The following is a 144,179-nucleotide window of genomic DNA, read 5'->3' on the forward strand; positions in this document are numbered from 1 at the left end:
CCCAGGCCTCCTTACCTCACCAACAGACTTGTGGTTGAATGAGCACAAATCTCCACTCCAAAATCTGGTGGAACTTCTTCCCAGAAGAGTGGAGGATATTATAAGAGCAAATAGGGACTAAATATTGAAATTATATAATTACTTTGTCGCTTGTGAGCAGGTTTAAAGGACTATTGCATTATTGGTGTCTGTGTATATTAATAATATTAGAATTAATGTTTGGTCATTCGGTGCAACTCAGCTGGAATAAACAATCAGACATTTAAATTTTCTTCATTAAACACGAATGATTCTAATATGGATTATTAAAGAAATAATACAGATTCCCATTTCACATAGGAACCTATCAGTAGAACCAAAGTATGAGAGAAACAAAGAAAGACAGAAAGAAAAAAAGAAGAAAGAAAACCAAGTAAGAATAAAAAAAAAAATGATGCAAGAAAGAAAATCAACAGGAAAAAAGTCCAAAAAATAGAAAGTAACAAAGAAAGAAAACCAACAAGGATTCAATAATAATAATAATAATAATAAAAATGGATGCAAAAAAGAGAGCAAGAAAAAAAGTAGAAAAAAAAAGAAAAGAAAAGAAAAAAAAGCCTAAATGAAATGAGGAAAAGAAATATGGAATAGCACAAATGCATGAATGATAGAAAGCAAGAAATGAAGAAAGAAATCATGAATGTAAGCAAGAACAAAGGCAAAAGAAAGACTAAATGGACGAAATCCTTTGAATCAAATCAAGTGATTATACAGTAAAAATCAAATCTACCAATTGCTCTTTTTTTAAACGAAACACACATGTGCACACACACACACACACACACACACACACACACACACACACACACACACACACACATATGTGTATATATATATATATATATATATATATATATATATATATATATATATATATATATATATATAAAATCCTATAACATAAAATGTCCCTTGCACTTTCCTACACTGCATTTCACTTGTCCAGGGTACACCCTCTCTCCTCCTCTCCCTCCTCCTTACACGTCCATTCCATCAGTAATCTGATTTGAACTGGGCCACAAATCAGCTGCGCTGGTTCTCAGCAGCCGTGTCACCGCTGCACCGGGTTGCTAATTAATCTGTTTGTGCAGAAGTGTTCCTCGTTTATCAGCTGTGATTATTTCGCCGCTCTGTGATGATGTTCCCTGGCTCCTGTGGGAACCCGATGTGACACGTTTCACCTGGAAGCCGAGCTCTGGGAACAACAGCACCATTGTGACTGCTGTGTGGCTCTCATGGCTCAGGGCATCAATGATTACACCGTGTAGCTGACCGCTGGACATGAGAAATGAGGGAGGAGAAAAAACACAAAACTCGTTCCTCTCTCTCCTTCTGTTCTATGCAAACAGCATCTTATCAAGAGTGTCAACGGAAAATAGTTTGCTTCTGATACTCACCTGTTGGCATTTGAAGTGAACTGCATAGAAAAAAAAGGGGGGAAAAGTCCAAAAGTCCTTTATATTTTCCATGCAAAGAATACATTTATTTCATTTATCTTCTTTGCCTTGAGAGGCGTCATCAGCCTCAGCACCTCCTGCTGGCTTATTTTGTCTACAATTTTTCCTCAAGTCATAACAAGCTGAAAAAGACGGCTGATAAGACAAACTTTCCAAAACGCTACATCATTGAATACAAAGTGCTCAGCACGTGCTTCAGAACAAGGCTGATTCATTCAACACTACTGCACATGTATCATACATTTATGGAAAACTCCAACAAGAACAAAACCTCCAAAGCATTTCCTGTCTCCAGCGCTTCAGACAGATCACTATAGTGCACAATGCTGTCGAAGACATCAAGCATCACAAAGAAGACATGTCTTAAAACAGGGGAAAGATTTGTCCCCTTCAGTCTCCTGCATGAGCCTGTCTTTTTGTAAATGCCATGAATCCATGAACGAAAGCAAATGCAAGAAATGATGAGAAGACAAGAAAGAAAGAAAAAAGGAAAAAAGGAAGAAAGAAAGAAAGAAAGAAAGAAAGAAAGAAAGAAAGAAAGAAAGAAAGAAAGAAAGAAAGAAAGAAAGAAAGAAAGAAAGAAAGAAAACCCACAAGAAAATAATTAATAGGAATGCAAGAAAGAAAGCAGTTAAAATGGCAAAAAGAAAAAGAAAGAAAGAAAGAAAGAAGAAAGAAAAAAGAAAGAAAGAAAGAAAGAAAGAAAGAAAGAAAGAAAGAAAGAAAGAAAGAAAGAAAGAAAGAAAGAAAGAAAGAAAGAGACTGCATGAATGAAAATAAAATAAAATAGCAGGAATGCATTAATAAAAGAAAATAAATTAATTAAAAAAAGAAAGAAAGAAAGCGACTACGTGAATAAAAAGAAAATAGAATAGCAGAAATGCATGAATGAAAGAAAAGAAGTAAGAAACAAATAAAAAGAAAGAAAGAAAGAAAGAAAGAAAGAAAGAAAGAAAGAAAGAAAGAAAGAAAGAAAGAAAGAAAGAAAGAAAAAGACTGTATGAAATTAAAAGAAAATAGAATAGCAGGAATTCATACATGAAAGAACATCAGTACAAATTAAATGAAAGCCCAAAATAATTTTTTAAAAAAGAATGCAAGAAAGAAACAGCTAAAAAGGCAAAATAACCTGGCAAGGAATGAATAAAGAAATAACAGAAGGAAGTATTATTATAGCACCTCCAAACCTGAATAAAAGGCTGGTTTTATTTAAACAACTCTTTTCCAACATTTGAAAATCCCCAGTGCTTCTACAAACAAGTTCATTCTTTCGGTACATAAGAAGAACCTCATTGTCCTCAGTAAAATCCATTCTAGTGATTCAGGCACTGAAATAACAATGTCGTGATCAGCTGATTAGTTACACTATAATATACTATACTACACTACACTATACTATACTTCACCCGTATACTGGTCCTGTATTTGCAAATGTAAATGAAGTCCTGGATGATGATAATGGATCGTACACCAAATTTCCCTGCCTTCAAAAAAAAAAAACAAAAAAAAAAAACCCTGTCTATCTTTTTCCGCTCTTCATGTTTTTGGTAGCGTGCCACAAGTATTGTTAAGCGAGAATAACGAGGGTACACAGCTGGAACTGCTCTTAATAAGTACCTTTTTTTTGTATTTGAAGTGCCTTAATGACCAGATTAATGGAATCACAAAAGACTATCCCAAAATGACATTTACATAAAGACGTGGAAAGGAAAAAGGGGGAGAGTTGGGTGTGGGGGGGGGGGTGCAAAAGAAATGGCGCATGAATCCTTTTGACTTCTTGGATGTGGATTAGTGTGGCTGCTGGAGAAACCTACGGGTGGGGTTTGAAGTCACTTCAATGAGCCTGTAGGACAGCGTGGCAGCTTTCGTGTCATCTCTGGCGGACATCTGTTCGTCTGCCCGGCACGTACGCTTCCAAATTAACGTTTTCATGGCGAGTGGATCCTGAGTATGGATTGCGCTATTTACGTTTATACCTTATACAAATCGAATGCAGATTTAGTTTATTCATACAGCTGAGCAGTTAGTTGGAACCCTAAGATTGAGATTATATGCCCAAAAGTATCGTTACCAAATTGTTACCAAGAAAGTCGGATGTACACAATGTCTTTGGATGTGGTAGCAATAAATCTCCTTTTCACTTGAACTGTGGAGGATCTTGAGCTATAAAGTTCTGAACAAGACCCCCTATTGAACACCTTTGGGATGAAATGGAACTGGGCTTCCTCACCTTACCTACATCAGTACTACAGTACTACAACTTTTAAAGATGGATGAGGCAAATCCCCACAAGCTCACCTGAACTGCATAAAGTATATATATTCATCTTCCCAGAAGAGTGAGGGTTATTATAATTATGGAATGGAATGCTTAAAAAGCACAACTTTTGCTCATATAGTGTAGCAATGCCATGAACGGTTTTGTACTTGAGTCTGTATCTTCTAAATGAGGACGAGAGTCCAAATTGAGTTTCCTGACAAGATTCCTTTCTTCCTTCCTAACGCTTTAGGATTTTTTCCCTCACCACCATCACCTCTGGCTCACTTATTAGGGAAAAAACCTAAAATTCATGCATTGTTAAAAGAGCTATTCAAATGAATCTGAATTGAAAGTACTTGATTTCAGTCTCATACTTGGTAATGCAGAAATCAACAAGGCTTTTTGGTATAACAGTGCAGATGCACATGACTAAAGGCTTGTTCGGCTTTATGTTTCTCTGATCCCGTGGAAATCTCCCCTCATGTTTATCATGGCAAGGCCTCTCTGTTTGCTCCCTCGCAAGCACAGAAGTGATAAGCTGGGACTTTGAGCAGCAGGTGGACACCGTCCCTTTGCCCACATTTCTCTATAGAGACTAGCCAGAGTTTAAGCTTTTTTTTTGGTTTCTAGTTAGATTCACTTATTACGCTTCATATTCAGGTTCTGATCGACCTGACGTTAAAGTAAAAAAAAAAAAAAGGATTTCGACCATCCCTTTGTGAGTACTATATATATATATATATATATATATATATATATATATATATATATATATATATATATATATATATATATATATATATATATATATATAGTATGGATTTAGAACCTTGTCTGGTCCATTATTTAACTGATGCTCCTGATTGGCTCCAGAAAAAGGATTGATCAGTTCCCACGCCGACCACATTAACCGACTCGTCAGGCCGACCTTTAACCTGTAGAAAAACCCAGAGCGTTCGATAGTAGCCTCCAGCGACTGCCTTCATGTTCTAGCAGCCCGAAAAACAATAAACACTGCTGGTAACCTTTGCTGGACCAGGAGCTGACCCGAGAGCACTTGTGTGTTCTCACCTAGAACAGCTGAGATAAGGCTTTACGGAAGGCTGATCTGTGACCTGTGACCTGTGTGTAAACCGGCTTATTCATGCGGAGGAATACGCTGGTGTAGTACCAAAAAAATCTAAATAAAAAAACAGCTGCAAGAGCCATACCATGCTGGAATGTATGTACGGATTAAACACTAAGGATTTGCAACTAGTAAAACATTAAAATTCATTTCGAGTTTTGATTCCTGGAACATGGAATTCTTTATATGTAATTACTGTATAAAATTCCATTGAATTCAAATGGTTTTAATAAACCCATATTCACTTGTATGAACTTTAATGCCAGCATAAAAGAAAGGGTGATAAGATCATTAGAAATACATTATATGGACAAAAGTTTGTGGACACATGAGCATAAAATTGTTCTGTGCTTTTTGAATATCCCATTCCACACTTAGTCCCAATCTGCTGTTGTAATAACCTCCACTCTTCTGGGAAAACTAGATTTTTGGAGTGTGCTTTTGGAAATTTGTGCTAAATTTGTGAAATTAGATACTAGGGTGTTAAAGTAGTCAGATGCTGATGTAGGTGATGTGAGGAGGCCTGGGGTGGGCATTCAGTGTATCAATTCATTCCAAAGAGCTCTATATGAATCCATTCAAGATCTTACTTTCCATATGTCTATATGTTCATGGCTTTGTGCACAGGTGCATCATCATGCTGGAACAGGTTTGGGTCTATATGTAAAGATATCAGTTGTCCCAATACTTTTGGATTAACATCAAGAGTTGCATTCGCAGACCTCAGGTTTGATAGACAGACAGACAGACAGAGACAGAGAGAGAGAGAGAGAGAGAGAGAGAGAGAGAGAGAGAGAGAGAGAGAGATAGCGAGAGAGAGAGAGAGAATAAATGGCTGGAAGAAGGTTATGAGAAGTACATCTGAGGTATTAAGCATTGTTCCTCAATGCATTACATGTTTTGTGAGGGGAAAAAAAAAATAATAATCAACCAAACAACAAAGGAGAAAAGAAAACAGTTAGAGGCTCTCACTGGAAGTCTCTTATTGTGGAGCACTACGAAGCTTAAAGCTAAGAAACTATCAACTAATTATCAAAAAAAACCAAAAAAAAAACAGAGCAGAGTCTAATCAATTATTCAGCTGAACATTAGTCTCCTAATATACATGAAGTCAAGGGAGCACGATTTCCCTGAAGTACAAACCCCACACACTAATACACACACATACACACACACACACACACACACACACACACACCCTCTCCACCTCCCCCCACCCCCTCCCCATTCCACCTCCTGCCAAAGCAAGGCGCAGTGAGAAAATAATGCTCTCCAAATTCAAAATGAGTTCTGTGCAGTGCATCGACTGGCTATCGATCCACCGCTGGCGCTCAATCTACAAACACACGAACACACGAACACACACGCGCTCCCACACTTCCACTGACCGCCACATTTTCATTTGATTTTATTTCCACTGTTGTGTTTTCCCCTCCATTTATTTATTTATTTTTTTTTTTTATTTATGGTCGGCCTTTATTGGCTATCGATATTTATTACTTTCGTGTGACACCTTGATGGACAAAAGGAAATGACTGCTGATTGGCTGGGGGGAGGGGGGGGAGCAGGGGTGGGTGGGTGGGGGGGGGGGGTTGAAGGACCTGTCGACTGACCGGGACTTCTGTATTATTCAGCCGGACAGTCTGTCTCAGACCGGGATGATGGCTTTATGCACAGGGCACAGGCTTTTCTCCAGTGGAAGCTATCCAACATGGCGTTTCTTCTTGTGATAGCACCTCCTTGAGGCGGTAGAGGCAGTTTAACTGTTGCTGTATGAATTTTGATATTGGTCATATTTCAAATTCGAATTTTTGCACATTTGCATGATATTAATTAGAAGTGAAAGTTCAAATCCAACAGCTTGTGTGTATATATATATATATTAAAAAAAATCCATTACATGGTATATATTTCGCTTTATTGTTAATGCTTTTCGTTTTTATATTCACTGTGGTCATACTAAGCGATGGACTTTGATACTTAAAACTCCAACTTAAAAAACTACAATAGAGAAAAACACACGTGCACCTCTTTGTATATAATCAGCAATAAATCTACACTTGTCTCGGAATACAAATCCGTACGTGAAAACCATTGCATCATGCGCAACTCTTTTCCTATCTATCGGTAAATATTTCACTCGCATGTTGCTTCAGCGATCGCCAACCCCCTCTTACACACCCACCCACCCCTTTCATCATCCCTGAATATATGCCATAAAGCAAGAATGGCGGTTTAATAACTTGAAAAAAAAAAAATGTCCTTGCACGTAATGTGTATGGAAACATTTAAGAAAGTGCCGTCCCTGCCAACTTCCCAACTTCAACCCCCATCACGGCAAAACTACACAGTGATTTAAATCTCTATAATAAACAGGTGGCTTCGACGCTCTCCTTTCGTAGTGACTCGGAATAACACTGCACAGCTGAGAGTCACAAAGCATTCGCGCGCAACACAAATCCGAGCTCCGCACGCCGGTTTAAATATAAGTGTAAACCTAAACCGCATGCCGGTCTTTACCGACCGGCGCACTTATCTATTGTCTTTGGGTCCCTTTCAGCACGTCCAGAATAGATAGCAGCGAAAAAAGGTGGCAAAAAATAGACATTCGAAGACAACTGCTGACAGAAAGAGGCGGTGGACAGAGGCTGTCAGCCTCGGACCTGCACCTATTACAAGCTGAAAATTAATCAGTGAGGGAAAGAAAGTAGATGTTTTAAGATTTTCATTTGTAAAACAAAAACTCTGATTGGAACCCAAAAAGTGTGTTTTTTCGTGTAAAAAAAAAAAAGGAAGAAAAATGGGAACGACCGCATAAAGCAAGCCGTCTCGGTAGTAAAAGCTTTTTTTTTAATTCTTTTAATATTTTTATAGCTTTATTTCGAAAGCCGTCAGTAAGAACAGGTGTAAAACTATAGGGGCTTTGTGAATGAGGTAGCGCGCATTAGTGAGCCATATGTCAGCTGATATTTGGGTAGTCGGAGAAGGGACGAATTATGGAGGCATTTGAGTGGTGTTTTTATTACCGCGCGTTGAACTTTAGTCCAAAATAGCGAGAGGTGCAGCGAGTGACGTAGCGACCTTTGAACTGCAAAGAAAAGAAGACATGAATTTCAGGATTCACACACCACCACCACCACCACCACCAACACCACCAAGTTCTCGTGTCCTCTTTATCCAGCCTTAAGGTGACTGTAGAGAAATTGTATAGTATGTATTCTACCTACACCTGCTTCAGAATCCGAAACTAGATCTAGACCCTGAACCGTGTTAAATGATGTGTCACCAAAAGTTGCACTGGACAACTGTCGGCTCTTTGGCAAGAACCTGGAGTTCGTGAAAAGCTTTTATCTCTCACAATAAGCAACAAGCGGAGGAGCAGACCCGTGTCCAGCCATTGCGGGGTCATCTCTCGAGTCTCTCTTACGACCCTGCAGGGAGTTCGGACCCTAAATCTTTTCTTTTAACAAGTGTGTGCACTTCCTTCCTCCCTACTCAGGCATGTCTCTGAGGTTCTGGAGATGAAGCGCCAGACACCCGAGGACGACGCAGTCCTACTTCACAGCTGACCGCAACAATCAATCGTTTATGACAAAAAGGAACTAAGACGTTTTGTGTAACAATTATAGACATCACTCTAACGTTTTACACCACATCGTAGCTAGTGAAATCTAATTTGTTGTACCGCTCAAGAATTCATACGCTGAAAAAAAAGGAAATCGGCCTCATTTATGATTTGCAGAGTTCGACGCCTTGCTTTTGTTCTCCTGATGTAATATTTAAAAAGACATAGGAGCCACTAATCCATAAGCGTGTAGATGAGACAGGAGACAGTTTCGGCTGACAACGTGAAGGCAAGAGGTCTACGGATAAAAAAAAAGAAGAAAAAAAAACAACAGATAGAGAAATATGTACAGGAGCATGCCTTAGAAAAACTCACACACCATCTCAGATTGTGGCTGCTGGTGAACATGGGGATATCATCTATCAGTGGACAAATGTGGGATATGAGAACGCTGCTCCTCAAATGAAATAATATATCTTTGAAAGCTTACGCCCGGCGACCAGGCCCAAAGCCCATATATCAAGTCTGAATGCTCGGTGGATCCGGTCCAGGGGCCATTAACCTTCCACCTGTTTCCCCCCCTGTCCTTCAGCATGCACCCCTGCCCTTGGTGCCTTGTTCATCCACTCTCCAGCCCCCCAAACCGCACCGTAATGTAAAGCAAGACAGCGCCCTGCTGGGATAATTCAAATGCAATGGTGCGGGGACGCGATTACAAATCTGCGGCCTCATGCGCCGGGGCTGTTTGTCAGCGAGTACTGACCTGCACCAAAAAACACTGTTGTGTGTGTGTGTGTGTGTGTGTGTGTGTGTGTGTATCATGAGAAGGGGGTGGGTTGATATAAATTGCCTTCAAGTTCACAGATCGCATCCGCAACGCCTTATTAATTCCTGTAGATACGGGCTCTGTTGGAAATGATAGTCTCTGAGCCACACTCCTAAAATTGGACTGTCAGGCATTTGCGGGGAGGAAGGAGGAAAATAAAAAGGTGTTTGAGTGTTTACTAAAGTAAATTCATGCAATATTAATGGACAGTGAAATCTATCCAGCGAGCCGCCAACGTGCATTATTCAAACCAAATACCAAAAGAAAAAAACAAAAAAAAAACACAGTGTGTTTACTTCGCTGTGCTGATCAACACATCCTGCTCGTGGTTCGACATTCACCTTCCATTTAGTTAAGTGATTTAATACCGTGTGTATCAGATCAGTAGACTAATTAGACCTAATTAAATTCCTTTCAAACAGGCCAGGGAGGAAGAATATCCACTCTATTAAAGCTTATACATATTAGAGAGCTCTCAGCAGGTGAAAAAAAAAAAAGACTTAACGACCGAGCCACACTGAACCCAGTGCTCGCTCCATGCTCTTTGCTCGCCAGCTGCTTTTCCAATAAGCGCAATCGTTGCGGCTGGATACAAATCAGAGAACATGGCCTTAATACACTCCTGCATGGCTTAACGGCAGGCCTGGTATTGTCATTCGTTTGACTGTGAAGTAAAAAAAAAAAATTTGGACTGTCCCCAAGCAGCCGTGAACAGGTAAAAAATAAATATGTGCACCACATGTCGAGGAGCTGTAAGCTTTGCATGGGTGACTTTTATCAGCTCGGAGGACTAAATATACACCGAACGGGTTCATTGGCGACGTGATGAAGTTTACCTTTAACACCCGGCGGCGTATTGGCGAAGCGCGAGCATAACGAAGCGCGCGGCGAATCCGTGTATTTTTGTTCCCATTGTGTGGCGAGGAAAAAGTGCAGCGCATGCATCCTATCTATTAAACAATGGCAGGGAGAACGCAATGAAAAGGCCGATCTCTCTGTGGACGTGAATCACTCCCCACATGTCAAACGCTAACAGCAGGGGCCGGGAGAAGACAGGCACGCACGGGTCTGACAACAAGGGGAAAAAAAAGTGCATCTGTTTCCCCCCTTCTCTTCTCCTCTCTGTGCCCAGCTCACGCATTCAGCACACACACTTGCACACACTTTCGGTGAAGGAAAAAAAAAGTGCACTCAATGTACACCAATGCATGTGCAAACCCAATATATAACTCAATATATAGGAAACAGATTTGCAAAAATTTGTCAAATAAATTGTGCTAAATGTATAATAAATGTCAAATCTCAAATGCAGAATCAGTGGTTTAATATGCCCAGAATGTCCACCAAAAAAAAATCTCAACCCTCATCATTTATTCATTTAAAAGCATATTATTGCTTTGCCATGATGGTGACGCAAGTAAGAAAGGCATGTACGGTGTGAACGACTAAACTGGACTAATAAGCTCACAGCACATCTCCAGTCTACCATTATTAGTAGTATTATCATCAGAGTTGAACTTTTTCCCTCTAAAACGTGTATGAAGTAACCCCCGGAATATGTGGCTCTCTCCCTCTCTTTTCCCCTCTCTCTCTCCCTCTCTCTTTATTCATTTGAACACAATAGGGAGCTCTATTTAGAGGGCCATTTCGCGACACGATATTTACGAGTGTTGTAACCAAGTCCACCTTATGGAAAAGGCGGCGTTTAAAAAACTCTTCGGAGGACGTCTCGCGGCCCGACTCGATTACCAGGGAATTTCTTTTGTTCTTAGGAGGCTAATAATAGTGACGCACATGAAGGTGTATTTATAGTGGCCTTGCAGTTCCCCAGCTCCTCTGTTACAAGCCTTATATTCGCGTCGCCTTTCCTCTGTTTATTAAACACTACCCGCGGCTTTTGTCATTAGCCCGCTCGAGAGGACGTTAAGCATCGAGTACAAACAAAAGTCAGTGACAGACCATTTTCCCCTGAACGCTTCAGATGAAACACCTACTGTTCCATTGCGTGTATGTATGAGTGTGTGTGTGTGTGTGTGTGTGTGTGTGTGTGTGTGTGTAAGTATGAGTGACTGCCTTTTAACCTGTTTTTGACAATGTTGTTTTTTTTTTTTTTTGTGAGTTTGGTATTTCTGTTATTGTTTTCTCGGCTCTCAACACATTATGTTTACATCTTTACTGACATTCACAGGCTCTGACATTTTGATATTTACATGCTAAAAACTTTCTAAATGAGTATTATAAGACATATAGACACTTGTCTATCTATCTATCTATCTATCTATCTATCTATCTATCTATCTATCTATCTATCTATCTATCTGTCTGTCTGTCTGTCTGTCTGTCTGTCTGTCTGTCTGTCTGTCTGTCTTAACGTTAATATATTTTAATAACGCGTTAACGCAAATCCATTTTAACGGCACCGATTTTATTAAGCGCGATTAATGCCACCATTCTTATAAATAAATTTAACAAATTAATATAAAAGAAACCTTCAACGCAACACGCATTTATTCACAACTTACTTTCTTTACTCAGATATAAAAAAAAGAAAATAACTAAATTTTTTTGGTCACTAAACATTCGTTTTGCACCGAGTTTCAAATCAAGCACCAAAATCCGCCGTCCGGCAATTAAAACTGTCCGTGTGGAAACGTGGCAAAAGTTCCTGATGATTTACGTAATTTAAAACACCATCATTACTTTAAAACATTTACAAGAATATTTTGTCTCCATGCACTATGTTGAGTTTTGTTTCACTAATAATAATAAACATACATTTGCATAAAGCATCCATATTTGTCTATTTGCATGTTGATGAGCGTATTAAAGATTTAAAAAGTATTCATTTAAGGTACATTTAGAACTGATAAAAGTGTGCGATTAATCACGAGTTAACTCATGACAATCATGCGATTAATCACTATTTAATATTTTAAATATTTATATATATATATGCCTATACGCTGAAAAAAATAAAAAAAGGGAAAAAAAATATATGCAAATATAGAGTTGATAACCTCAACAATGATGGAACTTTAATGAATGTCACCTTTTTGATTCTGGTTCCTCTCAAGGTTTCTTCCTCATACCATCTCAGATTTTTTTCCTTCACCACTGTGGCCTCAGTCATTAGGGATAAACTCATAGGGAGGAGATGATGAGGTAAAAATTTATATTCGTAACCTTTTTTTTTTTTTGTAAAAGCTCGTTTGGAACAATGTGCATTTGAGGAAAAAGTAAAAAAATAAATAAATATATATATATATATTCTCTCTCTTTTCATGAAATCAGTCATTTATAATCTTTAAATCCTAAATGACACAGCATTGTTTGGAAAAAACACCTGGGGCTACAATATTTGCCCTTTTATTTGCTCTGTGCTGTATCTCCTGCTAGGGAAAGCGTATTGAAAGAGGGCAGAACCCTCTCGTGGACCCTCTCGTAGTGTCTACAAGTCTTTGTGCTTCACAATAACTGCACAAGTATCCATCCATATCATTAGTGTCAGGAGTAGGCTTTGAGAGACAAGCAGGCTAGCGCTTGTTTGCGTTTTTGTTTGTGTGATTCAGAAAAGGCTACATCACTAGAGCTTTGCTAATTACACCTCCTAATGTCAAATTTAACACCTACACCCTAGGACCTTTTTCCAAGGGCTGTCTGAAGTAATCATCCACAGTACGAGTGTACGAGAAAAAAAAACCCACAAGGGTTATCCAACACAGGGAAAGCCAAAGTTCAAACACAATTATCGGTATAATAGCACGAGATAGCAACGAGCTGAACACAATGCTAATCCATTGCTGAATTAGCTGCATCGAGTCTCTCCCATTCTAGCGACAGGAAAGGAACGGGCACTAGAGCTCTAGTGCTAATAGCATTATAAAGAGGCTGACTATTACATATCATTACAATAAAAAGGCTTCAACCTGGAAAAAATGGCAGTGAGGCCCAAAGTATAGCTGCTTGAGCTAATGAACAGTGGCATATAAAAATATTAAAAAAAAGAAATAAAAACTATATGAGGGAACGTTTTGCATAAATATGGTTGGTAGGGAGCTACAAAATAGTAACAAACAATGAGCAAAGTGACGTCAAAGAAAAAAAAATGGAAAACAGGTGTGCGAAGAATTGTTTCCCACGAGCATAAAAGGAATTGTCTTATTTTCACAGCTTTTTTTTTTTTTGGCCGATTTGGCCTTCAAAAAGACAACAATTGAGGACGAGGCTCAATTTAGACTCAAGCAAACTCACGCAAAAAAATGAAGCCTACTGACATCTCTGCTTGGGTATACTATACATATATAAGTGAACATATATTGCACTGAATAGTTGAACCTCTATCTTCATTATATTAGTTATGCCATGCTATCCGCCTCGCAACGCTCAGAACACCTTGAATTCGGTCCTTACGCTCTACCCAGTCAGCACTTTCTGGAAAAATATTATGACTAACCGTTTAAGCGTGACTGCTCGATAATTATAGCTGGCAAAAGGACAATGAAAGCGTTAAAACCACTACAAAATAAACCTTCAACGTCCTGAGCGCCTCAGGAAATAACTATAAATATTAATCCGGACATTTTTAAATATACATTTGATATAAAATAACCAGTGTAACTAAAAACTTTGTGGTATAGCGTATAAATGCATGCTAATAATACTTAGGGAATGGAGAAAAGAGCTTCGCCCACCTTTAGTTCGCGGAAGAAGATGCTGCTGCGCGCCCATTCGACGATCGAGAAGAGCGTCTGGTCGGCCATCTTGCACATGAGGCCGAATGTGTTGAGCTTGTCGTGCTTGCTGCGGCCGGCCTGTTCCTGCTGCAGGTAAGCCAGGATCTTGGCTTGCACTTGCGGCTCGTCGGGTTCACACTTGAGCAGCTCGGCTACCAAGCGCGGGAAACCGGGCGCCTCGCTATACGCGTAGCCCATCAGCGATTCAGGCGAGCTGCCGTACGGCTCGGGGTACTCGCACTTGATGGCCCGGCTCTGGAAGTGCCCGTAGGCCTGGTAGCCCTGCGGTGGCATAGCCATGCTGACGGGCGAAGGGACAAATGGGCTGCGGTCATAGTCGGAGCTGGACTGGTGATGCTGGTGATGCTGGTGATGTTGGTGATGATGGTGGTGGTGGTGGTGGTGGTGACTCAGTGCCAGACCTTTGGAAGCTGAGTGAATGGTCTGGATGGCGGAGGAAATGGTGAGGTCAGCCGGTGCGCTCTGCATGGTGTGGTTCATTGCTTCCAGCTTGAGGCCGCTGGCCCGGATTAGCGCTTTCTTCTGTTGCTTGAGCGCACGGTCGCGCTTGTACATGGGGCCGAACTTGTTGCGACCGCCTCGCATGCGGTCCGCTCGCACAGCTTGGGCATGCGGAGAGAAAAGAGAGAAGTCTTTAAGTCATGAGTTAAACCAAATATCAAACAGGAATTGATGGGTATAGACAACATCTACATTTGGACCACTTTCCATCAGTGTCATTATGATACTTTTACAATGCTGGGCCTGTTCATTCAATTTATGTCAATTATTTAGGCTTCGTTATTTCCCTTTGAGGTTCCACACGTTCAGCAGGTGGAATGCTGGAAAAGCTGGAGGATCCACCATCCCCTTTTCCACTCAGACACAGACATACAAGACACGCACAAACACACACCGAGTCCTAACCAGTGTGCGCTCACTTGTCAGAACGTCCCTCTAATAACTGCAGAACACACAGTGCACGAGAAGCTGAAATTAATAAATTAATTAAAAATGAAAAGCCAGCTGCCAGCTGATTTTAATGGGGCCCCGTCAAAGCGATGTGTGTGTGTGTGTGTGTGTGTGTGTGTGTGTGTGTGTGTGTGTGTGGGCGCACCATATCATGCGTCTGATCTGAGAAAGCCGCTAACAGTCACCACGATGCCCTTACTACAACTATATCCACAGCTTGAATATTTTTTCAACATTTTAAGGTTTCGAACGTAAAAAAAAAAATTTTTATAAATCAAATGAATAAATAAACAAATAAATAAATCGATACGATTGTGGCAACTTTAAGTATTAATGACTCTGCATTACATTATGGGGGGGAAATTAATGAGCTGGAGACGAACGCCCGGGCCCATTTGGGAAATCACAATTAGACGTGATTGTAGCTCTCGCGCCCCCGAAAAACCTCCAGGAACCCAATTAAATGAGGTCCATTGACATGCAGGACGCACGCATGTCTTCGCTCGAAAGCCGAAAGCCACGGGGGTGTGTCGCGGAGCTTTGTGCGTTTCGCGGCGGGCGTTTAATCTATTTAATGCGTATAAATTCCAAGCAAACCTGCCCCCTGCGAGCGCAATGTGGGAGTCCGGATGCTGCTGTGTGTGTGAGGGTGTGTGGGTATGGGTGAGTGGGCAGATTAATGTAGTGCTTACTGTCTGATTTATTTGTGCTTAATATCCAGGAATGTATATTCAACGTAGCTTGGCCGAGGCTCATTGTTGTACGGGTGTATGAACGCCCCCTCTGGCTTGATCCTGACACGCTGTTTATCATGGTCAGTCCGTGCGCTTTTTTCTCCATGCACATACATGAATACCTATGATACCAATGCATACGTAATGGGACAGCAAGCTACCTGACCCTAGACATAGTGTTTTTTCTTGCTTTTTTTCCCTCCTTTCGCTCGAGGGCCTCGTTCCATGTATCCACCCTCCCTGTTTTTTTTTTTTTTTTGTGAGGCGTTTTGATTCATGACGGTGCTTACCACGGATAACGCACGCCGATGAAACTAAAATCATTTTACGCTCAGCCGTGCGTGGCATCGCTCGCCAGAGTGAATGAATAAACACTTTTCTTTTTATTCGACTTTTTCCGGCTTGCGTTAACTTTCGCTGATGAGACGCGGATATCTGAAAAAAACGATGCACAACGACACACAAACTGTGTCGACGTAAATGCAACGAATTTCCCGATGCCTGGAATGGGACTATCAGGCTTTAACCTTGTAGCTCGAAACACGTGGAGAGTGTATCTCCTCGCTGTAATCTTGCAAAGTTCTATCATGAAATAACTCCATACAATAAAATTCTTACTCAATGCAGAAGTAAATGAAGGACAAAAGAAAAAACAAAAAAAACAAACTAAAATTACTACAGTTGTAACTTGAAAAAAATTTTGGGAAGCATTGCAGAGCGTGATAGAACATCCCGGGTTCTCTCACACACACACAATCACATTACTATTTTTAATGAATGCTAAAAAAAAGTTTAAAAGATGAACCAACACCTTTGTAGATTTGACAGTACATTTCTAAGTAGCCTTTTGTCATGATCTGAAAATCAAAAAAATGTGGCCTAGCTCTCATTCCCCTGGCTCAGGACTGCTGCTCGAGCTCGCATATCGAATATCAGTTGCTTTTAAAGCTGTGAAGCGCCATACTACTACACATTCAACACACACACACACACAAAATGATTACAAGTCAGCTGGTAACATGTAGAGTTAAGGATTGTGGTACTTGATGATGGAAAAGATTTTGGGTCATGCACAGCGAATTTTTTAAAATTTTATTTCCCTTACCTTCCAGCTTCATGCCGACGTTGAGGCACTTCTGGAAGCGGCAGTACGGGCAGCGCTTACGCTGAGTCTTGTCGATCTGACAGCTCTGGTTCTCGATACACGTGTAGCGCTTGTTGTTCTGCACAGTGCGCTTGAAGAAACCCTGCCGAGCAGGATGAATGAAGATGTCAAAAATCTGACCCCGCTGAATTCGTTAATGTGCTATTCAGGCCAAAGACAAATGGCTCACACATACACACATGCTCTCACACACACACACACACACACACACACACACACACACACACACACACACACACACACACTGGTTGCAGTCAAGGCCACACAAGTTGAAACATGAAAAGCAAGTGAGGGGGCCAGCGAACGATCACCATCCAGGGCTTACTTGTGTAAACACAGATCGGTTCATGTGCTCTCACATGCTTGGTGACATGCGAGCTCACATGGGCATAAATTAACAGCAACAATGTCAAAGGATCAAATGGAATGTATGCCCCAGATAACACTTACAGCACAACAGATAATGTAGCAAATACGGAGTATTAATAATGAGCCATCGATTCAATTTGAGCTCGATTTACTGCAGTGATTTGTTTCCCGTTAAAAATATTTCCAGATGTAGGCCACCATATAACCAATCCACGGCTCAGCATGGTCACATACACTAAATAAAACTACATGATTTATATTATAATTAAAAAATATTTTATATATATATAAAAAAAAAAAATTTAAATAAATAAATGTATATATATAAATATAAATATATATAAATTATTTCTTTATATAAATATATACATGCTCACCATAAGAAGCAGTATAATTTACATTACTTTCACATATTATATAAATAAACATTCCACTAGCTTATAGGAAGTTGTGAAATCTGCACCATTTTCAACTAGCACAGTCAATACACACACACACACACACACACACACACACACACACACACACACACACACACACACACACTTTCACAAACACACACCTCAAGTATGCTGCTGCACTTCTTCTTTCTGAAGTCTTTTGGACCTAGCTAAAAATAATGTTGGCAACACAGTGAAAGCCACTGGCCCTCGTTTACTGATCCGACCTGCCGCTCTATCGATATCGAATATATTTTTTTTACAGAAACGTGTAGAAAAAGTGCAATGAGTGTACTAACAGAATGATGGACAAATCTGTAATATGGCTTCTGTCATCATTTTTGTGCATTTTATTACAGCACATTTATGATCCAAGCTCTGGTAAATCATTGATTACTTGTAGCCCAGGCAAGAAAAAATAAATAAATAAATACATTTTATATATATATATATATATATATATATATATATATATATATATATATATATATATATATATATATATATATATATATATAAAGGAAAACAGGAGTAATTAAAATGAGTCATGAGCAAAGTTAATATTGACTGTATTAGTATATGTGTGTGTTACAAAAACAAATTAAATGAGGGCTATGATTCATTGCTGTTTGTCAGGACGAGGAAAGAAAAATGGACTTGGGTATATAGTGTGTAGAGAAGAAAAAAAATTTTGTTATGATGTAGAAAGCTGGAAAATCGTCCATATGTGGACGCATAGTTTGGGCTTCTGAATAATAAAAAATTTTGCAAAAAAAGACAAATAGAAAATAGTCCTATTTTTTAGCCAATGCACTGTATATATATATATATATATATATATATATATATATATATATATATGTGTGTGTGTGTGTGTGTGTGTGTGTGTGTGTGTGTGTGTGTGTGTGTGTGTGTGTGTGTGTGTGTGTCTTTTTCCCCACAACAGATCCCTGTTAGAACGCTGTTTGATGACGGTGCAGTAGATAATAATCAAGCACACTTTGACACCGTGTCAGTCTCAGAGCTAAATTAACAACCAGCGTTTACACTGAAACGATGTTACGCATCGAGACGTAACGCGGTAAGTGATGATTTAATGATGTCCGAGTTAACCGGATTGCTAGAGACTGCAGAATTAGCACCCGGAGCGGTTTAAGTGATCCAGCAGTGAAGGGAAGTGTAGTGTTAATCCAGCATAGGAGGTGAGAATTCACCACAGATTAAATTCAGTTGATTCTTCACACACATTCACATATACACACACACACTCACACACTCTTTCTCTCTGTCTAGGTATGCACAAGTGTATCCCAGCCCACCTTGCAGCTCTCACAGGTGAGCAGGCCGTAGTGATATCCGGACACCTTGTCTCCACACACAGGACACATCTCATCCAGGTCTTCGTCATAGGAGTAGTCCATCATTTTAAACTGAGGGGCTGCAAAAGCACACACACACAGTTTAGACCTATTCCTATTAACTCTTGTGAATTTATATGCTTCTTGGAGCTGAAAAGTTCTTCATAGCACCAAGAGCTTCAATACCCTACAGATGTGTGCAGAAAAATAAATCAGTACCATGGAGAAGCAAAAAAAAAAAAAAAAGAGTTTGAGGGAGAGAAAAATAAAATAAAACGTGTTGAAGAATGTGGAGGATGGTGGCACACAGGGCAGCCATCAACTTTGAGTCTTATTAATATTCATGAGCGCTCGTAAATTGGTCGGAGAAAGCGCGCGCGTTGGAGTGTCGGGTTCTAGCCGTCGGCCGAGCCAAAGCTCAACTGGCTCAACTCCGGGCTCATGTGTGCAAACTAATTAATCCGTTTACTCCAACATTTATCTCTTCACTGTGTGTGCATGTGTGTGTGTGTGTGTGTGTGTGTGTGTGTGTTTTCGTTTTCTTTATTTCTCCGAGATAACATTTTCCGTGTTTGCGCGCGATAATGATTTTTTCCCCCTGCGTTATAACTTGTAAATCAAAACGCATTAAAAAACATTTTTTATTTATTAAATTATATTATGTAAGTATATTTTTGTTAGAAAAAAAATCTGACTAATTTCCGGCTTTTGAATGAGTAGCAGACATGATTTTGTTTAGACACAATAAATAAAAGAAAACATTTTAAATAATCGACTAAAAAAAAATCAACAATAGCTGCTTCATCGCTCGAGCTGAATTGCTTTACAATCGACAATGAATGTTTACTAACCAGGGTGGGTTTTTATTGCTTTTACTTTTGGTTAATGTTTTTTTATGCATTTTTTTATGCATTCTCTACAGAATCGTACTCAATTAAAGAAAAATAAATGTGCGTCCTGCAACTGTAAAGCAGCGAAGCAAAAGAATAAATGCACGTGCACACGAGACAACAACGTTCATTAAACACAACCGGCCTCGTTATTTGTAACGTGATTTCAGGGTGACAGAAATACTCCCGAAAATTGTTTAGCTGCCATTTATAGCTCGTGCATATTATAAAGACACGTCCGATCTGATTATACAATAAGAAAAAAAGCAAGAATTAATAAAGAATTAAAGTAAAGTAGATTCGCTGCATTACAATAAAAAAAACGCGCGATTTAATTTTTGCGTCCCGTTAATTAAAATAATACAAAGAATACAAATAAAAATGCATGATTTTAACATCTGATTGGTTTGTTTATGTTTAAAAAAAGTTATAAAATCCAACCCAAAACGCGTGAAGAAGTTATTTTTAAAAAACACCTTTTTCCTCAACGTTTTTCGGGACATTAAAAATATATATTTTTTTCCCTATAATGATGCACGTTTACATGCATCTCTTTTGCACTAAATAAGTTCTTGAAGACGATGAATGCATGCATGTGCATGTATGGATTTTGGAGCCAGCCCGTGATTTTGTGGATAAAAAAATAAAAAATGTAAGTAATGCTATTTTTTTTTTTTTGTCGGAAATGTAAGAAGTGTCACGCATCTTACGCGTGCATGCATTTACAAAGTCTGACTGCGAGCCACGTGTCTGGCAGGTTGTGTTGCGCAACAAAATAATAATTTGAAGTAATCAAATCGACACCGCGTTTCAGCGCGAGCGCTTTCTTACCTTGCATGTTTGCAGGAAGGTGTCCCTGCTCCCCATGCGACCGAGCGAGTCCCAGACACTCCGACTCGACTTTGGGCAGCATGACAGCTCCGCTGAAAGGGAGAAGAGACGCCGCGGTGTCCGGCGATCCACCTGGACCAAGAACAACACCAGAGATGCTTCACTCATACACTCGCACACATGCACTCACACACTCATTCACACACTCATTCACAGTGGAAATCCGGAGTCACTACAGATGCCCGGTGTAGAACTTCATGATTGTCGTTTGCGCGAGCTGCTCCGGTACAAGGCCTTTGCAGCGCGCGACACCACCGATTGCACTGGGACTTCTTTCTCTTTCTCTTTCTTTCTTTTGAGACAAACGCCTTGGTCAAGTCTCATCAGCAAAACACTTGTGCACCTAAAACATTCCTTTTTCCTTCCTCCCTCTTTCTCTCTCTCTCTCTATCAGTGAACTGTCAAACTTGCGGTGTGGCGCAGTGCTCTGTGCGTGCGTATGCGTGCGCGCGCGCGTTTGAGCGTGTTTGTGTGTGCGTGTGTGTGTATATGCACTCGCGCGCAGTCCTACGCGGACACAGTGGTGGAGTTCGGACCTGTCCTCGCCGCTTTGTTGACGCCGCAAAAACACACCGCGTCCGCCAATCGGAGGCGCGCTCCCGGCGTGACGTCACGGGCCGCCGGTCCAATTACCTGGCGGGATACTTTCCTCCCTCTCTCTCTCTCTCTCTCTCTTTCTATTCCTCCCTCTCTCCGACCCTCTCCCTGGATTTCAGCTGTTTAACGCCGCTAATGACGGACCTGTAAAGTTCTGTAGCGCAATCAGATGAAACTCCTGTACAGTCTTTTCCTTCTCCAGGGGCTCCGCCACACAAGAGCTGCTTATTCTTTTCTTATTATACTTCATATCCGTGTAATAAAAGGTCCCCTGGCACGACGCATTTATTTATTACACGTTTATTTATCCACGCCGGAAAAAAAAAACCGCATCAATGATTCACGTGGAGAAAAATCCTACAGACTAACCATCATTTAGTCAACAATAATTATTCATTTTATTCATTGAATTGTCCAAACGTTCCATATTTATTCTTAGGAAAACAAAATAACTATTTTTTTTATATTTTATATTTAAAACACGCTCGTCTTCTTAACAAACTGAACGATCCCTAAATTCTGGTTTGAAAACTAAAATAAAAATCTGATCTGTGCTTTAAAAATATCAGACAACATTTGAAAAAAATTCTAATTAGTGTATTAAAAATAAAACGAGTTGATATGAGAAAAAAAAATTATTAATCTTGTTTTTAGGGTCACTGTAGAGTAGATACGGACAGTATATCCACTCTTGTAGACATTTAATTTTATACACACACACACACACACACACACACACACACACACACACACACACACACACACACACACACACACACACCTCCGACTCAAATAAAACTAAAAATATAAAATATCAAAATATAATAGAAAATATCAAACTCACGTGATTCACTCAAAAACAACGAATTTACTCATGAAAATGTAAAAAAAAATATTTTTACGGCTACTTTTTGAAAGAAAAAAGTTCAATTCACTTGAACCCCAATTATAAATATAATAATAATAATAATAATTATTAAATAATAATAGCAACAAATACAAATAAAAAATAAATAATAATGGGTATTATTATTATTAGTAGTAGTATTATAGCGAGCCTGTCATAGGCCAATGCACAAATAAATAAATAAATAAATAAACGCTCTCTCTCTCTCTCTCTCTCTCTCTCTCACACACACACACACACACACACACACACATACACACACACACAAATGTTGTGAATATTTTAAAAGTATATATTTTTTTAAGTATGCGCGACTTCACTGCGTGTCGATTCCAATTCAATGGATAGTTTTCTTTTCTTTCCTTTTTTATAATTTGTATTTATTTGTTTGTTTGTTTATTTGAAATGATCTCGAGGTGTTGAGTGTGTTCGCTGCTGGTTGATGAGGTTTGCATGCTGAACCTGAGGCCTGGGTCGCACGTGCAGGTGTCATTCAGGAATGACGAGAAGAAAACATTCCGTCAATTAGCGGCGTTGTCTTTTTCTTTTTCTTATTTTGGGGGGGTGTTTAATTTTATTTTTTCTTCTCCCGCTCTGGATCAACCTACTCACCTAAACATGGCACATCTTCACAGGAGTCACTCAGTCCTATTTCACCCTCAGGACTCGAAGACATTGCAAACTGGTGCAGTTAATCTTGGAAAGTAAGCCGAGCTGAGAACTCTTGTGCATGATATTTCTCTCTCTCGGCCCGCTCGTGCTCGGGGCTTCCGCTCGCATCTCCGTCCGCCTGCGCCACGCGCCGCGCGCTCTCGCCTGTCGGTGACCCGCCGTCGTACCGCGTCCCCCTACCCCGAGGCTCCATTGGGCCGGTCGGGTCACGTGACCTCGCCCGGGCGTAATAGCAGCCAGTTATAAAGTGACACACTGGTAGATAAGAGCGAGCTGTCGGATTGTACTGAAGAAATGATTAACAGGAAAGAGAGAGAAAGAGAGAGGGTGAGGGGTGAGATCACTATGCAGGGTGAGAATCAGAAGAACGCATCTTCAGCTTGATGAAGCATGTCAACTGTCTCACTTTGAACTTTTTCCGCAAAGGAATCGTACTTTCGCAATACTCTGCGTTCTCAGTTTTACTGAAATGTGTCCATGCTTCGCCCTCAAAGCCATACGTCCTCGTTCCTATTCCTAATTCTTTGGAGGTCCTCCCACCAGATCTAGAACGGAGGTTGAGGAGATCATGGGGCTCTTCGCATTACACTCGAGTTCCTCTATTCCACCCTCAACAGACCATGTCTTCATGAAGCTTGCTTTGGGTTCACCCTGGTTTGTAATGCTACAATGTCCAGATCCATTCTATACAATTCTCCGCAGTTTTGTTCATACAGAAGAGATCTGTCCTTGGACGTTTGATCTGCAGCTTGGATCGATCATATTAAGACATTTACAAGACACCGGACCTTTTCATACATCAACAAACTTCTGCTGTCCTTTACAAATCCATACAACACGCTCAAATTTGGGGCCAAGATGAAATGAGTGGCTCTGTAAACACGCAGCCTGTTGACCGAGGCGAGAGAACCTAATGACTCCGGCGTCTCCAACGCCAACCGAGCGTGACCATCCTGACCGCCAGAAGTGGATGTGAACTGATAACACGAGAGCTCCTGAGAGCTCTTTGCTTACCGAGAGGATTTATCAACTTAGCCCTGTCTTTTTTTTTTTTCCTCTCCCTTTATTCTTTTCTTTTTTTATGACACCGGAGTGGAGTCCAACGCTGAAGACAAAGCTCTTTATAGCAGAATAAACCATTGCTAGGCCTAACATGTAGGGGTCAAGGTTTCAATCTCAGGCAGTGAGGGCTTCGTGAGGTGACGAAACGAGAGTCGTGTACACGGGGTGATACATTTTCATGTATTCATTTACAGAAGCATGTCTTACCTTTTCCTTTACACGTTTCAAGGTAAGATATAGAGAAGACCATGGGATCATGTGAAGGAGGCTTCTTAGATTTCTGTCATATAAGAATTATATGGTTCATAAATAATGAAAGAAAAAAAAGTAAACACACACACACACACACACACACACACACACACACACACACACACTCACACTATATTAGGGGTGACCCTAAATAGTCGAAGATTCGATGCTTCAATAGGAAGAGTATGATTTGACTAGCAACCTTACAGTCGAATCTTATGAAATGAGGATTGTACCATTTTGGTTATAAGGGGGTGCTCAGTGTCTGATTTCCCATGGAACTAACAATCTTCTCTCAATAAGTTAATATACAGCATATTGTTAATGTAAATAAAAATGTAAAAAGAAAGAAGCTTTAATTCCCTTTTTTTTTTTTTTATCCAACCACCCATGTGACAGATTTAAGTTTTACTTTCCACGATCCGTGACAGACACAGAAGCATCTTGGCAGCAGGGATTTAAATATTTGACAATGTCTGGGGGATTCTGTCCCCCCATATATATATATAGTTATCCTTACCACCCATGGCTTGTCAATTTAAATGTGTAAAGGCCATGTTATCCTGACCTTCTCTGTAAAGCCAGGAGATGAGTGAGACAGTGTAGGGAAAGCAGGGTGTGCATGATTATATATATGTGTGTGTGTGTGTGTGTGTGTGTGTGTGTGTGTGTGTGTGTGTGTGTGTGTGTGTGTGTGAGTGAATGTGTGTGTCACAGAGTACCGCCGGCCGAGTAAACAGCACTCCAAGCCTGGGAAAGGGCCGGGATGTGTGCCATGGCACATCTGACTCATACCCCCTCGGTTATCAGGTTTGTTTCTACCTGCGACGTGTTTATTTTAGCATTCTTCTCCTTGTCGCTTTTTCTCTGGTGTGCCACTGGCAGACATGTTCCCAGAGAACGGAATGTCTAATCGGATCCCTGGTTTAATTAAACCCCATATGTTTTCCTCGGCTTTTTCCTACTTTTTTTTTGCTCTCTGGGTACATGTGAGAGACAGTTAGGAAGGGAGGAGGGGCTGGGGGGGGATTTCGAGAGGGAGAGAGAGAGAGAGAGAGAGAGAGAGAGGGAGAAGAGACAGAACATGTCCTAGCACTGTTAAAACCATTAGTAGGTCAAGCAACAGTCATTGTGCATTGCTTCCTATATGCTTCTATTTTCAAGAGCTTCCACGAACAATTGTGGTTGCACAGCAGGCCATCAGCTGCTCGCGTGGAAAATCCAAACACGGCTGGGTGAAGGTCTGGAGAGAGCGCCAGCAAGAGATACGGAAGGACTTGAGATCATGTATTCTTATCCAATAAAACGACAGCTTTGGGCATTTGTTTTGTCGCACAATCGTACGGGTCGAGTGTGAAGTACGAGTTTTATCTGCGTTCGCTTGTAGAGTAAATATGAAAACAGCTGTGTTTGGAATGTCAGGTGGATCCCGTATATTATGTGGCCGTGTGGATGCCGCAGATAATTCTTTACAAAATGTGAATAATATGGAATCATGTTTATTGTCTTGTTGAAGGAAACACGTAAGCATCTGGACGTTCATTAAAAAAAATTTGCATCGAAGATATATATATATATAATGTTTAATTATAAATTACACAAACTCATTCATTTATTCAGTCCCTCACAAGCAAATGTATGTGTGTTTTCATAGCCACAAATAAAACCCGCCAGCGATCGGCCCCGGATCTCCTCCAGTTCATCTTCGAGCTGAACGATGTGTCCTAAATCACAGGTGATGGAGCGATGCTGACACGCTGGCCTCTCTCCCCTTCACCTGACCCCTACGAGGCCCATTCTCCCTCCTTCCTCGCGCTCATCCCCGAGCACCCGCGTGGAACAGAAGACCTGAACGAGCCGAGCCTGAGTGCCCTTACTCCCCTATTCTCTACAGCAATAGCCCAATCCACTACTACGCTAACGACTCAGAACTGATAAGAGCCTACTGGGTGACCCTTAAGTATCTCTCGGCCTGCATCACAGAAGCATAAAGATATTCTTTTTCTTGCCTCTCAAGGTCTCACACCACACACCTCTGGCAGGGCAATTATCACTCTGTCAATACAGCGAAGCCATTTTGCCCTCTCTTGATGATATCTGCCTGAGTCAACTGTAACACATAATAAAAGCTAATTGCACATAACAACCGTAGATCAATAAATTAGGATGGACCATGGAACGGCTTTTAAAGCTTGAAGGAGGTCCAGATATTTTCACTTCTTCCGTTTCTTTATTACACTATATGGAAAAAAGGTTGTGGACACCTAAGCATAAGATTAGTATGTGCCATTCGAACATCCCATTCCAGATTTAGTCCCCATTTGCTGCCTATAATAGACTCCATTCTTCTGGGAAGATGTTCTGCTAGATTTTGGAGTGTGTTACGGGAGATTTGTACGCTTTCAGTCACAAGGGCATTAGCAAAGACAGGTACTCATGTCGGTAAGTTGAGGAGGCCTGGGGTGCATTCTAGTTCATCCTATAGGGTTAAAGTCAGAGCTCTAGAGCAGGCCATGTAAGATGTTCCAGATCTTCTAACCCATGCAAATTATATCTTCATAAATCTGTCTTTGCGCACATGGGCATCGTCATGCTAGAGCAGGTTTGGGTCTCCTAGTACAAGTGAAGGGAAAATTCCATGCAGCTTATACAATTGTGTGTCTCGTACTTTGTGGTATCAGTTTGGAGGAAGATGATGATCCAGTCCAAATCCAAGTCTAAATAATAAGCTACTTGTAGCATTTTTCTTCTTTACTGATGCTGCTTTAGGGTAATGTACAAATCTAGACAATATGAACGACAGCTGAAGATAGGAAGAGGTTTGTCTTCCTTAGACTCACTGTTTGCTTCATGCACTCAGTCTGCATTAACTCGGCCTCTCTCTTTGTCTGCGTCTTCTGTCATCAAGAGTAGGCATTGTCCTGGCGTCCACCACTGGCTAATGCCGAGCAAATACTCTGCCTTAACCATTAACACAGGACTACTGTTTGAACAAGCTAACACACAGGAATGGCATTTATGGTGGGAGGCCAATTCTGATAGAGAGCAATCTCAATCAATTAGTCCCATCACACCGTGTGTGTGTGTGTGTGTGTGTGTGTGTGTGTGTGTGTGTAAAAAAGGGAGAGATAGATAGATAGACAGAGAGGAAGAGGGAGACAGAGAGATACAGTTTGCCCAGCATTTAATGGCACTCTAACCTGAGAGCGGATCATTAACCCATTAGACTAACATGTTTCCACTGCTTTCCCATAGGAGACGCTTTCAGAAGAGTGGCCTTCTCTCAGCGCTTCCTACCTTACTGTAAACCCGAGACTCGGAGGAGACGCTTCGAGACATCATTACGCTCGCTAAGGCTCTCGTTTATCACGCAACATGTTAACAGCTTTTCGAAGTTCAGGTGTTTATGACTTGCGAGTTTTTAAAGTTAGTTAGGTTACTGTATAGGTTGCGTTTCGCATGTTCTTCCGGTATCCAATGGGTTTCCTCTACGGGTCTCTGTTTTTTCCATTGGATGTGGTACTTCCCTGGTTAAGATGTAGGCTTCTGATTGGATCTTGAGTTTCAATCTCCAAGCTGCCACTGTTGGGGCCCTTGAGCAAGGCCCTTAACCGTCAACTGCTCATTTGTTTAAATGTAATAACTGTGAGGCCCCTTACGAGGGAAATATCAAGGTCCGTGACGTGGGGCCGCGTTTTTTTTTTTTTCCACGCACAGGATTTAATGGACTCGGCACACACTTAGAACTACATTGATGAGCGTAGAAAACGAGCAACGTTCATAGAAAACATTTCTAAAGAGCCTCGATATCGACATCATGTCGTTAAGGTCTGCGGGGTTGTGTTTGTTTTGGCTTGAGCAGGCCAGAATTGTATCGAGGAGTACTCTGTATATTTCTTCCTTTTCTCTGTGGCCTGCTCTTCCTGTTTGGCAGCAGCCCCATCCTCATAGACGTGGAGCGCTGTATAAATGAAGCATGAGTCTTCAATTCGGGTTTACAGGCAAAACAATCACATGCCTGGGTGACAAATGAGAGAAACCTAAAGGAAATCGTAGACTGACGGAAGTGCAAATCTGAAAAATGTTTTGGTGGGGGGGATCTGGAGGTAAATTGGGTTTAATGGCAGATTCTTGCTGAGGTCAGGGATTACGTGATTCGAGAGCTGAGGAAAAGAGTTGTATATGGCGGCTAGTGGAAACAGGTTGGGCTGCTCTGAGGAGGACCACCCATGTCCTTTCTTCTCAGGAAATCTCCACTGGCATTCATTAGAGCCATTTTTCTGAGGTGGGACTCTGTGGCTGAAACACCTGTGAGCTAGTGGGATTAATTTTTTTTTTACAAGTGGCCGGGGGAAAAATATTACTCCCGTCTTCTGCAAAAAATCATTCATTCATTCTATTTCATTCCATATGTTTCTCAAAAGAAGAAAATCTCACACAGGCTCTCTGTTAACATGCGGCATATGAACCGAATGGGACGAAAGAAAAAATATTCTTTTCAGAGCTACTCACAAGCTATTATGTGAGAAAATAAATGTCGTTTGAGATGGAATCCGGGCTTCTCGCGCAATCTGGGGTGAAGCGTTGAAATATTTTACAAGAAATTGCTTGGATATAAAAGTGGGTGTGGGGGAGGGGGGGTGTTTCAATCTATCCCCTCACAGTGATCCAGGGACTTCATAGGGACTTTGGGGTGTTTTACCTCGTCGAGACACCGATAAATCTGTCACCTCCAGAGATTCGTCTCCCGACCCGCAGAAGGGAACAAATTGTGGCTTTCGATGGAGGGCAAAAGAAGTGACCTGTCAGACCGCGTCATTTATCACGGGGACAAAATGCTTCTGCTCCTTTCTGCTGACCTCCTACCATCTCCCTGCAGAGTGCGTTCGGTAATTGCGAGGCTTTGAATATTTTCGAATCAATATTCGCTTATTCATTTGCAAGCCACACAAGAACCCACGAATTGGATTCAAGCTTTACAAGTAGGAAATAAGAGAAAGAAAAAAAAAAAAAAAAACAGGCCTGTAATCCACAACATTTGAAATAACGTAGAAAAACGCGGATTTGATTCGTGCACGGGTCAGCACAAAAAAAACGCGGCTGTAGTATTTATAGAAATGATGTACGATCCAGCAGATTTAACAGACAGTGTAAATGTATGTCACCGGACTATAAAATGTCGGGAGGTGGTGCGTTGTGGTGTCGTATTTAAAGACTTTTCAGGCGATACGGCTCGGGTTGCCAAAAAGCATTTCCAGGACGAGCAGTTTTATTAGTAGCATTATTCGATACTATTGCTTTTTATACAAATGCACACGTTTCAGAGCAAAACCGAGTTAGCCCATTTTGTTTGGCTAGAATCATTTGGTGCATGCCGAATAAATGGGATACTTGATAATGTGCATCACGTACAAATAGATTCATGAATTAATAATCAATATAGTAAATCATACCCATTACTCTTTTTATCAATGTATTTACATTCAACATTTTCAACACCATCTGTTCTCCCTTTACATATTCTGCGGATAAATTTGCATCATAATACGGAAGTACGGTGGTCCATACGATCATACAAGTGATGGATATTTATATTCCGTGTATCGTTTGCCCATATATTGACGCAGGTTTGCATCAATGCCCGTCCCACACACTCATCGGCAGGTCCGTTAGTGTCAGCAGAATCGAACTAATTACCTATTGAAATCACGTTACATCGCAACGATAACTCGCATCAATCTCAGCGCCGAGACGTCTGAAGCTTCTGCGAATGACTTTGTCTGTAGAACTGGGAAAAAAACACACATTGTAAAAATCGAGTGATAACGACTACGAGTATATGTGCTAAGATGCTGTATCATATAAATATATATATAGTCATGCTAATAGGGTCGAATCCGCTGTTTAATATTCAACCCGAACCTTGATTGTTTTGCTGATAAACTTCTGATTGTTCTCATTTTATTGGCAAAATTGTGCGTCTCGCACAGCCAGGGTGTGATGAATGAGCTATCGACCTCTGGATGTCAATAAAAGTGCATATATGGGAAATAAAGCAAAGTTGTTCTCAATGGCTGGTATCTGGGAAGATAAATCAAAGTAACAGCCAATAATAAATGCATCATGCTTCCGTGTTTTTTTTGTTTTGTTTTTTAAGCCCTCTGGCAGGTGTATTGAATAAGGAAGCCTTGTGTGCAAGAAAATAGAGCTTTATTGATCAGAAACAAGTGCACCCGAAAATCTACTGACATCCACGAAAATGATCCTCTTCAAATCTTATGGGGGGGAAATACAACTCGTGTGCATGGTTTTAAGGCCTTTATGCAAAATAGTAACACTCTTAACACTGTAGTTTCCCATTGGATGTGGTCTTTCCCCATATTATCACAAACCTGTGAAATCTTTGTGAATGAGATTGTGGTATCATGAACTTTTCCCTTTACTCGAACGATGAGAACTAAAACCTGTTTGGGATGAATTGGAACATTGACTCCCCCCCAGGACTCCTCCCTTCACCTTACATCAGGACCTGACTTTACTAACCCGGCTGAATAAGCAGAAATGTCAACAACCAAAATCTACACCTTCCTACTTAAGTATCCAAAGTGCTATGATTTATTACGGCTGTAATCTTCCTATTATCATTTTTATCACAAGAATCTTTGCTTAATCAACTCAGTTAATGTGATAAGACTCTGTTAATGTGACTCTCAGCACCGATCTGTTAATCGAATGATATAAATGAGTCAAACACTGATTAATATCTATTACAATGAGCCCAAAATCTTCTTTTCAACTGCTTGTGCGAAAGAGATCACGGGTGTTGTGGCGAGTTCGAGTCTGGAGTTTCTTCCATCATTTATTCCTCTCAAAATGTCCTGCTTGCTGTTGAACTGATGCTGAACTGCATGTTGGTGATGAGTAGATACACCGAGCGCAGATCAAAACAAAACAGAGCGAGAGCTCGACCCTGATTGGTTGCATTTTATCCTCATAAATAATTTTTTTTTTTACTTAAGTACAGTAATGAATTACATTTACTTTGTTACTGTCCAACAAACTTTTATCCATATCGTAGATATTATAGCTTTTGGACTTTACCGTCTGATTTGTTTGAGTCTCGTGGACTGATAAAGATGGTTATCCCGAATTATTTCTGACATCTGTACACATCAACCATGACTTTCTCTGCTCTCGGAGCACATTGCTGCATACCACTAAACTAAACTCAGCCATAAATCTGGTACTGACCCAATTTAAACATCCCGGTCCTGAGTTAAGCACCAACTGCAGTGGTGTGGTCTACGAATATTTTGTCTGTGGCCAGACAATTAAGGACTTAAGGTGTGGCAAAGAAGGAAGAATGTGGAAATTGGGTCCACATCGACGGCCTGGAGCCACACCCTGTAGTCTTGGCTTCCTGTTAAATCCAGTGCTCACCCATACGCAGTATTTCGACTCCTTCTTTATTCTCTTGCGTTCCCTGGCATTGTTACAACCACATCCAGGCATCTCATGAGGTATATGAGGGGGGCCGTCGTTTGCCTTCCCTCTCTGTAACCCGTGGGACCCTAATGGGAACCCATCCATCAAATCAGCAGACACTTGAGACTTCCTGCTCTGGGATTTAGTGTCTATGATCTTGTAGGCCTCGTCCACACTGGATATCCTGGAATACAATTATTTTTCTATCTAATACGTCTTCATGCCCCGAATGTGGATTTTTGATGGAAACGAAGTGCGTGATTAAGTTTAGAAGTAAGTCCAGGAAAAAAAATACCCAATACCCTGAGAACACCATGAATGGTTCCAAACAGGAAGAAGCTCAGTCAAACCTGGTTCCTAGAGGTCACAGGGACATCCTGTCTTCTAACGTTTCTGTAAATTCGCACCTATTTTAAAAACAAAACAGTTTGGACAAGTTGCACATCAACCCTGAAGTCGGTCTTGAAGCAGTTTTATTGTGAAAAACTAGAAGCCAAAGAACTTCTCTGACCTCAAAAGGTTCAGCTTATAGGAGCAACTTGTATCGAATCTCCGCAACGGGAAAATACTACAGATTCGGCTGGCGAGAAACAGAGACAAGACGAAAAGGGAGAGCAAGAGCGAGAGAGGGAGAGAGAGAGAGAGAGAGAGAGAGAGAGACTGAAAAAACAAACAAATAGAGTCATCCCTCAAAATGTATGTAGTCTACTGACGTTCATGAAATAGGTACTGCAGTAATGGAATCCCTTACCTTGACTTCTGCAGGTATTGCCCTTTCTATGTAGAGCTCTTAGGGTAGTTTTGTTCTCATTTTCTGTTTCTCATCAAGCCTGGATTGTCTTTAGTCAGCTGATCGATGGGTCTTATGTCTTTTTGACTCTGCTGGATGAACTCAAGGGAACTTTTTCTCCCCTCTAATTAGCGATAACTACTGAACAAATCATGAGTATAAAAACCTGGACTCAGTGACAAGCTGTCATTATGCTAGCTATCTAATTATTAACTTCATTTGTACCTATGATGCTTCGCATGAAGGATTCCCGAGAGTTTAGTCTTTAAGGACAACCTGAACAAAACCCTTGCTCGTTTGAAGAGAACGTTGAGATTTGCGCCTTTTTTATTTACAAATAGTAACGATTCTCATTTTTCGTCTTCTTTTAGCTAACGGCAAATGTTTCCGAGCTCAGAAAGTTCACAGACGCAGCATTTCTGCCGGAACTAAAGCAGACATACCTTTGTGGGCAATTGAGAGGAAACTAAGGAGGTGGTGGGCCAAGGGATTTCCTGTATCAATATGTTCAGCATGCGCTTTTCCCTTCTTTTTATTATCAGTCTGAGGGCCTCCTCTGGCCAGCCTGTGTCTTCCCACATAAAGCACATCAGCATGTCTGTCCTCTGCAGCTTGAAAAGACTTCAGAGAGCGAGAGAGAAGCCACCAAGGGGGTCCTGTCTCAACCCTTCAGGGAAACAAAAAGAATTTTCGGCAGGTTTCTGTTTTCCTGTGGCATTCGCAATGCTTTAAAACCAAAAGTATACCAGAATCGACCATAAGATTTTAATGTGTTTTTTTTTTTTTTTTTTAGAACACCGCATTCCGCGTTTGCTGTTAGAATAACTTCAATTCTTCTGGGAAGATGTTCCACTAGGTTTGTGGAGCTTGTGGAGATTTGTGTTCATTCAGTCTCTAGGGCATTAATCAGTTCCTGATGTACAGTAGGTGAGCTGAGAAGGCGTGAGCATTCCAATTCATTGTAAAGATGTTCAGCAGGATCGAGGTCAGGCCACTCAAGATCTTCCACATCTTCTGACCATATTTTTAATGGTGCTTCCTCATTCTACCCCATTCTACAAAGTGAGTATGATGCAACCGTTACAATAATGAAATACTCAGCGAAAAAACATAAATTGGTGGCATATGCAGTCCGGACCAGAAAACGTTCTGCAGTTCATTAACGTCCCCCCCCAAAATAGAAAGGAACCAATTAATCCAGATTGTCCTGTAGCTTGAGAAGAACTACACATGCCACGGTTTTGCAGTACTTGGCATGCCTCCTCCTTTTCTCCATCCATCCCTCCCTCCCCAGTTTTCCAACCATGTGGAGGAAGAAAGAAAAACAACAAGTGAGGCCTGGTGCAAAACTCCAGAGTCAGTCGTGTTGCCCACACAGGGATTTGGGGATTACTTTTGGATTACCATATTTCAAACATCCTGCGGTGGAAGAGCACATTAATCAGAAGTGAGAAATGGCACGTTCAAATTACGAACCAGAATTACAAGACGAAAAAAAAAAAAAAACGCTGACACGTGAAACACTCTGTATAAAGAATACATGATGGAAGAAAAAAAAATAAAACATCGTAGCTCAAAGCATTGCATAGCATATATCATTATTCTTCTTGTATTAAATCTGAAAGTATTTAAAGATTCCATTCATGCTTGCGTTTCGGTCGATCGTCTCTCTTCTCTATTTCAGCCCCAACTCAGCTGCCTGCCTCTTGACTGGAACCAGAAGGAGAGATTTACAAGATAAGTCATTCCTAAATTCTCTTTTCAATCACCACCATATAATGAGCTTGTTTGAATTCTTTTTAAGGGGTTTCGCTATTCGCTAAAAAATGGTTCTTTTCGAACCACAAAATGAGAAGAAATCCAGGATATATTCAGGATTTATTCTTCTGAATTTCCTATGCTAAATTCCTAGCACAAAATACACTGACAGCGTTCCAGTATATCCCCAAAGTGTCCAATTGGGATAAAATCAGAGCGCTGTAGAAGGCCACTCAAGATCTTCCGCTTCAACCAATAACTTAATGAAGCCGGCTTGGTGCACAGGGGGAATTGTCATGCTGGAACAGGTTTGAGTCTCCTATGTCAAGTGAGCGTAAAATTTGAGGCTACCACATCCGAAGGCATCCTATACAATTATATTTGGGGAAGAACCACATATACGAGTCCTAAAACTTTTGTCCATATTAAGATGTTTAGAAAGTCTAGATTTTAAACGGCTGATTCACTGCTTGTGTATCTGTAGTGATCTAGTGAAAAGGAAAGACTTCCATAAGCAAATCATTGAAGTGTATAGAGGGGATCTGAAGCTGTAAAAGGTGAAATGTACTTTAAAAGCAGCAGCACCACATTAATAAGGACAGAGTGTAAAAGAATGAATTCTAATGCCTAGTCAAATTGATTTGACCATTTTATTACTATCTATTCTTTTTGACTAACCCTATAATTGAGGCTTGTGAATCAACAACATACAGTCACCAAAGACTTACAGTGTTTTAGCCCAAATAGATCTCAAATACCACGTATGAGCCCCAAGAGAGACATTTCGCACACGTTTTTGAGGACGGACAGCATCCACTCCAGTGTCCACTCCATAATCCCCCCATTTCCCTACTCATAATAGAAACATTTCTGTATATACAGCATAGACACACTTTCTAAAATTACATGTTACCTTGTTCGTGGAAATGTATTCTCTTCCAAATTATTACGTTCGAATATGTGGCTGTAAAAAAAAAAAAAAAATGGAAGCCGCAGAATATTCTTTTAAACTAGCCCAATCTGGCAACCCGGTCACTAATTATCCAGTCCATTCCTCCTTTTGTGTTTAACTATTCATAGAATATGGGGCAGTGGGATCCCTGCCTTTAGCAATATATTGCAGTAGTGTAGTATGGAGTTGTGAAGGAGAAAAAGGAGGAGGATGATGATGTTGGAAAGCAACACATTAGAGACTTAATAATAAAAATAAAATAAAAATGCCTCACCAGAACTACATTTTAAATACTATACGTATAAAGTATATAGAGTATATAGAGTATATAGTATATAGAAATTAAATATTTCATATCAGCCATCACAATTACATGATCTCTTTTTTTGAATCTTCAGTGGTGAAATTTTATTAGTTGTTGCCATGGCAGCAAAGAAGCATCGAGGCCTGGAGGAAAAAAAAATTCTCATCTACACTTACAGAATCCTAGTTTTGAAGGCTAATACGTATGAATATCTTCAGATTTCACTCCCTGCAGGTTCACACGGGTTCACAAGTACTTTGCTTTCACAGCTGATGGAGGATTTTTTATTTTCCGACTCATGTTCTGTTTCTCTTAAAACTTTTCTACTACACTGCATTTTCTTTCTATTTATTAGTTCAATTATGCATCACCGAACTAAATAGCGGGCTGTGCATAGATTTCGGTTTTTACTGTGTTATTTGTATGTTTGTAAAAAAAAAAGGGGTAAAAGAGTTAAAAATATATATTTTGTAAATTTTAATTATATATATTTAAGCTGCATAGACAAAAGTATTGGGACACTTGACTCTTCCAGCATTATGTATTAACAAAACTGTTACTACAAAAACAATTGTTTAGGATGTCTTTGGATGTGGCGCCATTCAATATTCCATTCATTTGAGCTTGAAGATCTTGATCTGCCTGCTATAAAGCGCTGATCTCAACCCTGTTGAGCACCTTTGGGATAAATGTGAACGCTGACTGCATCCCAGGCCTCCTCACCTTTTCACCTACATCAGTACCTGACTTTACTAGCGCCCCTTGTGGCTGAATGAGCACAAATCTCCACAAGCACATTCCAAAATCTAGTGGAACATCTTCCCAAAAGGGTGGGAAATTATAGAATAGGATGTTCAAAAAAAGCATAAAATGCACATGAATCTTCTGGTCAGGTGTCCACAAACTTTATAGACTGTAATTACATACAGTGTAATACAGTATGCAGTATAAAGATCAGCCTCTCTCTAGAAACCGCTCGGAAGCTCTCGTTAATAGGAAGCAAAAAAAAGACGAAAAAATAAATAAATAAAACCTCTCGGCAGACTTTTCTACAGTTTTCTCAGCCTCAGGAAGAGATAGGAAGTCCAGGAACAGGCTTGATCAATGTCATAGTGTGCAAAGAGGAAGAAACAACATGGAAGGGTGCAGAGGGCTTTGGCTATTTTTGCGCCTTCAGACGGAAATGGGACGCGGCCCAGAGAGGAAACAGATAGGCTAAAGCTTGTCGCACGGTAACCTTAAGCAGGAAAGAAGCCTGAGATGTATGTTTTAGATCCTTTGGAATGAACATAGAAATTAACCCTGCGCTTTTTTGATCTGACGACAAGACAATAAATAAGGGGCATATGAAAAAGAAACAAAAAACCCTCGAATTGTAATTTAATTAAATGCAGTGAACAGCATAAAAATCAGTGTTCATATGATATGCCAAATAGTCCGACTGCATCTTTTCCTTTTTCCACAATTGATTCGTGATGATAAAACACGTATTTCTATGTAGGTGGTATTCCTAAGAGCGTATGCTTTATTAAGAGGAAGTAAATCTTCCGTCTGACAGCTCTACAGTGGGGAGCTCCTAAAAATACGGTCGGTGCAGCCCCGACCAGAGGGGGCTGCCCGTGTGGTCTCACCTCAGTCGCTCTTAGTTAATACCTCAGCTGTACGGGCCACTTCAAATCCCGTCATTTAAAAAGGAGGAAATCCATCGCCCATGTTGGCCGTCAGTGAGTCAGTGTAACACTGAAAATATCTCTGCAATAGAGAAGCATAGTAATGGCTGGATGAGATCAAATCCTTGCTGTGCTTTCATTCAATTTCCACATTTTTTTTTCCTCCTGTGTGATATCTCCCACCTTTCCATGCTTACATAAAAAAAAAAAAAAAAAAAATCCAAAAGACTTTATATAGACCGAATGGGTCTCGAGATTTCTCGCTCATAAGTGCTGGTGGACCACAGTGTTTAAATTGGGGGCGGTCAGACACTCTGTCCGTTTGCCCCATTTCACAGACCACAAGCCGACGAAGGCGTTTGCTCAACATGTTTCCCTTAAGACCGGCCAACTCGGCTGTACCTCCCAAGCGTTTCAACGCAAGATGGCAATTTACGAGAGCAGTCGAGCTGATTAAAAATCAGACGTGCTCGAGAGCTTGTGAATATTGTAGGGACAAAAGTTTGTGGACACCTGACCATAAGATTTGTATGTACGTTTTGAACATCTCATTACACATCTAGTTGCGTTTTGCTGGTACAAAAACCTCCAAACTTCTGAGATGTTCCACAAAATTTTGGAATGTGGAGATTTGGACTAACCACCAGAATGTAGGTAAAACTAGGTGCAGATAAAGGTTGAGGAAACTGGGGGGTGCAGGCAGCGTTTCAATCCATCCCTATAGGGTGAAGGTCAGAGCTACTTGAGATCTTCCACATCTTCTAACCCATGTAATTTATATTTTCATAGAGCTGGCTTTGTGCTCAGGGGCACTGTTATTTTGGACCGCTTTTGGGTCTTTTAGTTCAAGTGAAGGGATAATTCCATGCATTCAGCGACTTGTGTGCCTCCAAGATCATGTGTCTTCCTTCATTGAAGACTATTTGAAATGTACATTTGATCATGTTATTATCTATAGCATTATCATGCTACATCGTGTACATGATCAACCCATTGATAATATTGATTAATCCACAATGTCAGTCATGTCAAATCTGTCCCATCTGAAAGCTTCCAGGTTCCTGTTCAGCACCATCTCCACAGCCCTGTCCTGACCAGCCTCCACTGGGTGCCAGTCGATGGATTGTCTATAAGGTCGTGATTATATTATTATGTTTGCTTCTTAAATCTCTACACAGCACGGCTTGGTGCTATATGTCCCGCCTCCTCTGCGTGCATTCCAGCTTAAAAGCTATAAGATCTTCAAACAAGCTGCTTAGAACTACTCCATGAACCTTATTTTTTTTGTAAGAATATGGAACAGTCTAAATTTAAATGAAAACTTTTCCATCATTATATACATTTCTGAATCCAGTTTACTTACGTTACTCTCCGTTCATTTATGAATATGTTTTCGTTCATCTTTGATAAAACTAAGAAATATTTTCATGTTGTACAGTTCAATGATGAGAACTAATTACAAGAATATAAAACCTGAATGGACTTGTTTTTTTCATGATGTGGAAGGCGAGAGGAAGAGCAGTGAGACATGATATGGAAAAGGAAAGGGATATGGTGTAAAGGTGGGGAGTGACATGGTGAGGAAAAGGACATGGATATAATTTGAAAGTGGAGAGGGATTTGATGTAGAAGGGGAGCTAGTGTTGGAATTGGAAAGAGGAGGAAAGGTAGAAGAGGAGAAAGGACATGGTGTGGAAACGGACATGGGCATAATTTGGAAGGGGAGCAGAGCATAGAGTTGGAAGTGAAGATTGAGGAAGGGACATGATGTGGAATGGGTGAGGGATATGATCCGGAAGAGGGGAGGTACATGGTCTGGAATGGAAGAGGTGCATGAATTGGAATGGGAGAGAGAGACATGGTGTGGAATGTGGCAGGGACTTAATGTGAACCGCGAGAAGGACATTATGGTGGTATCAAAAATGGCTAGTTTTGTAAGACGCCAACAGATGGCAGCACGAGGCTGCAAGCACAGTCACAGGGTGCACAGGGTTTCTCGCCAGAAACACCCACCCTACTTGCCAGATTTGACTCCTGCGAACTTCGCCCTCTTCTTAAAGATGAAAATCCAGCTCAAATGTTGCTGTTTTGACACCACTGCAGAGATCCAGCACGTCGGAAAAACAAACATCCAGAACATATTTAAGAAGTGGCAAAAACTGACAGGAACAGGGGACTATTTTGAAATTGAGTCTTCTTTTACAGTCTTCTTTCGGCTGCTCCCACTACCTGCACGTCTTCCCTCATCACATCCATAAACCTCCTATTTGACCCTCCTCTTATCCACCTTCCTGCCGGCTCTGTCCTCAGCGTTATACTCTGAAGGTAAAAGTGTGTAAACGTACAAAAATAAAGTACTTACTTGTAAACAGTGGCAGTCTGGAAACTTTCTGATACCACCTCATATGTGGAAAAGGAGAGAGGGGCATTATTTGGCAGGGGTGAGAGACACGGTGTGGAAGTGGAAAGCGACTGGATGTGGAAGCATAGAGGGAAATGATTTGGAAGTGGAAAGAGACAGTGTTGGAATTTGAGAGGGAAAGAATACGGAAAGGAAGTGAGACATGCTGTGGATTTGAGGACTTTCAAGTTTTTAGAAGTGTAGACTGACGATTTGAAAAGAAAGAGGGACATGATGAAAAAGGCGAGAAGGACACGATAGGTAAAGGAAGTGGGACACGATAGAGAGAGAGAGACAGGACATTTGAACATACTACCATGTCTGACCCAAATCTCTCACAGGTGTTCAGTGTGATTGAGATATGTTGATTTGACTGCGAAGGCCGTAGCATCTGATTTATCCTTTTCATACTCACCAAATCATCCAGAGACCTTGTGCCCTGTGGACGGGGACATTTTCATCCTGCACGAGAGCATGATGCATCCTAAGAAATAAGTGGCCTAATAATATAGAATACATTATAAAAATAACTTTAGCATTGAATTTGCAGTGACGTTTCTCTTTCAAGTTTTGCTTCGGTCTCGATAATGGCACTAAACCTCACCGTCGTTCCACTTGCACTCTCTGATGCTATTACATATTTAAATAGCCGTGAAAGTAAGTACATTTATTCGACCAACACATTCCTCAGAGATGATAGCAGCGCGCTGTGTGGATGCATTACGGCATCCGATTTTAAAAAGGCTATTTATTACTCTTCAAGAGGTGCTGACCTCCAATTCGCAATTTGCCCTTCCAGGTTTTATTTGCCATGCACGAGGCAGTCAATTAATGCATAAATACTTTAGCGTGCTTACAGTAAAAGAAAAGATGGATATTGATCGGCTCCATTATTACAGACACGCTCCCTTGACGCCGATGCAATGAAGCAGAATGAAGATGCTACACGCCATAACCGCAGACTAGAACCGTAAAGATCTTTTATTGCACCGCGATTGATATCTGTTTTAAACAAAGCAGGTCTGGAAGTTTCATTGGCGTTCCTTCTTTACTCACATTATAGGGTTTACTTCGTAAAAAAAATAAGGCATATTATTAACATTACTGTGATCGGAGAGACAGCAAGATGCGTTTCTGCTTTCCATCCAGGATTCCTACGATGCCCTGGATCCACTGTGACCTTAATAATAACCTTCACTCTTTTGGGAAGATGTTTCATTAGATTTGTGCTCAGCCACAAGGGCGTTAGGAAAAGTCAGGTACGCATGTAAGGCGAGGAACCCTGAAATTTATCACCAAAGATTGAAAAAGGGTTGAAGTCATAGCTTTATAGCAGGTCATACAAGATCTTCCACATCTTCTATCCCATGTAAAACATATTTTCATTGAGTTGTTCAATGAAGAGAGAATTCAAAGCTACCACAACATTCAAAGACGTGCTATACAATTGTGTGCCTCCATGTTTGTGGTTACAGAGAACCCCATATGGGTGGAAAAATGTCAGGGGTCTCGGTAGTTTTGTCCATATCATGTATGCATCTACAACGGTGCTGTTGTTCTCCTTAGATATGTTGAAATAGTTTGCCTCTTTTATCCTGTGTACAAATCAAATCAACTATTAGATCAAATCAAGATCGAATGTTGTGATAAATCTACCTATTATATCAAAATGCATGCTCAGGAAGAAGGAGCGTTGTATGTGTAGTCATCTTGACCCTCACAGCAGTATTGTGATGAAGCAGCAGAAAGGTGAGACTCATTTCAGCTCTGCTTAGACGTGCAGTCCTGCAGTGACCCAGCTAGACCTCGGTGGCTTAAAAAAAAAAAGTCAGTATTCTGCACTCAGACCAGGGTTATGCTTGACGCATGGACATGTACACGTGGGGGACGTGGGCAGCTGTGCAAGCAACATGGCTCACATACTTACCTGGGTGCCATTTTTAATCCATTTGGAAGTTTAGACGCTCTGTCCACTAGTGGGCAGGTCAGAGATAAACCATACCTGACCAGCACCTGAAAACCTTCTACTGAAGGTGAAGCTGTGATAGCGTCAGTGGCACCCATTGGAGATGATACAATAATTGGTCCCACTTCATCTCACCATCTAGAGACGTACCAGCGCCAACTGGATCCCACTTCATGTGGAGTTTGGACACTGAACCTCCTGGAGTGTTTAAAGGCTCTGGCATGGAGAAGCTGGTTTTGGATCTGTGATCCAAACAACAAATGTTGAGCTATTTTATGAGTTGCTTAGAAGCTCCTGGTTCTATAACCACAAATGACTGTAAAGGAATGTAGAAAGAACATTACTCATAATCACACACTCCAGTGCTCATGTTAGTTCTCATTCTCCAGTGTTCTGAATTGTTTAAAGACTATAATCACACTCTTGATGTCACTCGAATGAGGATGGGTTCCCCTTTTGAGTCTGGTTCCTCTCAAGGTTTCTTCATGTCATCTAAAGGAGTTTTTCCTTGCCACAGCTGTTTATTGGGGTAATAAATAAAATCTTGTACTTTGTTATTTAGAGAAGGACTTGAAGAGCAGCCAAATGTCCTACAAAATTAAAAAAACACCCAAACTCAACTGTGGGAGTACCACAAGAAGAACAACACCAACAACACCTGCGCTATTAACAATGACAACATAGACGAAAACAACAATCAACAACAAGAAAAACACCAGCAACAACTAAACCAAACAGCAGCAACATCAGTACCAAGTCAAACAAAAACATCAGCAGCAGCAACAGTAGTAACAACAAAACAAGAACGACTGCAACAACAATGACGGCAGAAACAAAAACAGCAGCAGCTGCAGCAACAACAGAAAGAAGTTGGGCTGTTTGAATGACGAAAGCTGAATTGGATTGTTCCATGGCACACTGTAGGACTGGTATAGGAACAGTGTTTTTGCAAAGTACTGTGAAACATTATTCTCAGAGGAATTTCATGTCAAAGCATCAGATTCCTTCATAACTCTGAAAGTATCAAAAGAGATGATTTGAACAAAACCAGGACACCTGGACACCAGCGCAACTTCATGAACATTAGAGCCAAGCTAACAACCCCTTCTTGTAAAACATATATGCCAAGTAATCCACGGTGGTCCACTACGGGACTATTTTCCTAACGTTTTTTTTTCCAACCACAACTTATGAGCTAACTTCATGTGACATGTTCTGGGGAAGAGCGTCCACAGCAATTAGAACTGAGCGGAAGCTACATTGCTCATAAAACTTCTAAACACTACATTTTTCCATGATTATGCAAAAATCGTAATTTAAGTTTCCTTGCATCAAATTACACTCTGAGACGTCTGCATGTGTGTGTGTGTGTGTGTGTGTGTGTGTGTGTGTGTGTGTGTGTGTGTGTATAGCCTTAGCTGGTACTGAAGCTCAACCCTTCACAATCTTTTTTCCAGACACAGCTTTATAAACTCCAGTCAGCTAATCCAATCAAATCCAAAATCTGGAACACTGTGCAACAGCATGTCAAAATAAACTGGAGAGTTATCAGGTCCTAAAACTCTTCATTATCGAGGAGAGCTGATAACTTCCTGTGGCATGAACAACATTGGCAAACCCAGATATGGGTGTGTCAACTATATGCAACTATGAGGCAACTTGGTGGGGCGACTTGGTGCGGCAATTGCTATTGGTAGTGAAGACAATATGTGATCCAACAACCAATGGGAGTGGCGATCATGGAGTGCATGTGATTCAACCAACAAGGAGAGTGATGACAGAATGTGATCCAACAACCAACAGGAGTAAAGACAGTAGAGTGAGCTTGAGTCAACAACCAACTGGAATAAAGACAGAAGAGGACAGGCGATCCAACAACCAATAGGAGTGAAGACAGTAGAGCCTACGTGATCCAACAACAAATGAGGTTGAAGACCATAGAGCACAGGTGATCCAACAATCAATGGGAGTAAAGACATTTGAGCGCAAGTAATCTGAGTACCAATGGGAGTAAAGAAAGTAGAGTGAAAATCATCCAACAACCAATGGAAACGAAGACAGTAGAGTGTATGTGATCCACCAACCAATTGGAGGGAAGACAATAGAGCATACATGATATGACAACTAATGGGGCTGAGGGAAGATGTGAAAGAAACAGAAGGTACAGATTGTCCCCGAGGTACGATGCTTCGGCTTACAATTTTTCAATCTTACAACGTCGATGGCTATATATGAAAATATTACGCAAATATTTACAAGTACAATTATTAATATTACAATTTTTGCGTTGCATTTTAATTTTCTTACGATACAATGGGATACTGCCAGGATGTACGCATCACCCACCTTGCCAGCAGTCAACAAAATTCAGCTGTCTCTGTGTTAAAGTGGGTTTTTTGTGTTTTTGATGTTTCAAAGCCCAAATTGAGCTCATATCTATCCCTTTTTTTGAAAGCGGCGTCACCAGACACTGAATTGCGTGCAGGCACCCCATACAAATATACTGTGAAATTTATACATTACGGTACCGCTTTGCTTTGCTAAACTATGTCCTGTTATTTGTTAATTTATAAACAAATTTTAGTCTTTAAGTCTCCCGGGTGGGCTAGGCCACGTCTTGACTTACGAATGTATCTGTATAAATCAATGCACGTAGTACTTTTAATTCGTCAACAACTTTGCGTCCACGTCTGCATCAGTGAACAACATCGACAATGAGGAAACGATGACGTGCGAGTGTCCGAGTCTTGAGACTTTCTTTATCATAACTTCTCAGGAAGTTTTTCCCTGAATTGAAATGAATTGTGTTTGAGGAAGCATTTGGCTGCTGTCCAGTGAGACGTATATAGAAATCTAGTGATGTATTTAAAAAGAAATATAAATATTATGATTATAATACAGTATAACGCATTTGCGAAAGTAGCAGTACCGACAATAATACCGTAGTCCAGATGTGTGTGTGTGTGTGTGTGTGTGTGTGTGTGTGTGCATATGCTTGGGCGTGTGTGTATGTGTTTGCACGTCTGTGTGTCTATGAATCCATTTGTCCCTTTCAGGGCCCCCAAAGCAATCAGTCCGTCAGTTGGGAATGGGCTAGCTAATTTCCCTCCCTCCTCTCGTCCCACCCCCTGTTCTCCTCCCAAGACGGATGCTTTGGGTAATAAGGATAATCAATAGACTTCCTCACTCTCTGCACTCCTCCCGCATTATTAGCCATTTGTCATTAACCATCAGCCTCTCTTATCCGACATCACTATCTTGTTTACATGGTGCTCCAGGCCTCCCCTGTGTCCGCACCAGTCAAGATTACCCAAGGGCCTCTCTGACACACACACACACACACACACACACACACACACACACACACACACACACACCCATTCAAACTATCCCTGAGGTGATGAATAGATACATCTACACACTGACAGCTTACACATGCACACTCCTGTTGTGATTTACTTCAAGAAAATTAATCAAGCGATGACAAGACAAACAAAGTGGAAGAGACACAGACACGGGAGCGAGAGAAAGAAAGAGAGACAGAGAGGGGACATAAATGAAGTAATCTTCCTTCCTTTGATTTCTCCAGAGGGAAGCGCAAATCACACGTAATCTCTTAATTAATTAATCGGCGACTGGAGACCCGATCATCTCGGCATCTGCATGCTTTCAGCACCATATTCCAGAACTAGCGTATATAACATCTCAGCAAGCAGTCTACATTCTGCCAATTAGTTTTTTCTTATAATGGTTGTATTTTCTGTCCGTCCATGTACATTGTTGATTGGTTCGTACCTCGTTCATTCTTAACGGAACAACAAAATGTGGATCACAATGCCTTGATTTCTTTTCTGATTTTTTAATACGGAAAGCAGGAAAAAAAGGCGGAAAACTGAATTATTGCTTGTGAGTTTTTCTTTTACTTATATTCTCTATTCGTTTCATCATAAAAATAAGCATTTCTGGAAGAAATGTCCACTCTGGAGTCATTTGCATGAATTATACATAATAATAATAATAATAATAATAATAATAATAATAATAAACATATTCAGGAATCGCAGACAATTCTAGTAGAACACCGTGGGGGGCAGGGAAGGGTGTGGTGGGGTTGCTCAGGGTTGTTCTGCAACGAGTGTTCGAGTTTTTTTGCCCTGCATTACAACATTGAAAGAAGAGGACATGTGTGGGACTCCCATTTCCTGTCACTCTTGTTGTTGTTTAAAAGCACATAGTGATCCATATGAACTTTTTGGAGCAAAACCAGAATGTTGAATGAAGCCACTGATGGATTACTTTACGACTTTTTGGACAATTATAGAGATATTTTACAACAAATAGGCACATTTAATATATTTTTCATAATGAGCAAAAAACTACATTCACTGTAATTTCCGGACTATAAGGCGCACCCATATATAAGCCGCACTCACTGAATTTTATAACTATTTTTATTTACAACATAAAAAAACTGCACCTGTCTATAAGCCGCAGGTGTCTACACTAATGTACTTTACACAGGCTTTAACGAAAGACACGTTACACACGGTGTAACGAGTGAAATATGTTGCGCTTCCTTTAGGAGCATAGCGGTATTTTGGGAATAGCATGCCACTGCATTTTTGTCGGTATTACTGCATGTGTTTAAGACGAGGAATATGTTCTTATTATTTTCTGATGCTCATTTCTAAATTTCTTTGAATAACGCTGTTGCCAAGAAAAATTAAAAAGCACGAGTTTTGGAAACCTGTCTGTGCGTATATGATTTCTGTTGTAACTGGAGTTAGCGAGCTCTCCCTTCACCCAGACTCGACGCGCTACAACGGCTTGTATCTAAACAGTAGCCGACCAAGAAAGTCATTGTTCGCTGTCTTCCTCATTCCTTTCACAACTATTTCTCTCGGGAGTTTATCTTTTGGCATCGTCGTGCGTTAAAAAAAAAAACGTTTTTTTCTCCCGAAGCCGTGCAGTTAAAAACAAAGCCGAGGTGCGTTTTTTCGTTTCCGTTCGGAAATTTCATTGGTCTAATGTTATGGGGTTCAGTTTTTTGGCTTGAAGTTTGTGAAACCGGGAAAAACCCAGGAAAAATCCATAAATTAGCCGATTTGTTGTTTAAGCTGCGGGGTTCAAAGCGTAGGAAAAAAGTAGCGGCTTACAGTCCGAAAAATACGGTAAACATAAATTAATGCAATGTACATGGAGTGGACATTGGGCTGATCCTCCTTTTGCTGCCATAACAGTTCTGCCCATGGAGCTTCAACATCATTAACTTTTCCAGCAATTTGAGCTACTGGAGCTCGTCTGTTGGATCGGACCTCACGAACCAGCCTTCGCTTCCTACGTGCTTCCCATGAGCCTCGGCCACGTGACCCCATGGGGCCCATGTCGCCGGTTCACCACTGTTCTTTCCTTGGAGCACTTTTGATAGATACTGACCACTGCAGACCAGAACAGCCTACAAGAGCTGCAGTTTTGGAGATGCTCTGACCCAGTCGTCTAGACCCATGGTCCCCAATCCCAGGGTCAATTTCTGTAAAAATATTGTCCCGGTCCATGGCGCAAAAAAGGTTGGGGGTCGCTGGTCTAGACATCGCAATTTGGCCCTCGTCAGACTCCTCAAATCCTTACGCTTGCCCATTGTTTCTGCTTCTAACACGTCAACTTTGAGGACAAAATGTTCACTTGTTGCCTAATAATATACCCACTAACAGGTGCACGATGAAGAAATAATCAGTGTACTTTTTACTAATCAGTGTTTTGTTGGAAGAATCTAGAAGAATAAGGATAAGTATTGGGACACCTGACTTTGTAATTATATGAAACATTATATATTGATAAGAAACTACACACAGACATGGAGAGAGAGAAAGAGAAAAAGAAAAAGAGAGAGAGAGAGAGAGAGAGAGAGAGAGAGAGAGAGAGAGAGAGAAAGAAAGAAAGAAAGAGAGCAAATACATCACCGGGGGCTCGGAGCGAAGGCAGTAAGTTATCTACACTTGAACACTTAATTTAAATGACAGGTAGGTTAACAGGTACACGCCCTCTTTGATTGGCTTGTCTTTGATTTGCCTCCCAGTCTAGTCCAGAGGGAGCCGGAGTCTCAACCAGGGGCCAACGGTCACTAGCCAGTGCTGTTTGCCTGCAGTGATACAGCTCTAAATGATATGGCCTCTTTTGATGGCTGGCTCATTTATCACCCACTTTGCTTTGAGTTAATAAGAGATAAGGATTGAAGGCTGGTCTGCACATCAGGACAGCTCTAATCGGATCGTCATCCTCGTAGCAGAGATTCAGGCTGGGGCACAGTTCATGCAAGTATTGGCACATTCGCGTGACGTTGGAAAAATGCGGTCAGTGATTACTGGCCGTAATGGATTTCTCAGCAAGGTGATACGCAATGCATGAAATGAATTTGGTATATAGATTATAAATATAGCATATACTATATGGATGAAAGTTTGAAGAAATTCTACATCCTGTTATAATGATCTTCACTCTTCTGGGAAGATGCGCCACTAGATTTTGCTTAGGGAGATTTCAGCTCATTCAATCTCAAGGGCATTAGTAAAGTCAGGTATTGATGTAGGAGGAGGTACAAAGGCCTGGGGTGCAATCAGTATTCTAATTCGTCCCAATAGGGTTGAGGTCAGAGCTCAAAATTGGGGCCACTCAAGATCTTCCCCATCTTCTGCTTTGTGCACAGGGGCATTGTCACTGTTTACTTTTAAGAACCTCATATGGCTGGAAATCTATCGGTCTGTCTGTCTGTCTGTCTGTCTGTCTGTCTGTCTGTCTGTCTGTCTGTCTGTCTGTCTATGACCTTAATGAATAAAAAGACTCTGTACGTCTCCTTCAGCATTTTAAGGGCAGTAACAATAAAAGCTCTTTAAAACTGGGGTTATTTACAAAAAAAGGTTTCTCTTTGAAAGATTCCCTTGATGAAAATGTGGAATATAAATAAAGCAAGGTCCTTTTGGAAGGAGGAAAAAAAATAATAAAACTTCCTTCCTGGAGGTGTCATCCAGGGGGGAAAAGCTCACTCCAAGCCACTCTTAAATTCCCAAAGACCGTTCTGTCATCAAACTCCCAACTGCTTACTTCAAACAGGCAACGGCCAGACTTCTTTTCTCCCGCCATGACCGGTGCCCCCCCTTTTTCCTTTTCATCTGCAGACAGGGACCAGAGTCAACAGTCCGAGCACTCACTCTGCAGGAGCAGGCATAACACGCTAATAAGATCAGGAAATAAGATCAGTGGATTCGGAGTCGCTGATTGATGATGAGCAACAGTGTAGAATTTGCAGCGCGGCGATACGGCGGAGTTGAGGCCACCGTTTTAATTGCTACTTCGCGGAAAGGCGTTTTGTGTAAATGTTTTTCTGGTTCTGGCGGCCGCGCGAATGCTTAGCGTCGTCTCGCCGGCCGATTCCTCGCCACTGTTCGACCTCTGAATTGCTCATTTGGGATAGATTTTAAATCATTTCTGGATAGCTGCTTTGCGACAATGTAAATTGTAAAAAAAATTCATAAATAAAATTAATTCTACAATCTTCAAATTGAATTGAAAAGTCTTCTAAGTACTCGTCTCACATCCTGATGTTTTTTTTATGCTTATTATATATTTAGGGTAACAATACATAAGTATATATAAGTCTCATAACCCAATTAAACTACTAGACATGGTACAGGATTAATTTTTTTAAGCCTGTGTCAAAAGTCTTTGTACATCAACCAAAACGTCTCCGGAAATTTCTTCTCTCTTATATCTTTCTATATCTTGCAGAATGACTATAAAGAGGACATCCACGGACATACACTCAGGATGCAAAACTCGATTGATCGTAGTCCCCCCTGTGCATGCAGAGTTTTTGTGACACCCTGTATTCTGTAGGAAACATTTATTTGGCTTTGAATAAATATAATTATATTTGTCTAGTGATTGACACGCTACAATCCGTCACGCTCCCTGAGACCTCAAAACTCTGGGCTTCTAGTAGTTCCTAGAATAGCAAAGTCCACTAAAGGCGGTAGAGCATTTTCACATTTAGCTCCTAAACTCTGGAATAGTCTTCCTGACAGTGTTCGGGGTTCAGATACACTCTCCCAGTTTAAGTGTAGATTAAAAACATATCTTTTTAGCAAAGCCTACACATAACACACATCACGCACATCACATCACAACCTTGTGCTCCAGAACATCTGATCACATGCACATTATCAACTTGTGCTGTTAATATCATGAACAGCAGCTACGCTAATTCCTCTCCACTGCTTCTCTTTCTCTCCCCATCCCGAGGCTTCCTGAGGTTTGGCCAGCTCCAGTCACGTCCCACCTCGTGAAGATTATGGACCTATGGATGATCATGGAGAAGTAGATGCCGAGTGTTTAAAGGCCCTGGCATGGAGAAGCTGATGCTGGATCTATGATGATCACAAATTGTTCTGTATTGTTGAAAGATTTATGACCAAACTTTTGATGTCACCCATATGAGGATGGGTTCCCCTTTGAGTCTGGTTCCTCTCAAGGTTTCTTCCTCATATCATCTAAGGGAGTTTTTCCTTGCCACTGTCGCCACGGCTGCTCATCAGGGACAAACGCACACCATTCACCTTAACTGTTGTTTTCTGTAAAGCTGCTTTGAGACAATGTCTGTTGTGAAAAGCGCTATACAAATAAACTTGACTTGACTTGACTTGACTTGATTGACAGATTTGCACCCTGCTTCCTTAGGTCATTTCCTGTTTTGGTAAAAACCATAAACAATAATAATTAAATTAATGAATTAATTTCCCCCTGAAACGTGTGCTCACTACGTTCTCGGTGCTCCTCCTGACAAAATAACAACCATCAATTCTGCACAATGCGTGTTAAAGTCCACTTAGAATAAACGGCAAGAGATTAAATGGATGCAACCCGTTTTAATGGCGTGCTTTCTACTCGGCTCTGGCCGATCATCCCCGTAGTGCTCCTGGAAGCCGATTCTGATTTATCTGGCTGCTTTTTCAGCACATCTGCCGGGCTACTTCTGCTTTAGGGTCAAGGCGATGGCTTTGTGTGGCTATAACGGTCAGGCAGTCAGTGGCACACACACCCCAGTAGATTAATGGCCCTTCACTGGAGGTCCTGCTACTGCCTGCCCTTTACCTTTATCATCCCACCTCGCACACTCTGCACACGCTGCTCCCAGAGCTCGTCTCGTCTCGACTCGGCTCAGAGCCCCGCTCGCACCTTATCCTCCTTCATCCACCTACTTTATGATTCTCATGGTTAGTGATGAAGTCTGCAACACAATGCTTGATACCATTCATTCAGTTTTGATCAAACAAAACACATATTAGAACTTGCTAAATAATGAGATGGACAAAAGTATTGGGACAACTGACTTTTTTCAGCCAATATGTGGTTCTTCCCCAATTTGCTCCCACAACGTTGGAGCCACGAACCTGTATAGAACGCCTCTATATGCGTAAATTTTTTTTTTAAACTTTACTGCGACCCGGGTTCGATTCCCGGTCAGGGAACCATCCCCAGCCACTCTTAGTGCCGGTCCCAAGCCCGGATAAATTGGGGAGGGTTGCGTTAGGAAGGGCATCCAGCGTAAAACATGTGCCAAATCAAACGTGCGGAGGATCCGCTGTGGCGACCCCTAACGGGAGAAGCCGAAAAGAAAGTACTAACGCCCTTGTGGGTGAATGAGCACAAATCTCCATAAACACATCTTTCCAGAAGAGTGCAGGATGCTATAACAGGGAATGGAGACTAAAATGTGGACTGGGATGTTCAGATGTCAAATCTTATGGTCGGATGTCCACAAACTTTGGTCCATATAAGGAACAGACTTTATCTACTGTAGTCACATGGACCTGTATGGAGTTATAGTTCATTTAATCAAAACTTTAACGCTGATCGAAATGTCACCGTGTGTCGTGACGCGTTCACAAGGCAGTTATAAATATCGCTATGAAGATTCTTAGGCAATTTTGCATAATATCACATTGTAATGTTTATTACCAAACACACATTTTGAACACATTCTGAGGTTAAATAATTTTTTCTTATAGTTCATTTTACATTAAAAAAACACTCTTGAAATTGCGCCCAAATTAGTTTGTTCTGAATGTGGAATTACAAGCAATGATTAGGCAAAACTGAGCAGTCCATTATCTCGACTATTTAAGATGCATGTAAAGACTTAAAAATATAAAAAAAAGACCCCAAAGAAAGTTTCCCGCCATAACAATGCTTCATCTGCATCCATCATTGTATTACATTGCCAGTTATTAAAGCAACACAATACCTCATAGTGTTTATAAGCCTCATTTCAGACACAATGCAGCCATCTTTTTTGTCTCAGTTGTTTTTGCGCATTTCCTCCTTTTTTTTTTTTTAAACCATATAATCCCTAAATCCAGACCTCATAAGGGCTACAGCGCACTGGCAAACAGTGACAACAGAGATTTTATAGTTTCCTGGCTAAAAGCGTTTTAAAGAGCGACGTATTGTCTTTGCCGGGCCAAATGTGAGTGGAAACAAGAGGGAATTGGAGTGAAGAGAAGCAGGGGGAAAAAAAAAAACGGTTCGTGAGAAACCGAGGTAAATAATAGGCAGGAAATGAAGATCAAAGCCCCCGAGCTGGTCCGTTTGTTTCTCACCCACCTCCCTCATCCAAACTCTTAAAAAACACGCCAAGCAAAAGCGCCTTCTGAGGCCCCGGGCCTGGAGGAAGTGTTGAAAATTGTGACGTTCCCATCCTCAGGGTGTCACTACAGGGAGGAAAAGTGGTGCACTGGGGTTGTGTTTTCCAGGAAAAAGGCTGTATGGCGACGAGTTCAGAGGCAGGGTTGCGTAACCGATCAAAGATGGCGTGCTCGGGGGCAGGTTTTCCAGCCGCGGTTGAGAAAGAGGTCGCGATGGATGTGAGGGAAGATATGCTTGGTGTAATCTTTATGGAACTTTGATCTTCATTCAAAGAGATATTTAAAAGGAAATACAAATAATGTGACAAGTGAGTGAAGATAATCAACGAATCACACACTGCATTATAGAGACAAATGTTTGTGGATATATGATCGTGTGTTTTTTTTTTAAAACTTCCATTCCCCATTTGCTCTTACAATAACCTCCAGTCTTCAGAGAAGTTGTTCCACTAGATTTGGTTGAAGATTTGTGCTCATTCAGGAGGGTGAGGAGGTCTGGGATGCACTCTGATTCATCTCAGAGGTGTTCAACATGATTGAGTTTAGAGATCTATAGCAGGCCACTCAAGATCTTCCAACCCATGGAAGGGAAAATGACATCCTGTATAATTGTGTGCAACAAGTGGAAAAGTCAGGCGTCCCAATACTTTTGTGCATATGATATATTTATAGGTTGTTCAAAATGTAGTTTTTTTCATCGGTGAAAGTTTGTATCAATTACAGGTTTTGTGTCTGTGGGCTTTTGTACTTAGTTCAGATTTCCTTATATCAGTGCCAGAATCACAGAAAGCACTGAAGACTTTGAAAGTGTAGCTAATTAAAAATGCTCGGACTGGATGTGGGCAGAAGGCGATGATGTGTCGAGCGATGTCCCCGGTGTGCTTACATAGCGATAGTCTTAATCTTTTTATCTCGTTTTTTTTTTTTTTTTTTTGTGGGTCTCTTACAGCAGCCCAATGTGAGTAATAGCTGTTTGATTTAACCATTATGTCTGTTTCAGAGAGGGGGGAGAAAAAAAAAAGGAAAAAAAAAAAAGAAGAAGCTTGTTCATTGCTGCGTTTGGCACTCCCCATTAGCTTTCATTCATCGATGAAATAATGGCTGGAATGGTGAAATTTTTACATGCTTGAGTAGGCTTTCCTGCTCATTAAATCTCGCTCTCGCTTTCTCAGTAGGGAAGAAGAAAATGTTTGCCCCTTCTGCCTATTACACTGCACTTCACAAGAGAAACAGGAGCTCGCGTTGGAAAATGTTCCCTGAGGCATCTGCTTCTGTTTGATTGCCTTTTAAAAACAAAGCAAATGGGATTAAGAGTGATTTAATGCTTTTGGAAATGAAGCGCGATCACGTGATTGAAGGAGACAGATTCATTTCTAATAATGATTTCGGACACCGGAAAACATGCACGTGAAAAGGCTGTATCATTTAGTTAAAGAAATATAAATATTTTACATAAACGCAATATATACACATGAAAATATATATTCTAGGGCTGTCAATCAATTAAAATATTTGATCGCAATTTAATCACAAAATTTTTCATATTCTAATCAGCATGGGCATGGGAGAATATGGTTGTTTTATGCAAATTTATGTTTATTATTAGTGAAACAAAGTGAAATTTTTTTTTTTAATGATGTAAATTGTCAGGATTTTGCTGTGTTTCCACACGGACGGTTTTAATTGCCGGATGTGGGCACCGCAGCGCATTTTGGTGCTTGATTAGAGTCTTGGCGCATCAGTAAAATGAATGTTCGGTGATTAAAAAGGATTTTTCGGTGAAGGTATTTTAAAAATGGTTTATATCTGAGTAAAAAAAAGGGCGTCACGAATAATTGTGGGTTTAGTTGAAGGATTTCATTTTGCCTAATATATTTATTTATATTTTGAATGAAAATAGTCAAACAGAAATTTGCGCTGCATTTATCATGTTAATGTAATTAGTGCTGTTAAAATTTATTTGCGTTTATATATATAAACACACACACACACACACACACACACACACACACACACACACACACTATACATATATATTTATGGCACATATATAGAAATTAATTAAAAATTATACACACAAAAAAATATAATAATAATAATAATAATAAATATACAATTAATTTTATTAGATTTTTATTTTACACAAACATAAGAAATACTGATTCTAAGTGTGGACTAGTTTGACTAGTAGAATTAGTTCATTTACTGTGATTTCATTTTCGTTTGCGACACAAAATTGGATTTGCAGTAAAACCCGCCTTAATAAAACAATCAAATCAAAACAAAACATAAAACACCCCATTTTATTAAATGAATGCAGCAATTTCTATTTACGGGTCCCTTTTGAATGCTGTGGTATTTACTACACAACCTTTTTTGTACAGGTAATAGTTTGGATTGTGACCTTTGCCTCATAGATGTGATTAATCCTATCAAAAGTTTTCTCATGTTAAATAGCAATTTTATTATTATTGTAATTGTTATAAAAAAATAGCTATAATTACGATGAAATCTTATAGAATACCCTTCAAAAAAGATACAGTATCAGTATGAGAGACCTGCTTCAGTAAACATATTGTATGCATCTCAGAGGTTACGGAAGCAGCGTACAGGACAACCTTGCACATGCTCAGATTGTCACGAAACCACGAAGATCTAAGCAGATACGAACGAATGAGAAACGCAGTACGCACTGTGTTGATTTTGAGTGTGCTAATGCAAACACTTTCCCTCAGTTTAATAATGATTATTTACTACATCCAGAGAACTCGGCTCTTAGATGGAGTCTATGACAACATCCTGCTACAAAAAAAAAAAAAAGAGAGAGAAAGAGAGAAAGGGGGTAAAAAAGAGTGAGAGAGGAACAGCCGGTCAGTAGACTTCCTCTGATGAAAGACACAGTCGCACCTGTAAATCTATGGGCTCTGGGTGCAGCTGCAGGGACTTCAACAGCTTAGCATCAGGGGACACTAAACTACCCCAAACACACACACGCACATACACGCATACACACATGCGCACATACAGGACAATGATGGAGGTGGATGTACAGGAAAAGAACAGTAAATGGTATCGGAAACACACCCACACAGTCCCACTGGAGTTGTGTGTGTGTGTGTGTGTGTGTGTGTGTGTGTGTGTGTGTGTGTGTGTGTGTGAAAGTCGTTTTGAAAATAGTATTAAATTAAATTCAGAAAATGATATTAAACGGGCACCAGTACTTTAAGTTTCTTGCTGTGACATTTACCTCAACCCACAACACACAGATGCCGTCTTGACGGGGATCAACCCCCCCCAAAAAAAATAAAAATAATAATAAGTCAACAAGCTGGTTTTGTGTACAGGGGCATTGTGATACTAGAACAGGTTTTGATCTTGTAGTTCGAGTGCAGGGAAAATTTTATGTTTCAAAGAAATTGTATAAAATTGGTGGCATCAGTTGATCCACATATGAACCACATATGGCTGGAATAGTTAGTCGTCCCAATACTTTTGTCCACAGAGTGCATTTTAATAGAATAGAGAAACCACAATTTGTGGCAGTTTTGGCAGGTTTCCAGAGAGGCTACACGGGTACGCTACGACTGCATTTCGGTGTCAGTCTGCAAATATGCTCATGTAACACACACGCTGCCCTCTGGGATGTCAACAAATGCTGCTATGAAGGCGGTACTGTAGTGCCACATGCCTCACATAGCATACTTTACATACCCACATTCTTGCTGGATTTCAAAAAAATATCTATTGATTGGAAATATCTTTACTCGATTATGGAAAACCTTTGGAAAATGCGTGGAACTGTGTGGAATTAAACCTAACAATTTTTTTGTACTCGTCTACCAAATACTATACAGAAATCATTGTGAGCTTAGAAGGAAATAAATCCGTCGAAAATACTCGTGAAAAGAAAAAAAAAAAGGTCCTGTTCGATCAAAAAAAATACGTGAGTCCCGTCTTACAAGCGTCAGGCTGGTTTCAACCCGTAACACTACACCCCAAACTCGGGCACATGACAATGTCAGGTGGTGCAGGCCCCCGAGCTCGGCTCTCCAAACAGGTCATAGGAGTCTATTGTTATTTTGGAGAGAGCATGTGTTTATCTTGGAGTGGCTCCGGTTTCTTGCCTCGTGCCCGACTTGTCTATTACGCTGAGCTGCATGATGGATGGATAAATGGATAGACGGATGGATGGATGGATGGCTGGCTGGCTCGCTGGCTGGTTGGGTGGGTGACCCCCATACCACCCCACCTACAATACACCTCCACCACCACTCCCCCCTGCTGTGTGCATTCCCCAGGACCTTATTTATATTCACTCCAAAGAGCAAAGGTGCTCTTTTTTATCCACCAGCATACTTTCTCAATACAACACACATTTTGTTTGGACAAAAGTACTGGGACAGCTGACCTTTCCTGTGGCCAAACTGTTACCACAAACTTAAAGGCACGAAATTGTATCAAATGTCTTTGGATGCTAAAATGTCCCATCTGAAAAGCCAACAAAGTTTTGTTCATATAGTGTTGAGAAGCCACCAGAGGAAAAAGGATGAGGAACGAAGGGCAAAATATTTGGCAACATCAATCTCTGTTTTATGATAGAACAAGAATGCAGTAAGGTATCTAAACAAACAACTGTAAATAAATATGGCCACACTGAAGAAGCTGAAGAACTTCTCTTGTAAATGACATTGTAAAAATCAAGGACAAGAGACTCTCTCTTTCTCCTCTTTCTCAATTCCATTCACTGAGCATGCAGACGTATGCATTAAAAAAAATTATTCCTTCCATCCCTATTAAGACAATTTTCCGTGACACTAATCCTTAATGTTAACAAACAGTTCGGGCAATGATCAGTGTTTAACATTTAGTTCATGAAAAATTGGCATTGAGAGAGAAAAACAAACAACAACAAAAAAAAAAATATTCCCCGGAGTCCAGTGAGCTCACCTTGTGCTCGGCCATGATTACCCAGCTTTCACCTGAGCGCCTCGCACGCCTCTCCATTCTCCACCCCGCCCTCGCAGCGCATGCGCGATGCTCGCGAGGGCTCGTGCCTCGCTCGCCCGAGGAAGTGTTAATTGGCCTCGCGAGTTAGCCGAGCTGTCAGGGTAAAGGTTCTATCCTTGACGTATCAGCACATTTGGCCACTGGTGAGGGATCGCTTTTCAAGTCAGACATGCGCTGTGCGTATTCTATATCTCATTAAAAGCGGAGAGTGGCAATTAAAACGAGGAAAGAGGGGGCTTCGTCCTCCCGGATTAGAGGCTCAAAGCGATTCTGCTAAAAGGTAATTAATAGTTTTGGCATGAGCGTGTTTCCATGAGAAGTTCTCCACCCGACAGAAAACAAGTGTTTGGAGCTCTTGGACACATGACTGTGAACTATTGTATATGATGTCTTGACATTTTCCCATCGCTTGAACTAGGAGACCCAGACCTGTTTCAGCATGACAATGCACCTGTACACAATGTGAGCTCCATGAAAATATGGTTTCTATGGTTGGAATCAATCTTGAGTGGCCTGCTACACTTCGACTTTAACCCTGTTGAACACCAGGTCTCGCAATCTGCATTGGTGACTGACTTTCCAACACCCTTGTGGGTGAATGAGCACAAATCTCAAAAAGCACACACCAAAATTTAGTGGAACATCTAGTGGATTATCAGGGCAAATGGAGAATAAATGCAGAATGGGATGTTCGAAAACCACATGGTGTCGATTGTGGTGGGTTGATTATCCACTGAGACGCATCGCTTGGTCTTACAACTGCATTCGAGGTGAATAAAGTCATAAGAAACAAATGATGTAAGGAAACAAACAATGGTTTACTGGCCAAAACCCCACCAACAAATATGCATTTGTATTTAAAATGCTGCTAGAGTGAAAAAAAAAAAAAAAAAAAAAAAAGGGACATGACTTTGGTCTTAGGCAGGAACTGAATATAGGCTGAAAATTGACACTGGACATGAAGCCAAGTCAGGGGATGAAACAAAACTTGAGCCTGAGGCAAGGCGAGGAAGAAAGCAGCATTTGAGAGGCAAGGAACAGAGGCAGAATCCGAAATCAGCGATTACCACTGGGAGTGCAGATGAATCTCCAAGAGCAAGACAAAGAAATATTACAATATGGCGCTGAATGTGACTTGATAAAAAGGTAACAACAAATATTGATGAATGAATGAATCCTGTCTTTAAAGGAAGATTTGGGACCCGAGACCGGACTGTATTAGTATTCATACCCGAGACGTCTGAGGTACATCGGAACTGCACGTCCGACACGAGCTCGAATGTTTCTGGCCAAAGGTGATGCGCCTGGGATGAAAAATCAGAGCCTGTCCGAGGCCATGGATGTGAAATAAAAATAATAAAACTGAGATCCTCTCTACAGGTGAGGGGAGAGACCTTGCCCCTGGTGGAGGAGCATAATTATCCAGGGATCTTATTTATATGTGATGGAAGAAGAGAGCATGAGAAAAAAATGCATCCGATCGGAGGCAGAGTGGTAAATAAATGAAAAGAGGAAAGAAAAAAAAAAAAAGACTTTGAATGATTGAGGAGAATAAAATCGTGCACTCAGGAGTACATTTGCAGTTTCCGGTGCAGAAAAGAATCTCAAAGTTCACTGCATTAAGTGAAGCTGAATGTGTGTGCAGGCGGATAAAATGTGCAGTGGCCTTTTATGCATGAAGCACAGAATACATTCAGAATATTGTGAACATTTTTAGAATTCTGTCATGCTGTCTATGAGATATGATTCATATCTAGACAATATATATATAAATATATACATGACAAAATGATCTGGCAGAGAATTACTACTCTAATATACACCATGCAAAAAAATTACAAGAGGCACCTTTAGACCTCGATTTAAACACGTGCACGACTTAAAAAAAGGTGGCGGCCATTCAGTAAGTCTCAATAAGGCCAATACAATGGGGGTGAAAACTTTTGAGCGGGATGATCGGTGTCAAATGCTTTTATTTGGTCTTCTGTTGTATCTTTTAAAGGACAATACAAAATAATAATAATAATAATAATAATAATAATAATAAAAAATTCAGGCCATCATTTACATCAAAAACGTGCAAAAGTTTACATCCCTCTTCTTGTCATATGACCCATTTCTTTTTGTTTTTTGCACTGGTACAATTGAGACCTGTGTGTCACCGTCATACAATACATACAATTTACTTACACACACACAATAAAGACAGCGTACTGACATTAGACCACCATCTGAACAGTCACACCAGTAGTCCCACAGGATTCCAGTGGAACTGATTGTTGGAGCTACAACAGACTTTTAATCACATGGTATTCGTGAGCTCTGAGCGCCTCCCTCAACACGTGTGTGTGTACACTATAGTACATAAAGTGCACACTTCCTCACGTATTATACCTTTGTTACAAGTTGTCTGGAAATGAGAAGATCAGTTCTATTCACTGAGCTCTGTGTTTTAACCAACGTGGGTAAACCATCTCTGGCTTCAGGCTCGTCACCAGACCTCTACTGCCATCTACAGGACAACTGGAATAACAAAACTAAGATATTTCAGTCTCTGGGATTAAACCAAATAAACAATCAAAAAATGAAAATAATAATTCCTATAAGTAATACAACTGATCTTTGCTATTGGCTTTTCTTCTTGTTCTTGAGAATTTCTTTCCGATTTGTCAGCGCAAAATGTCAACATGGAGGAACTTTTAGCGAAGAGTTTGAGGAAGTCTTCAAAAGAGAAGAATAACCAATAACAAAACATCATGTTACTCTACACACAGAAACCCAATGCTGTCTGGACTAAAAGGATCTGCTTTGGAGCTCTGAACTCAAACCTATTAAACACCTTTGGGATCAATGTGAACGCTGACTGGACCCCAGGCCTCCTCATGACGTTATTAACACCCTTTGGTCTGAATGAGCACAAATCTCCACAAGTGCACTCCCAAATCTGGTGGAACATCTTCCCAGAAGAGTGGAGGCAAATTGGGACAAATTGTGGAATGCGATGCTCAGAAAGCACATACCAAACCCGGTGTCTGCAAACATTTTTATAAATATAGTGTATTTATCATCATCATCATCATCATCATTATTATATATTTCCTGTGTGTGATGTTTAATGTAACCTGAACAAATGTCCTCAAAAGGATAGTAATGCTGGAAAGATTTTTCATCCATTTTTGTTTACAAAGAGAGAGAGAGAGAGAGAGAGAGAGAGAGAGAGAGAGAGAGAGAGAGAGAGAAAGGTGGAAAGAGTGAGAGAAAGTGGAGAGTGAGAGAGGCATAGGGAGATAGTAGGAGAAGGAGGAAGAGACAGAGAGAGAGACAAAAGGGGCACAAAAGAGAGAAAAGGAAACTTAGAATTGGACAGAGTAAAAGAGAGAACATCTACAGTACAGTACAGTACGTACTACTGTCTCTTACTATATAGCTGTGAATAAATGCGTAATAACATGAAAGATGCATTATAATAATCACTATTATAATTATTATGCATGTGAAGTATCTCAGTTGATTTTGGTGGAAAAAAAAAAAATCACCGCCCAAAGGCTGTGCTGGAGCATGTAATACTGGTGAACTGCCACTAGATGGAAGCACATATCTAATTTCACAGCAGCTCGATATCCAACCCACAGTCTGAACTGATCAACGCAGAAACGCATCAGTTTCATTATTCGGATGAATAACAAATCGAGTTGATTTCTGCCAAGTGATCAAATTTTTATAACCTTCAGAACATCTGCATTTCTCAGGCCCTTTTTTTTTTTGCTGCCTTCACAAACTATATGGACAAAGTTTGTGGACACCTGACCATAACACAATGTTCCTTTTGAACATAACAATCCACTTTTTGATACCGTTTGTTGTTAAAATAACCTCCACTGTTCTGGAAAGATGTTCCACAAGGTTTTGGAGTGTGCTTGTGGAGTTTTTTGCCTAATAAACTACAAAGTCAGGAACTGATGTGGGAGTGAGTGAGGAGGCCTGTGGTGCATTGTTGTAAAATGTGATTAAAACAGAACTGCTGCTTATTTGATGTTTTTTGTTTGTCACACCATTTTGTACAAACCCGTGAAATGTTTGTGTCTGGGGAAAAAAAAAAAAGTGGCCCGACTAGACTAGTAGCAGCATTAACATCATGGTTAAAGTCACACGGGTCATAGAGACGACTTCATTCTGATGCTCTTCAGATACATCCTGCTGCTGCCATGTGATGGACTGACTGGATAATCGTATGAATAAAAAAAAAAAAAAAAAAAAAAAAAAAAAAAAACGGCTGGTGAATTTATGTCTAGTTGTACCTGATAAAATATCCAGCTAAAATTGACTTCATTGGGAAAAACCCTAATGCTGAGAAATTCGTCCTTTTTTTGTGTGAAATGGATGTACAGTAAGATTCAAATCCAGTGCCAGGAGTGTAACTTTAGAACAACACGCCCTCACACTTATGTCTTTTTTTTTTGCGGTGTAGTGTTTCACATCCACACATTACACTGGTGCCAGCGAGTAACCACAGCCATCGCATCCAAGAACACCAAGACATACTTTCTAAAAATACTGCTCGCTTGTGGCTTTTGCAATTTTTTCTTTTCTTTTTCTGTGGAAAACAGTAGAAATAAACAAACTGCGATTCCTAATTAAAGCTGCTTCTTTAAAGCGAACAAAACAGAACACATCAGATTTTTTTATGGTAAAAATTTTTTTTAAATAAAAAATATAATGACTAATATAAGTAATGACACAAGTACTGTATTCTAAAAGTGAGTGAGAGGAGTTTTGCATGTTTTTTTCTTATGTCCATGTGAGTTTCTGTTGGGTTTTTCTACACTAGATGGACACTAGATGGACAAACGTTTGTGGACATCTGGTCATAAGACTCATATGGGTTTTCATACCTCCCATTTCACATTTAGTATCCACTTCTTGTTATAAGAACCTACAAACTTCTGGGAGGATGTTCCCCTAGATTTTGATTCCACTAAATTAAACCATATACACTATAGACAAAAGCCTGACGTTTCCAGCCATATGAGGTTCTTAACCAAAATGTCTTTGGATGCACCAGCAGGAAACGTAGAAGTCTTCGACCCTACTGAACACCTTCGAGATGAATCGGAATGCCGACTGCATCCTTACAACCAGAATTTTTTTAATGTCCTTACGAGCACAAATCTATGTTCAAAAAGCACATTGTCTGGTGTTTACAAATATTTTTCCTTTAAACAAAATCTATTGATCGATCGGCAATAAAATTGGCATCGATTTCATTACAGTTCATTTTTTGTCTTTTTTCAGTTGCTATCTTGTACAGCCGTCCATACCACTGTTATAGTTACACACCTTTTCTTTATTCTGATGATGTGAACATTAGCTGAAGCTCTTGACCAGCAGCTGCATGATTTTTTAATTTTTTTTGCATTGCTGAGACATGATTGGCTGATTGGATAACTGCATGAGAGGAGCAGATGAGTGTGGCTTAACTCCTGGTCAACTCACCAATCTTTCAGCTCTGTGTAGAGATGAAGAGCAGAGAAACAAAAAAGCACTGACATTACATTCATTACACAGGGAACAGATTTGAATAGTTTACCTCTCAACTCTTGAAGAAATCTATATATATATATATTATTGGAACTAAAATCAAACTGCGTGTATGCAGACCTTTTTTGGGGGATCTACTAATCGAAAAAATTTTACATTTTATTTATGATCAAAGGAACGAAATGACTAAAAAAAAAAATGCACCAGGATTAAAGAACCGAGTTACTAAAATGGTCCGATCTTTCTATCACGAGTTAATGGACACTGCTGCCGTTACGGCGTTTGGATTGAACAGTAATCCGGTGTTAATTAATCCAGAGGATTGACTGGCATTCCCCGGCTCTGCACTCCCACCCGAACACTGATACGATAAAGCCAGTTCAGCTGCTCCACCAACTTGGATTACCGTTTCGTGAACGAACGGCAACGAACCGTAATCTGGGTTTAGCCTACAAACTGCAGGGGCGTTTTCTCTGACTCGTGTAAAATGTAGCGGATAAATGATGATGCCACTGAACCTCCTCTGGTCCCTCAGGTTAACCTAAAATAAGAACTAAAAAGTCCCAACAGGGAAATCCTCTGGGCTGCAATCAAAACACTCACGCCTGTGTATTTTTTCCAATGTAGAACGTTTAAAAGTGAAATAAATAATGAACGCAATGGTTCATCGTGTGTAGTAGTTGATAGAAAGCAATGAAAATGCTGAACATAACTGTCCAGTACACTCCGAGGTCAAGCAAAGCGAACAACAAGCCCATCTGTGGTATGGTGATGAAAAATTTAACCAATAAACCGAAAGAAAGGGGTCATAAATATCCTTTATTCTCATGTCCCCCCAAGTATAATTAGAGATTCAGTCAAATTCTCCATTATTCAGATATAAAAGCAATACTATGTGTGAGTTGGTGAAAGATTTCATCATCCTCAGGTTGTGGGATGAGGACGACTGGGACACAGTTGCATTCATTGTTCAGTGAGCTTTCCCTCACAGTCCAACCCACCGACAGCAATGAATGTTGATTGTGACCTTTGATTGGAGTTGTTTCTTTTTCTTCTTTTAAGCCCCAAGGACTCGAGTACTGTTTAGAGGATGAAGGCGACGTCCCAGGACAGCGTCTCGATGATTAATCCCATCTTGAGTAGCGTTGTCAGGGTTTGGCCATGGGGTACAGTCAACGGTCGATGGTTTTGTCAGTTTAGCTCAAACTCACCGACAGCGTTGAATGTTCACCGAGGCGAACGTGGTGCTGAAGCCGTACGAGTTTGACCTCCGAAGGTTGATGTGAGGGAGAGGAAACATCAGCTGAACCATCCAATAAGACCTGTGAGCAGCTAGGAGCCAGTCACCATTAAAACTCATGGAAATACAGAATTCTTTTTTCTTTCTTTTCCAAAAAGCATTCAATGAAATATTAATTTCGGAGGTGTTCATTCTCACCATGTCAGGTCACATTCGACATCACACACACACACACAAACTGTATTTCTGTCTTGGAGCACTGCAGGATGGCCTTAATCCAAGTGACAACAGCCTCTGTAAAAGAGAGAGAGAGAGAGAGAGAGAGAGAGAGAGAGAGAGAGAGAGAGAGAGAGAGAGAGAGAGAGAGAGAGAGAGAGAGAGAGAGAGAGAGAGAGAGAGGATGGTTTTACATTTCGAGATTCTACACATCAGGAAATTTTGCGGTCTTGATCACTGCATAGTTCTATAATTACCACACAACATTTTCAATGCGTGCAGGTGTGGAAACTTCAGCTCCTGGAAAACCGAACGACTTTGTAATGGCGGGGGAAAAAACAAAAGAAAAAAAAAAAAAAAAAAAAAAAAAAAAAACACTTCGTGAAAGAGCAACAATTCTTCACCTGGGGCGCATTCTGCGTTTTGGGTTTAACAGGTTTGGCTTGTCGACTTTTTTTTTGACATGATCGCCATGTTTTTTTTCCGCTCTAGTCAGACTTGTAGACAAATCGACGAGCTCTGACGCTTTCTTATTGAACATAAATAAGATAAGACGACGTCTGTATTGGCTGCGAAGCAAATCTGTCCCGAGTCGCAGCTGGTCTGAGCCTCCGGGAGCAACGAGCTGATAGAAACGACACGATGATAAAAGTGTGGTACAGTTTGTAATCAAAGCGTTGGTGATTTTTTTTTGTCTTTATTTTTTTCAAAAAACTCCGGCATGAAACACCTTTTGATTTGTTGTTATTAAATGTTAAAAAGGTCTCGCTCACCAATTTCATATACTATTTGGAAAATAAGTTTATTTAATAGTATTGATGGATGGTGCAGAGGTGCTTTGTGCTGTGATCTCCTCAGCTGATGCTTTGCTTCCAGGCAACACAAAATGAGGCTTGAATAAATAATAATTAGAAAAAAAATAATTATAATCAGTGTTTTTCACTACTGGAAAAAATGCATTGTGTGCTGGTTCAAGACACAGGACATTAAAAAAAAAGTGCATTTTATTTACTATACACTCCACATCCCATAATGAAAAAGAAAAAAAAAAAGCACCAACTATTGTGATGACTTCGCAAATGTATTCAAAATAATACAACAAACAAAACAAAACAAAACGTAAATATCACATTGGAGTAATATTTTGCTTGGACACTTAAAAAGTATTACAGAAAGCAGTTGTTTTTTTTCTGGATCACCTTCAAGATGTTTCTCCTCTGAGATTGGAGTCCACCTGAGGCATGTTCCCTCTGATTGGACATAATTTGATTCGTACTTTTGTTTGTCGCTCGGCTAAATGCCACAACTAGAACTACATTATATGAACAAAAGTTTTAGAATGTCTTTGGAGGTGGTAGTATGGAATTTTCAATTCACTTTAACTAGGAGACCCAAACCCTGTTCCAGCATGGCAACATCCCTGTGCACAAAGCCGGCTCCATGAAGATCTGCTTTCCATGGCTTGGAAGATGTCGAAGCTCTTGAGTGGCCAGTTCTGAGCTCCCACCTCTGCACCCCACCTACATCAGTACCTGACTTTACTAACATCCCTGTGGCTGAACACAAATCTCCATAAAAACACACCAAAACAGTGTGGAACATCTTCCTGGAAGAGTGGAGGTTATTATAACAGCAAATGGGAACTAAATATGGAATGTTTAAAAAGCTCATGGTGTCCATAAACCGTTGTTGCACACGATGCACTTTATGCGGCGAGGACGCTTATTTTAGTCCTTAGCTTTGAGTTCTGTTATGTGGCTCCATGTTGTGTGATGTGGCTCTCTGTTGTTTTATGTAGCACCAGGGTTCTGGAGAAACGTTGTCTCATTTCACTGTGTACTGCCTCAGCTATATATGGTTGAAAGCATTTTGACTTGTCCATATAGTGTATGCAAAGATGAAAATGATGAGTCCCAGCAACAGCAGCAGCAGCAGCAGCAGCAGCAGCAGCAGAGGACTGCCTGAAGAGCTCAGAGACAGAGATTGTATCAAGACACTCCTGTAAGTGGCCAGATGGAAGTCTCTTCTTAGTAATAATACACATGAAAGAAATTTTTGTTGGTTTTGACCCTCCCCTCTCCCCCTTAAATTCCTAACACTCTCTCGGTCTCTCTCGGTCTCTCTCTCTCTCTCTCTCGACTAATTGCCTCCTTCAGAAAAAAAAGTCTCTACTGTGGCATTCACCAGCCACCAATTTCCTGAACACAGAAGCACAGATGCACATACACCATCCTTGAATCTGAAGTCCGCACCGAATAGCGTGTTCGTATGATACATGAATGTGTGTAGATATTGTCCATCTAAAATTTACAGCTCTATTGATAGATTAGCACAAAAACTTATATATAAATATATAAATAAATAAAAGAGTGAGGGTTACGTACTGCATCTACAAAAGCCGGATTGTTAGGAAACTAACCAGGTGTTTATGACACAATGTGAAAAGATATCGAAAAAAAAAAAAAAAAGGCCTGTACTGTTTTATATTACTGTTACACAAATTGCCATTATTAGACACTGCCTTCTGTTAAAAATCACTTTTCTGGACTACACTGCTCCATACAGCTTCAGGACAATATTAAAATACACCAGATACAAGCATTAATAGCTTCTAATGTTAACTGCTGTAAAAGTTGATGCGAAACTTAAAAATGCAGCCAGTGTTGAGTGATTAGGACTTGGACTATCTGGCCATAGCGACATTTCATCCTAACAAAAAGTTCTACACGTTTGCAGTGGTTCTCACATTCGGTACAATATTTGGCAATTATTATTATTATTGTTAATTATTATTATGTTGATAAATCATTCCAACACTCACAATACCAATAGACCCTTAAAAATTTTTTATATATATATATATATATAAAATTATATATTTTTTAATTACATTATTTTATGCATTTTAAACATTTTTATGATTTTGCATTTTGTCGTTGTTTTTAGCTGTTTTTTTTTATTTTTTAAACAATTATTTGTTGAAATGATTTAAATGAGATTTGTTCTTATTATTAATAACTGCCATAAAGAGACAGAAATCGAAATGACACAAGTGGAGGTGCATCTGTACTGTAATGTATTTGTGCCCTCAGCCATCCTTAACAGCATTTCAGACTCGGCGTGAGCAGAAAGCAGGATCTGAATTGCTTATGACACGGGCCAGTTCATGGTGACCGAGAAGCTTTCTCAAGCAGGTTTTCGGATGGATGGATGAGTGAGTGAGTGAGTGAGTGAGTGAGTGAGTGAGTGAGTGAGTGAGTGAGTGAGTGAGTGAGTGAGTGAGTGAGTGAGTGAGTGAGTGAGTGAGTGTGTGTGTGTGTGTGTGTGTGTGTGTGTGTGTGTGTGTGAGTGAGTGAGTGAGTGAGGTGTGTGTGTGTGTGTGTGTGTGTGTGTGTGAGTGAGTGAGTGAGTGAGTGAGTGAGTGAGTGAGTGTGTGTGTGTGTGTGAGTGAGTGAGTGAGTGAGTGAGAGAGTGAGAGAGTGAGTGAGTGAGAGAGAGAGAGAGGGGAAGACGCATCACAACCTGGAATTAAAGTTTCATTTTAACAAAGACCCATCACGCTCATCAGGTCATGATTACTTTTTTTTTTTTGCTTTGTTTTCACAACCATTTACAATTCTTATTTGCTGACTAAGGGTTTCTTCTTAACTTCACAAAAAATTTAACTTCAACATCAACATTTTAATCAGTGTTTTATCAAGATTTAAAAAGAGGATGATTATGATTAACTTCCAAGTCGATTTTCTTTTTAGATAAAATGAAAGGAAAAGATGAAATGATGAGGGAGAAGAAGAGAGAGGATAAAAATAAAAAGGTTGATCAAATGAATATGATTTGTGTGTGTGTGTGTGTGTGTGTGTGTGTGTGTGTGTGTGTGTGTGTGTGTTTGGGGGGGAATTCAATTTGATTCAGACAATTCAGAACCTTGAAACTGTAAGGTTTCACCTGTACGTTCTGAATTGAAGTATATAATGGTTTGAATTTAATAACCCGAGTTATTATCCTGCACAGAGCCCTGACCTCCTGGACTCCACTGAATACCTTTGGGATGTAGTGGAACAGCGACTGAACCCTAGACGCTCTAAACATCAGTACCTGATCTCACTAATGCTTTTGTAATTGAACGAGCATGACTTGACTTGGGCTGTAGTCAGCGCTCCATTTCATCCAAAAGGTGATTAATAATGTTGAGGTCAGAGCTCTATAGCAGGCCACTCAAGATCTTCCATATCTTCATGGAGCTGGCTTTGTGCACAGGGACAGTGTCATGCTGGAGAAAGTTTGGGTCACCTAGTTTAAGTGAAGGTGAAGTTTCATTCTTCCACAACCAAAGACATTCTATACAATTGTGTGTCTTCACCTTTGAGGCAACAGTTTGACGAAGAACCACAAACGGCTGGAAAAGACCGTACACATTTGTCCTTAGTGCGGTGACATTTGTTTACACCTTTTACCCCCAGACTCTTCCACACACCCTGACCTGTCCCTAGAACGAGACACACGAGCACGTTTGCTATGATTGCCTCTTTCACGCACGACCAGGAGAGTTCTCTGAGAATAACGACTTCAGAGCATGTGGGCCAGGTGGAACCTCGCTAATTGGACATTTTAATTGCAGATGTGAATTAATAGGCCCAACACTGACAATGTAAGCACATTTAAACAAAGCTGTGAGTAAATTAGGAGCAGACGCTGTGTTAAGGAGAAAGGCAGATTTTCCCATGGCAACCCGCAGGTCTGAATCCCGCTAGTTCAGCACTGAGACTGTTATGGGCTTGAGGGCGGTGGATTCCACCTACGTGTAGGTGATTGCACAGGCCCTACGCAACGTTCGGCTACGGCTTGTGACTTTTAATATGACTTTCAGCCAACTATTATTTATTTAAAATAGTTCAAAAGCATTTTAGCGCTTTATGTGGAAATGTGCAGTACTGTTGTCTAATATAAAATCTGTGCGGTCATGGAATTAACAAAATAGTGTTCAACACGGGAAACAAGAGACTACGCCAGTATGCATAGAAGAAACCGCTGTGTATTATGCAATTGTTTTTTGAGGGGTTTCTTTCTTCTGTGACTAGATATTGCAGTTCATAACGACTCTGTAACCGTTATAACACGGCACATGACCATCAAGTGCAGGTGTTTCCCGTTTTGGTAAAAACTCTTCAAAGAACTGAATCTCATGACCCATTTTCTCTCTTTAATTCAACCTTATGTGTATGTGGCACATTAATATCTCCCATTTGTGAAGCATGTGTTTATTTTTTAGTTGTTTTGTTAATAATAACAACAACAACAACAACAACAGGTATCTGTATTTACCATTCAAACATTAAAGACATGCATTATTGCTACTTGATCACATCTATTCTTTAAATTCTAGTTCAACCTTTTGATCTGAAGAAAAAAAAAAAAAAAAAGAGCTAAAATCCACTGCTCTCCTGTTTATACTCTACATCGCCAAAAGTATTGGGACTTTTCCAACTACATGTGGTTCTTCCTCAAACCGTTACCACAAACTTGGAGGCACACAACTGTATAGGATGCATTTGAATATTCCAGCATGAAAATGTCTCTTCACTTGAACCAGGAGACCCAAAACCTGTTCGGGTATGACAATGCCCTTGTGCACAAAGCAAGCTCCATGAAGATATGGTTTACACAGGATGGAGTCGAAGACCTCGAGTGGCTATTGAACAGATTTTGGATATACTGGACCACTGACTGCATGGCTCATGACCTCTCCTTAAAAACCCCCCCAATAAAATGCAGCGATAATGTGAAATCGTAACTCCTACAATGAAGCTGATGTGAAATTACACTCGTCCGAGATGGAAGAAAATGAACATGAGTATTTTCAGTTGGATGAGTCAGTCAGAGAGGTGGACTGAGAAATGCAGAAGAGAACTGAGAATGTGGGGGTGAATTAGGAGTACAGTTCAATGGAGGCATATGGTGCTAATTAAGGTTCCAGTATCTGCTCAATTCCTCTTACTAAATATATAAAAAATTATCAAAATTAAAACACAACCTGGGATTAAAATGTAAATTTCAAAATGCGGTTATAGCATTAGGATGCCAATCCATGTACTGAATTTAATACCGAAAGCAAAAAAGAAAACTGATTTTTATTGTTTCTGAGCACAAACAAAAACAAAAAAAATGGCTTATTTATCAATTTCCTTCATTTGTTTAATCACTAAAAGTGTATAAAAAAATCTCCCAATACTACATATGATCAATGCCCAAAAGTGCACAGTATTTCTAACATGTAATCTGGAGGTGAAAGTGAAAAGGATTTGATAAATAATTGTATAAACAAGAGCAACATATTCAGAGATCACAGACAGTCTAGTAAAACATGAAGCGGGGCAGAGCGAGGCGGCGCCGTTTGGTGCACTGCATAGGAATTTAAGAAAAGGACGTGTTTCGACTCCCATTTCCTTTCCCCTTTTTTTATTTTTATTTTATTTTTTATTTTTTAAACACGTAGTGATCCATACAAACTTCTCGGAGTGAAGCCAGAACCTTGAATGAAGCCACTGAAGGATGATCAGTTTTCTATAATCTGGGTTGAACCGAATAACTCAAAATAAGTAAATAGGATGGAGTGAATTTAAAATATGTGACATATATATATAGTTTTTCCAACAGTGACCTCATCATTAGATTTTAATTTGTAAATGAAAAATGAATGAACGTAGCAAACGCCACTGCACTGCATTTTGAGTTTACATATTAAGTATTAGATCATGTTCTTTACAGTGTGGCTGAAACACCTTTCAGTGATCAAATCCTGGAGCTCCGTTAGGAAGAGTAATTCATTAAACTGAATAGTTCCCTTCAACCAACAACTTACCCTCACACTTCTCTTGGTCCCAGATGTGTTTGTTTGCAGGTGCCAGTGAGGTATGGATGCCTTGATAGCCGTCTGCATCAGGACATGCTAAAAAAAACAGAAGAGACCATTAAAAATGATTAAAAATAATAATAATAATAATAAAAAACAGTAATAACAAGAATAATAACCGCCAATCTTCTGGAAAGATGTTCCTCTAGACTTTGGACTGTGTGTGTGTGTGTGTTTGTAGAAAATTGCTCATTCATATAAATAGGATTTATAAAAAGGCAGGTACTGATGTAGATGAGGTGAAGAGGTATGGGGTGCAGTCAGCATTCCCTTTTATCCCAAAGGCGTTCAATAGGTTTGAGATTACAGACCTATAGCAGGCCATGGAAGATCTTCCAAACCATGAAAACCATTTCTTCATGGTGCACACGGGAATAGCCAGGCTGGACCAGGTTTGGGTCTGATAGTTTTAGTGAAGGGAAAATTTTATGCTCCCACATTTTAAGAAAACTGATACAATTGTGTGCCTCCGAATTTGTGGATCAGTTTGGGAAAGAACCTCATCTCACTGGAAAGTCAGATGTCCCAATATTTTTGACCACAAAGTAAGTGTAGACGTATGTACGTACACATATGTACGTACACACACACACACATACATACATGTATGTACATACGTACGTACTTACACATACATACACACATGTACATACGTTTACATACATACACGCATACATACATACATACATACGTACACACACACACCCACTTAACCATAATGGGCCACATTTATTAAGCTGGATATAAATCGATTTATTCGCAAATTGTCCATACAAGTGTTTTTACACTGGACATGAAAATCCCGTCGTTTCAGGGAGGATAATTAATACTTGTGCTTCTGAAAACTAATAAATATAACCCTCAAATAGCCTTTTGGACTTTAAATCAAATATCTCGCTCAGAATACCTTTATACCTGGAAAACATGGTTCGTTTTAATTTTTTAATAAATTGTTTTTCCCCATTAACAGTTTTGAGTAGAAGCCCTTATATTTACAATATAATGAAATGGTATCGAATTGTTTGTGAAAAAATAAAAGATTTTTTTTTTTATTTTTTTTTTTTATAAAAGAAATTTAAAGGGAAGGAAAAAAACTGATGTAACATTTAATCTTATGAGGAAAGGGATGTTTGCAGAGGGACGATGAAATCGGGCTTATAAAATGATTCAGCACAGCGGTTTTTTTTTTTTTCACGAGCGATTTGTCCTTGTGTTGCAGCTTGTTCATGTCCATGTGCACTTTGCTACCCTGTAAAGCCCCTTATTTTTACTCCCTTGCTTTCATTTCAGACTAATTTCCCTAGATTTTCTTCAGGTGCTGTTACGCACATAACCGTTTTTATGGGAAAAACGGTTATGTGCCGTTTTGGGAGCAGAAGTGAGTCTACGAGAAGAGCACGAACTTGCAAATGCTTTTTTTCTTTCAGATAGTACAATTTTTAAATGTTTTATGTTTTCAGCCCTTTGTGTGCACGCATGGCCTTTAACATACTTTTGTGGGTGTTGCTAAATGCAAATGAGCGCTGTCTGGAAATTTACAGGTGTGACACACACACACACACACACACACACACACACACACACACACACACACACACACACACACACACACACACACACACACACACCTTTTATTAAGTATTCTAAATCTGTTAGGAAATTGTTCAGTTCAGCTCAAGAAAGCATTTACATTCAACTTTAATTTAACAGACACGTTAGTGTGGATTTACAAATTCTTTCCCTCGCTAAACAAAACTAATAAGGGAAAACTCTGAAAGGTGAGGTTTTTGGGGGAACGGTCCACAAAAAACATGTCAGTTCCAGCCGTAAACTTATAGAGCAATACTCTAGGACCTCAAAGTGCCAAACGTGTCCCTTAAGAGGAAATAAATGCACAGCGAGCAAGAGAACGACACGTGTGCGGTGCACGTGTAGGGTAAGAAAGCGTCGTCTCGTTTCTTGGTTTTAAACACGCACCACATTCACTCCCAATTACACGAGATAAAAATGTGATGACTCGTTTAAGTTTAGGGATTTAAAATGCACAATAAATACCATTATTATCTTATTATTACTATCCTCCACAGATGCTGAATTTCATTCCAGGCTGCGGTGTTAGGGATGTATAGGGTTAGGGATGTATAGGGTTAGGGATGTATAGTGTTAGGGATGTATAGTGTTAGGGATGTATAGTGTACATAGGGTTGCAAAGGGGCGGCACATTTCCAGAAACTTTCCACAGGAACTTCATCTGGAGAACTTTGGAAATGTTCAGAAATTTATGGGAATGAATTAGAAATTTGTGGAAATTTATATAAACTGTATCACACATAAATATAAACATTTTGTTTGGTCATAAGCTGACATGCATGTAAATTAAAATAAATAAAAAATAAATTTTTACTTTTCTTTAAGCTTCAGAGATTTATGAAATAATGTGTGTTATGGATTTTTCTTCAACTACATTTAAGTTCCCTGTAATAGGCCAACCTGCAATTCTGTAAATTCCCAGTTTATTCACATGAATTCCTGTCAATTCCCATATATTCCCTTTAATTTCCATTCTTGAATTTTCCAGTGGAACTTTCCAGTTAACTTTCCAGTCTTAAATATTGTGCAACCCTAAGTGTAAGACATCAGGGAGGTGTGAATCTGAAGTTCTGCGCCCCATAATCATTTTAGCAGACGTTCATCACAACGATCTCATTTGTATGTCTGAACTGCTGCGGGTCAAGGGCCTTGCCCAGGGGCCCATTAGTGGCAGCTTGGTGATGCTGGGATTTAACTCAGTCTTTTAATCAGACTCTGTGCATCTTAACCACTGAGCAACTATTTCCAATAGGCTTTCTTCTCTCCTGCTGTCTACACGGTACGAACCTTAATAACCCGCTGTCTGCCGGAAGCAGAGCAACACAACGTCCCTCTCTGATACACATTACTTGTCTGGACTCGCCGAACGCACAAAGCAGTGAATGTCTTCGCTCTCCGAAGATAAATGAAGATTTGAAATGAAGGAAAGGAACATCGCGTGACGTTTATCAGAGCGTCGTCAGGAATTCAGCGAGCACCTACGCCACATGTGGTGGATACTGATGACGGGAAAAACTCATGTACTTTTGGAATTCAGTTTTGCAGAATTACCTTTTACCTCATTATTATTTAATAATAAAAAAATAAATAATTCAAAATGCTTGCAAATGTTGGTAAAAACCAACCAAGGATGTTAATATGTAGAAGACTAAACTTTTCTACACAAATAATGAAGGCTACTAAAGGCTATGCATCATTAGGAAGCTGAATTTAATACAAAATTATAAGCTTAAAATGTACATCATAAATATAGAAAAAAAAACACACACACAGCTACCGATAAGTGAGAATAATCCAACTATATTAAATTTAATATTACACATCTGAAAAGTCTCATTCGAGCAGCTCCTCCTTGCTCTCTGGAAGTCTGATTAGCTGCGGACAGACGTCTGCATGGCATCAGCCAGTCGAAACATGTTTAGACGTCTGATCTGGGTGGTCCAGAGTCAGAGACAAGGCCTTAGATGTTTTAATTGTCTCCATCCTTGGGCGTGTCATCGACTTGAAACGGCTCAGAAATAACAGTGGCTCCTTTTCGCCTGTGTCGTGCTGCTGCTTTTTTTATACTTAAAACAAAACGCACCACAGATGAGCCCAAGCGTTCAGCTCATCAGGGATTCCGCCTTCGCTTGAAAATCGACTGTTAGTGTTACAATTCCATTTCCTGTGACTAAATTACAACCTTGTTTTTTTCCCCATTGACTGAGACTGGATCCACAATAAAGCCTAATACAGGGATCAGAAAGTCCAGAACAAAGAAGAGGCAGCAGAACGTGTCGATCCAGAATCCGCTGCAGATTTATAAATTTTTTAATTTTTTTTACTTTATATTTTTAATGTCACAGTTAATCAGTGGGTGATATTAAACGCTGTTAGACCACAAGTGAGCCGAATACACAAACGTTACAGAGCGCCAATACACAGCAGCAACATCTAGAGGTAGGCATCGAGATGAAAGGGCGTAATAAAGTCACAGACACTAATAAAAGACTGTCGCCTCCGCCAAAGGAAGTCTGTAATTTACAATGACAATATCAGGGACAGTCACGGAACTGGAGATGAAGTGGGGGGCTGCGGCCTTTTCTTTTTCCATTTCCATTTACTCCATGGCCTTTTCCATTTATCAAGTAAATAATAATAATAATAAAACATTCAAATAAACCAATTTTTTTTTTTTTACATTTTCCTGTTGAATCAAAGCTGAGCAAATTTCCTGAGTTTTAGAGAAAACAATACAGTGCAACTCCCACATGTGGCCTGTGGTATTAATCTTTTTGGATCTTTATTTGTCAGTGTGAGTGAGCAAAAAGCCCCTGAGCACACTAGTGAATCTACGCAATCTGAACGCATCCTCACACAGTCTGCTCGAGTACTGGATTCACTGGTTGTGTCATTCATTGTTTAAAAATCCTTGCAGGATCTCAGTATAATGTGTTGAGTTGAAGCACATACAAATACCTTAAATGTTAGCGCAAGTCCGTGTGAGATAGAGAGAAGGAGAAAGAGATGGAAATAGAGTGAGTGAGCGAGTGAGCGAGCGGCTCTAGTACTCATTTTCCCAGCAGCTGCCATTCTCGGGAGAGGAAATGCTTCCAGGCAGCTTTTTAGTTCTTTAATCAACAGTAAGAAAAGAGCCTTTTGTTGTTCTTCTACCACTTTAAAAGAGCTTTCAGTCATCCTGAAGTTCAGAGAAATCCTGAGCATTTACATTTTTTTTTTTTATTTAGTCCACGTAAGTTTAGTCTACATACACTACATGGACACCTGATTATAACCGAAGCGTAGTTGTGGCTATTTATACTACTGTACTGATGTACAAATGTGATAGGGTTAAGATCAGAGCTCTACAGCAGGCCACTCAAGATCTTCCACTCCAACCCATGTCAAGCTCATCTTCAATACATTTACAGCATTTGGGAAAAGCCTTATACGGAGCGATTTACAACTGCACAAGGGCGCATCTTGAGCAAGTCCAAGCAGTCTACTAGTTCAAGTTAATGGGAATTTAGATGGGGTTTGAACTCATAGCCTACCGATTCAAAGTCTAATGCTTAGCCGCTGAGCTACCACCTCACTTCGAGCGCATAGGAATAGGAATCTTGCTCAGGGTTCCAAAAGGCTAGAAACGGCCCTGTTTACGCCGGATGTAACAGGAGAGAGAGAGAGAGAGAGAGAGAGATACCAGGCAGAGCTGACGGCGTGTATGGGGATGTGTGTGGGAAAGCGGCGGTTGCCAGGTGAAAGCGCGCCAATCCGTGAGGTAACCCGCGAGTGGGCGTGTCCCAGCGTGAGTACGAGGAAAAGGAAAGTGAATGAAAAACTAAAAGAAAGCAACGTCTGTTGAACCGCCTCCCTTCGTCTCTTTCTTCCAACTGGGAACCAGTGAGATCTGTTACAGTGATGCAGCAACTTGAATTTAGCAAATCTTGCGCAGTTCCTCTCTCTGATCAGTGTTGGTAAACTTAAAACTAACATATCGCCAAATGACAGAGGAAGCATTTTTTTTTTGGCTACCAGTTTGGCGGTGTTCATCACCTGCTCTCCGCTCACACCGGAAAGTCACGTGACCACACGTGCACTGCCTAAATTGAGATTGCAATACGATTAATCGTGCAGCACTGGTCGGCTCAATAACATTTCCATACTCTTTGGAGCGACAGCAAAGTTTGCAACGTGCGTGCAGCGAGAAGCTTCATATGCAAATATGGAGCGAATTGGTGCAGCGACCACCAACGTTAGAGGAGACAGTGGAGCGCACGTGAACCGTTTCCTGATTTATGGAATGCAAGTTGTGCAACTCAGATAAAGGTTTCTATGGCAACCAGTAGTAGAACACTCCTGACCGGTAACATGGCAATATTTATATATCTTATTTAATCTGGTCTATTCATATTGGAAACAGTTTTTTCATGATTAAATATTTAAAACACAGAACAGTCAATGTTTAATATCTTAAACACTGACTGTTCTATTAACAAGAGTCTCTTAAATAGTGAATATACTATTAAATATTTTCATATTCCAAAGTGTGATATTGATGTTAGCTGCCTGAGATTTAGTTTGAGATTTAATTGTCTAATCTTTCCTACTCAGAATTTCGGCTAAAATGCATACTGCTATTAAATCATAAAGAAAGATAAACCAAATACTAAGATTTTTTTCCCCTCACTTGTAATGAAACATTGCACACACAAAAAAAAGTACTACAGGCTTAAATAAGAATGTAAAATAGGGGCATTAACTTCTCATTCGGACCCAATTGTGTGTGTGTGTGTGTGTGTGTGTGTGTGTGTGTGTGTGTGTGTGTGTGTATATGAAAGACCTTGCTGTACATTAGTTATCGCTCTCAGCACTCTTACCCCCTAGTCTCATTCCAGAGCGGATACAAAGCCAGCTCAAAGACAAAAAAAATAAATAAAAAAAAATCCCACTCTGGGGCTGAATTCACCTGCGGTGCGACTGTAACTGAGGGCTATAAGGTGTGCTGTTAACCCAGCAGGAGAGGACATGCCTAAAGTGCAAGAGAAAAAGGAGGTGAATGAGTCTGTGAATGACTCACAAGAAGACAACAGCTGGAGGGGTCATCGTTAACAGGAAAGAGTAATGGGAAGAAGAAGAAGAAAATGTGTGTGTATATATATATATATAAAAAGAGTGAGTTTGAGCTCTTTCTTTGTAGCAGGTAATATTACCACACTGTAAAATCATGCTCCATGTACACAAGAATTGTGCTTTTTGAACATCTAATTTCATAGTTTAGTACCCATTATAACCTAACTCTAACCCTTATGACCTTCACTCTTCCGGGACCCAGGAATTAGGGTTGCACAAGCCAATGCACTCTTGGTGCCCCGTCCCAAGCCCGGATAAATGGGGAGGGTTGCGTTAAGAAGGGCATCCGGCGTGAAACGTGCCAAATCAAATGCTGATCACGAACCAGAAGGATGATCCACTGTGGAGACCCCAAATGGGAGCAGTCAAAATAAGACGACAAAGAAGAAGAAGACGAAGACGACTCTTCTGGTATATATATATATATACACACTTTTTATTTTATAAAAATTACAGGAAGAAGCAGCTATTACAGGCTCCCGGCCAGCACGTTTTAAAGTCTGCGTTACCTATAATCTGGCAGCTCCAGACTGTCTGACCACTTCAAGGAGCTGAGATGATTTACTTGTGCTTTTAGTGCGGATAAACAACCCTCACTCAGTCTAAGTGGCTGCGAGTTCGTATTGGGAATAACAAGTGGCAGCAAAAGTCGAGCAAAAACACACAGATGTGTACATGATAAATATCGCGGTTTATAATCATCACCAAGACTTCAAGTGCTCTAAAGACTAGAGGATTTATAATGCATATGATTTATAAAAAATGAAGAAGTAAATCATTAACGAATAGCAAATCATTTGTATTAAACTATGGATGTCATGCTATTTAATACATTTTTTTTATCTGAATAATATATTTGAAAAAAATATACCACCCCTTTTTCTACAAGAAATAAATAGTAACTAAACCAGTTTCAATTCTATGCTTTTTTTTTTTAATAGACGTTTTTTTTTTTTTTGCTCTTTTGCTCTATGCTTGGATTTTTTTATTGCAGCCATCTTCCATTTCATTCCACACTGACAAAGTGATAAATGTGAGAGATTTTATGGTAATGCTGTAATGCTCAAGTATTGGGACCCAAGTTTTCCTGCCATATGTGGTTCTTCCCCAAACTATTATAAGAAAGTTAAAGGCACACAATTGAATCAGATGTCTTAGCTGCTGTAACATTAAATTTCCCCTTCACTAGAAGACCCAAACCTGATCCAGCATGGCAATGCCCCTGTGCACAAAGCCAGCTCCATAAACATATGGTTTACATGGGTTGGAAGAATTCGAGTGGCCTGCTATCGAGCTCTAAACAAAACCGTTTTAAACACGTTTAAACACCGACTGCACACCAGGCCTCCTCACCTCACCTACATCAGTTCCCGACTTTACCATCACACTTATTACAAGAGAAAATGTGGACGAAACGTGAATTGTAATGTTTAGAAAATATAACATTCGTCATAAAATGACGATGGGGCACGTCAAAGAATTGGGCAGGCAAGTTATAGAGTTCCTCATAGAGGTGGATATGAACAGGCTGTGGTCAGTTTGTGTTAAAATGAGGTCAGCATGCAGGGTTTATACAGAGATCATTTGTGTTTGAATGCCAATTATAAATAATACAAGACATCCTGGACATGACTGGAAATCTATTCTGGTTTAAAGAATACCACACAGGGTGTATTTAGGCACTAACTTTTATCGGTCTCAGCAGAAGAGATGTGCAAAATCAATGTACTGTATTTTCCGGACTACAAGCCGCTACTTTTTTCTCACGTTTTGAACCCCGCGGCTTAAACGACGAAGCGGCTAATATATGGATTTTTCCGGGGTTTTTCCCAGTTTCACAAACTTCAAGATAAAAAACTGAACCCCATAACATTAGACCAGTGAAATTGCCAAACGGGTTCAGGTGAACCAATGAAACTTTTTATATTAAATCATAAACATGGATGATGTTCCTCTGCGGCTTATAGACAGGTGCGGCGTATTTATGTTCAAAATAAAACATTTTGTAAAATTCAGAGGGTGCGGCTTATATTTGGATGCGCTTAATAGTCCGGAAATTACGGAAATCGATATTGACTTTGGTCACAGAAAATGTGTGTGTGGTTTTTATATGGTGTTTTCCCTCAAATCGTGATAATTTACTCGGAAAATGTCATAATAGGAAAATTCCAAATCATAATTGGATATTTTTAATTTAATATTGGTAATATAAATTGAAAAAAAAAAATTTTTTGTTCTGAGGCCAAAAAAAAATAAAATAAATAAAAACGCCATTCTTATACCCTGAGGCTGAATTTTGTAAAATATATCAACGATAAATAAACAAATGTCTAATTTCTCTGAAGAATCTGACTAAACCAAGGTTAAAGTGATTCCCATTACTTCAGGTGTTGTTTAAAAGCTAACAAAGGGCTTGTTATCAATATAGTTGTGTAATTGTACAATATTTGGATTCGGAAATGCAGATTTGTTCATGAAAGAATGTGAACATGTGACCAGCATGCTCTCCGTATATTTTAACTTGAGGAGAAATGCAAATTAGGACCACTGGTGTTCAAACACAGCATTTGCTTTACATGCACAGTTAACAGGATCTAAAAGTTTATCACACATGTTCATGTTTTCTGTACTGTCATGCATTTTATTTCCTCCAGTAACACAAAGAAGAGTTGTATAATCTGCAGTGGAAACTACAGACCGGGTCTCCAACATACTATACATATTCTATACAGACCAGTTTAGTTGTGAAAATATTCTCACAGGATGGCTGGTGGGGGGTGCGTGTATCCTTGTGCAGTTTCGAGGGCTTTATTGACTCATTAGCTAATGGATCTCCACTTATTATACACATGGGGTTTGGAGAATGTGAACTGGCCATTGAGATTCATTTTAGAAACTAGTCATATTTTCGGTTACAGGTTGCATTCTTTTTTCCCTTTTCTTCTCCAGAAGCTGTCTGTCTCTTTATTATCATTGCTTGTTTTTTATTCTCACCTCCTCCACAAAAAAAAACGTTCAAGGGTTTACTTAACAGGTGAACCTGCTGCAAAAGCGGAAAAAAAAAAAAAGTAAAATCGTGCCTTATGCCTCACAACAGACAAACTATCCTGTGAGGAAAAACATCACTTACCATCATTACAGCTTTAAGAGTCCTGAGTGATGCCAGGAATGGGTCTCTTCATGGAAAAACCTCAGGAACAGCACATACTTTAATTTTGCATGCTCTGGCTCCCTGACCTTTGAAATGCAAAGATAAAGAAGAAGAAGGAGGAGAAAAAAAAAAAGAATGCAAAGAGTTAAAAAGGCATTGAGCTATAAAAAGGGGCATAATTTTGCCTCTATGAATGTACCCCCGCTATGAAACCCCCCTATGAACGTACTGTCCTGTATAAATCACATAGCAAAGGAGAGCTAATGGAAGCACATGTAAACTTCAAGCCAGACCCTTTAGCATGAAATTGCTAGCAGCTGCCTTCTATTCATCTCCATGTGGCTCGTTCACTTATGGTTTTTAGGGAACAGCTGCACAGATAAAAGAAGAGGACTAAACAAACACTGTACAATGAACAGCAAACACCAAACTACACAAGCGAGCCTCCCTGGACGTGTGAACACTCGCTGCTTGTCCCTACTCTTGAAGGTCCCTTTTCTATATTTCATTTGCCATTTTCGGCGTCCCGCATAGACCCCTATACCCCCACCCCCATCATAACCCACCCCGAGCAGCTCAACCACCCTGAAAAGCAGTGACAGTGCTCCTTTGTTCAACCCCTGCCTCTCGGTACCCACAATCCCCCGTTCTACCACCCACCACCATCCGTCGTCCGCCCACTGGCTGAGACGCAGGCCTTGACAGAAAGGTTTGGGTAAGAGACGGAAAGAGAAGGAGAGAGAAACTGAAACACTGGCAGGCAGCAGGAGGAAGAGACAAAGGCATGCTATTTTTTTTTTTTTTTTACTATTCCTGTACTTTTTCTGTAGACTCAGCACAAAAAAAAAAAAAAAAACAGAGGGGGGGGTTCAGAAAAGGGGCAGGAGTCGTACAGACCTGCACATCCAGCTGAGATACACAGACACCAGATTATGAGCTCTCTTCAATCTTCAATGCTGTGAATTTGAAACGGTTATATTTAAACCTTCGCCTTAAATCACTCCATCCATCCAACACCCCCCCATCCACACACACACACACACAAACCTCAGTTTATATACACAAGTGTTGCAGTGTGTGATTTAAAATGTGTTGACATTTGCAAAAAAAAAAATATTTCTGAAACCCTTTGATATCCCTTGTTTTGAAGGCATGATGTTAGAATGATGATTAAAAAAAAAGACATTTGCTTAGCATGAAACAATTATGAAGGGTCACGTTAATATGCAAATAAACAAACACTTGGACTAACGGGCTGTGCTTCATTTTATTATATTTTATTTTTGGCATCTCCAGATTAAAATAAGTAAAAAAAAAAATAAATGCTCAATAATTCAATTCATCAAACCCATTACAATCGAATACAGAGAAATATTCCTTGAATTTACTTCTAGCCCAGATATTTTACTGGCTATGGTGATTTTGTTGCAGAAATGTCACAGATCTCATCCTGAAGCATTCTTCATTCATGTGTTTGATTAATACAGCGCCTTTCATACCCCCAACTTCACTACACAAAGCATGTACCACATAGTAACACACACAGCAGCTGCCAGCAAACCAGTCGCTGATCACCGCCATTTCCAACAACCAGTCAGATTTCACAGTCTTTTCCAACAACCAGTCACAGCTTGTTTACCACAGTTCCCAACAACTAGTTGATCGCTGTTATACCCAGATCACTGCTGTTTCCAACAACCAGTATATAATCGCTGCCATTTCCACCCACGTGTCCCTGATTGCCACCGTTCCCAACAACCAGTCACTGATTACCAGCCACCGTTCCCAACAACTGGTACAATCAGTACCATCGTATGCAATCTGATAAGCCACTGATCATGATTAATAAATGTATATGCAAATTAGTCCATAAAGCCATATGGCAATTTCTTCCTTTAGCTGCTTTCATCTGAAAATGGTTAGTAACACTAAAGTACATCCTTCACCCAAATCTGGTTGTTTGATTCATATTTGCAACTGGAACAAAACACGTTTAAGTTCAATTTTAAGTACGTTTTACAAAGAGGAAGACGATTCAGAAATGTGAGAGGAAATGTTTAATCCGTGTTGGCATCCTTACCTCCATCCATCTCCTAAAACTGAAATCACACAATAAGCAACACTGATTATTTTGCCCCAGATGTATATAAACGGCTTCAATTGATCTAGAACCCTGCAGGTGTATAAAAGCTTAGTTTAAAGTGCACTCGGGTGAAACAAACAGCCTCAAGTTACACATCTGCATTAGATATTCAAAAATCTTTTTCCCCTCCCTGATTACAGACTGACTGCTTTCATACAAAAACTAACCTCAATAAGCCTGAATGAACTCATCCGTTTAAAAAAATTAAGAAAAAAATACACAAAGTGGCATTAGAATAATGTGGAATTCAGCTGACTGAAAGCTTTAGCTCACCAAGGATTTTAATAAAAAAGGTTTTTTACATAAAGATGCATAATTGTGTTGAGTTTTTTTTTTTAAGAAAGAAAAAAACTTTTTTTAAAGAACACATTTTTTTATGTATTATTTATTTAGAATTTTTTGTATATGAATTTGCCTTTTTTATAAATATAATTTTTAAATATTAATATCATTATTATATTTTATAAAACAGAAAATAATAATAATAATAATAATTTGCCACTTTCTCTGTGCTCTTGCAGAGTTCACACACGCAACTTTCTCTTTTCCAAATGTTCTACATATTTTCAAGGCTTGCTGTACCAGTGCTTAGTTGTTTATTTCCAAATCATGTATCACACCTTTAAAGCTGACATAATCTGTACATAATCATAATCAGTTTTATACATATTAATACTACTACTACTGCAACTAATATTATTATTATTATTATCATTATTATTATTAATACACAATTAACCAAAAAATCTAAAATACTCATAATTATAAAAAAAAAAATATATATATATATAACATATATAGTGAAATAATGTTTATAATAAAATTCACATGATGCAACTAAATTTGAGGTACAGTAATAAATGTAGAGTGAAATAATTAAAAATTAAACCATGAACATATTCAATAAAAAACCTCATATTCCAAATGTTGTTATTTATATAGTGTTTCGTTTATTTTGTGAGGGAGATTAAAAAAATTTAATGAAATATATGACATTCAGATGCCACCTTTGACATTATATAAAAATACAAAAATATATATCTTTTTTTTCATTTAGCTATATGCATGATACTGCCTGCCTACTGACTTCCTCTTGAGCAAACAGCATCAAAACATTTTCCAAAATGTCACTACTTTGATCAGACTCTTCCACCACGTGTTCACAGTTATTGATCTATAGAATTGATACCGGCTTACAAAAACACAGCACGGCCACGCAAACTGCGTCAAGGCTACAGATTCTGGGTGCTGGAAATCCCTGGGATAAAGGATAACGAGTGTTTCATGCCGGTCAGTCCGGCTAGTTTATGGGAGCTGGATTCTTTCGTTTGTCCGCTCGGACACAAAGAAAAGTGGTAGTGCTTCAAGCACAGACACTTGTAATGTTCAAAGGCTCTAGAGCACTTCTTTAGTTGGAGTGTAGGAAACCGATCCCACCAGGGGTCAATACGTTTCCTCCTCTGACCAACCTTCCGTTACAGTTCTCTGGATTTCGCTTGAGAGCAAACGCACTCGAAATAAAAGGACTGTTTAACATGAATTAGGAGGTGATCGGGGAAGAAAAAATAAATAAAAAAAAAAGGCTCGGGGGATTTAGGATGCACTCGTCTCCAGAGATTAACCAGTCCAATACCTCCATTCATGACGCCGGAGCTTCATGATGAGGGTTCACGAATCAAGTGGCCTCTTGGGAGCTCGGAGTTTATTGTTCCGACGAAACAAGATTTTTCGGACAAACCGATGTCCGAATCTAAACAAAGAAGTCACGTTAGCCACGCAGACACGCACCAGAGCTGAATAATAAGGGTTATATTTTACACTTCGGGATGCTGAAGGAATGCGTGTACCAATTATGAGGTTAATTCTCGTGATTTGATCTGTGGATGCATTGCAACAAAAAGACAATATATCTTTTTTTCAGTAATAATTTAATACATAATCCATTCAAATGAGATAGAAAATGAATAAATTATGAACACGTCATCAGATTCGATGATTGCAGGAGTTTGGGTTTGAATCGTAACAATGGGGCAGGTGATTTTTCCTCTTTTAAACTTTTGTTCTATTAAATGATCTAAACGATCTCCTGAAAGATCAGAGGCGTCACTATAGTAGTCAACCTCATCAAATAAATGAAATAATCACCTCACCAGCATCTGTTCCGCTTTGATGGAGTCAAAAATCTCATTTGTAAAATCTCAGCCACTTGGTTTGCTCTTTAGTTTTTTTTTTTTTTTTTATGCGAACAACAACGTTTTGACTCGTCATATTTGGTTCGTTTCAAAATCATGGCGATTTTAATCGTCATCTGAGGAGAAGGAAGGAAACTGGGACTCGATCCAACTCATTGGCTTGTGCTGTGTGAAGCACCCCCTCAGGCTTTGGCACTGAAATAAGCTCTTACAAGTAACTTTTTTTTATTCTAGATAAACATCTTTTTAGAACAGATTAGAACGACTACTGATCTGAGTCCAGATGTTTCCAGATGCTTCACGGTAGGTCGGACGTCGCTTATTGATCAGCAACTAACGGAAGACAAAAAAAGATTCAAAGAAATAAAACAAAAAATTTATAATAATAAAAATAATAATAGAAATTCGTATTTCCTGACATAAAGAGATGAAGCAGATGTTCACTGACTGACAGAAGAACTAAAAAATTTATAAAATAAAATTGTTTCTTACAGTAGTTCACTGGTGCCAGAATAATAATTGATGCAGCTTTATATGATATGAAGATGAGTAGATGATCCTTGTCACCAAACGTTTTAAACAAAGATGAATAAATAAAAATCTACACACATTTTTTTTTTAATGATTCATGAAGCAGGGAAGCTTCTCAAACAAAAAAAATAATAAAAATTGACCCTAACAGTGGAAAATAAATCTAAAAAATAAACCCTCCTCATGTTTAGCAGAGACCTGCACACCTCGTCTCTTTTCGGCTCTTCACTCACTTCATCCAGATGGTAGCGGGACGTATATATTAACCGCCTCAGTAACTGTACACCGAGGCTAATGGGCTGCATCATGGTTCAGTCCACACAGACATTTATATTAAACTGCATGAACAGCAGCGAGCGGCTGTCACCACGGCCTGAGGTGGTTTCTCTCTGACATGATCAAATGCTGCAATAATTACACCCTACAAGCTCCTGATTAACACATTCATGAATATTACAACCCATTGTTTCTCCTTGTATGTAGGGTTGTTTTTTCCTTTTTTTGGGGGTTAGCTTGAAATTCTTCCTCTCTTTTTTTTTTTTCCTCTTACACAGAAAAACCTCAGGCTGACATTGAGACATGTTGAGAGCAGGACATTTGGTTTAACCCATCCTTGCTCAGCTATGCAGCCTCCACAGCACACAAACAAAATCACAATAGGACGAGCTAAAAAACGGGAAGGTTTATGTCGTCATGGTGTGTTAGCCTTAGCCCTCTTGAATAAAGGAGAGGGTGGGTGTGTGTGTGTGTGTGTGTGTGTGTGTGTGTGCTAAGCTTACTAGAGGAGAGCCATGCACCTGGAGCAGGGATGGGCATTTCAGGGGTCAAGGCTCACAGCTCACATGGGGTGCCGACTAAACAGGCCTGTGCTCCCAGACAACCCCTGCGGCGAGTATACAGAACCCTTTCACTTTTCTCCCCCCCTTCTCCGCTCCTTCTCCCTCGCCTCCTCTGTCTCTCACTTTCTCTGTTTTTTTTTTTTTTTTCCCCCTCGCCCTCTCTAATCCATAACCACTCAAACGGCCAGCGGGTTGATTATGCTCGTCGTTCCTCCACCCTCTCTAGACGAATAAAGATTCGAAAACAATTAACCTCTTCTGAGCCAGACGGTTTCCCCGAGGGAACAGAAAACAAAAATACGCCAACCCGTGAATAAGAAATAAAAACCTGTAGAAAATCTGTAACTAATCTCTCAATAGGTGAAAGTAAAAAAAAAAAAGAAAAGAAAAAAAAAAGGAAGAGTTGGATGCAGGTGCAGAAGCACACAAATTTGATCTAGGCACAACCTGCTGTATTTTTATATACTTTAGCTGATGGTTTGAGTGAAATTCATTCGGATTGTACTGGTTGTCAAAATCACAGATAGGTAATTATATGACCCCAGTCATGTACGACTTGGTGTCGGTTGTCAGGTCAGGTCGAACCTTTGGCTGTGGATAAACCGTCCTTGTGCGTGAGTGGGCCTCCTATTCGCTGGCAGGCAGAATGCCTCAATGGACGTGCGAAAAAGGAAAAAAAAAAAAAAACCCAGCTGGTTGCTTCTATTGAACCTTTTATGACGTTCCTTCAAAGGATTAAAGTAGAGGAGGGGATAGGGGAGGGTGTTTTTTTTTTGTCTTATGTTGTCTTTCCCAGTGCTCTTACACTCAACAATGACTGCTCAAGCAAATAACACTGCGCACGCTACACCTAGGGCTAAACGTTACGACCGTGCGTGCCTTTAAAAACACAAAAATCTGTTTTATCCCAAAAACACATGCACACAAACACAATATTAAGAAATGAATTAAGAAATCTGCACTATAAAAGGGAGCACACATAAATCATGAGAGACATGGAATAATAAGGGGTCGAGGCAAACACAAGCATGTCAAAATTCCAATAAAGTTCTACTATATTCTATAAAAGCGCAATACAAAACAATACAAAAGTTCCTGATGCATGGCTTGATGACCAGGCGAGCATGGCGAGCATGCTATGATCTTTATTGCAGGACAAATGGAAGCTGCGGCACGTACACCAGACAGACCGGGACTGCTGCCCTGCAATTTTGTATGTGCATGCTAAAACTGGCACGAGAGGAGAAAAAAAAAAGAGAAAAGAAAAAAAAAAAAAAATGAGGTTTTCTCCTTCACTCTCTCATATATGGAGACAATGTTGCCTTTCATGTTTTCATGAGGGTGTTTGCTTGTTCATCGCTCCCTTTCCCGTCACTTACAAGAAGACAGTGTAGTTCAGGTTTCCTGTGCGTGTGTGTGTGAGAGTGAGAGAGAGAGAGAGAGAGAGAGAGAGAGAGAGAGAGAGAGAGAGAGAGAGAGAGAGAGAGAGAGAGACACTACAGCCTAGAAAACTTAGCCCCCAACAAACATTGCGTGCCACTCCTTGATTGTATAGTGGAAGAGATGCAGGAAATAAAGGTGGTGGTGGTGGTGGTGGTGCTGGGGGGCAGCCATGGAGAAGGGAAAAAACGAGAGAGAGAGACAGAGGGGAGGGGGGGGGTAGAAAAAGATAGAGAAAGATAGACAGAAAGTGCAATAGAGAGAAGGGAGGTAGAATGAGAGAGAGAGAGAGAGAGAGAGAGAGAGAGAGAGAGAGAGAGAGAGAGAGAGAGAGAGAGAGAGAGAGAGAGGGAGAGAGCAGGCACTGATCCAGACTGAATGAGACTGTTGATCATTATGTCTAGCCTTCAGGTGTGTGTGTGTGTGTGTGTGTGTGTGTGTGTGTGTGTTAGGGGGAGGTGTGGGAAGCAAAAGAGACAGACAAAGACCGATGCGGTACATTGGCAGCGCGCGCGCACACACACGCGCACACACACACGCACGCACACACACACACACACACATATACATACATACATACATACATACATGCCATGCATCCACGCACGCATGCGCACAAACGCTCACACACTCAGGATGGTTGGCATTAAAGCTACTTTAAATTTTTTTTTTATAAATAATTAAATAAATACAATAAAATAAATGTATGTGTGCGTGTAGATAGATAGATAGATAGATAGATAGATAGATAGATAGATAGATAGATAGATAGATAGATAGATAGATAGATAGATAGATACATTTTTTTCCCTCTCTTTCTTTTTGGTATTTAGTTTTTTTTGTCCTTCAAAAACACGCCAAATTTCACATTTTAATTTTTACACATTTCAGTTCAAAAGTAAATATAAAATATAAAAGTGACGAGGGTCGTTAAAAAACCCATTTAAGCTATTTGTTGTAATAAATAAATAAATAAATAAATAAAATATAGTATATTATAGTTTATATATTTATTGTAATAAAAATGACAATAAACTGACGTAAAAAAGTGGGGTGATGTCGCAAACTAATAATAACCGAAATTAATATGCAAACAGGTGCTGAGTTTAAACGATAGACAACATTTATAGTTATAATAATATGAATTTTATAATATTATAATTACGAGCGGTTAATTTCGAATTGTTTTCTATTTATTTGATTTTATTTGATTGAAACGAGCGCGCGAGCTCGAGTTACCTCAGGAGAGTTTGATTGACAGCGCCGCCGGAGTGACACTTCAGACCAAACAAAAGACTTTGAATAAAATAAAAAATTAAATTAAAATAAAATAAAACGAAATGAAGAATTAAAACCCCGGTCCCGGTGATACTGACCGCTCTGTGTGGACCCCGAGTCGTCGTCCCGAGGCAACGAAAAGTCCGTTTTGGTGAGAATAAACCCTGGTAGAGGATGAGGAGGAGGAGGATGATGATGATGATGATGATGGCGGCGGCGGTGTGAGAGAGTGCGAGTGTGTGTGTGATAGAGAGAAAGAGAGAGAAAGAGAGAGCGAGAAGGGAAAAAAAAAAGTTGCGCGCGCGCCGCCGTCTCTCTGACACTTTGAGCGCTTTCTTGCGCTCGCGGACTGAACGCGGTGGGAAAGAGTGGAGGCAGGCGGTCACGTGACCCGCGTCGTGTGGCCCCCATTGGTTGAGCGCGGGTGCACCGAGAAAACTCGCTTTAGGCTCGATCCCAAACGGCTTCCTATTGGAAACGTGTAGTCTTCTATATAGGGCGCGGAAACCTTTATTTCTTATTCAGGGTAGGGCGCTGAGAGAGGTACCATGACGCCGTTTGGTATTTAGCCTTTCATTTATTGGATAAGCAGACGAGTGGAAAAAGCCAATCCTTCGTGCAATTTATGTGTAGGATGGGTGGGAATTAGATTTCTTCACACAACCCCCATTTTTTTTTGCTTTATTTTTATTTAAATTTTATTAAGAAAAATGTAGAAAATATAGTGATTGTAAATGATTGTAATGTAATATAATGTAATGTTTGTGAGTTGTTTTGGAAAAAAAAATTCAAATAAAATAAAAATAAAAAATCTGCCTGATCATTTCTATCAATAAATTCGACATACTTGACTTTACTAACAACCCACCCAAGAACACTTTAAAAAATACAGAAGAACATCAACCCAGAAAAGTGGAGGTTTTTTTTATTATAACCGCAAATCCAGAGTTCCAATACCACATGGTCAGGTGTCCACAAACTTTTGACTCATACATTGTATATGAAACATATATGGTGTAGTTTATTTCACTCATCGGGTATGTAAAGGGTTAAGTTGCACAAGTGCCACATCTATGATGTCACTTTAGGGAGGAGGGAGTGACACATTCACACATTTCAAAACTACCACCCTGAGAATCTCTTGCAAGTGAAATGACACAGGCACAGGAGGCAAACCGTGTTGAGGTTTAAGCAAGGCAGAAGTTGATATGTAAATGCAGAAAAAAAAGGTGCAAGAAAGCAGTTTGAAATATATTCTTTGCGTGTACAGAAACTATTCGTAATTCCATGAAATTCCAAAAAAAGAGGAAAAAAAAAATCGAATAATGATACAAAATATATATGAATGTTCAAGCATCTCTCCTAAATTAAAAAAAATAAAGAAATGATGTTCCAACGAGTCGATATTGTCATTTTACACGTGTCTGGTAGTCCGAGGTATAATACTCGATTCTATGTTGATGAAATATATTTTTTCATTTCCATGAACCGTTTTGCATTCTAGCGTCCATCAATGAACAGATGCAAATATTATGAATGATGTCACCCAGATAAGTGGGTTCCCTTTGAGTCTGAGACTTCCTCATGAAGTCTCGGGGAGTTTTCCCTTGCCGCTGACGCCACTGGATCGCTCGTTAGAACTGAAGTGCGCAATATTTTAATTTCTGTATATACAAATAAATAAACTGGTCTAGTTCCCTTTCGGGATTAAGAGCTGTGGCGCTGAGGAACCCAGGTGTGAGATTTCTTGCCGTTCGCTTAAAGAATATTGCTGTGTTAAATATTCCTGCTGTCCTTGTGAAGCAGGAAGTCGAGAGGCAGGAGGCAGGAGGCAGGAAGTTGAGAGGCAGGGGGTAGAAGGCGGGCGTGTGTGGTAAATAGAGCGTGTGTAATACACATCTTCAACTCAAAAATCAATAATCTGTAAAGCTTTCTCGTGTTGTGTTGTTGGTTTTACTGCACAGCTGTTTCTTAATTCTTCTGACAATCTTTCAATTCTTTCTCTCTTTTATTCTCCTTCTTTCTCTCCCTCATTCCCACTCATGCTTTTGCTCTCTCGAGCCCTCATTCTCTCTTTGTCATACTCTCTCTCTCTCTCTCTCTCTCTCTCTCTCTCTCTCTCTCTCTCTCTCTCTCTCTCTCTCTCTCTTTTTTTTCTTCTTCTCTCTCATGCACTCGCTCTCTCTTTCTCCATCACTCCTGCTTTCTCTCCCCTTGTTCTCTCTCTCTCTGTCACTGTCTTTCTCTGCTTTCTTTCACTCTATTTCACACTATTTCATGCTCTCGCTCTCGGTCTCTTTTGCTTCTCCATCTCTCACTCAACACTCTCATCTCTATTTCTTTCTCTTTCTCTTCGTTTTCTCGCCCCTCTTTTTCTCGCATACGCTTGCTCTCTCTCGCTTTCTCTATCTCTCCATCGTTCTCTCTCACTCTCCTCCATTCTCTCTTTCAAACTCTTTTCAGTGCTCTCCTTCACACATACACACACACCTCAACACTCTCAGTCCTTTCCTTTCCTCTCTCTCTCTATCTTTCTCTCACACTCTTTCTCTGTCTATTTCTCACCTCTCACCAGATATATACGTATATTTCTCTACTTCTTTCTTCTCTCATGCTCTTGCTCTCTCTATAGATCGTTCTGTTTATCCTTTCATTCTCCCTCTCCCCCCTTTTTTTCTCTCTCTCTCCCTTTCAAATGCAAATAGAATATATAGCAAATAAAAAACGCGTAGTATATGTTAAAAATCCAGAACAATCAAAAGAAACATACAGTTAAGAGCAAACAAATGAGACAAAAACAAGAAGTTGAAAGCAGATGTCTGAGAATCAGTCCCTCTTTTTCTCATTGTGACTAGAAAACATATACTCTCTCACTCTCTCTCTCTCTCTCTCTCTCTCTCTCTCTCTCTCTCTCTCTCTCTCTCTCTCTCTTTCTCTCAGTTTCTCCTCTGTGCCCTATTTAGCTCGCAATGCAACTGCTAACCTCTCTCTGCTTTGATTCGACTGCGGGATGAGAAATGAGAAGATGCTCATGCTCATGACAGGAACTTCTTCACTACATATCTGCTCTTACTCTCAGCTGATTATCCCGTTTGTGTCGACAGCTCTTTCAACGCAGCTGCACCTGTTTACAGCAGGCAGTTTTTTTTTGTTTTTTTTTTGTATTTATATATAAAATCTCTAGTAAGTATTTTCACTCTCAGAATTACGTGGTTCACATTTTGGTTGCTCAGCTACAGACGCGCTCCTGTACCGTGCGGTGTGAAAGAACTCCTGCTAGACGTGCATTTACCAGAAGCCGCTTTCGCATTTCCTTTTCACACACTGCGTCGGCCAGGCACACACATATCGATCCTGTAGGCTAAAAGCCAGCCTGAGAAGCGAAACACTCGCCAATACTTTTTTTTTTTGAGGTGTATACTTATGAAAATACCTCAGTGCCGGAATAGGCCGGACCCTACAGTATATATGTAAAATAAAATGTAGAATAAAAAGAACGAATCAATTAAATCTTGAAATGTTGTATTTTAAGTAATTAATTATCTCTTACTTATGTAATTAGTCATTACGTCCTATAGGTTTGTCATAACATCATAACAGGATGTATATACAAACAAGAATTTTGCAGTACCGGAATATCTCTGTTCCACTTCTATACACAGTACTGATATTTCCAAGGGTTTACATAAGTTCTGACGAGCAAATACAATTTGGAAACTATGATACGAGTCATTTTAGGAACAAGCACCGATGCGAGAGAAAAAAAAATGTGAAAACGAATTTCTGGTTGCACATAAATGGATAAAACCAGCCGTTGAAAGAGGAACAACAGAATAGATGAAATATATGCGTGAGCATATTTATTTATTGGTTGGTTTTTTAAATGATTTATTTGTCCACTATATTGTAGAATTACAGCTTCCCATCATTTGAACGAGGAGAGCCAAACCTGTTCCAGCAATACAATACCTCTGTGCACAAAGCGAGCTTCATGAACATATGGTTTAGAACTGAAAGATGTGGAAGGTCTTGAGTGGCCTGCTATAGAGCTCTGACTTCATCCCTACTAAACACCTTTGGGATTAATTGGAATGCTGACTGCACCCTAGGCCTCCTCATCTCTCCACAAACTTTATCAAAACATCGTCCCACTTTATATACATACATATATGAGATTTATTTGGAATGTATTGGAACACTGACTGCACCCCAGTCCTCCTCACTTCCCTACATCAGCACCTGACTTTGCAAACACCCTTGTGGCTGATTGGGCACTAATCTCCACAAGAACACTCCAAAATCTAGTGGAACATCCTTCCCGACATATGTTTATATGTACATATACACATCATGAAGTAAAAAATACAACAAAGAACACCCAGAACTGTTGAGCAGCTCGAAACCTTTATTAGACACAAATAGGACATTTCTTTCAATAAATCTCAGAAAATGGTCTCCTCAGTTTTCAGATGTATTCGTACAGAAGATGTGATGCTACATAGTGGTAAATCACTTTTTTAAGATGTTTTGCAGCCATCAAATAAAAAATTACCTTATGTTTTCCATTAAATGGTACATTTTACTCAGTTGAAACATTTGATCTGTTTTCTATGTTTTATAGTGAATAAAATGTGGGTTTATAAGATCATTTCATTGGAAGAGGAATTTGACAGCATTCCAGATTCTTTTGAAATATTTCAAACTGATTTTTATTGAAACGTGAAACGTGACAGACGATCCCCTAGCTTGCAATGTGAATAATGGTAGCGCTCGTCAGCAAATTTCTTTTTAAACATTCTTTCAAACCTATGTCTACCTTGTCAGTGTTGTCTTTCAATGCATGTGAAACAAGGCTTCAGTTCATTTGAGCATAACGTTGAAAACAACTCGTTTCCTTATTTTTAAAAAAAATAGGGCGTGTGCGCAGCAGATTCCCAGTCGATCCCGCATACCTCAGTATCTCCATCCAGATAGCTCACACCTCCATTTTTTTTGGCGAGGCCTCACTGTCTGGCACTCTACTGTTACAGACCGGCTATTTCACGCTTGTCTCTTCTTTCTTGAAGCTCCGCAGCCACAGGTTTCATCCAACACACACAGCACACATGCACACATGCCCGAGGGACTTGAATGGCATCTGCCCTGAAGTATGTGCCAAAACGGGAGGAAGCAGCAGCCCGCAGCTTGGCACTAAAGCCCTGGCAGGTTTTGCTTCTCAGCTGAGAGCTGCAGATAATATATCCACATGGGTCTTCCGGCCGACACCTTCAAAGGGTGCCATTTCTATCAAAAAGTCACCTGGCCACTAAAGGGAACGTGTGTATGTCAAATCAAGACCATTGTTATTGCCGTCCTATCCATATGCAGCTACAAAGCGATTAAAGATCGCACCTTCTGGACCATGGTGCGACATATAAGGCAGCGCAGTGGCCTCTGTGAATAGGAGAACATCAATCAGTAACGTGTCTGATAGATAGATGTAGGTGAGGAATGTTCAAAAACTGGAGCTCACATGATGCACATGCTGTAACCAACATTGAGTATAACCTTACTAGCTACTACATAATGTAAAAGAAGGTAATTACTGGTTTTTAACTAATAATCCTACGGGTTGGTCCATAGTCTTATAGAGCACTTTTTAATGTCATATGTTTATAATGAAAAATTATTTTAATAGCCTTTTTGTCTGTAGGCATTATAGGTCTGAAATCAGATAGCGACCAGCACAGTCAGATAATTATCATGTAAAAAAAAAAAACCCAAAAAACCCAGCAGGGGTAAAAAGAGTAATCAGTGCTTTTACAAGACAGACTAATTCATCACTTGTGAAGGGGATGAAGTTAGACATAGTATTAGTGACTTTGCTCTCTTGGCAGGTGTGTATAGAGCATTGATTGACTTTGTTAAATGTACGACTTTACATAATGAAGTAATAATTATTTTCGCCACAGTGAATAAAAAAAACAAACCCAGCCATTAGGGGGACACAAGCCAGTGTACTCTTAGTGCCGGTCCCAAGCCCGGGTAAATGGGGAGGGTTGCGTTAGGAAGGGCATCCAGCGTAAAACATGTGCCAAATCAAATATGCGGATCACAAATGAGAATTTCATACCGGATCGGTCGAGGCCCGGGTTAACAACGACCGCCACAGGTATCGTTAGCCGACAGGGTACCGGTGGAAATTGGGCTACTGTTGGCCGAAGGAGGAGAAGGAGAGGAGGAAGGCGTCTACAGAGACGGCAGAAAAAGGAGCAGTGTAGGAGAGTAGAGGTTCGGGTTGGTACTTTAAATGTTGGAACTATGACGGGTAAAGGGAGAGAGATAGCTGATATGATGGAGAGGAGAAAGGTAGATGTGTTGTGTGTTCAGGAGACCAAGTGGAAAGGGAGTAAGGCCAGGAACATTGGAGGTGGGTTTAAACTGTTTTATCATGGTGTGGATGGGAAGAGAAATGGTGTAGGGGTGATTCTGAAGGAAGCGTACAGTAAGAGTGTAGTGGAGGTGAAGAGAGTTTCTGATAGGGTGATGATCGTGAAGGTGGAAGTTGAAGGGATGATGATAAATGTCATCAGTGCCTATGCTCCACAAGTTGGCTGTGAGATGGAGGAGAAAGAAAGATTCTGGAGTGAATTAGATGAAGTGGTAGATGGTGTACCTAGGAAAGAACGATTGGTGATTGGGGCAGACTTTAATGGGCATGTAGGTGAAGGGAACAGAGGTGATGAGGAGGTGATGGGTAGGTATGGTTTTAAGGAGAGGAATGTGGAAGGGCAGATGGTGGTAGATTTTGCTAAAAGGATGGAAATGGCAGTGGTGAACACGTATTTTAAGAAGAAGGAGGATCATAGGGTGACGTATAAGAGTGGAGGAAGGTGCACACAGGTGGATTATCTTCTGTGTAGGAGATGCAACCTGAAGGAGATTGGAGACTGTAAGGTGTTGGCGGGGGACAGTGTAGCTAGACAGCATCGGATGGTGGTCTGTAGGATGGTTTTGGAGGCGAAGAAGAAGAGGAGGAAAGTAAGGTTTGAAAGAAGAATAAGATGGTGGAAACTGAAGGAGGAAGAGTGTAGTGTGAGGTTCAGGGAAGAGGTCAGACAGGGGCTTGGTGGTGGTGAAGAGGTGCCGGATGATTGGGCAACTACTGCAGGAGTGATGAGGGAGGCAGCTAGAAAAGTACTTGGTGTGACATCTGGAAATAGAAAGCAAGACAAGGAGACGTGGTGGTGGAATGAGGAAGTGCAGGAGAGCATTAGGGGAAAGAGATTGGCAAAACAGAAGTGGGATCGACAGAGTGATGAGAAGAGTAGGCAGGAGTACAAGGAGATGCGGCAGCAGGTTAAAAGGGATGTGGCGAAAGCCAAGGAAAAGGCATATGAGGAACTGTATAAGAGGTTGGACACTAAGGAAGGAGAAAAGGATTTATATCGATTGGCCAAGCAGAGGGACCGAGCTGGGAAGGATGTACTGCAAGTTAGAGCAATAAAGGATGGAGAGGGAAATGTGTTGACTAGTGAGGAGAGTGTGTTGAGAAGATGGAGGGAGTATTTTGAGCAGCTGATGAATGAGGAAAATCAGAGAGCGAGAAGGTTGGAGGATGTGGAGTTGGTGAAGCAGGATGTAGATAGGATTAGTAAGGAGGAAGTGAGAGCAGCGATTAAGAGGATGAAGAATGGAAAGTCGGTTGGACCAGATGACATACCGGTAGAAGCGTGGAGATGTTTAGGAGAGATGGCAGTGGAGTTTTTAACCAGATTGTTTAACAGGATTCTGGAAGGGGAGAGGATGCCTGAGGAATGGAGAAGGAGTGTGCTGGTACCGATCTTTAAGCATAAGGGAGATGTGCAGACCTGCAGTAACTACAGGGGAATTAAGTTGATCAGTCACACCATGAAGTTATGGGAAAGAGTAGTGGAAGCCAGGCTGAGAGAAGAGGTGACCATCTGTGAGCAACAGTATGGTTTCATGCCGAGGAAGAGCACCACAGATGCCTTATTTGCTTTGAGGATGTTGATGGAGAAGTATAGAGAAGGACAGAAGGAGCTGCATTGTGTATTTGTGGATTTAGAGAAAGCGTACGACAGGGTGCCGAGAGAGGAGTTGTGGTATTGTATGAGGAAGTCAGGTGTGTCAGAGAAGTATGTGAGGGTGGTGCAGGACATGTATGAGGACAGTGTGACGGCAGTAAAGTGTGCAGTAGGTACGACAGACTGGTTCAGGGTGAAGGTTGGACTGCATCAAGGATCGGCCCTGAGCCCTTTCCTGTTTGCAGTGGTGATGGACAGGTTGACGGAAGAGGTCAGACAGGAGTCTCCCTGGACTATGATGTTTGCAGATGATATTGTGATTTGTGGTGAGAGTAGAGAGCAGGTTGAGAAGAGCCTGGAGAGGTGGAGATATGCGCTGGAGAGAAGGGGAATGAAAGTCAGTAGGAGTAAGACAGAGTACATGTGTGTGAATGAGAGGGAGGGCAGTGGAGTGATGCGGTTGCAGGGAGAAGAGGTGGAGAAGGTGGAGGAGTTCAGGTACCTGGGGTCAACAGTGCAAAGTAATGGAGAGTGTGTTAGGGAAGTAAAGAAAAGAGTGCAGGCAGGGTGGAGTGGGTGGAGAAGAGTGACAGGAGTGATTTGTGATAGAAGAGTATCTGCAAGAATGAAAGGGAAAGTTTATAGGACTGTGGTGAGACCTGCGATGTTGTATGGATTAGAGACAGTGGCATTGAGTAAAAAACAGGAGGTGGAGCTGGAGGTAGCAGAGCTGAAGATGTTGAGGTTTTCGTTGGGAGTGACGAGGATGGACAAGATTAGAAATGAGTTTATTAGAGGGACAGCACATGTAGGATGTTTTGGTGACAAGGTGAGGGAGGCGAGATTGAGATGGTTTGGACATGTGCAGAGAAGGGACATGAATTATATTGGTAGAAAAATGCTGAAGTTGGAGCCACCAGGTAGGAGGAAAAGAGGAAGGCCAAGGAGGAGGTTCATGGATGTGGTGAGGGAAGACATGCAGGTAGTTGGTGTAAAAGAGGCAGATATAGAGGACAGGGTGGTATGGAGACGGATGATCCGCTGTGGCGACCCCTAATGGGAGCAGCCGAAAGAAGAAGAAGAAGAAGTAGAAGAATAAAAAAACACAACGAAGACACTCGAGACCCTCATAAATCAGTGTGAGTGGGATTGTTAGGACGTTTATAGTGTTATAATGATCTTTTAGCTAGTGATGCTAACAATGCTGGCAGGCCAATACCTTAGAACTAATAAGAACCTTATTTGTGAGGCAAAAATGTAAGTGAAGGCATTCATGGACACCTTGGCTTTCAACCAGCTGAATCTGACTTAAAGGCTATGTAGCTAGGCAAAGTTATGTTGTTTTACCGGTGACCAGTGAAGTGAAGAACAATGTTAGTTGCTGGGATATATTATGCAGCAAGTTAACATTTCATCTTTAAAGTAGATGTGTTTGAAGCAGAAAAAATGGACAGGTGTAAGGATTTGAGCGAGTTTGACAAGGGCCAAATTGTTATGGCTATACGACTGGGTCTGCTCATCTCTAAAACTGTAGCTCTTGTGGGGTGTCCCTGGTCTGCAGTGGTCAGTATTTATCAAAGGTGATCCAAGAAGGGAGCAGTGTTGAACTGGTGAAAGAGTCATGGGTGGCCGAGGCTCATTGATGCACGTGGGGAGTGAAGGCTGGCCCATGTTGTCCGATCCAACAGACGAGCTCCTGTAGCTTAAATTGCTAAAGAAGTTAATGCTGTTAATGCTCAGGACTGGGTCAGGACTGTTTTGGCAGCCAAAGGGGGACCAACACAATATTAGGCAGGTGGTTATAATGTTATGCCTGATCAATGTATGCAATATGATACACAAACCTTTCAAATAAACAAGGCTAATTTGTACCCCAGAGACTGGGGTTATTGGCAAGCTTTGCACACTGAGAGTTCTCTCTAATTCTACCATGTGATGCGTGTTTGAGGTGCTGTACTGCCAGGACGGTGCAGTGGACACATATTGAGGCAGTATGTATGCTGGATAACCATAAATGGTGTCACAGATCCCTGGTTGGCGGGGCACAGGTGGACCGCTTTGCTTACGCAAACTCAATTCCCTGTCAACTGTGGATCTCTGGGGCTGGGCTTAACAGTCATCTAGGTCAGGATGTGCAGACATCACTGTGTGCTGTAAACATTTTTGCCTTTATTGCAAATACATTGCACAGGATTCAATAGTCAGACTATGGAGTTCTTCCTGTAGCCCCAATGTGGCCCCCAATTGGTATGTTTCTTGCTAGTGGTAGAATGTATGCCATCTTCCTTTCATGAACTGATAAGTTGTCCCAAATGGACAATATTATATGGCACTCTTGGTCGGATTACTTACTGGCTTCAAGAACTCCATTGCCCTTAGAGTCTGGCTCAAGATCATTCACTCTTTTAGTGGAGGCCCTGAGGCCAGTTTATAAGCCAGTGCTGGTTTCCTAACCTAAATGGGTCTCTCTAAAGACTACGACTATTACATGCACATATATTTATTGGTGGCAGAATGCATCAATAATATTCTTGTGCTTCAACTTATATCACCTCCTCATATCCCTTGTTTACCAATCTATTGACCTTGCAGTGTTCCAAGATGTAGAACTTGCTGAGTATTCCCTGAGCACCCTAAGGTCGTATTTTGACTGGATGGCAGCGATTCAGTAGTCATTTCAATTGTCCATCTGTCACTGAGGAAAGACACATGTAGCCCCTCTGTCTTAACAGAGACCGTGCCCACTGGGTGGTAGACATCAACAACCTGGCCTCGGGTGTCCAGAGCCTACTATGGCACGCTCTTCTACTTCTTGTGGGTATTAATTTACAGGCGTGCCAATTTAGAGAGCCTGCACTGCTCCCATCTGGGCATCATTGTGTACCTTCTACAGAGTTAACATTGCCTCACAAGCACACTCGGTACCTTTCAGGTCGATCCTTAGGCCATGCAAGCACATAGTCCTTTGGTGTTCATGCTTGATTAATGTAGGGAAGCAAATTCTTATTTTTTCATAGATTATAACTAACTGGTTTGAATAATTGTAATATTTGAATATTTCATATATCAGCTTTGTAGAGGAAGCCAAGAAATGTATGACATTTAGATCTTACAGAGGTTGTAATAGTAATATAATGTAATAATATGTCAGAAGATTCTAATTTAATGGGCCTTTTATACATTTTCAGTTAGCCAGATTTTATATCAGTGGTTTGCTGTGCTTTTCACATCTAGGCCCTCAGTGATGTGTTAGTGTTAGTGAGTCAGTTAGTGTCCTAACTGAATCAATCCACCTCCTGATACCATTATTATGATGCCACAGCTATAGAAACCATCAATATGATAAAAAAAACGCAGTAGAACAGAGCGCTGCATCACAGACAGTGAAAATGAATGTCATTACTAAAGCAAGTAACACAATTTAAATAGTTTCCTTTCACTGTAGCCCCAGAATTTTACAAGTGCTAACTGGTGCTATTCTGACCACGTGCATTACCACGTCTGTGATTTCATCATGGAGAGCAAGTTAGTCCTGCATGAAACTGAGCAAATCTGCCACACAGACATTTGATATGACATACGTTTGACATACAGAGACGCTGCAATGAGTTGTTCAAGGTGCTTTGAGCAACACACGTGTTTCAAGAGCGGTAGAACATCACTAGAAGACAATGAGAGATCAGGAAGACCTTCAATGAGCTCATTCCCAGAAAATGTCCTAAATACACAATGTCACATGACCAAAAACGCTTTTGTATAGTTTGCATCATCAACATCATCGAAAAGCGCCATTAGAGACTTGCATAAGGAGGCAACTGAATTGTATTTTTTTTGCTGTGGCAATTAGTTTTTTTTTCTTCTTCCTCCTCTATGCGTAGACTTCTCTGCTAAGAGTATGGTCGCTCTAATAAGCAGTTTTTTCTTTGCAAAACTTCTTCGGTGTCGTCGGATTTGAGGCGGATTTCTAAAGCAACTCTAAGCTGTTTAAAAGTGTGCTGAGTCTTAGGACATGGAGAGCAGGATTAAAGCTGAAACACCCTCCCAGTGATGATAAAATGAATGCGCTTCAGCTCATAGATGTCATAGTGTTTCCAAGCATGACTGCACTCTACTTTTTAAGGCGGAAGATACAATAAGTGGCTTTTTTGCCCATCTCGTGTCAGAGCAAAGCTTGCGGGGTATGAGATTTGCTTTTCATGTAACCTACTAATATGCGGTCAAGAAGACAGGACTAGTTCCCATAGCTAGGCATTAGTGACAGAATTAGCTGCGTCGTTACAGAACATTTCCGCCGACACGTGACGTATAATTTATCCTAGAGCTCGTCATGATGTCTATGACAAGACGGTGGCTTTTACTTCGCTAATCTGAAACACTAGTAACAATAGGAGGAGTAGCATGACGTCTATAAATTTGGAACAATTCCTAAATGGACGGTTAGTCATTCAAGCCAATATTGTTGAATGGATGAGAATAGGCTATAAACACTCCTATATATATATACTATATTTCCAAAAGTATTGTGTCACCTAGTCATAAGTATGGTATGTGATTTTTTGAGCATTGCATTCCACATTTACATTTGTGACATTTAGCAGACGCCCTTATCCAGAGCGACGTAAAGTGCTTTGAGTTTCTAGCAATGAATAAATCTACACTGGTATGCCAGATTACAAACTTAATATAAATATAACTCGGAAACTTGGAAAGTGCTCATTAAGGAGTTTCAGGAAGAGGTAAGTCTTCAATCGTCGCTTGAAGATAGTCAGAACTCCGCTATACTTCTAGGGTAAGTTCATTCCACCACCTTGGTGCCAGAACAGAGAAGAGCCTTGAAGTATACTTACCTCTCATTCTTGGAGTAGGTGGTACCAGTCGAGCAGTGCTGGAGGATCTCAGAAAGCGTGGTGCAGCTACTGGAAGCCAGTGAAGGAGCAGCAGTGGGGTGGTATGGTAGAACTTGGGCAGATTGAATGGGCACATTTAGTCCCAATTTGCTCTTTTAATTGCCTCCACTTTTCTGGGATACTTGTTAATATTTCCATCAGCCACAAAGGTGTTATGCTGATATTGGTGAGGAGACCTGAGGTGTAGTGAGAATTCCAATTCATCCCAGTAGGGATAAGATCAGAGCTCTATAGCAGGCCACTTAAAATCTTTCTCTCTAAGGCATATAAACCATATCTTCAAGGAGCTCACTTTGTGCACAGGGGCATTGCCATGCTGGAACAGGTTTGGGTTTCCAAGTTCAAGTGAATGCCAAATTTTATTATAGCGCATCTATAGACGTACCGTACAATTGAGTGCTTCCAGCTTTGCGCTAACAGTTTGGAAAAGAAAAGGCCTGGGGTGCAGTCAGCATTCCAATTCAGTAGGCCATTGAAAATCTTCCACGTCTTCGAACTCATGTAAACCATATCTTTATAGAGCTGGCTATGTGCAATGAGGCATTGTTATGCTAGTTTAAATGAATGGAAAATTTCGCGCTAGTGCATGCAAAGCCATCCTATACAATTGTGTGCCTCCAACATTGTGGTAACGGTTTGACGAAGAACCACCTATGGCTGAAAAATTCAATGCATTTGTCCATATCTAGCACTATACAGTGGTGCTGCAGTATTTCATAAAGCAAGTATACTGCATAGAGAAAATGTGTCTTCAATTCAGATGATTTACCTCATCATTAACAGTAAACCTTGAGTATGCATAAAGCAACATGAAAACCCTTCAAGCACAACCCAGAATATTGCTCAAGGTTTCTCCACACAAGTTTTCTCATTGTTTTTTATTAGTTAAACTGAGACATTCTTGGATAAAAAGGCAGTATCGCAGGTGCGAGGGCTTAAAACTTTTTTGCTACACCCTAGCACACACTCTGCACACACAGAGTAATAGCGACATCATCCACTTCAGCTGGAGCTACTTAGCAGCACTCCAGAGATGCGAATGAATAAGACTGATATGTGGCTTTGGTTGTGACCAAGCACACACAGGAGCAGCTTACACAACATTAATTAGTGTAAAAACCAGGTATCAACCTGGTACAATAATCAAGACTATGACACAAAAGCCAAATTGTAACAATGCACACTTTGGGTTTAGCCATTCTTTTCTGTACCTGAATGAGTTTCCTGTGTTACTTTTAAACATCCCATTCATAAAATTTACTCATATAACAACCTCCACTCCTATAGGAAGATGTTCCACAAGACTTTGGAGTGTGCTTGGGGAGATTTGTGCTCATTTAGCCACAAAGGTACTGATGTAGGTGAGGTGTGGAGAGATGGGGTGCACTCATCGTTTCAATTTATTCAACAGGGTTGAGGGTCAAAGTTTGATAGCAAGATCTTCCACTCCAACTTATTTAAACCAGATCTTCACATAGCAGGCTTTGTGCACAATTGTGTTACAATTTTGTGGCTCCAAATTTGTGGGAGGAAAATTGTAGGTGTCCAAATAATGTTGTCCATATTTTCACACTGCATATTAGATTTTTTTTTTCTTAAATTACCGAATATATATTTGCCATTTTTGACCGTTTATTCTATTGCAAATTCGATTTTATTCCCTCTATCTTATTGTTTTTCAACCTTTTAATTTCACTCCGTTTTATTTTTATTCATTTCTTTGTATGTTTTAGATTTTATGGTCCCAGAGCAGTCGTGCGAAACCATTTCACCGCATGACCTATTGTGCGTAATTACATATGTGACTAATTAAATTTAAACCTGAATTGATAGCCAGTGGTTCACTGCCCCAATATAAAAATCGAATCCGTTTAAAGGATCTTTTGTAAAGATGGAACGGATAAACACATATACATTAGACCCCAGATGTACACTATAATCCAAGCTCTCACTCGCAGCCTATCTGCCGTTAGGTTGTGGTGTGTGTTCAATAATACATAAGCATGTACCTGCACACTGATGGGGTCTCCTTCCAAGGCTCCTAACCTGATGTATAATTAAATGCTGAGCCACATGAAAGTGCATAAAAGATCACGACGGTCTGCTTTTAGAAGTTCTCTCCAAAAGCTATAATGAAGCCTAACTCAGGACTTGTCAGGTGATGCTTTCCGTTTTAGATCATTTGGGATTCAAGATAACATTGCTGCTGAGGTTAAAGAAAAGCTTGGTTGTTTAATATGTGTCTATTTGCTTTTCAATTTCTTTTCTTGCCATAGTTACTCCAGCAGTTGAGTGAATAAGAGTCTGAGTTTAAGGACTTAAATTACCTTCAAAATTGGTCCTCATTTATCTTTAATCATCTTTTATTATTGGATTATTTTCAATTGTGCGCAAATGTGTGTAAGCAGAGCTCAAATTTTTACCAGATTTAAGTTTCTGTGTGTGTGTGTGTGTGTGTGTGTAAATAAATATATGCCACCTCGTTTTTGTGTTGGGTTACGGAGATCATGAAGCTGATGAGACAACAGATCGAAACCGACGGTGGTCTCTGGCACTCAAGGCTGAATATACTTAAGCTTTAAGGACATAAGGTAGCTTAGTGGTTAAGATGTTGAAACTCTAATTGGAAGGTTGTGAGTTTGTGAGTTGCCTTTAATTCTAACTGTAAGTACCACAACTGTATGCTGCTCTTGGTAAGAGCTGCTAAATGTCATAAATGTAAGAGAAACAGCTGATTTGCACAAGTTAAAATAAATAGATAGATAGATAGATAGATAGATAGATAGATAGATAGATAGATAGATAGATAGATAGATAGATAGATAGATAGATAGATAGATAGATAGATAGAGATATATGTGAAATATTATTGCAGATAATAAGTAAGGCACAATGATGGGCATATACATTTACAATATGCAATATGAACATACAATGTACATGATGCATACAACATTCTCTACACATATTGTGCCTCACTTACATCTGTATGTAAGACACAATATGTACATTGTACGTACAACTGTACAGAAGTTACACACAATGTTTATACAGTGTTCTAACAGTGTAGTGCAGAGTTCAGTAGGGTGATGGTGGATGGAAAATTACCTTCTTGATGGAAGGAGGTTAAACAGTTTGTCACTGGGATGTGAGGAGTCCTTGATGATGTTGTGAGCTCTGTGCAGACATCTGCTGTGGTGAAAGTGCTCAATAGCTTGAGCGGTTTTGACCACCCTTTGCAGGGCTTTATGTTCACACACAGTGGAGCCTCCATACCATACAGTGATGGTGTAAACACACACACACACACACACACACACATATATATGTATATATATATATATATATATATATATATATATATATATATATATATATATATATATATATATATATATATATATATATATATATATATATATATATATATATATATTGAATATACATAGAAAACACAAGTGAACACAAAATGCTTTTTTTAAATGCAGGTTTTTATTATTGAGGGAAAACAAAATCCAAAACTACATCGCCCTATGTGAAAAAGTGTTTAAAAATACCTTGAAATATCATATGCATCTAAGTATTTATTTCATGAGGTCAAAGAAACTGCCTGAAGAGCTCAGAGTCAGGATTGTTGCAAAGCACAGATACACAGAAGGTACACAGAAAATCTTTGCTGCACTGAAGATTCCCAAGAGCACAGTGACTTCCGAATTCACAATCGAAGAAGTGTGGCACAACCAGGACAACCAGAACTGAAAACTGAGCAATCGAGGGAAAAGGACCTTAGTTAGACTGGTGACAATGAAACTTGATGGTCACTCTGACTGAGCTCTGGAGATCCTGTTTAGAGATGGGACAAATTCCAGAAAGGCAACTATCACTGCAGCCTTCCACTGATTTGCACTTTAAGGCTGAGTGGCTAGATGGAGGCTTCTCCTGAGTGCAGAACCCATGGAAGCCCACTTGTAGTTTGCCAACAGGCATATAAAGGGCTTGCAGGCTGTGCTTTAGATATATATCAATGGTGGGCCGTGCATTTGGTACCTGGGCCTTCACTGGGGACTTACCCGACTTAATCCACCTCTTAATACCACCACTATCACGTTGTAATTATAGAAACCATCAGTACAATACAATACAGTTGTTTAATATGTGTCTATTTGCTTTTCAATTTCTTTTCTTGCCATAGTTACTCCAGCAGTTGAGTGAATAAGAGTCTGAGTTTAAGGACTTAAATTACCTTCAAAATTGGTCCTCATTTATCTTTAATCATCTTTTATTATTGGATTATTTTCAATTGTGCGCAAATGTGTGTAAGCAGAGCTCAAATTTTTACCAGATTTAAGTTTCTGTGTGTGTGTGTGTGTGTGTGTGTGTGTGTGTGTGTGTGTGTGTGTGTGTGTGTGTGTGTATATATATATATATATATATATATATATATATATATATATATATATATATATATATATATATATATAAATATATGCCACCTCGTTTTTGTGTTGGGTTACGGAGATCATGGAGCTGCTGAGACAACAGATCGAAACCGACGGTGGTCTCTGGCACTCAAGGCTGAATATACTTAAGCTTTAAGGACATAAGGTAGCTTAGTGGTTAAGATGTTGAAACTCTAATTGGAAGGTTGTGAGTTTGTGAGTTGCCTTTAATCCTAACTGTAAGTACCACAACTGTATGCTGCTCTTGGTAAGAGCTGCATACCATCAGTACAATACAAAAACACAATACAACAACGCGTGGCATTACAGAGAGAGAGGCATGTCACATATGTAGGGTGAATACCATATTACATATGCAAGCTACAAACGTCTACACTACCGCAACTGTGCCACCTACATCATCTGGAGCAGTTCAGAATCAATATTTGTCTAATAACATGACAAAAACATAAAATATTTAAATACAATACAGCCTACTAACCAGAGATGAATACTCATAATTTGCACTGCTCCTCAGAGGCTGTAAGCCAGTGGTACCGCTTGTATTCACTGGTCTTGAAGTGGTGAACAATCCCTTCCCCGGGCTGAGACAAGCTAGCTAGCTTCGGGGTTAGCCGACCTCCTCACGATGTCTAGCTTTTCTTGAAAATGTATTTTTAAGTATGTCCGAGACCAAATCAATCAAAAAGTCTAACTCAGATGTATTCATGTGTGCAGCACTACACACGTGTTTTGCCAGTCGAACTTGGCTGTAACAGTTTCCCTCTGACCAACCAATCAGAGGACGGAAAATTCCTGATGCTATTCTGGGCCAGCTAGCTAAAATCTGATTGGGTAAAGAAACAGTCCCATTGCTAATATAGTCTAAGGTACATTGGCCCACACTACTGAGTGTGAAGGCTCTGGGCAGATTAGATTGACATGGCAGCACATAGAGGCTGAAATCTGATTGGACAAAAAATCTAACATCCACATACACGTACTGGAAGCAGTGCAGCCAAGAGAAACGCTACGAAATAAAAAGAATTAACTGTTGAAAATGAATTAATACAATTTCATGGAACAAATATTAGAATTAAGGTTGTAAATGTAGGTCAGTGCTTCTGATAGTGTCTAGGCCAGCAGAGAAGGCTTTGCCAGCCCTGACAGCTTGCGACAAAAATTACAATAGGACCATTATAGCCATAATAAATCACAGTACTTTGGATACTTTAGAACATTTGAAGGCAAATACTTTTGAACTTAAGTAAAAAATTTAAAGAAAGCACTTTTACCAGAGTAATGTTTTACTTAGTACAGCTCTACTTTAACTCAAGTACACAGTTTGTGTACTTTATCCAACACTGGTGGCAGATTGTTAGTGTTGAGATTTGAACTCACCACTTTCCAATCAGCAGATCAACATCAACCACTGAGCTATCACTTCCTTGGATGGCTGCCAAATCCTGCAAACGTAGTACTAAAATGATGAGTTCAAGCTGACTACTATTTTGCAACAAATCCTGATCATATAAAATGTTAATATAAAGTGGTTTTCACAAAATGTTAGTCCAAGACCTAGTCGACTGGTATGAGTGTTCTGATTTAAACTCTTGAACAATTTTATATGAGACCTTACAGACCAGGACATTTAGCAGATATAGAGTGTAATTCCACTTATACAACTGAGCAGATGAGGGTTAAGGGCCTTGCTTAAGGGCCCAGCCATGGCAGATCGGTGGTGCTGGGATTTGAACTCACCCCTTTCTAAAGAGCAATCTTTAACCATCTTAACCACTGATCTACCACTTCCTTATCTCTGCTAAACGTTGCAAACATAATAAAAATATCGAGTTCAAACTGGATACTACTTCCTAGTCATTAATGCAAATAATACAATCTGAATCAAGTCAATCAAGTCAAGGTTACATTATTGTGTATATATTTGGTTAATTTGAACACATTCTGGAACATAAGTAGGATATGTATGTCCCCCCAGCACCCCCCCCCCCCCCCCATAATACTAAATTTCTCGTATAAACGATTTAGGAATAAATCTGTTCAGTATCCAGCTTGATAAATGAGTCCCATTATCCTTTGTTTCATGCTAGCATGCTTCATTACTGCATTCTTTCCTAAGTGCCTGTTGGAAAGACACTGCATAAATGAAACATTATTCTTTTTTTTATTATTATTTATTTGGAACTATATATATATTTTTTTGAATTATTATTTTACCGAAACACTCTGAATGGACTGTTTCAGAAAACTTTTTGCAGTACTAAGCAAGAGTCCCCGAAAATATCCAGCCGTCGTGGGCATTTTCTAATGATGCTTATCAGCAACAAGCCTTTGCGGCCCTGAGCTGAACCGAAAATGCCTGCTAGGCCTTGCTGATGATCTTTCTCGTGCCATTAACTCGGAAGTGTGATACAGAACATTTGTGTTTTCTCTCTCTCTCTCTTTTTCTTTTTTTTTTTTTTTTTTACACATGCAAAGCCCACAGCGAACAGCATTAGGATCTTCACATCTGTCCGATGTCGAGCTCTAATGTATACCTTGCAGGCTGCTCAGTGTGCCGCTTCTCCTCTGCGAGCCCGACTGCGAAGTTAAGTCCGTGTTGTCGTTCTTTCTGTTTTTTTTTTTTTTTTTTTGTAAAAGAATGTGTGTAGTTGGTAAGTCTGCGAATTATAGCGGCAACTGGGAGCCACTGATAAGAACCTCAAAGCAGATCTATACAGCCGCACACAGCGAGCGGTCGGCTTGGGAAGAGGGGTGGTGGTGGTGTTGCTGGTGGGGGGTTGATGATGGAATAAGGGGGGGTGTTAAACAAATTGTATGCATTCGGGCTGTAAGGACTTACCTCTAGGATGTTGAATGCAGCCATAGGATCAGAACATTTAAGTCTATGGCACAGCACCGAACAGTAATCCTACTATTTCGGAAATAGTAAAAGAGCAAAGCGAAGAAAAAAATGTTCCCCTCTGCAAGCAACCAGAAGCCTCCGTCACATGAGACAGTTGTAAAAGCGATGCCTCATTTCACCGCCGCATTCGGAAAAATTGGATTGCCGAGCATTCTGTCGACAGAAAAGACTTCATTTCAGTCAATTGGTAATAAACAGCATGTGTTTTAATTGATTCCACCACAAGCTGAGAGAATATCGAGATTGCCTTCACCCCCGCAACCCCCCCAACAAAAGCTTTGCAGCACTTTGTGTTTATATGTGTGTTTATATGTGTGTGTGTGTGTGTGTGTGTGTGTGAGGGGGTGCCTGAATCTGTGAGACTACAGTCTGTCACTGCAATTTTTCCTTCTGCAACACTTAAAGTAGTCCGTCGGAAAAGTGATGATGGAAGAAATAGATCACATTCATCTCAAAAAGGAGCTCTATTGCATTATATGTAATAGCACAGAGATGTAAGCAATGTGCATGTGTGTGTGTGTGTGTGTGTGTGTGTGTGTGTGTATGTGTGTGTGTGTATATACACATATAGAGAATACAGAATGCATATTCACTGACACCTGACCATTCTTTTTGAACATCCCTTTCCACATTGAGTTACTCTTATAATTGCCTTCACTCTTCTGGGAAAACATTCCACTAGATATTGGAGTGGAGATTTGTGCTCAATCAGCCACAAGGGTGATAGTAAAGTACTAGAGGTACTGATGTAGGTGAGGTAAGGAAGCCTGGGGTGTAGTAATCGTTCCAATTCATTCCATCATTTCTATCAGTGTTCATTAGGTTTGCAGATTTATAGCAGACTACTTAAGATCATCCACCACTTCCAACCCTTGTCAACTTCTTTTTGGATCTGCACAGGGTCACTGTTATGCTGGAACAGGTTTGGGTTCAAATGAAGGCGAAATTTCATGCTTCCACATCCTAATTTACATAGGGGGAGTGGTGGCTCCAGTGGTTAAGGCGCTGGATTACTGATCGGAAGGTCGGGGGTTCAAGCCCCGGTATTGCCAAGCTGCCACTCTTGGGCCCTTGAGCAAGGCCCTTAACCCTCTGTGTGCTCCAGGGGCGCCGTATCATGGCCGACCCTGCGCTCTGACCCCAGCTTCCAAGAAAGCTGGGATATGCGAAGAACAACATTTCACTGTGCTGTAATGTATATGTGACAAATAAAGGCTATTCTATTCTGGCTATTCCATTATTAATTATTATTATAAAGATGTCATATACAGTTGTGTGCCTCCAAGTTTGTGGTAATAGTTTGGTGAAGAACCACATATGGTTGGAAAAGTCAGCCATCCAAATGCTTATACAGTACATTAAACCGTTGTGCTTTAACCATTACCCCATTTTTACAATCGTATTCTTTATTTCTATTCATGTACTTTTGTTTGTATGGAATAAAGTCTGACTTCATACATTTTTATCGTGATTTCTCATTATTAGAGTATAGAGTATAGAGTCTGAGCTGGTGTGACACACACACACACACACACACACACACACACACACACACACACACACACACACACACACACACACACACACATATGGGTAAAGAATGAGGGTACTGTGCTTTGGCCTCAGGGCTTAGCAGGGTTGGTTTTTCACAGGGAGGATCTGCGGGTTTCATACATTTGAAATATATGAAAGTAAACAGGAGGTCCAAAATAGAATCCGTGGTCCTCAGGAAACATCCTCTCACACACACACACACACACACACACACACACACACACACACACACACACACACACACACACACACACACACACACACAGAGATTGAGAGAGCTGAATGAGAAAGAGTGAGAGAGTAAAGTGAGCGGTGGGGGGTGGGGGTGATTCAAAGGTTCTTGTATTTATTTTGAACTTTAGCTCACATGCCATTTCAGAAGGATGTGTGTCAAGTGTGTCACAGACGATTACATTCGATCCTAGATCAGATATTTTCAGTCCAATCCACCACTCTGGAGCCATGAGCTTGTTCAGGTCGGGCTAAAAACACACACAAATCTACTACACTTTTAATCTTTATATTCTGTTCATTCCCGTTTCACACACACACACAAAAATCTAATCAAATTATATTAGACAATGCACTGGGAGAAAAAATAAGGATTCACGTGCTAACCACCTGAAAATGAGATAGTACTCATATTGTTGGCTTTGCTTTAGCGAAATCATTTCAGCCCACTTTGGATTTTTGCCTAATAACCAAGACCTGAATGGAAACTTCCTGCACAGCTGTACATTCTCAATCCTCCAGGCTGAGTTAATGATGGGACAGTTATAAATGAATGATTAAGGCATGGCCTTGTTCACCCTTAACAAGATCAGGAGATCAGTGTTCGAACAAACAAAAGGAAAAAAACATATCGTTACTTGTGTTTCTCATCAATATCTTTTTTTTATGCTAACTGTACATATACTATAGTTATTTGACTTAAAATAAGCTCACGTTATTTATTTTTTTTTTTTTAGAACTCTGCACCAGTGTACGTTTGGGAGATTCTCGAAACTGACAGCATAGGATGTAAACAGCACTGCTTTTACAGGTACCAGTAAACGGGCACACATCCTTTCCAGTCCTTTCCTCTCTCCACTGGCTTCTGGTACAGTACAGGATTCACTATAAAATCTTATTATTTGTTTTTAGATCTCTGTCTGGTTTGGTCCCAACCTATTTAAATTAATTTATCCATCCAAGTCAAGTCAAGTCAATTCAAGTCAAGTCAAGTCAAGTCAATTCAAGTCAAGTCAAGTCAAGTCAAGTCAAGTCAAGTCAAGTCTTAGATGTTATGAGGAAGAAACCTTGAGAGGAACCAGACTCAAAAGGGGAACCCATCCTCATTTGGGTGACATCAAGAGTGTGATTATAGTCTTAAAACAACACAGAACACTGGAGAGTGAGAACTAACATGAGCACTGGAGTGTGTGATTACAAGTAATGTTCTTTCTACAGTCTTATACAGTCATTATGGTTAAAAAACTAGGAGCATTTGTGATCATCACAGATCCAGCACCAGCTTCTCCATGCCAGAGCCTTTATATACTCCAGGAGGTCAATGTCAAAACTCCACACATGTAGTGGGATCCAATTGGCACTGGTACGTCCCTAGATGGTATGGGATGTTTGCGAGTTTGGCATCTACTTCTTCAAAGGTCCATAATCTTCATGAGGTGGGACGTGACTGGAGCTGGCCAAACCTCAGGATGCCAAGCTTTTATTGTCATTTCAACCACATATATCTGTACACAGTGAAATGAAACAACGTTCCTCTAGAACCCCGGTGCTACATTTACAACATAAAGCTACATAACAGAAAACCAATGCCTGAACTCTGAGTTCCTTTAATCATGTCTTGCTCAAAGTGCCTAGAACAAGATATAAATCGTGGGGGGATCACGGCACGTTATGTGGCAGCTCCAAAGCTTTGGAATTCCCTCCCTCCTGATGTTACCTCTGAAAGGGAATTCTCTACTTTTAAAGCTAAACTAAAGACCCACTTATTCGCCAAAGCCTTTGTTTTGTAGTAGAGGGTGCACTTAGTCTTCTGGCCAAAACGTTTATTTTCATTTGTTGTGTTTTAATGCTTATTTTTAATAGCTTTTTTCTTGTATAAGATTGCAATATTTTATTACTTTTATGTTAACTCTAATTTTATTTCCATTGTAGGTTCCACCTGGTAGTTGTTAGATGCTATATAAATCACGTTTGAATTGAATTGAATTGAATAGGATATCTCAATTACGATGGAAATCTCAAACGGACTAGCAAAGTCAAAAAACAGCCGAATTTGCTGTATTATACAGACGCTATTATCGAAATACTTTTTCTTATTGGTATTAGTATTAGTATTAATTCTATCCCTATCCCCTATACCCTTCTCGACTAACTTGCATCACTTTTGCATCACCGGGCTTCACATCCTGCATCCGTCCTTATCTCAAGGCTCACATGTTAAGCTTAAAAACCCCATCTGTTTTTCGAGCACAGCTCAGGCCCTGGCAGTGATCATAGCAAGCGCGGCGCTATCAAGCGTGGCAGCTGCGTGGAGCATCCAAAAATGCAGGCGGGGAGGGGCCTGTGCGAGCGCACAGCGGAGGTGGAAGTGGTTAGAAACCGTTAAAGACGTGGTTGAGGAGGTAACGCTGTGTGGCCAGTAATGGGAAACAGTCGTTAAGTGAAGGAAAGAGTCAGCGCTTGAGCTCATAGCAACAAAAAAAAAGTCACAGAGCAAAGAAAGGAGGCATGAAAATGCCAAAATGCTTCTTAATTGGCCAGAAATTCATCCAAACAGACTAATATTTTATGTGAAGGTCTTTATATCCAAAGAAGAAGAAAAAAAAAAGCATGGTCATACGGTAACCCACGCTGAGCAAGGTTATATGAATGGACAGGAAGACAAACAGTATCGAAATGAATCAGAGCGCATATTGTGACTCTGTCGCAATCGAGCGCAGCACCGAGTGCAAGCCGAGCAACGATAACAGGATTGCAAGATTGCAGATTAGGTTTCAAGACGCGCCACCTCTTTTAAACCTCTCGAGTTTAATCATAAGGCAGACGCATGGCTAATATTCTTAAATAAGCTCAGTTGAGGCCAGCCCCCGTGCCTGAGATCTACTCCACGTAGGCTGATAACATAATAATCATAATTAAACCTAAAAGCCCTGAGATGGTACTGTAATTTCCTTTAAAAATATATATATAATGTATTCTCGACAAGGGACGATCAGGCCACCCTTAATCCTGAGCCGTGATAGATCCCCGACTCCTACATGTTTTTTTTTTTTTGTTTTTTGTTTTGCTCAGGATGTCATTTTTTTGTACTGACAAGTTGCAAAAATCGCACTTTTATAATTTCTTGCTTCCTCCTGGGCATATTTGGAGCTACTCCGGTTTGTCGGCTTATTATATCACGCTGCTGGGGTTTGTGATTTATGCTAATAATGCTGGGGAGTAAATCGTGACTGATCCTTAGCAACGATTTTGTACGAGTGATTGGAAGCCATTTAGTTTTTTTCCTGCTTGAACAAATAAAACATACACTGTATGGACACGTGTTGGGAAACCAGACTTTTTCAGCCATATCTGATTCGTCTTCAAACTCTTAATCTTGGAGGAACACAATTGTATAGGATGTCTGTAGAATTTTTCCTTCGCTTGTACAAGAAGACACAAAGCTTGTGTGGCCTTCTAGAGAGCGCTGACCGTTATCCTATTTAATAACTTTGGGATAAACTGGGTGCACCCTAGACCTCACCTACATCAGTACCTAAATCAATACCATTGATGCTAAAATCTCCGCAAGTGCACTACGGAATACTGTGGAACATCTTCCCAGAAGAGTAAAGGGGACTATATGTTCAAAAATCAGATTCCAATCTTATAATCAGGTGTCCACATAGTGTAATTTAAAACCCAAAACCCAATCGATTTTTACTCCACACTTTGATCTATGATGTCGGATTTTGAAATGATTGCGAGCTATGGAACGTCAGGCGAATGTGAACAAAGCTCGCTGGACTTGTGCACGCTAACACAAGCTCTCATCGTTCTCCTCGGGGATGTGTGGTGCATCAGTGCTGTTTGGCCTACATGCTCAGTCAAGCACACTCGAAGCACACTACCACATTTTTCTCCAACAACCCTGCAGCTTTTTACACAATCGGTAGCTGTAGTTTATCATGGCGTATCTGCAGTATCCGCCATTGATGAACTGAAACTTGTGGGGAACACAGCACTTTTAGGTGGTCTGGATGGCATCAGATGGTCTTTTGAAAAACAAAACAAAAAAAAAACCCCGAACAAAAAGCACGTATGCATTATTTTATATCTGAAGCAGTGGTGGACGAAGTACACAAACCATGTACTTGAGTTGAAGTATAGATATACTGGTTAAAATATTACTCCAGCAAAAGTGTTCCATTTAAACTTACAGTAAAAAATACAGTACTTAAATATTCAAAGTACTATGATTTATTATGTCTATAATGTTCCTATTATCATTTTTTGTATTGCTTAATCAACTCAGCTTATGTGAAAAGACTAATGTTACTCATAGCACATCAATCTATTAATAGAATCATATTAATAACTCGAACACTGCTTGATATCTATTAAAAATTCATTTCTATCATGAGCCCTAAATCTTCTTTTCAACTAAAAAAACATCACGCAAATAAGGTCACGTGTGTTGTTTTTTCACGTTCTAGCCAGGAGTTTCTTCCATCATTTACTGTATTACTCTTAAAATGTTCTGAACTGTACGTTGGCGATAATCAAATACCATTAAGCGGCAATCAAAACAAGTTCAAAACAAGCGCTCGACCCTGATTGGTCGCTTGCTGCGTGCTCGATCAGTTACGTTTTTATTCACTCGTAAATAAAAAGACTGATTTCGCAAAATGTTAAGTAAAAAGTACGATATTAGCCTATGAAATGTAGTAAAGTCTCCTCAAATGAAAATACTTGTAAAGATACATAAAAAAAAGCTACTTAAGTACAGTAACGAATTACATTTACTTCATTACTGTCCACCACCACTGATCAGAAGACTGACCACTGGGTCGCAAACCTGGACTGAGCTGTGGAAGAGCTGGAGAAATCACATTGTAATATATATTGTGTGTTTATAATACACAATACACACTATTTTAGGAGCTTCTATACATGTACACTATAGTATATCAATATTTTATACATAGATAACAACCCCAACCCCCTATGGTTAATATGGGGGTGGTTTTTAATGAGGAACCAATTTTTGCTGTAAATGGTATCATGTATTTTAGCAAAATGGGGTGGATTTGGGGTAAAATAAGTATTAAACCCGTCACCATATTTCTCAGAAATTTTCACCAGATGTTGGGAACAACTCATGCAATCCATACATGCAAAGAAATCAAAACCATAGAAGTTCCATCAACTACGTTAAATGTGTAATAATGTGAATATGACACAGAGAAAAACTATTTAAAACACTTACTGAAATGTATTTAATACTTCATACAAAAGCATTTGTTGGTAATGACAGCTTGAGGAGGTTCCGTGGGCCTCTTCTGTGAACTCTGATCTTTAGTTCTTTTCAAAGATTTTCAATTGGATTCATTTCAGGTGATTGGCTGAACCATTCTTGCAGCTTTATTTTCTTTTTTTTGAACACAATTGACTTTCCTTGACTGTGTGATTGGGATCGTTGTCTTGCTGAAATGTTTACCCTCGTTTCATCTTCATCATCCTGGTAGATGGCGGCAGGTTTTTATCAAGAATGTCTCTGTGCATTTTTCCATTTATCCTTCCTTAAATTATATGAATTTTGCCAGTACGTATGCTGAAAAACAGCCCCACACCATGATGGTCCCACCTCCAAACTTCACTGTTGGTATAGTGTTTTTGCGGTGATGTGCAGTGCCATTTGTCCTCCAAAAATGGTGTGTATTATGGAATCCGAAGAGCTCAATTTTGGTCTCATCTGACCAGACTATATTCTCCCAGTATGTCAGAGGCTTGTCCTAATGTTGTGCAGCAAACTTTAAACGAGCTTCAACATGCTTTTTTTCTTCCGCATTGGAGTCTTGCGTGGTGAGCGTGCACACAGGACATGGCGATTGAGTGCATTAGTAATTGTTTTCATTAACACAATTGTACCTGCTAATTCCAGGTCTTTCTGAAGCTCTCCACAAGTGGTCCTTGGCTCTTGTGATAATATCTTGTGACAACTCTTTTCAATTCTTGTCACTTGACGAGGAGCACCTGGTCGTAGTAAAACGCTGTTCTTGCCACTTCCAGATTATAGCCCCAACACTGCTCATTGGAACATTCAGAAGTTTTGAAATCCTTCTCTAACCAATGCCATTAGTTTTGCAACAAAAAGGTTGCAAAGGTCTTGATTTTACCCTTCATTAAATGTTTCTTGTGTGACACCTTGGTAATGGGACACCTTTATACAGGCCATCAGTTGGGACTAAACCAGCAGATATTAATTTACACTGACACGGCTTTCCACTTTTTCCATCTCTCTGTTTTCATGTGTTCAATTCTTTTTCCCTGTGACATTTCACATTATTACACATAATTTAATTAATGAACATCTATGGTTGATTTTTTTGCATGTGTGGATTGCATGAGTTCATACAAACATCTGGTAATAAAATCATGTCAATAGCACTTTTACTGAGAAATACGGTAACGTTTTTAACAGTGTTGTGCTAGTTACTAAGAAATAGTTACTTTTTTAAAGAACCTTCTTTAATGTTCCCATTAATGGCCTTTAATGCGTTATGGTCTATACAAACCCAAAACTGACTTAAAAACAAAGTCATTTTTAAACACTATTTTATTGAAGTCAGACCTGCACAAACTGAATATATCACAAGGATTTCTGAAATAAATAACAAAACATGCTGAATAATATATTCACAATCAATAACTAAACTTTTATGCATCATAAACTTTTAAGCATTGTGTTGAGCTCTTAAAAATGTTCCTTTCACAGCTTAATTATGAAAACTATCAACAATGTAAAACTGAACACCGGGTTAGCTTCTAGCTTCTAGCTTCTAGCATGGCGTTTCTGGAGGAGCTTCGACAGATTAGAGTTGCTGTTTATCGCAGTAGATACGACCTTTGAACCAGAAAGACACAGCTTACATTTGACTAAAAAGTTTTTGTCTTTATGCTCAACTAAAGTGAAATAATGAGCATATTTCCACTTTGAGAAACTCGTCTTGCTCTCGCCTCGACTCGCCATTACTGCCGCACAGACCTGAATAAACGGAGACACGCCCACAGTGCGTCTTCTTCGTGTATACAGTGGTTTATCCACCAATCCTACAATGCGTCTCTGCTGTAAACAGGTTAGACTGTAGGCTACACTTCAGCCGAAATTTATTCATTTAAAAAAAACACGTTACAGTATTAGTTACTGTCAAAGGTAACTGCGTTACAGTAACGCGTTACTACCCAACACTGGCTTTCAATACTTAATTTACCCGCTGTATCTGATGGTAAGGTGTCTACAAACATTTGCTACATAGTGGATCATTTTTTTCCAAGAAGTCTAATGAAAAATTCAACAAAAACGAAGCAACTTTTACGCTTAGAAGGTTAATATGTTGGTTGTTTTTTTCTATGAGGAACTCGCACTGCAGCACTGATTTGCACCTGATTAAGCTACGATCTGTGATTATAACTATGTTGTGCTTGTTGAGGATTGACATTGTGTGATTGAATGAGCACATCATTTCGCCTCTGTCACAGAGATTTAGCGTATTCGAAGATGATTTCTGACAGAACATGACAAGTCTGTGCTTAAGTGCTTTCTAATGTCGGTTTTCGGCTGACTAACCAGGATCTGGGTTACATGCTCAGAATACACGTATTAAATGCTTTGAAAAATGATTGTGTTGGATTGTAGCGATGAATCACAGTAATGACAAACACTGAATGTAGTACAAATGAGTACAATGCCAAATAAGTATGAGTCAGACATTACATTTATATCATTTCCCAGCAACTTTTCATTACAGTTATCTCTTATCTCTTTATATATACTCACACACACACACACACACACACACACACACACACACACACACACACACACACACACACACACACATATATATATATATATATATATATATATACAGTGAGGAAAATAAGTATTTGAACACCCTGCTATTTTGCAAGTTCTCCCACTTAGAAATCATGGAGGGGTCTGAAATTGTCATCGTAGGTGCATGTCCACTGTGAGAGACATAATCTTAAAAAAATAATCCAGAAATCACAATGTATGATTTTTTAACTATTTATTTGTATGATATAGCTGCAAATAAGTATTTGAACACCTGAGAAAGTCAATGTTAATATTTGGTACAGGAGCCTTTGTTTGCAATTACAGAGGTCAAACGTTTCCTGTAGTTTTTCACCAGGTTTGCACACACTGCAGGAGGGATTTTAGCCCACTCCTCCACACAGATCTTCTCTAGATCAGTCAGGTTTCTGGCCTGTCGCTGAGAAACACGGAGTTTGAGCTCCCTCCAAAGATTCTCTATTGGGTTTAGGTCTGGAGACTGGCTAGGCCACGACAGAACCTTGATATGCTTCTTACAGAGCCACTCCTTGGTTATCCTGGCTGTGTGCTTCGGGTCATTGTCATGTTGGAAGACCCAGCCTCGACCCATCTTCAATGCTCTAACTGAGGGAAGGAGGTTGTTCCCCAAAATCTCGCAATACATGGCCCCGGTCATCCTCTCCTTAATACAGTGCAGTCGCCCTGTCCCATGTGCAGAAAAACACCCCCAAAGCATGATGCTACCACCCCCATGCTTCACAGTAGGGATGGTGTTCTTGGGATGGTACTCATCATTTTTCTTCCTCCAAACACGTTTAGAGGAATTATGACCCAAAAGTTCTATTTTGGTCTAATCTGACCACATGACTTTCTCCCATGACTCCTCTGGATCATCCAAATGGTCATTGGCAAACTTAAGACGTGCCTGGACATGTGCTGGTTTAAGCAGGGGAACCTTCCGTGCCATGCATGATTTCAAACCATGACGTCTTAGTGTATTACCAAAAGTAACCTTGTAAACGGTGGTCCCAGCTCTTTTCAGGTCATTGACCAGCTCCTCCTGTGAAGTTCTGGGCTGATTTCTCACCTTCCTTAGGATCATTGAGACCCCACGAGGTGAGATCTTGCATGGAGCCCCAGTCCGAGGGAGATTGACAGTCATGTTTAGCTTCTTCCATTTTCTAATGATTGCTCCAACAGTCGACCTTTTTTCACCAAGCTGCTTGGCAATTTCCCTGTAGCCCTTTCCAGCCTTGTGGAGGTGTACAATTTTGTCTCTAGTGTCTTTGGACAGCTCTTTGGTCTTGGCCATGTTAGTAGTTGGATTCTTACTGATTGTATGGGGTGGACAGGTGTCTTTATGCAGCTAACGACCTCAAACAGGTGCATCTAATTTAGGATAATAAATGTAGTGGAGGTGGACATTTTAAAGGCAGACTAACAGGTCTTTGAGGGTCAGAATTCTAGCTGATAGACAGGTGTTCAAATACTTATTTGCAGCTGTATCATACAAATAAATAGTTTCAAAATCATACATTGTGATTTCTGGATTTTTTTTTTTTAGATAATGTCTCTCACAGTGGACATGCACCTACGATGACAATTTCAGACCCCTCCATGATTTCTAAGTGGGAGAATTTGCAAAATAGCAGGGTGTTCAAATACTTATTTTCCTCACTGTATATATATACAGTGGGTACGGAAAGTATTCAGACCCCCTTAAATTTTTCACTCTTTTTTATTTTGCAGCCATTTGCTAAAATCATTTAAGTTCATTTCTTTTCCTCATGAATGTACACATAGCACCCTATATTGACAGAAAAACACAGAATTGTTGACACTGTTGCAGATTTATTAAAAAAGAAAAACTAAAATATCACATGGTCCTAAGTATTCAGACCCTTTGCTCAGTATTTAGTAGAAGCCCCCTTTTGATCTAATACAGCCATGAGTCTTTTTGGGAAAGATGCAACAAGTCTTTCACACCTGGATTCAGGGATCCTCTGCCATTCCTCCTTGCAGGTCCTCTCCAGTTCTGTCAGGTTGGACGGTAAACGTTAGTGGACAGCTATTTTTAGGTCTCTCCAGAGATGCTCAATTGGGTTTAAGTCATTGCTCTGGCTGGGCCATTCAAGAACAGTCACAGAGTTGTTGTGAAGCCACTCCATCGTTATTTTAGCTGTGTGCTTAGGGTCATTGTCTTGTTGGAAGGTAAACCTTCAGCCCAGTCTGAGGTCCAAAGCACTCTGGAGAAGGTTTTCGTCCAGGATATCCCTGTGCTTGGCCGCATTCATCTTTCCCTTTATTGCAACCAGTCGTCCTGTCCCTGCAGCTGAAAAACACCCCCACAGCATGATGCTGCCACCACCATGCTTCATTGTTGAGACTGTACTGGACAGGTGATGAGCAGTGCCTGGTTTTCTCCACACATACCGCTTAGAATTAAGGCCAAAAAGATCTATCTTGGTCTCATTAGACCAGAGAATCTTATTTCTCACCATCTTGGAGAACTCCATGCGGGTTTTCATGTGTCCTGCACTGAGGAGAGGCTTCCGTCGGGCCACTCTGCTATAAAGCCCCACTGGTGAAGGGCTGCAGTGATGGTTGACTGTGACAACTTTCTCCCATCTTCCGACTGCATCTCTGGAGCTCAGCCACAGTGATCTTTGGGTTCTTCTTTACCTCTCTCACCAAGGCTCTTCTCCCCCGATAGCTCAGTTTGGCCGGTCGGCCAGCTCTAGGAATGGTTCTGGTCGTCCCAAACGTCTTCCATTTGAGGATTATGGAGGCCACTGTGCTCTTAGGAACCTTAAGCGCAGCAAAAAAATTTTTGGAACCTTGGCCAGATCTGTGCCTTGCCACAATTCTGTCTCTGAGCTCTTCAGGCAGTTCCTTTTACCTTAATGATTCTCATTTGCTCTGACATGCATTGTGATTTGTAAGGTCTTATATAAACAGGTGTGTGGCTTTCCTAATCAAGTCCAATCAGTATAATAAAAAATTTCTGGACTCAAATGAAGGTGTAGAACCATTTTAAGGATGATCAGAAGAAATGGAAAGCACCTGAGTTAAATATATGAGTGTCACAGCAAAGGGTCTGAAAACTTAGGACCATGTGATATTTCAGTTTTTCTTTTTTAATAAATCTGCAAAAAGGTCAACAATTCTGTGTTTTTCTGTCAGTATGGGGTGCTATGTGTACATTCATGAGGAAAAGAAATGAACTTAAATGATTTTAGCAAATGGCTGCAATATAACAAAAAGTGAAAAATTTAAGGGGGTCTGAATACTTTCCGTACCCACTGTATATATATATATATATATATATATATATATATATATATATATATATATATATATATATATATATATATATATATGCTAAGCAGTTGGGCATTGTTTAAGGGCCCAATAGTGGCTGCTTGGAGGTTCTAGGATTTGAATTCATGATCTCCAATCAAAAGTGCAACATCATGGTCTACAATGAAACTTATGTAATGATCTATTTTGTCCATTACACACCGTACTGACAGCACAAATGACATTTAATGCTTTTCCTGTACCCTTAAACCTCACAGCGTCTTCATTTGTACTTATGTATAAAGCTCTTATTTCCACACACCTGTGAGCTAAATATAGTGTGGGAAGCTCGTTTGAAGAACGAGACAAATCGTATATCGTTTCCACCAAACACATAGACAATTCCGAGCAGCGCATCAAGCTTATAAACTGATGCCAGGCTTAGTGATCGTGGAGATGAGCCAGGTGTCTGCTGCCAAGAAAGGGAACACAATTCACCGAGCTTGCTGTAGGATATCTGGCTAAGTGTGCTAGAAGACGAGGAGTTGTTTTAAAGGCATTACTAACATTACTGCTCTTATTGCAGTTTTTTTTCCATACAAAATATCAAGCTAAACTACAGCTGCTAAAAGTCAAAAGACACAAAAAAAACGTTTATATTATTTCTATCGTTTTTTATATTATTTCTATCGCCGTAGAGAGGAGAGACGCACAATATGGCCTAAAGTATGTAGACGCCAAACTATCACACCCATATGTTTGGTGTGTTAAGGGTCCTGACCTCTACAACCCCGATGAACACCTCTGGGATGAATGGGAACGCCGACTTCACAGACCTCTTCACCTTCACAACATCAGTACCTGATCTCGCTAATGTGGTGTCCCAATGCTTAAGGTTCTCGGTTACTGATCAGAGGTCAGAGGGTTTAAGCCTCAGCATTGTCAAGCTGCCACTGTGTTAGTCCCTTGAGCAAGGCCCTTAATCCTATCTGCTCCAGGGTGCTGTATTATAGCTGACCTTGTGCTCTGACCCTAAATCCATAACAAACTGGGAAAGTTTCACAATTTCGCTTAATGTATATATGACAAATAAAGACTTGATCTTCTTCTCTTGTAGCCGAATGAAAACAAATCCCTATGACCACGCTTCAAAATCTAGCGAAAACCCCTCACAAGAAGTCTTCCAGAAGAAATCTTGAAGGAGTTTAAGCTACAAGAACATATGGGTCTACAAACGTTTTTTTCCATATACTTAAATGTCTAAAGGACTAAAGGCTAAAAGCTAAACTAAGTGTTAGAACGCTTCTCTATTCTTGTAGACTGATATACCTAAAAGTCTGTGCATACTCACACTAAGAGGGGCGTTTAGGGCTGAAAGACCTGCTTGTCCTAAAAACCACTTCCTGTTGTGGGGCCCAGTAGCCCTGGGCAGTCTGTAGAATAGATCATACCACTTGTAAGGGGGGGGAGGTTATAAGCAGATGAGAATTCTAAAGGGGAAAAATAATAATAGCTGTAGAGTTTTTTTTTAAACATGACTACTGTGTGTGTGTGTGTGTTGAAGAGGAGCACAGAATGGCATTTTAACAAGCAACGAGAAAGAGATAGCACGTTATTAGCGAACACAAAAGCGAAGCATATGTCACGAGCTTCAGATTAAGAGCTGAAGAGTAAAACATTAATGGGCACGACTCGAGCATTAACTCTCTCATCAACGTTTATACCACACAGAACAGGCTTTTTACGCGCTGCCCACAAAGCACATGGAATATATTTATAGAGTTTATAGCAAAGCTTTAGGGTTTAATCTACACACCACGTTTTCCAAGTGAGACCGCGTCTCAGTTTTCGGTTTTCAGAGGCTGTGCAGAACCGAATTTCTCAGAGACGCTTTGCGTTTTAAAATTTTTGCATTTTTTTTGTCCACTTTATGGGTTGGCAGAGCTCAACATAGGGTCACACACAATAGTCATTAGTGAGAGAGAAGAGCTGAAAAGAAAGAGATCAAGATTAACACCGGCTGTGACATCGCGGACTGAACCCAACTAGTGTTTGGAAACCACCATGTGCAAAGTGCAAATATTTGTACAGAATGTAACATATAAGTAGATAAATATAACGTCTATGAGAGTGAAAAATGAGCATGAGCTGTTAAATAGGGACAAAAAATAAATAAAAAAAAGCTCTGGGAGGTGTAAAAATGTGCGGGAGCTGGTGAGCAAGTACACTAAGAATAAATATATATAAAAAAAAAAAAAAAAAAAAAATATATATATATATATATATATATATGAACATATATGAGAAGGTATAACAATATAGGATGTATATAAGGTGAATGTGTGGAGAATGTGGGATATAATTCAATTCAATTCTTTAACATATACAATAAACATTATTTACATGTTGCCGTTTTGCACAAAAATGGACACTATTTTATATATGATATAAAATTATATATACACATTTGTATTTAGATATATTTATGTTAGGATTTATCTGTCTATATCTGTATATATACAGTGGAACCTCGGAGCTCACGAGGGTTAGGGACCAAGACCGGTCGCGAGTTCCGAATTTTCACGACCTTTTGATACGCCCATTCCAACCCAGTAAAAACCCAAAGAACACTATACGAAATCGATTTAAATGAGTAAATAACACTATTTCATTTGTGGATTTCTCACTATGAATACATCATTTTCATGTTTTTTTTTTAAATCGAAAATACTTAAATTCCACCACAACCTCCTCATCCTAGGGTTGCAGTATCTTTTTTCCCCCCCTTATTTATTTACAGCCAACTGAGTGTTTTCAACTCTCATCTCTTGGCCGCAGACTGGGCTCATCCCTGCATTGATTAAAGGTTTGCGCTGCTGCCCGAGGGGGCTCAGAGAATAAGCAACTTCCTGTAGTTTAAGGCCAGTGATTAGGCAGCCAAGTCCTTTATCTTCACCGAGCCCAGAGCTTTTGTAAGTGCTACATGCCTCACTTCATCTCTCTGAGAGTACTGAGAGTAGTGAGGGAGAGAGAAAGAGAGAGTTGGGGCAAGGGAGTGTGAGGACTAGAGAGAGAGAGAGAGAGAAAAAGATAGAGACACAGAAAGCTGGCCTAGTCAAACATACACGCTTAATAATAGGCCCTGTATTGTCGGTCGCTCCATTGTCGCTCATCGGGGGTAACAGTGGTACGACCCAGTCGCCATAAAAATCCCTCCAAGCCTGCACTTTGCACCAGGGAGCTGTTCTCTAATTATGCTGCCATTAAGACACTTTGGCCGTAATTAGACACCATTTTCGTGTGCCTTCTTTGCATGAGAATCGGAAGCCGTGTCGTCAGAACCGGCCATTTCCGTCAGACGGGCCCTGTGTAAAAACAGCACAGGACGGCCTGGAGGCCTGGAGGGCTGGATCGGGTTTAGTAAGGTCAGAGCTGTGTTTACAAACAAATATTTGCTCTTATTATAGATGCATTTTTTTTTTTTTTTTGCACAGGAAATAAAACACGAGCAAGAAAGGCATCAGGAGGCTTGGAGGCAGTAAAAGTATTAAAAAAAGCTGCCAATTATTTGTAATAAAAAATATATTTTTTCAATTTATACCTTGTTTTTTGGTTTTTTTCCTTAATAAAACTTATTTTTTGTCGTTTTTTTCTTTATGCACATTATTTAATTCATTCATTAAAAGTTACTTTAAATGTATTAATAAAAAATATTGTACTTGTTTATTTGGTCTTTCAATCTTTAAACTATTTCTGTAGTTACACTCCCATCGGTTTCTGTGCGTATGATGTAATACACTTTTACACGTTTTTATTATTATTATGATGATGATGATGATGATGGACGTGATCATGAGAAATAGAAAAGCGCCATGAGTAATAGCCGCAGGAGGCCTCTTCAGACTCCTTGAGTCGCGCTGCACCGAGATCCTCCCCCACAATTCTCATTGTGATGAATGGAGATGACACGGAGAGCTTGAAGGCCTCCACCTGGCGAGCACCTCCCTTTGTCTTGGTTCCTGACGATATGATCTGACCCTGGGAACGAGAGGCCCCTCGTGTTTGACCTTTCCTCCATGTCTCAGGCTTATATCTGCACACAAAGATCACTGCTGAACACAAGAATTTGTGCTTGGAGATTAGGCTCGAGCGTGACAATCTCCTTCTCAGAGGCTTGGAAATGAATGGATTCATAAATGAAAACGAATCCGTATTTAGTTTGAATTTTTAAGGGATGTTTATTGGGGAATATACAGAATTTAAAGTTCAAGAAAAGAATATAGGTATAAAATTCAAGGTAAGAAAAGTATATTTTATAATAATTCTTATGTACTTTTTCAAAAAGAAAATATTTATGTTTTCTATTTATTTATTCATAAATAAAAAGATCTAATTATTGTAACTATACTTATTATATAATGTGTGTGTCTGTATATATAATATATATATTTTTATTTTTATAATATATAATTGTTTTATAAACTTTAATAATGACTAAAAATGTATACATGCATATATATATATATATTAGTTAAACTTTTTGAATACACATATTTATATTATTTAATATGACGATTTTTAATTTTTTTTAATATATATATATTTTGTTTTGCGTGCTATATTTAACCTTTTTTCCACTACTGAATAAAAATATAAATAAAAATATTTCACACGTGATTCCTCACATCAACAATGCCACTTGTGGTAAGCGTTTCTGATAACAGTAGCATTTGTTGGAAAATAATGCTGTTTCTGTGTTAATAATTTAGAATAACAGTCATTTCTACATCCTGTTTGTTTCTCTGATGTGTGTGGGTGCATGTCTGTGGGTGCGTGTGTGTTTGTGTGTGTGTGTGTGTGTGTGGGTGAGAGAGAGAGGACGTCTGCAGGGCAGCTGTGCCGAAGCTGTCCCCATTCTTACAGGATGCGACATGGCTGTCAAAGTGTGTGTTCATCACTCACATACTACACAGCTTCAGGATTTGGGCTTGTGTGTTTCCACATCTCTCTCTCACACACACACACACACACACACACACACACACACACACACACACACACACACACACACACACACACACACGCTCAAAGAAAATACTTATTTTTTCTCAAAGAATTAGTTTACATGTATAATGGAAGGGAAAAAAAAGAAAAATAATATGTAAAAAACATAAATAAAAAACAGACATAAAAACATAAAAAATGATGATCACTAGTGTCTACAGTCGATTGTACAATGTGTAGTTTTTCATCTAAAAGAGCAAAACTTTTGCTTTCGAACAACCTTATTCCATATTCAATCCCCATTTCAATTCTTATATTATTAAAATAATAATTTATAATATATTATAATATAATAACCTGCATTCTTCTGGGCAGATTTTGGAGTGTGCTTGTGGAGATTTGTACTCATTCAGCCACAAGCGCATTAGTAAAGTCATGTACTGATGTAGGTGAGGTGAGGAAGCCTGGGGTGCAGTCAGCATTCCAATTCATCAGTTATTTAGAGTTGAGGTCAGATCTTCCACATCATTCAAATCATATCTTCATGGAGCTGGCTTTGTGCACAGGAGCATCATCGTGCTGAAACAAGGTTTGGGTCTTTAGTTCAAGTGAAGGGAAAGTGTCAATCTGCCACATCAACAATTGTGTGTCTTCAAGTTTGTGGTAACATTTTAGCGGAGATTTACATCCAGCCGGAAAAGTCGGGTGTCCCAATACTTTTGGCAGAACAGTGTACTTCTCAGCCTAAACAATTAAAATGTTCATAACTACACATTCTCCTTCATAACTGACACATTTATACATCAAATCCAAATGGTACATTCATTTAAAAAAAATGTTCTACTTCTATATATAGTACAATATTTAATTGTCTGTTTTACTTATATTTGGTTATATTGTCTGTAATTCTGTCACTAAATCAAATTCCTTGTGTGTATAAACATACCTTATAATAAAGCTATTTCCGATTCTCCCTGTTTTACCCTAAAATCATAATTAGTGTGGTCAACATTCTTTAAATCCAAAAAAGTGTTGAATGATATTTTTTGAGAAAGAAAGGTGTCTGAGCTTTAGAGATGTCTCGCATGCCGTTAGTGTGTGTCTGTGTGTGTTTGTGCAGCCGTGTTAAATAAACCCGAGCGGAATCGGTAAAGTATATCCGATGTGAAAGGCGGGCAAAGTCAGGAGCACACAGCTGTCATCAGGAGCATGTCATTTTTAAAAGGCTGCCCTTAATGATCACAGACAGTTGGCCATTATGTAAGGGCTCATTTCAGGCCACACGGATGTCTGGCATGCAGTAAGACCTTAAGCGATAGGGGAACGGTGACGCTTATACGTGTAGGGGTCAGTAAGAGAATGAAAGAAAGGATAAAAAGAAACTTGGAAAGGATGGGAGAGAAACAGCAAACTGAGGATCAGAGCACTTGAGGATTCACTCAGTCTGTGAGATCATATATATATATATACACAGTACAGACCAAAAGTTTGGACACACCTTCTCATTCAAAGAGTTTTCTTTATTTTCATGACTATGAAAATTGTAGATTCACACTGAAGGCATCAAAACTATGAATGAACACATGTGGAATTATATATGGAATTATATACATAACAAAAAAGTGTGAAACAACTGAAAAATTTCATATTCTAGGTTCTTCAAAGTAGCCACCTTTTGCTTTGATTACTGCTTTGCACACTCTTGGCATTCTCTTGATGAGCTTCAAGAGGTAGTCACCTGAAATGGACTTCCAACAGTCTTGAAGGAGTTCCCCGAGAGATGCTTGGCACTTGTTGGCCCTTTTGCCTTCACTCTGCGGTCCAGCTCACCCCTAAACCATCTCGATTGGGTTCAGGTCTGGTGACTGTGGAGGCCAGGTCATCTGGCGCAGCACCCCATCACTCTCCTTCTTGGTCAAATAGCCCTTGATGCCTTCAGTGTGACTCTACAATTTTCATAGTCATGAAAATAAAGAAAACTCTTTGAATGAGAAGGTGTGTCCAAACTTTTGGTCTGTACTGTATATATATATATATATATATATATATATATATATATATATATATATATATATATATATATATATATATATATATATATATATATATATATATATATATGCCCGAGGCGTGTTCTGAGAGTCACATAGAATAAGGATTAACATGGCAGAGGTAGAGCTGCATCTTCATAGAGACAGAACAGGAAAAAGAACATCTGGATTTATTACATTTTTTTGTCTTTTTTTTTTGCACTACAAAACCCTGAGGCGTGTTCTATGAGTCACATAGAATAAGAAAAAAAAAAGAAAATAAATTTAATAAATCCAGATGTTCTTTTTCCTGTTCTGTCTCTATGAAGATGCAGCTCTACCTCTGCCATGTTAATCTGTATTCTTTGTGACTTTCAAAACACGCCTCGGGGTCCGTAATGTTGTGATACTGCATATTTACTTAGTTTAGAAAAACAGTTTCAATGTTTGATCGACATCTATACATGAAAGTATGGCGCATCTAATTCTAGTTTAAATCTAGTTTAATAAAAATAATAATAAAACCTTTATGCCAATATACTGACGCAAACCTGTGAATCTTACCACAACTAATATATACACACACAACACACACACATTATGTGCGGTAGATTTTGACCCTTCCATTCCATTTCTTTTCTTTGTCCACTGTTATTTACTTCAAATGACTGACAGTAAAGCTGCTGACAGTTCCACCGCGGCTTTTCAGAAGCCGAAGAGGCAAAAACAGCAACATGAGCCCGGGTTTCCACAGTGTTGCTGCACAAAGCCACAGACGGTAGCAGATCTCTAAATGGAAATCACTCACTTCTTTGCTCACTCACTCACCCAGGCTGGCACAGTGTGTGTTCAAGTTGCCTCGAGGTTTAGGCTCGACTTAATTGTGAAATCTTTTTTAATTCATTCCAGGATATAAATATAAATGAACAGTAACTCTATTCACAAATGTCACTGTGTGTCAATCGGAATAATTCAGGTACAATCAATGGGCAAAACCTTGTGCTTTTCATGTAATATATAAAAGACCTGACTTGAGACGTGATGCTTTCAGTCATATGTGGTTCTGCCTCAATCTGGTACCACAAACTTAAAGTCTATATAATACTGTAGTTTCCTAGTCTTCAGATCTTTATAAAATTTTTCCTTTACTTGAACTAGGAGTCCCACACCTGTTCCAGCATAACAATGCTCCTGGCTTGGAAGATGTGGAAGATCTTGAGTGGCCTGCCCTGACCTCAACCCTATCAAACTGATGAATTGGAACACACCCCAGGCCTCCACACATCCTCTTACATCAGTATCTTACTTTACTAATTCCCTTGTGGCTGAATGACCACATAACATCTTTCCAGAAGAGTGGAGGTTAACAGGAAATTGAGACTAAATATGGAATGGGATGTTCAAAAAGCACATGAGAATCTTATGGATGGGTGGCCAAAAATATTTTGTCCATATTGCATATTTCCCCATCTACTAATACCAATATTTACACCAGAAGTGCAGGTTGAGCAGCAATCGAGAAGGAATTCTACTTTGAACAAAGCCAAAATATGGCAATTGTCCGCCACTGTCAACTCAAAAGCCGGCTTTGTTTAAAATTCGCTTTGGAAAAAAATACTAATAACACGGTAATATGGAAATATTCTCTAAAACATCTGATGCCGTGGGTCTGCGTTGCTTCCTCGAATCGTTCGTAAAAAAGAATTCCGAATGGATTACCTCCTTCTCTATGGCATGAAAGCCCTCTGATATCATATGTGCTGAAAAGCTTGTCAAACCCGGCTCTAATCTATGAGGAAGATTTGAATAAGTCTTGAATAAGTCCCCATAACCCCCCCTCCAATCACCCCCATACCCACCAATCTCTCCGTTTCTTCACGAACCTGCTGCTTTTGCCAAGTGTGATTAATCCTCTGAATCATAAATAACACTGAACGGATCTCCAGAGCAGCTTGCAGCACGTTGACCGGATTTTCTAGACATATTCAAATCTTATATTTATTTATTTTCGCCTTTTTTTTTTTTTTTTTTACACGTTAATGTTAATGACTCCTTATCACTCAGACATCTGACTCCTACGAAGGACATGGTGACAGTATTCCAAAACCCAGACGCCATCATCCTGATCCTGATCCTGTGACCTACTTTAAATAAAACCTCGGTGGACTGCAAGATTCATTTCATCTGACAGCCTTAAAGCGACAAACTCCATTCTGGATGTTCCTGTGACCTTCCGTAATATTAAGGGTCACTCAGTGGAGATATACAGTACATCGTCCCTGTAGCGTATAGACCCTAGAAATAGGGTGATGCCACATATATTAATACTTTGAAAAGAAAAAGAAATCCCCCGACTTTACCGCGGATCGAATCTCGCCCCCCCTGGTTTAACGCGGAATTACATTTGCCGCATAACTAATTTGTTCCGCTGATTTTCCAGGTCTCGGTAGAACAAAAAACATAGAGGGAATTGTTTTTATGGAGTTTCATGTTGAAATAATGAAATGTATTAATACAAATATCATTATTAATTAAAAAAGGAAGTAAAAATGTTTTTATAAATACATATATACATAAATACATATACATATATATATATATATCTTCTTGGATATATATATATATATATATATATATATATATATATATATATATATATATATATATATATATATATATATATAAAAATAAAAAATACTCCACCGAAGAAACATTTTTTTTATCACTAAACATTTGTTTCAGTGATGCACCAAGTCTCAAATCAAGCACCAAAATCCGCCGTGATGCACACATCCGGCAATAAAAACCGGCCGTGCGGAAACACAGCAAAAGTTCCTCACGGTGTCCTGATGATTTACGTCATTTAAAAACACCATAATTTCTTTAAACCGTTTACTTTAAAACACAAGAATATTTTGTCTTCCTGCTGTATTTTGAGTTTGGTTTCACTAATAATAAACATACATTTGCATAAAGCATCCATATTGATCCATGACTATGTTGAATAGTTATATATTAAAAACTTGAAAAGTATTAATAAAGGTACATTTAAATCAAAATGTGTGATGAAGTTGCGATTAATCATGAGTAAACCCATGTTAACCGTGTGATTAATTGCGATTAAATATTTTAATTGTTTGACAGCTATAATATATATATATATATATATATATATATATATATATATATATATATATATATATATATATATATATATATATATATATATATATATATATATATATATGCGCATCAGTACATGACTTTACTAGCATAGGTGAGGCCACTCAAGATCTTCCAACCCTTGTAAAGTGTATATTTATGAAGCTGGCTTAGTGCACAGGAACATTGAGAACAAGAGATAAGGTAATGCCACAGCAACCAAACACATCCTATACAACTGTATGCCTCCAAGATCATGGTAACAGTTTGGGGAACAATCAGACATGACTGAAAAAGATGTCCCAATACTTTTGGACATAGACTATATATTATGCACGAAACGTGACTGAAATTATTGTGACTGGTGAGCATTTCCAAAATTACAGACAAGAAAATAAACAAATAGAGCTACCCAACTCTGCCCAGATGTTGAATAATTATAAAAAAATAAAAATAAATCAATGAATTCAATCATTCATTTAAAACGGGTTCATTTTTGATAAATGAATGAATGAATGAACAAATAATTCTATTTCAACACTGTTTTGCTTCCTTTGAGCTAAAAATGAAGATTTGGCCTGCAAAAGTTTTCCCATTTTGTCTGGGCACGTGGTATTTGCTGTTAATTTTGCACAAATTGGCAAAAAAGCATGCAAAAAAAAAAAAATATATAGTTTCCTTCCAACATTAAAGAATCGGAGGAAAAGGTAAGAAATGAGGGCACAGTCTAACTAACGTGAATTCGGCATCCTCTTGGCATTTAAAAATTGGATCCGAGTTTTTTTTTTTGTTTTTTTTTTACAGGGCCTGCTCTGTCTTGCATTTTCTCTCAGGAGAAGCAAAAAAGACATTTTCTACACAACAGCCCTTTATAAACCTGTATGTGCTTGTAAATACTTGTCTCGCAGACGTTCCAAAACTTCAGCAGGTGGCCTTGCGTTTCCAGGACAGACGTCTGTGACATGATGCTGCTTAAGAAAACATGGTTATTTATTTATCTCGCCTCAATGAAGCCTAAAATTGACTCGTATTTGATTAAACTCTCAGGACCTGTGAATTTATCCATATGTACACTACTTCCCTTGCTTTTGCTAACAAATAACCTCTTTGTATTAGTATACTGGGTCAGAGCATCTCCAAAACTGCAGCTCTTGTGGGCTGTTCCCGGTCTGCAGTGGTCAGTATTTATTAAAAGTGGTCCAAGGAAGGAACGGTGGTGAACCTGCGACAGGGTCACGCGGGGACAAGGCGGATTAATGAGCCTATGAGCGAAGGCTGGGCCACGTGGTCCGATCCAACAGACAGGTCTGGTCTGTGTACACTAAATATGATACTAACTAAAAAGAGTTTAAGTATAAGAAAAGGTCATTCTTGGCATCCAGACACTTTGTTTCTCCAAACGTTCAACTGTAATATTTTTCCATGCTTGTTGGAAAACCTGTAGTGCTCATATAGTGTCCTTGGAGTTGGAGATTTCTTTCTGAGCTTGCAATCCAGTTCATCCCAGAGCACTTTAGTGGGATTTAGGTGCGGTGACTGGGCATGATAAATAACACTCTTAACACTGATATTTTGTATATTTATGAGAACTCCTTCACAAACCCGCGGCCTCCAGAGCAGCTTGCGTCACGTTGACTGGATTTTCTAGACATATTCAAATCTTTTTTTTTTCATAAATGTATGCTGGCTCCTACGAAGGACATGGTGCATCCCAAACCCAGACACCGTCATCCTGATCCTGATCCCTACTTTTAATGAAAGTAATATTCTGATCTATATATACTAATATACAAGTATCTTGATTCACATGCAACGTAACATGCACACAAACATAATATAAACCATTATATATATATATATATACATATATATATATATATATATATATATATATATACACACACAAACTATATATGTATATAAACCATTCATTTTTTATTTATCTATAGAGGAACGAGAAATGTTTTGTCCTTCGTATGTAAAAGAATGCTACACATTTATATCCATATGCATTAAAAAGAATAATGTACGTTATTATGCACATGCTCATCCATGGTTATCACAAGCTATAATTACCTGTCATCACATCAGGGTATGCGATTGTTGCTAGTTATTTTAATAGGAGAGAGAGAGAGAGAGAGAGAGAGAGAGAGAGAGAGAGAGAGAGAGAGAGAGAGAGAGAGAGAGAAGCTGCCATGCCACAGTTTAGTGCACCAAACCAACACTTACTCCAATTTTCTTAAACTCAAATCCATACTTTGTCCTTTCATAATCCATTTTCGTTAATTGAATTGATCTCACATGGCCCAGCCATTTTTCTATTTGTCTCTCTGTCAAGTCCAAAAACTAAAAAAAGGTTTTTCTAGATTCATGGCTTAAAGGGAAAAAAAAGGGAAAGATTTACTGGCAGGGCGATACAACAAACAGCTGTGTTTACTCAACCCGGTGTTGAGTAGCGTATTCGATTGCATGGTGAAGAAAGCTGTTATCAACCAGTGGCTAATTCTGTTCCTTCTGCGATTTCCACGACAAGAAGCTCACACTGGATGTCACTCGAAGCCATTATTTACATTTTCACCCAATGCTCTATGGTGGCCAATGGTGGCCAACATATAATCCACTTGCACTACTCAAAATATATACAGATGGACAAATTTGTTTGTTCCGAAGAAATACTTGGACACCTGATATTTCCAGCCCCAAACTGTTACTACAAAGTTGAAGAAACACAAGTCTCTAGATGCAATAGCATTAAATTTTTGCTTCCATTTAAACTTGGATACCCAAACCTCATGACTGCACGCTAGGCCTCCTCACCTTACCTACATCAGTACCTGTTTCCACTAACGTCCATGTGGCTGAATGCGCACAAATCTCCACAAGCACACTCCAGTAACGTGGAGGTTTTTATAACACCGCAAATGTGGAATAAAAGGGAGATATACAGTATACAGTATAGTTCCTCTTCTTCTTCTTTTTCTTCTTCTTCTTCTTCTTCTTCTTTCAGCTGCTCCCATTAGGGGTCGCCACACCGGATCATCAGTCTCCATACCCCCATCCTCTACAGCTGCCTCTTTCAAACCAACTACCTGCGTGTCTTCCCTCACCACATCCATATACTTCCTTCTTAGCTTTCCTCTTTTCTTCACTTCTCCAACACACTCTCCATTACTTTGCACTGTTGACCCCAGGTACCTAAACTCCTCCACCTTCAACACCTCTTCTCCCTGCAACCGCATCACTCCACTGCCCTCCCTCTCATTTACATACATGTACTCCTACTGACTTTTATTCCTCTTCTCTCCAGCATGTACCTCCACCTCTCCAGGCTCTTCTCAAACTGTTGCCTACTCTCACCACAAATCACAATATCATCCACAAACATCATAGTCCATGAAGACTCCTGTCTGACCTCGTCTGTCAGCCTGTCCATCACCAGTGCAAACAGGAAAGGGCTCAGAGCCGATCCTTGATGTAGTCCAACCTCCACTTTGAACCAGTCTGTCATTCCTACTGCACACTTCACTGCTGTCACACTGTTCTCATACATGTCTGCACCACCCTCACATATATATACACAATACCACAACTCCTCTCTCGGCACCCTGTATTACGCTTTCTCTAAATCCACAAACACACAATGCAACTCATTTTGGCCTTCTCTATACTTCTCCATCAACATTCTCAAAGCAAATATTGTGCTCTTCCTCAGCATGAAACCATACTGTTGCTCACAGATGGTCACCTCTACCCTCAGCCTCCACTACTCTTTCCCATTACTTCATGGTGTGACCGATCAACTTTATTCCCTTGTACTTAAAAATCAGTACCAGCACCTTCCAGAAACTTGTTAAACAATCTTGTTTAACAACTCCATTGATATCTCAGCTAAACATGCTTTACTGGTATGTCATCTAGTCCAACTGCTCTTACTTCCTCCTTACTAATCCTATCCACTTCCTGCTTCACCATCTGCACATCATCCAACCTTCTCTTTCTCCAATTTTCCTTATTCATCAGCTTTTCAAAATACTTCCTCCACCTTCTCAACACACTCTCCTCACTAGTCAACACACTTCCATCTGCATCCTTTATTGCTCTAACTTGTAGCACATCCTACCCAGCTCGGTCTCTCTGCCTGGCCAATCAGAATAAATAATTTTCTCCTTTTCTGTTTTGCCAACCTCTTTTTCCTTATGCTTTCCTGCACTTCCTCATTCCACCACCAGGCTCTTTGTCTTCATTTCTCTTTTCAGATGTCATGCCAAGTACCTTTCTAGCTGTCTCCCTTATTACTTAGTAGTTTCCCAATCATCCAGCACCTCTTCACCACCACCACTCTCCTTCTTTTTTTCTTCACCTCCAAAACCATCCTGCAGACCACCATCTGATACTGTCTAGCTACACTGTCCCCTGTCAACACCTTACAGTCTTCAATCTCTTTCAGGTTCCATCTCCTGCATAGAACATAGTCCACCTTTGAGCACCTTCCTCCGCTTGTATACCTCACCCTATGCTCATCCTACTTCTTTAAATAAGTATTTACCACTGCAATTCCACATTCCTCTCCTTGAAGCCATACCTACCCATCAACTCTGTTCCCTTCACCTACATGCCCATTTAAATCTGCCCTAATCACCAATCTTTCATTCCTAGGTACACTGTCCACTACTTCATCCAACTCACCTCCATCATACAACCCACTTGAGGAGCATACGCACTGAACATCCACCCTTCAATTTCCAGCTTGACATTTATCACCCTCTTAGAAACTCTCTTCACCCTCACTACACTCTTCCTTCAGGATCACCCCTACACCATTTCTCTTTCCATCCACACCATGATAGAACAGTTTAAACCCCCCTTCAATGTTCCTGGCCTTACTCCCTTTTCACTTGGTCTCCTAAACACACAACATGTCTACCTTTCTCCTATCCATCATATTAGCTACCTCTCTCCTTTTACCAGTTATAGTACCAACCTTTAAAGTACTAACCCAAACCTTCACTTCTCCTTTCCCTGCCACCTCCTCTACTTTTCCTTATTTGGCAACACAGTAGCCCAATTTCCACAGGTCCCCCCATTGGCTAACAATACCTTTGGCGGTCGTTGGAAACCCGGGCCGCCAGGAAGGAGGAAAAGAGGATGACCACGTAGGAGGTTTATGGATGTGGTGAGGGAAGACATGCAGGTAGTCGGGTTGAAAGAGGCAGATGAAGAGGACAGGGGGGTATGGAGACCGATGATCCGTTGTGGCGACCCCTAATGGGAGAAGCCGAAAGAAAAAGAAGAAGATATAGTACAATATTAAAAATTAAAGGAATATGATGTGGATGCGGAAGGGTTTCCTTTTCCTTCTAAAGCTGCTAGATCAAGCACTCAAAGCTACACCTAAACGGTTCACAATTCACCAACTCTCTATACTCACCAGAATAACAAATTCCTCACCGGATGAATCTTTTAAATTTTTTTCACATTACATGTTCTACTAATTTAATGTGACTGCCTCTTTCATTATGTTCCAACAGCACTTCATTTGCCTGAATTGCTCGAACAGAACATTTGAGTTATTTCACAATTTTCATTGATATTTCCCAACGCTCACATTACCAGCTTTCCGTTCAAAACAGTTACGCACAAGCAAACATACGAAGCTAAACCCCCCCCTGCTACCCCCGCTAGATTCCATCAAGCAAGTGCTTAAAGTCTTCGCCACTTCCTCGCTTCTCTGTTCTTAGGAAAGAAAATATTTATCGAACGAGCATACGCAAATCTACAGAACATGCAAAAATCTTCTCGAGCATATAGGTCATTGGGCACACAATGAATTTGTAGCATGTGGGCCAATTTGTACTGAGTGAATGCTCATCTTTCAGGGAGAATAATGATACAAATGACATATGGCAAAAAATGCCATCTGTCACACTGTGGTTCAGATGCGCTCTGTTTATAGGTCACTGCACATTAAATATAGTTATTTTTGGTAGTATTCATTGCATTTTAAAAAAAATGAAATTTATTCACTTTCAATAGATAAAAATACAAAAAAAGACAGTTATACACCCCCAGGTCAAATGGAAGTTTTTTGTGATGGAACAATGATTAATCATGTCAGATCGTTTTCCATCTATAACCTGATATCGTAACCAACACAAGCTTTCCTTTTTTTTGGACACACGTATTCAGAATAACTTAAAATTATATGATTTATACAACTAAGCAGTTGCTCAAGGGTACAGCAATGGCAACATGATGGCGCTGGGATTTGATCTTACAACCTTCCAATCAGAAATCCATAAAATCAACAGTTTGGTCAAGAGTCAAGATCTAAATCCTATCCTAAAAACTGTAAAATGAAATTTTTTTCCATCACAACTGGAGATCTTGAAAATTTCACCTCCAAAACACCTGCAATTTTACCAAGGGGGTTGTAAACTTTATATCCACTGGAGTGCTGACTACAGTGAATTATAACCAGATGTTTTTTACTTTTGTATGTGTTACTTTTATTGGCATATGATATAAAAAAAATTGAAGTGATTCACATTTACTCCCTGTTTTTGTAGTATTTTTATGATGCCATACTGGTTTTCTCCAACCGGTGACTCCATGTTCTTCAAATAGCTTCCAAAACATGTACAGCATTCATATTCGCTAAAAGAATGAGGAAAATAGGTACCAAAGAATTTCTGATACATCTTCAGAAAAACTTTGAAAGGAATTACGAACAATGGGACACCAAAGTGCCATCACTAAGAACACGATGTCCCCCAAAACAGATGAAAGGGCAGGATCAAATCCTAGCAGGAATGCTGCCAAGAGATCTACAGCAACATTAAATGAGCTGCAGGAGTTTCTGACAAGTACTGGTCACTCACTCTGTAGGTGAGAACAATCTTTCATGTTCATACCAACGGGGTATGGGGTAAAGTGGCTAGATGGAAACAAAAAAACTATAATGACATTTAGCTAAAGCTATGTGACTTAATATGTTCTGGTCTGATGAGACCTTTAAAGAAATTCTAAGGCGTAATTCTATGTACTTTTGGTGACAGAAGAATAGTACTATAGTACTTTTGGTGACAGAAGAAGACACTTAATGAAGAAGAAATCTTGACATGAACCAGACTTGTTATCGTCTGGATATCCATTTATTATTGTTTATGATTGTTGATGAAATCAAGCACAAAACTTTGGCATGGCAGTTGTAGTCTTTGTAGTGGCTTTTTACTTGTCACATGTATATTAGAGCAGACTGAAATTCTTTCTTCGCATATTCCAGCGATGATAGAAAACTGGGGTCAGCCATTATAAAGCATTTCTGAAGCACAAAAGGTTAAGGGCCTTGCTCCAGGGCTGAGGTGTGGCAGATTGGCAATACAGTGGCTTGAACCCCAACCAACTGATCAAAGCCTAAGCTACCACTTACAATCCAAATAAATTTTCATATCTCTTGAATGGAACATTCACATTAATCTCATCTTTAGGTGAAGGTTCTTTTAAGGTTGTTCACTTCGAGTCATCCTCAGCAGCAGCGAAACTAAAAACTGGATGGAGATAAAAAAAACTCCATCCAGAAACAAGGCATCGGGATAGACAAATCATATCACCCAAAGATCACCAAACCAAAAGTGAAGCATGGTGGCACCAACATCCTGCTATGGAGCTACTTCTCTTCAGTTTTCCTCAGATTTTGGCACACAACCTCCAGGCCCTTTGTTCAATAGCCGAGGAAATCCAAGGCAACAAAGGGAATGTCTTCAAAAGAATAAAAGATCAACGAGTCAGTCAAGAGATGAGATCTAAACCCTATCGAAAACCTGAGGAACGTAGAATGACTCGAAGAGGGGCCGTGTGCACAAAAGATCTCGCAATTTGATCAATCGTCAGCATTTCTCCTTAAAAAAAATCTCGCCATTATAACAGGAGTGTGTAGACTTTATATCTAAAGAGAATTATGACCAAGCGTGTCTTTCACTTAATGTATATGCTCCATTCCTTTGCATGCGAATCTCTTGCACTCTATTTGACATCCTGACGACATTTTTATGGAATTTTCCCCATCTACAGTGAACAAGTGGGAGCGATTTTCTCGAAAACCGATCCCTCGTCACGAGGACGCTCGCCGTTATTGCGCACATTAGCATCCGAGCTCATTAAAACCCACGAAGACTATGGCTCGTCTCTGACAAAAGTGCTGTCACTGGATGTGAAATGGTGTGAAAAATTCATGGCATGTTAACAGTCCAACAGGATTTTACATCTGCGAAATCAGCTTACAACGTGACTTTTTTTTATTTTATTTTTTTTAAATGACATTAAATGAGGTATAACACTTCGAGAGCAGTGTGAGTATTTCATATTTTACCCAAAGAACAATGTAAAACAATAACTACTGTATGTAATTATTTTCCTGGTTATTAAATTTTATATTTTTTTCTGGTTATTACATTTTGGGGGAGGTTGGGCTAGCATTTTAATACAACCTAGCACCTGAAGTAATGCTTTTTTTTTGTGTAACTCCACCTCAGGTTTTGTCTACTGTGAAGTACATTTCAGAATTCTGGGTACTATGTAAAGAATATTAGATCCTTTTGCAATGTGTGTTACACACTGTCAAAGGCTATCTCCATTTTGCACCAAGCAAGGCTAGCTTGCGAGATATAGCTAGTGGGCTGTGCTAATTGACCATTACAAATTATTAAAAAATGTAACCTATTGTGCAGTGATGTAACTATAAAGAATAGACATTGTGTGCCAATCAGATGGGGATAGGTTCTCTTTTGAGCTTGGATTCTCACCAGGTTTCTTCTTTATACCATCTCTGGGAGTCTTTCTTTGCCACCATGGACTGTTTGGACTGTTTCTGCTTTGAGACAATTTCCACTGTTAAAAGCATCTTAGAAATGAATGAAAGATGATTTAATAAATGTATTCCTTGTTTTGCCAAATCTTTAGCCTTGGCCCATTGTAAATGGATCCAAAATGATCCATTTACCTCAGAAATGTCAAAAGAGAATGCTAATAAGCTGCTGCACGTTTCAGAGTCAAAACACTGATGCTTGCCTACAAGGCCAAAAATGGACCAGTGCCATCTTACCTCAGAGACCTCATCACATCTCGCACTGCACCACGCTGTCTGAGATCCTCCAGCACTGCTCGACTGGTACAACCTTCTCTCAGATTGAGAGGTAAGTACACTTCAAGGCTCTTCTCTGTTCTGGCACCGAGGTGGTGGAATGAACTTCCCCTAGATGTCCGTACAGCGGAGTCCCTGACTATCTTCAAGCGACGATTGAAGACCTACCTCTTCCTGAAACACTTAAATTAGCACTTTCCAAGTTTGCCATGTAGAATTCAAGAGTTATATTTATATTAAGTTTGTAATCTTGCGTACCAGTGTAGATTTATTCATTGCTAGAGACTCAAAGCACTTTTGTACGTCGCTCTGGATAAGGGCGTCTGCCAAATGCCGCAAATGTAAATGTAAATGTAATAATAGCTGTTTCACTCTGTACGCTACAATAACTTATGTCGCTCTGGTAAAATTTGCTTAATAAGTACTGATATACTAATACAGAGTATTGATCCACCTTTATTGGAAATACCTGTGCATTTAACATTTTCAGCCTCACTGCCTGCTTCTAGACAATCAGAATCCAGTATTCAGACAGATTGTAGTGTAATATACAGTATATTTAGTCACAACTCCTCTTAATTTCTTCTCAATCCAACCATCTTTAAAAGAACAATTAAAAAAAACGCTAAAAGATGCAACTAAAAGGGCGAGTAGCAGGCAGCTCTTCAGGTACAAAAGAAATAGGATGTGTCCTCTGTGAGAGAGCAGAGGAACTGCAGAAGGGTGGAGTTTTTTTTTTCTCAGATGGTACACCGCCATCTCGCCTTGCATGACCCCCTCTAAGTACAGGGCCTTGAGGTTTCCTGGGGTTTAAAAATATCCACCGCTACGTTTTTCAATTGCAGTGGTTTCAGACACACGGGCGAATTTCCACAACTAGGTTTCCACATAAACAGTGACAGTTTTTTTTTCTCTCACACCCTCTCTCTCTCTCTCTCTCTCTCTCTCTCTCTCTCTCTCTCTCTTGTTCCTCCTCTTTCCTTCACAAGCGAGAGTCCAAAAATATCAGGTGTGAACAAAGTGTCTCAGTGTGTTCACCTCGCCTCCAATGGATGGTTTGGCAGCAGTGTTTTTTTTCTCCTGACACATTAGCATTAATTACACTGGCTAAATTTGCACCCCGGATAAGAAAATACAGTGTTGTGGGTAAAAGGACTCCGATGGTATGACGCAATTCAAGATTCAAGTCATGTCAGTGATTTGGATTGTAATTACCCCATTTCAGTTGTTTTAGAATGTAACAAAAGTGTAAAGTCAAACGGTAGGGTGTTATTTACGCCATACTTTACTGCATTGTTGGCGGATCAGAAAATAATCAAATGTATATGTACCTTAACAGCCAACTGTGTACATTAACATATATCTGGATCATATAGAAATGCCCTGTGGTAATAGTTTTATATTCATATTTCTACTTTCTATAGATCATTTGCACTGATCCTTTACTCACAGTGTACCTTAAACCTATGGCACAGTACATTAGCCCAACATTACAGACATTGCCTACGGAGGATTAGAGGTATTCCCAAGGACACCCTAACCTCTAACCCCCAACCCAAACCCATAGACTGCTGCATATCTTTCAAATTTCCTTCCTTACATTGACTTCCTTACATCAATATAAACCTAACCCAACCTAGCTTACACTCTATAAACAAGTTTGTGGACACCCATCCATAAGATCCTTACATGCTTCTGGACCATCCAATTCCACATTTAGTCCCTATTTACCCTTATAATAACCTCCACTCTTCTGGGAAGGTGTTCCACTAGATTTTGATGTTCCAATTCTTCAGTTCAATAGGGTTGAGGTCAGAGCACTACAGTATTGCAGGCCATAAAAGATCTACTCATGTACAATAGGGATGGTAAGATTCAACAAATCGCATCGGTGCGTCGGTGTAAAAGTCAATTTAATGCATCGATTTAAACATATTTGCACCTGTAAAAACCTATTTATTTATATTTAATTGTTAGTAGATGAGCTACTGAGATACTTTTATTATTTAGAAAGTGACCAATAATTTGTGACCAATATTTGCTAGATTTGTAGATTGATTTCTCCTCGTTAAACAGTTTCTCGAGCGCGATCTCTCAGC

At 39.9% G+C, this 144,179-nt stretch overlaps 2 protein-coding genes and 2 long non-coding RNA genes across 4 annotated transcripts in view; 2 read left to right on the forward strand and 2 right to left on the reverse strand.

The window, feature by feature from the left end:
- The window catches only part of LOC310735453 (uncharacterized protein), a 35,009-nt gene extending 15,918 nt beyond the window's left edge, over positions 1–19,091 (forward strand). Inside the window, exons 5-6 of the mRNA XM_083558226.1 lie at positions 18,632–18,887; positions 18,979–19,091. The gene's annotated coding sequence lies outside the window, so the exon portion shown is untranslated. The remainder of the gene's footprint in view (positions 1–18,631; positions 18,888–18,978) is intronic.
- Positions 1–23,187, reverse strand: part of nr5a2 (nuclear receptor subfamily 5, group A, member 2) — a 41,274-nt gene extending 18,087 nt beyond the window's left edge. Inside the window, exons 1-5 of the mRNA XM_083558180.1 lie at positions 22,941–23,187; positions 20,765–20,896; positions 19,005–19,123; positions 16,817–16,958; positions 13,964–14,628 (exon numbers count right to left, since the gene is read on the reverse strand). Coding sequence (XP_083414306.1) covers positions 13,964–14,628; positions 16,817–16,958; positions 19,005–19,123; positions 20,765–20,896; positions 22,941–23,004 — 1,122 coding nt within the window. The 5' untranslated portion in view covers positions 23,005–23,187. The remainder of the gene's footprint in view (positions 1–13,963; positions 14,629–16,816; positions 16,959–19,004; positions 19,124–20,764; positions 20,897–22,940) is intronic.
- A 28,001-nt stretch (positions 23,188–51,188) lies between these two features.
- On the forward strand, positions 51,189–111,067 carry LOC310735477. Its single transcript, XR_014536315.1, has 2 exons — positions 51,189–51,246; positions 110,800–111,067. It is a non-coding gene; the product is annotated as an uncharacterized lncRNA (long non-coding RNA).
- On the reverse strand, positions 64,195–89,878 carry LOC310735462. The gene is made up of 4 exons (XR_014536299.1): positions 89,623–89,878; positions 81,081–81,187; positions 71,198–71,284; positions 64,195–64,416 (listed from the first exon to the last, which is right to left on the reverse strand). It is a non-coding gene; the product is annotated as an uncharacterized lncRNA (long non-coding RNA).
- Positions 111,068–144,179: the final 33,112 nt, after the last annotated feature.

This window comes from Silurus aristotelis (assembly GCF_946808225.1).
Source record: "Silurus aristotelis genome assembly, chromosome: 13".
In the NCBI taxonomy this organism is placed as follows: domain Eukaryota; kingdom Metazoa; phylum Chordata; class Actinopteri; order Siluriformes; family Siluridae; genus Silurus; species Silurus aristotelis.